This window comes from Elephas maximus, chromosome 3, assembly GCF_024166365.1.
Source record: "Elephas maximus indicus isolate mEleMax1 chromosome 3, mEleMax1 primary haplotype, whole genome shotgun sequence".
NCBI classification, from domain to species: domain Eukaryota; kingdom Metazoa; phylum Chordata; class Mammalia; order Proboscidea; family Elephantidae; genus Elephas; species Elephas maximus.
The window spans coordinates 98201169-98305258 of NC_064821.1; the positions used below are offsets into that span (position 1 = coordinate 98201169).

A 104090-nucleotide genomic window follows, 5' to 3' on the forward strand; every position below is an offset into this window, starting at 1 on the left:
AAACCGCATGCAATAAATACTTGCCGGATTAATGTATTTCTAAATAATGCCCTCAAATGATAAGAATGCTGTGCTAGAAATTCAAAGAACAAAAATTCAGCAATAGTTAACGTGCAACCAAGAACTCCTTTCCAAACATCTGCTTTGGGTAAGCTCTGCAGAGCGCTGGCAGAGCCAGAAGTGGGGCGCACAGCCGGTGCCCCAAGATAAAGGCAAATAATCAAAATGTCTGTGTGAGCTCTGGGTGATTCCAGCAGTTTATCTGGTCTCTCTCATAATTTTTTTTTTTTCTCTCATCTGGAAGGGTGTTGGGAATTCAATTCCTTTCAACAAGCCTTCACCTTCTCTCTTTGGTGCAAGGTTTGGGTTAGGTGTCAGTGGGGATGGTGGATAACATATTGAACAATGTGGAATCCATGCCCACTAAGGCTGTGGCTTAGGAAGAACAGGATGTAAACCCAGAAAAACCTGGTTTTTTTTTTTTTTTTTTCCGGCTCCACCACTTACTGGCTATGTGACCTGGGGCAAGTGATTTGACCTTTCTGATCTTTGCTACTCTACAGTGGGGGTCAGTAACCTTTGAAATGTGGTCAAGAGCAAATAAACAACTTTATGAAATGCCTTTGTAAATTGAAAGTGCTGTATAAATATTAGGGATAGTAATATATTCAGGTCTTCTTCTGTAAAAGGACAGATAAAAATATTTTAGGCTTTGAGGGCCATATGGTCTCTATAACAACTATTCAACTCTAATGTAGTAGCATGAGAGAAGCCATAGACAATAGATAAACAAATGGGCATGACTATGTTCCAGTAAAATTTTGTTTACATAAACAGACCGTAGGCCAAATTTGTCCCTTAAACTACAGTGTGCCAACCTCTAGCTCAATAAATATTTATTGAATGAATTATTAGTGAATAAAGGAATGACTGGCAGAAGGCATCTGTACTCTGCCCGGTTCACAACTGGTACTCAGAAAACATATATTCCTTCCTATTTTGTACTTGATAGATATGACAAGATAAATTATGCGTATTTGCATTAGAGGTACAAAGAAAGTGCAATAGGAGTATTGAGGTGGCAGAGACCTCCTGTTGGAATGAGAGAGGACTTCAAAGCTATCTAAAGCTGAGACAGGGATTCAAGGGCAAGTAGTTTATTTGGGAAATGTACCAGGAAGCACTGGTAGGGGGTAGGGAAGTGAGACACGGAAGAGAAGGGAAAGAAGTGAATACAGGGTGTGATAATGAGCAGGTTACTGCTGTGGGAGAGGGGCTCAGGCCCAGTGGGACCTCTGGGAGACAGTGTGGAATATGCCTTAGAAGTATCCTATCCACAGGGCTTAGGGGGATGGAGTATTTATTCTCCAATTTCCAGTCATCATTGGTTGAAGGCTGCTTCCAGGGGCATCAACAAGCAGTGCTTCCAGTGTGCACTGTGCTTGGGCTGAGGGAAAGCCCTCAGGTGGAAAGTGGCAGGTGCTGGCAGTAGGACACCTTTAGCATGCACCGGATAGGTGAATGCAGTGGGTGAAGAATTATTTTACCTGAAGAATTTGGTCTTTGTGCTTGTTTCCTGGGAATTAACCTCTACCAAAACAAAACAAAACCCACTGCTGTCAAGTCAAGTCAATTCTGACCCTATAGGACTGAGTAGAACTGCCTTGTAGGGTTCCCATGGTTGTGATCTTTACGGAAGCAGACTGCCACAACTTTCTCCTGCGGAGCTCCTGGTGGGTTCAAACCACCTACTTTTCGGTTCGCAGTAGAGCGCTTTAACCACTGAGCCACCAGGGATCCTAGGTAACTTCTAAAACTTCTAGACCCTTGGAATTTCCCAAGTGACTGGAGGGTCTTTGTTGTTCATGGAGGGCACAGGACCACACCTGACAGTTTATCTAACCACTCATGGTGATATCAGCCTGAAGGGGGCTGGAGACTGAGTTCGGTCACATTATACCTACGTAATGGAACCCCAATAAAAACTCTGGACACTGAAGCTTAGGTGGCCTTCCTGGCTGGTGATGGACTTTGATGCACCAGGAGAGTAAAGTGTCCCAGAGGACACAGCAGCTCTGTGTTGAAGACCCTCCCATACCTCACCTTACTTGTCTTTCTTCTTTATGCTGTTCCTGATTTGTATCCTTTATAATAAAGATATAATCATAAATATAGTGCTTTCCTGAGTTTTGTGTGTCGTTCTAGCCAATAATTAAAACTGAGGTTGGGAGAACCCCCAGATTTGTAGCCATTTTCCCTTTAACATATGAAGTTTGGACCTAACTCTGGGTACTGAAAAAAAAAAAAAAAAAAAACCCATTGCCGTTGATCCCAACTCGTAGCAACCCTGTAGGACAGAGTAGAAACTACCCCATAGGGTTCCCAAGGTTGTAATCTTTGTGGAAGCAGACTGCCACATTTTTCTCCTGGAGTGGCTGGTGGGTTCCAACTGCCAACCTTTCTGTTAGCAGCCAAACACTTAACCACTGTACCACCAGGGCGGCTCTAGTTGGGGTCAAAAGAACTGTTACAGGCACTGAGGTGATACCTGAGGGTCAGAGTAGAACTATGCTCCATAGGATTTTCAATGACTGTGATCTTTCAGAAGTAGATCGCCAGGCCTTTCTCCCAAGGTGCCTCTGGGTGGATTTGAACCATCAACATTTCCGTTAGTAGCTGAGCAAATGCTTAACCATTTGCACCACCCAGGGAGTCCCGCTGTTACCAGAATAAGGTTCTTGCCTCTTGCTGGTCAAGAATGAGCAGGTAAGGCACTTAGAGTTTTCCACAGAAGCAAAGCTTTATTGAAGAGGCTTGTAAGCGGAGACGAGGAGGGCCTACAGCAACACATATCCCAGTCTCACAGAACAAAAGACAGGCCTGGGTTTTTTTTTAAGTTCTTGGGTGGGAAAATATTCATATTTATTCATAGACACAGGCAGGGATACGTTAACTAAGGTGCGTGCAGCAGCTTTCCAATATGGCTCCTGTCCTGGAGGCCTCTGGAATTCGTAGCAAGACTTATTATGGGGTGTCGCGCCTGTGCAGTCTCCCAGCTGCTGCTGCAGCTCCTTACTGCCCCTGGTGGGAGGTCACACAGCGGGCACAGGTGGATGTTCTGTGCATGTCCTTGGGGCTGGTTTTCTCCAGCTGCTTCTGAAAGAACTTTAAAGAAGTTTGCTGGCTATTTTCTGATACCTTGGCCCATTGTTCTGGGGAATGGCTTTGTTTCTGCGCCCTGGCCCATGTCTTGTTACTTTGTTTGCAGATTTGGGTCGGGGGAGGGGGACTCTTACCTCACAAAGAAGGGGTGTGCTATTCCCAGCAGGTAAGGGCAGCGGGCAGATAAAACAATAGATCTCCACCACAGTGGGAGTTCTTTTATTTCTTTCACTTTGTGGATGACAAATACAACTCACAGAGGAACTGCAGTTTAATGAAACAATTTACATGCTAAAATAGAACAGGCGCCACCACAGAGTTATTGAGTGGTTTGAAAACACAAACATGAAAAATCCATTTGGATTTTATAAGTGTTCAGCTTATACAGCAACATATGTGAAAGAAGAGAAAGTAATCTAAACTCCAAATAGTTTTAAAAAACAAAACCAAACCCATTGCTGTCGAGTAGATTCCGACTCATAGCGACCCGTAGGACAGAGTAGAACTGCCCCATAGGGCTCCCAAGGATCAGTTGGTGAATTCAAACTGCGGACCTTTTGGTTAGCAGCTGAGCTCTTAACCACCGTGCCACTAGGACTCCAAATAGTTGAAAAGCCATTCGTTTTTACTCCTTAGCCTACTTGCTATTCAAGGCAGTGTGGTGGGATGTCAGGGAAGTTCCCTAACCTCTCTGAGCTCAGTTTCCTCATCTGTAAAGTGGGGACGATGCTGAAGCATGCTCATGGGTTTGTGAAGGTTAAACGGGGTGAGGTGTGTGAGACACAGGCCACAGTGACTGGCCTATGGCAAGTGCTCAGTAAATAGTTTTGATGGTGATGACAATGACAGTGATTTTCTGTGACCTCACTGTGGGAAACTTTCCTGCTCAAATTGTTCACTTGGAGGCTAGCTGGAGCTTTCCCACAGCTCCAGTCTTTGCTCACCACTGTCTCACCATGAACAGCCCCCTCCTCCTCTTCCCCTTCATCGAAATCCTTAATCAGTTGCCATTGTGTTGATCTGACTCATGGAGACCCCATGTATATCAGAGTAGACTCATGCTCCATAGGGTTTTCAGTGGCCGATTTTTCTGAAGCAGATCATTAGGTCTTTCTTCGAAGGTGCCTCTGGGTAGACTTGAATCTCCAACCTTTTGGCTAGTTAGGTTATATTCCAACAGGACCTGAAAGTAGGAAGAATGTTCTAGGCAGGTGGAGCAGGGTGAGCAGAGGCAAAGGAACAGGAAGTGTGGGGCCGGTGGGGAGTCACGTGTGCGGCCTGCAGTCGGGGAGAAGCTGGGGGAAAAGGAGGGAAGCTAGCTGGTTGCTAACCCTATTAGCAAGCCCTGCCAGTGACTTTGGCCCCATGGAGCTGGGGAGGATTTCTCGCTGCGAAGCACACCCACAATGCCGGGGATCTGTTTCCATCTGCTCATTTTACTGCCGAGTTGTAAAGTGCTAAATGACATTATCCTCCCATTCCTTAAACAAGAAAAAAAGTTAACAGCCTGAGAAAAGGAGATATTTCACTTCATTTGGCATCCAGCCACCACCATCCACACAGGGTGCTCCCTTGGGGCCTGATTAGGGATGGGGAGAAGCCTTGTTCTATTCTGCTTTCAGCTGCTAGCACCCACTCTGTGCAGGCTCCAGGCTGGGCATGGCAGCTGGAGGCCCTATCACAGCCCAACCTGGTCACTGATGCCATAACAGGGAGAATAGGGGCCAGAGGAAAGTGACTTGTTCTAGGCCACCCTGCATATTAAGGTTTGTTCTGTGTGGTTCCAGAAGGTGAACGTGAATCAAGGGATGGGAATTACAGAAAATACAACTCAATAGAAGGACAAACTCAGAAGACTCAAAAAATAAAACAAAGCAAAAACCAAACGTGTTGCTGTCTTATCAATTCTGACTCATGGTGATCCCATATGGTACAGAGCAGAACTGCTCCATAGGGTTTTCTTGGCTATAATCTTTACGGAAGCAGATCACCAGGCCCTTCTTCCATGGCACTGTTGTGGGGGTTCAAACTGCCAACCTTTATTTTTTTAATTTTCATTGTGCTTTAGGTGAAAGCTTACAGAGCAAACTAGTTTACCATTCTATAGTTTGTACATAGTGTTCCGTGACATTGGTTGCATTCCCCACAATATGTCAGCACTCTCCTCATTTTCACTCTGGCTACCCCATTCCCTTTTGTCAAGATTTTCTACCCCTTTCTGCTTTCTCTTCCTTGCTTTTGGGCAAATGTTACCCTTTTGATCTCAGTAAGTGATTGTTCTTAGAAGCACGTTCCTCTTGGGTAATATTGTTTATTTTATGGGCTTGTCTATTGTTTGGCTGAAAGGTAGTCTCCGGGAATGGCTTTAGTTCCAGGTAAGAAGGGTGTCTGTCTTAAGGACATAGTCTCAGGGGTTCCAACCTTTAACAGCCAATCGCAAGCCACTTGAGCCACCCAGGGACCTTAAAACTAAAACAAAACAAAACCCAAACACGTTGCCATCGAGTCAATTCTGACTCATAGCAACCCTACAGGACAGGGTAGAACTGCTCCGTAGGGCTTCCAAGGAGCGCCTGGTGGGTTCCAACTGCTGACCTTTCCTTTAGCAGCCGAACTCTTAACCACTATGCCACCAGGATTTCCCGGGGACCTTAGGGATTGTCTTAGTCATCTAGTGCTGCTATAACAGAAATACCACAAGTGGATGGCTTTAACAAAGAGAAATTTATTTCCTCACAGTAAAGTAGGCTTAAAGTCCAAATTCAGGGCATCAGCTCCAGGAGGCTTTCTCTCTCTGTTGGCTCTGAAAGAAGGTCCTCGTCCTCAATCTTCCAATGGTTGAGGAGCTTCTCAGGCACTGGGACCCTGGGTCCAAAGGAAGAACTCTGCTCCTGGTACTGCTTTCTAGGTTGTATGAGTTCCTCAACTCTCTGCTTGTTTCTCTTTCCTTTTATCTCTTAAGAGCTAAAAGGTGGTGCAGACCACACCCCAGGGAAACTCCCTTTACATGGATCAGGGGAGGTGACCTGAGTAAAGGTGGTATTACAATCCCACCCTAATCCTCTTAACATAAAATTACAATCACAAAATGGCGGACAACCACACAATACTGGGAATCATGGCCTAACCGAGTTGATACACACAATTTTTGGGGGACATAATTCAATCCATGACAGGCATGTTCAAAAATTGATTGATTGTTTCATCAGATAGTGAGCTGCCTGTCTGCTAGAAGCATGTAAGTGGTTTAAAAGCACCTTTCGGCACACTCGCTGCTTTAGATGGGGAGGCTAGAAGAGATGATGATTAAGGTTCTTTCCAACTCTGAGATTCCAGAAACCTTTAACCAAGAAATTTCACCATTTTCATGATCTTTAACACTCCTTGCTCACTCCAGCTAAAGGGGAGTTTCTGACTGCCTGATGTTGCCTGCTAGGCATAGAGGAAGGAGTGGGCAGGCAGCACAAGGTGTGATTCATCTTCATTACTCTGATTATGGGGTTATTAAGGCTTTCACTCTAGAGTGCTCCCCTGAGGAACTCCTACTGCTTCAGCTGTGTGTCAGTTGTCCTCTCAGCAGCCCAGCAGGCAATGGTGTCACGCAGGGCTCAAAGCTGTAATTAAATAAAGATCACCCACCCACTGGCCTCTCCCTTCCAACTGGAGTCCCAATCCCGGGAGACTGCCCGGACTGGCCTGAGCAGTTGGCTTGCTGCAGAGGGGTGGCCAAGGGCCAGAGCCTATGCCCCAGGGCTAGCTAGGCTCTCCTCCCCTGGGGGGTGTAGAAAGGCCATTAACACAGGATGAGTCTGGCTGGTGTGGAGAGGCAGAGGCAGCCAGCTCTGCCAGCTGAAACCTTTTAATGGCTTCCCTTTGGTCTTCCACAGTCCCCACTCTGGCCCACCAGTCTCTGCCTAACCTACTCTGCATGGTTTAGACTGTGAGCTCTCTGATGGCAAGGACAGAGTTAGCCCCAGAGCTTGGCACTATGCTTGGCACTTGGTCAAATGAACAAATGAACAACAAACCCACTGGCTGCTGAGCTGACTCCCACTACCCCACGTATGACAGGGTAGAATTGCTCCACACAGCTTGCTTGGCTATAGCCTCTACAGAAGCAGATCACCAGGCCTTTCTTCTGCAGCACTGCTGAGCGGGTTAGAATGGCCAACCTCCAGGTAAGTAGCCAACTGCAAACCGCTTGTGCCACCCAGGGACCACCAGTTTAAGTAAAGGGGTGTTTACTGCAAGGATGGAGTGTGGTTCATAGGAATCCAAAGACAGACACTCAGGCCTCAGGGATTGAGCACCAAACCAAAAAACCAAACCCGCTTCCCTCTAGTCTATTCTGACTCATAGCAACCCCATAGGACAGAGCAGAACTGCCCCATACGGTTTCCAAGGAGCACCTGGTGGATTGAAGTGCCGACCTTTTGGTTAGCAGCGGTAGTAGCTCTTAACCACTATGCTACCAGGGTTTCCTGGATTGAGCACACGGACTAGAAAATCTCCACAACTGAGGCGGAATCTTCTGTCTTTAGAGGCTCGCAGCCATCTTATTTCCTGTGCATATCTGCATATTTCTGTCCCTCAAGTGGCAGTTTCCTGGGGGACTCTCACATCTGCCTCTGCCTCCTTCACTCTCCTAAATCAGGCCCTTCCTCTTCCGTGGGCAATTCCAACAGTCCCGGGGTCTCAACGTCCCCATTCAAAATTCCCAACAGACAATCTGATTGGCTCTGCTCTTCCTCCAGCCTACGGCTCAGGGCGGCCCTGTCTGAGCGTCCACTCCCGGTCCAATGAGCTGTGGCTGGGGACAGGCTCCTCAGAAGGAGAGCGCCCGGTGGCCCCGCGCCGCGCCCTCGCCTGCGCCCTCGCCCTCTAACTCCATAGTCTCGAAGAGCAGCCGCACCAGCGCCAGCCGGCCCTGGGCCACCAAGGCTCGGGCCAGCCCCAGCACCTCGTCCGTGTGGCCGCGCCACACGCGCTGCAGCTCTTGGCGCAGGCGCACCGCCGGATACTTGCCCTGGGCGCGGCGCAGCCACGCGTCCACCTCGCGGCCCAGCTCGCCGTCGCTCAGCTGCGCCTGGTTCCACTGCGCCAGCAGCGCCTCGAGCAGGCAGCCGAAGCCCTCGGTGTGGCTGGAGCCCTCATCGTCCAGCTCCACCGCGCGCTTGAAGCAGGCCGCCGCGTTGGCCTCCTCGCCCTTGATGCGCAGACACTTGCCGCGAAGCAGCTGCAGCTCTGGCAACGTCGGGCCCAACTCTGACTCGCCGGCTTTGGCCAGGAAGACCAGCGCCTGGTTGAGTGCTGCCTCATCCACCGCCATCAGCTCCTGCATCGCGTCCACGCCCATGTAGTAGTACACCTGCGGTGGGTGGGGGCAAGGGTGAACCTTCCTCCCATCAGTCACTGCTTCCAGCTCAGTCCGTTCCCATACTTCCACGCATTCATTCATCATTCATTCTGTCCTCTTCACCCTTCAGCCCTGAACAATAATTAATCACAAATTTTGTCCCCTCCCCGCTCCTAGGTTCCTTGAATGGAAAAGGAGAAAGTACTCAGATTCCAGTTCCAACCGCTCCGTGCTTAGCCATATAACCTTGAGAGAGTCAATCTCTGGGCCTCAGTTGCTCCTAGGAAAAACTGATATTGTCACCTCCTTGATAGCATTCCCCGAGCACGGAAGGTGCTTCTTACTGAGTGCGCACTTAATGAGTACGTAGAAAGTGCCAGGCCCTGTTCTAAATGGTTTACACCCATCATCTCATTTAACCCTCACCATGTTTGTTTTTTTTTTTATGGTTGTAAGAGATGGGTACTGTTATGAGGCAGGGGGAAGTGCCTTATTTCTCTCTGTCCTCAGTGGCCAGGCCTGGCCTAGCAATAATTCTTGGTTAGCAGTTGACTAGCCAAGCCAAGAAGCTGCCTTACCTGGCCGATGTCCAGGTAGGTCTTGAGGCCTGGGCACACCTTGACCACTTCCTCAAGGTCGGCCTTGGCACAGGCCAGGTGGTTCCTGTCAGGCATGCCCCCGACCCCCATCTTGGCCCGCTCCAGGTCATGCAGGTAGGCTCTGATATGGATCTGCCAACAGAGAGAGTCAACTCAGGGAAGATTCTCCAAGCAAGGACTGCTACCTTCCTCTCTGCCCTAATTGAAACCAGTCTTTTCTCAACAGCATCTCAGGGAGGCTCTGTGGTGCAGCAAAAAGCCCCCCAAGACTGGGAGCCAGGAGTCTGTGCCTAGTAGACTAGCCACTCCTCTCTAAGCCTTAGTTTCCCCATCTGTACAATGAGGACATTAACAAAGTAAAAACCCTTCATTCATTCACACATTTATTCACAATTACAAACTGGGTACCCACTGTATGGCAGCCACTGTTAGGGAGGTGCAGTGGCAACAAGGCAGATGAAGTCTCCGCCCTGGTGGGGCTTACTTAACATTCTAGTAGGAGAGACAATTATAAACAACAATAATGCCACTTCAAGTGGTGGTAAGTGCTATACAAAAATAAATAGGGAGATGGAATAGAGGTAACTGGGAGAGGGGTTACATTAGATAGGATGGCACCACCAGATTTGCAATGGATTGACATTAATAATAGCCACAACAATGGACTCAAACATACCAGCAATCAGGAAGATGGCTCAGGTCTGGGGAACGTTTCATTCTGTTATACACAAGGTCGCCCCAAATCGAGGTCAACTTGGCAGCAACTAACAACACCACCATATAAGCAACAATTTGGCAAGAACAGGTGGCCCCAATTTACAAGTGTCAAATTACAAATGACTCCAGACCCCTACTTTCATCCCTACTTCCTTCCTTTAACCACACTTGGAGCATTTAGAAAATCTGGAGGTTCAGGAGGGGTGGGTACGAACAGGCAGGAGGAAGTAAGAAAAGGAGGGTCATTGTTGTGGAAGGTATTAAGGCTTATAGCCATCAGGGTGGGCTCTAGTTACAAAACAGTATCTGTCATGGGATGCGGAAAGCCCTGGCTTTGGAGTCAGTTGGACTTGGGTTAGTACTCCAGCTCCCTGCTCCCCTTATTAGCCAAGTGACCAGGAAGAAGTTGTACAGCCTCTGTGGGCTTCATTTTCCACGCCTGAAAAATTACTGCACTAATGTGTTCTTGGGGAGTTACCGTGACGACTGAGAGGACATATCCTAGCGTATGGTAGGTGGTCAGTTCATTCATCAAGAGCGTACTGTATGCCAGGTACTGTTCTAGGCACTGACTAAAGAGTAAACAGACAATATAAGTAAATAGTATGTTAAGGAGTGACAAGTGCTAAAAAGAAAAAGTAAGCCTGGGGATGGAGCCATAAAGTGCTGGTGAGGAGTTGATGTTTTTGTTTTGTTGTGCTTTAAGTGAAAGTTTACAGCTCAAGTTAGTTTCTCATACAAAAATTTATACACACATTGTTATATGACACAAGTTGCTATCCCTGTAATGTGACAGCACACTCCTCTTTCTACTCTGGATTTCCCATGTCCATTCAACCAGTTCCTGTCCCTTTCTGCCTTCTCATCTTACCTCTGGACAGGAGCTGCCCATTTAGTCTCATATATCTACTTGAACTAAGAAGCACACTCTTCACGAGTATCATTTTATGTCTTACAGTCCAGTCTAATCTTTGTCTCAAGAGTTGGCTTTGGGAATGGTTTTAGTTCTGGGTTAACAGAGTCCGGGGGCCGTCTTCTGGGGTTCCTCCAGTGTCAGACCATTAGGTCTTGTCTTTTTACTAGAATTTGAGTTCTGCAGCCCACTTTTCTGTTCTCTCAGGGACTCTCTGTTGTGTTCCCTGTCAGGGTGGTCATTGGTGGTAGCTGGGCACCATCTAGTTCTTAAGGGGTTGACATTTTAAATGAGATGGCCACTAGAAGCTGCCTTTTGTGTCAAGATCTGTAGGAAGTGAGGGAGGTAGCTGATCAGAGACCTTCTAGAACAGTCCTTGAGGCAAGATCCTACCTCACAGGTTAAGGGACAGAAAGGGGTCCAGTGGTGGCTAGAAGAGATGAGCAAGGGGGAGGACAGAGGGAGATGAAGTTGGAGAGGAAATAAGACCAGATAATTGCCCAAACTCTGAGCCTTAGTATCTACATCTGTAGAATGGAGACAACAATACCTGCCTCATAGGGTTGCTCTAAGAATTAAATCAGATTTTGTGTGTTAACATCAATACATAGTAAGATGCGATTACACAAGTGATTGTTATTATCAGGCATATTTTTTAACTATTTATTTTTTTCATAGCACTTTTCACCAGTGAAGTGGTGTTGTTTACTACCGTCTCTCCTGGAATGTTAAGCTTTACCAGGGCAGAGACTTTATCTGCCTTGTTGCCACAGGTCTCTTTGGAGCCTGTGGGGTGCAGTATGGACTGAGGCTTTTATGAAGGCAACCTGAGTTCCTTTCCCTTCTGTTCTTTCCTCCTCACCACCCCCTCCCCACAGCCTGTTGGAAGTCTAGTCATCTGAGTAACAAGTGTGACTCTGGGAGTTACAGGGATGCAGCAAGCATGCTGGGAAGACAGAAGACCAAGATGGAGTCAGAAGAGTAAGGTTTGCGTCAAATTGAATTGCAGTTGAATTTGAATTGAACTGAATTGAATGCAGGACCTTGGTTGGGTAAGTCTGCTACCTCTCTGAGCTTCTGTTGTTTCCTTTAAAGAAGGACACATGTTTAGCCCCTATCATAGGATTCTTGAGAGGATTAAATAAAACCGTGAACATGAAAGTGATTGGGGAATGCAGAGTGTTATAGAAATGCTTTATTATTTACTGTTATGATTATTGATAATAGTAACCATATCAACTACAATGAAGGGATCCCCTGCCTTCTGCCTGCTGGCAAGATGATTATGTCATAGAACCAAGATGGGGAGCAGATTGGCCACCAGGTCCTATGAAAGGTACTGGAGAAGACAGGGAGCTGTTTAGCCTGGAGCAAAGTCACCTCAGAGTCCAGGGTCTTTAAGCAGATGGGCTCTGTGAGTGCTCCAGAGGGCAGATCTGGGACTAGTGTTGGAAGCTACAGGGAGGTAGCTCTCAGCTAAATTTGTGACTTGTGTAGCTGAATGACTATGTATGTGGTAGACTGCTTCAAGAGACAGTGAGTCAGTTAAAAAATATGCCTCATAATAGCAATCACTTGTGTAATTGCACCTTACTATGTGTTGAGGTTTACACATGAAATCTAATTCTCTTAATAACCCTATGAGGTAGGTACTATTATTCCCACTCTACAGATGGAGATAGTGAGGCTCAGAGTTCGGGCAAGAGGGTTTTCCCTAAGCTTCCAGAGAATGTAAGTGGCGAAGTGGGATTGGAACCAAGGCTGGCTGTGTTCAGAGCCAGAGCTCTGATTCAAGACATTAAGCTGCCTCTAGGAATCGACTCGATGGCACTGGGTTTTTGGGTTGGGTTAGTATACCCTGTTGTTAGATGCTGTCAAGTCAACTTCTACTCATAGCAACCCCATGTGACAGTAAAACTGCCCCATAGGGTTTTTTAGGCTGTAATTTTTATGGAAGCAGATCGCCCGGTCTTTCTCCCATGGGTGGGTTTGAACCGTTGACCTTTCAGTTAGCAGCTAAGAGCTTAACCGTTGAACCACCAGGGTTTCTTACTGCCTTTCAAAAGCAGCTCTTACACTCCAGGAACTATGCTTTAGATGTTACTTCTGAAAACCTTTTAAAATAGGTTTTATTACCATGCCTTACAGATTTGGGACCTGAGGCTTGGAGGGATAAGTGACTTGCCATGTCCCTCAGTAGTAAATGGAAGGGCCAGATTTCAACACAGGTCAGCCTGACTCCATGTGGATGCTAATCAAGCAGAGGCTGGAGGGTCATTAACCTGGGTGTTGTAGAGGGGCTTCCTGCAGTGAGTGGAAGGCCCCTCCGTTCTTTCATTCGACAGCCTTCTAGAACATAAACTGTGTGCCTTGATGACTCCAAAGCTCCCTTCCACCATGAAGGTTCCATAACCTTTGGACTCTGGAAACTGGGGCTTGGCCCCTGGCCCTTGTTCTCTGACTCCCAATGCGAGGATGAGGTGGGAACTGCAGGTTGACCCACCACCTGCCCCCTTGGTACCTTGGCCCTTGTGCAGTATGCCTGCCAGTTGAGCTCTGGATCTTGAAGGACGTCCAGTGCCATGTTGCAGGTTCCAATGGCCATGTCCTGCTTTCCTAGGAAGTGGAAGATTTTGGCCAGGCGATTCAGGATGGAGGGGTGGTCCTTGGCAATCTCGATGGCCTGGGTAAGGGAAGAGGGTAAGAGCAAACCTCAACTCTGAATGGAGACATATCACCGCAGTGCTCTTCTCTCCCATGTCCACCTGCCCTTAAGTTCAGACCCATCATGGAACCCAACACTTGGTGTACAACCCAGTGGCACTCAACCCCTGAGAGTCTGACTTACTGCCATGCTCTCTGCCAGGATCACTGGTCATTGTCCAGTAAATCCTCCTAGACCCCAGGTAAATTCCTCACAATGCGCACATCCATCTTCCCCAGGGCAGGTGAGAGGACAAGGCCAGAACCCACCTCCCCTCTCCACCATACTTAGGCAGCACAGGGTTTCTCCCTGGGCTACAGAACTGATGGCCTAGGTTGTTATGACTACTCCCTGTCTGCGTGTGCTGCTGCCTCTGAGATGGTGAACTGCAGGGCAGGGGCCCTGTCCATTCCTCCCTGTGCCCTGGAACAAAGTAAGTTCTCAAGGAAGGGCAGAGGAACATTCATGAACTAGAACATGATTTGCTCTGCTCTGATCTAAGATCTTTCAAGAAACTGCTCCTTAATCTCCCCACCAGCAAACACTAAGGGATGTGCCCTGGGTCGGGCACTGTGGTGAATGTACAGGTGAATGAATATCGTAAGCTCCTTGGCTTCCAGGAGAGGCTTCAAAACTGAGCTAAGTATGGAAACCGCCACATATATGAGGTGCCAGTAGTAGGATCTGAACAACACTTTACAGTTGACAGTGTACAGTTTTGTCCACTACCTACTTGGAGTCTCTCAATAACCTACAAGGTAGACAGAACACTAATTAACTAAGAAAACCAGGGCTCAGAGATCTAAGTGACTTGCTTAAAGTCACTCATCCCATAATTATGCAGAGCTGGCAACGGGACCCCAGCTAATCTCGCCTTCTTTCCACTATGCCATTGGGGGTGGGGGAGGGAAGGAACTCAGTGCAGAGGAAACAATGTGAACAAAGGCCTGGTGGGAGAAAGTCTGGGGTTATCTTTTGAAAATGGTGGATGGCTTAGATGAGGAAGCCAGAGAAATGGGCTTGGGCCAGACGGAGTGTGGGGAGGGTCTTAGGCAAAGAGGAACTGTGACATTGTTTTGAATGAAGAAAGGATGGAGAGAAGGCCTGGAGTAAGGGTCCTTCCTGGATGGGGCACACAGTGAGGGATGGCAGCGATTCTGGTAGGGAAGTAGAGGTTCTGGTAGGGAAGGTCGGGGTGTCAGGCTCTTTCCCACTTGGGAGAGTGGGTGTGGTTGGGGGCATGTACCTTGCCAAAGCAATCCAGGGGTTCGGTCCCTGAGTACCCGCAGTCGTGGACACCCATGGGAGTGGTAGAGAAGGTGTCTTTTCTCTCCAGCAGCATCCCGAGGTAGCACCAGGCTAGAGCTAGGATGAGGGGTGGGAAGTGGGTCTTGAGGAAGCAGCAGGATGAGAGGGAAGGGTGCCGCAAGAGGGAGTGGGCCAGGTCCATTCAAGCTGTTAGTCTCCATGAAGAGAAAGGAAGGGATAGTGACGTGAAATCACTGAGGGTGGCCCAGGGACAGAAAGAGACAACGTTGGGAGGAGGGGACATGTGAATGAATGAATGAACACATTTTTAGTGCTTTCCTATCTGTGTTTAACATGTCACTCCAAAAACCAAAACCAAACCCTTTGCCATTGAGTCGATTCTAACGCATAGAGACCCTATAGGACAGAGTAGAACTGCCTCATAGGGTTTTCAAGGAGCAGCTGGTGGATCTGAACTGCCAACCTTTTGGTTAGCAGCCGAACTCAAGGCACCTCATTCATTGAAGGTACAGAGTTCTCTCCTGACTTCAGCTCTTCACCAGCTCTGGTAGTTCTAGTCCCTGTTCTAGCTGTGGGGCTGTGTGAAAAAATTACTCGACTCTTCTCCAACAGAGTCTCCATTTCCCCAGCCATAGAATGGGGGTCATGAGACATACCCAGAAACCTGTGACCATAATGATTTACACCCGGTGCATTCACTTGTTCATTGTGCATGAGCACCTTGGGGGTAGCAAATGAATATGAGACAGAGGGTGAGGGAGAAAGAAAAACCACGCCCAAAAAAGGGAGACAGTACTGGAGGTGGGGATAGCAGGGTAGCGACAGGTACAGGGAGAGCGAGGTAGAGGGTGCTTTCCCACCGCTCCTCACGGGCCCCTACCTCGGTGGTGGGGCTCTGAGGACTTGAGGACTTGACGAAGCAGAGCCAGTGTGCGGTTGAAGGCGGGCAGCCGCTTCTGCTCCTCGCTGCCCAGCTCCAGGGAGATGCCATCTAGCCTGGGGCCGAGAAGGGCACATGGCTGGTCTGTACCCCCTCCCAGCTGCCCCCAGCCTGCTGCGAGCCCCTCCCCAGGCTGATGGCAGGGAGGGGGCCTTGGGAAGTACTTGCCATGGAGATAGGGTCAGCCACCTCTCCCCTCACCCTCAGCCTGGGTTCCAGGCCAAGGTGCAGGCAACATTGCCCCGTTCTTCCCCCAACCACTGCCACCGGGCCTGACCTGATGAAGAGCGTTGCCATGGTGAAGTACCAGCCCCTTTTCTCCTCTATCGGGACCTAAAGAAGCAGAGAACCACCAGGTTACTGTTATTAAGATACTCAGGCCATTGTGCGGATTCCCACATTTTCCCAAATTCCAAGAGGCGGCAAGGACAGTGGGAAGGGCACGGGCTTTGGCTTTAAGCACCCTTGATTACAGTCCTGGCTCTGCCATTGGCTGGCTTGGTGACCATGGGCAAGTCACTTCACTTCTCTGGCCACAGAGGATGTGGGGAGATAAGCAGTGTGGAAGCTCCAAGCAGAGTGCCTGTCACAGAGCAGGTATGAAGCGCCTTTCCTCACCTCCTGTCCTGCTGTCCAGGCTAAGCTCCCCTCCACCTGGCTTCCCACCTATGCTCTCGACCCCCCCCCCCCCGCCCCACTGCACTGGTCACTCTCTCTCTTCCCCGCGGTCCCTCCACCTCTGCGCTGCGAAGCCCTCCCTCAGGCTCTGCCTTTCTGAAAAAGCCCCTTTGGGCATGTTAAGTGAGTCCAGTTCAGCTAAAGCCCAGGACCCCCCTGAACTGTTTTCCCGTTATTATTCTTGCCAACCTTGCCGTGCATTTAGACCAACTTGGGCACCAGATAAAATATTTATGCTCTTATTTATGGGAGTAGCTGCTTCTGCCTCGGGAAGGAATTTTAATGAAAACCAATAAAACCCCCAGTGCATATCAGCAGCTCTGCCTCGGGCTACCGGCCCCTCCCTCCGCCTTCAACTCTGGTCATTAATCTCAAGGCTCAATTCTGTACTCACCCTACCCCCAGCGTGGCCTTCTCAGCTCAGGACCCCTGTCCCTCCACTCCCCACCCCAGCAGCTGGGCTGAACACATTCAGTTCTGCCAGCATTTCTGAGCACCTTTTTTATTGTGTGAGGACTGGAAACCCTGGTGGCTTCGTGGTTAAGGGTTACGGCGAGTTACAGCTGCTAAGCAAAAGGACAGCAGTTCAAATCCAGCAGTGGCTCCCTGGAAACCCTGTGGGGTGGTTCTACTCTGTCCTATATGGTTGCTATGAGTCGGAATTGACTGGATGGCAATGGGTAGTGGTGGTGTGTGGTTGTTATGAGAACTGGAAACCCTGGTAGTGTAATGGTTAAGAACTACGGCTGCTAACCAAAAGGTTAGCAGTTCAAATCCACCGGATGGGCCAGCTCTACTCTGTCCTATAGGGTTGCTATGAGCCGGAATTGACTGGATGGCAACAAGCTTTGGTTTTTATTATGTGAGACCCTATGCCTGTGCTGGGTGCTATGGGGATATGGCAATGAATGGGACCTGCACCCTGACCCAAACTGGCTTATAACCTGGCTGGGCAAACAGACCCAGGCTTAAGTAATAAGACCTGACCAAGTGCCTGCCATGTGCCAGAATCTTGACATCCATCATCTCATTTAATCTCACAACAAACCTACAGGGTAGGTATTATCCCCGTTTTACAGATGAGGTTATTGAGGCTCAGAGAGATAAAGTGACTTGCCCAAGGTCACACAGCTTGCATGTGTCAGAGGTGGGATTCAAACCCTGCTCCCTTCACCAAGCTGGGTTGCCATCAAGTTGATTCCAATTCATGGAGACCCCATGTGTGCAGAGCAGAACTGCTCCGTAGGATTTTTAAGGCTGTGACCTTTTGGAAGCATATCACTAGGCCTATCCTTTGAGACACCTCTGGGAGGGTTCAAACCAACCTTTTGGCTACTAGTTGAGTGCTTAACTGTTTGTGCCACCCAGGGACTCCTGCCAATAACTATAAACCAAATCAAAAAATCCTTTGCTGTTGAGCTGATTCGGACTTACAGCAACTCAATAGGACAGAGTAGAACTGCCCCATAGGGTTTCCAAGGAACAGTTGGTGGACTTGAACTGCTGATCTTTTGGATAGCAGCTGAGCTCTTAACCACTGTGCCACCAGGGCTCCCCAGTAACTACAGAATGAGGCAAAGGGAGATGAAGGCCATGAGAGTGGAGCAGACAAAGTGCAGCCAGAAGCCTGAAGGCCTCGCAGAGGACATGGCATTTAAGGTGGGCCTTGAGGAGTCAGTGGTATATTGGGGGTGGGGGACAACGGGGTTCCAGATGGAGGGTTCAGCTTGAGCAGAGACATGCAGACAGGAACATGCATCTGGGGCATATGCAGGAACTACTGAGGTGGAACATGGCATGTGTGAAGAGGTGTGGTGGGAACTCACACCACTGACAAGGGAAGCTGCTTGCATGCGTGTTGAGGAGTTTGGAGAGATGGAGCTTGTGGGTCAGCCTTCAAAGGAATCGGAGTCTGAGTTCACTGAGTGACTTGACTGTCCGGGTAGGGACTGGAACCCAGGCCTGAGCCAGATGGCCCAGAGGAGCCCCCACCAATCGCATTTCTCAGCCAGTATTCACAGAGTATCTCCTCTGTGTGGCCCTGGCTGGGCAAAAGGGACAGGACAGATATAAGGCAGGTCCCACTCTTAGTGGCTCCTGGAGATACAATTACAGCAGAAGGAACCCAGGGCCTATGGGAGCCCAGAGGAGGTGTCTTACCCAACCCAGGAGTGTTCCCATGGCTCCCCAAAAGAGGCAGTGCTGGGTGGGAGGGTCCTGGACGGGTAGGAAGCAGGTGGACAGTGTGGGAAAAGGCATTCCAGACAGAGCACATATCATATGCAAAAGCTCAGAGATGAGTGAGCACAGTGTGTTGGGATCCGTGCCTGGAGTATGGGTTGTAAGGGACGGGGGGGATGAGCCAGCAGGGGCAGATCAGCAGGAGCCCCTGAGTGCCAGCTCAGTACCTGTACCACATGTGCAGGCAATAGGGAGCCATGGAAGGAGTTAGAGCTGGGGAGTGCCAAGAGCTGATGTTTGTTTTTACATTCATATCATCTTGAAGGGGTAATTCTGTGGGAATTTGTGTATTGAGGCTTTAGCTGGGAAGAGGGTTGTCTGGAGGGAAGAAGGGAGGTCCCAAAGATTAAAGGGCATCCTTGAGAAGTGGGGAACATTATTTGCCAAAGCAAAAGGCTAGGATGGGATACCTGCTTTACCTACACAAGACCTGGGTTGTAGGAAGGGGACTTGGATTTATGGAGCACCGACTGTGGGCCCAGCTGGCTAAAGACCTCAACATAATGTTAAAGCTTGACCCTGTGAGGGACCAAAGGCATGCGGTGCCTCACGCTCTCTGGCTGTGTTATGAATGATCTCATGACCCATGGCCCTGTGCCTGCTTTGTGGTTGACTGAACTGAGTCACGGGGGGGTGGGGGGGGTGGGGAGGGGAGAACCAGAACCTCCTTTCCCATTTATGCTCTTGACCAGGAGGTGTAGTCCCAACTGGGAGCCGGTTTAGGAGATGCTGGAGGTTGTAATGGAAACCCTGGTGGTGTAGAGGCTAAGTGCTACAGCTGCTGATGGAAGGGTTGGTGGTTCGAATCCACCAGGCACTTCTTGGAAACTCTATGGGGCAGTTCTACTCTGTCCTATAGGGTCGCTATGAGTTGGAATTGACTCGATGGCAACAGGTTGTTTTTTTTTTTTTTTTTTTGGTTTGGGGGTTGTTATGCAAAGACCAGAGGCTCTAGTGTCCAATAGGCCTAGCCAGATGAGGAGGGTGACCCTGGGGGAGTGAGTGACCCCTCAGAGGCTGTGTTCTTATCTGCAAAGGGGCATGGCCGTACTGGCCTCGCAGGAGTTGTGAGGGCAGCGCGCGCTCTGGGTATGTGCTCCACACGTTGGTCCTTTTCTCCTAGTTTGGGTTAGAGCTAAGTGAGGTTAGGGGTGTCTCAGGGCCGGCTTTGTCCACCCACGACCTGAGATATTTCAGTTCCCTGTGGAGCAATGAGGTCTCAGGCCCTGGAGTCCCCACTCTTCACTCCCGTAGGGTTCTGGGCACCTTTCTCACCTCCATGGGTCTCCTGTATTGGAGAGTAATGTGTTGTCCTCAAGGCTCTCCCTGGTTCTGCAGAGTTCACAGCCACTCTCATTTTGTACTCAGGCTGTGAGAAATGAAATCACGTGCCCCAAATCACACAACTGGTACAAGACAGAGCTGAAGTGTAAACTCAGGCCTTTGTGGTCCTAACCTAGCCCCAAGCCTTGGCACAACATTCAGCTATCTTGATCAATCTCATTATATATCTGAGGACACGAAGACTGTAAAGGTGAAGTGACTTACCCAAGGTCATACACTAGTTAGCATCAGGGCTTAATACCAGGTCGTTTCACAAACGCTGTGCTCACTGTTCACTATCCTTTGATTCCTCAAACGCCTGGTTACAGTTTGCACTAAGCAAACAATACTACCACCTGGTGGCAGTATGCCTGAATTGCAGGAACAACTCCTAAGCGTTAACTCTCCTTCTCACCTTGAAGACTAAAATTGCATTTTTTAAAAAGTAGCTGAGTGGCACCTGTTTAACCAATCCCAGATATAATTCCTCATCAAATCCTGCGTAAGAGTAAAATTTGCAGGAGGGCTTATGGGGTTGCCAGTGAAGTCGGTAGAGATGAAATGGAGTTAATAGTATAAACAGATCTAGTCCAAGGCCTCATAGTGCCTGGGCATTACTCCTCTATCCCTGTGATGAAGCTGCTGGAGGCTGTGTAATCTGGCCCTAACATGGGCTGTGTCTTTAAAATCCTTCTGGTTGTAACTGAAGCAGCAGCTGAAGCTGTTACCAGGGGCAACCTGGCAAGCCACAGTGCGTTAAATTAAATTAAACAGGCCTCTAACTGCCCCCTCCCCTCCTGTAGAAGGGAGGGGGCTGTTCCACCTCTCTCCTGGAGAATAAAGTTGCTGTGAAACCTCTTACGACTGCAAGGAATTCAGTTACAGAGTTTATGGCTCCCATGGGCAAGATGCTTGAAGGCAGCCTGGGAGGAGGAGGCTCAAAAGGCTTCTGCCAGGAGAAGAGGCAGGACTCTGGCTCTGGGCAGGGCTGCCCACCATTTCTGTTGTTTAATCTTCATCACAACCCCGTTAGCTGGGGGATTCCAGGTCTAGGAGAGAGGCTGAATGCCTTGTGAGTTAGGCTACTGTTCTGTGGCAGATAGTGGGAGGAAACTGGGGCAGGCCCAGTAACCAGTGCGGACCCTCAGTGAAATCCACAGTCCCTGATATGAGATGACGGTGAGAGTGAGGGGAGACCTTAGGCCAGTGGCTCTCAGAATATGTCCCAACCCCCTGAGGCCCTTGCCGTTAGTTCCCTCATTATAGAGATGGGGAAACTGAGGCTCAAAGAAGTAAAGAGGCTTGCCTACTTAACCGGATTATTTGAAGCCAGGTCACTCTGACGTTGAGTTCATGTTCTTCCCACAGCTAATGGCAAGGAGCTAGTGCTTGTTCAGCATTTACCATTTACAAAGTGCTTTCGCATAGATGCTGTTTGATCCTCAGAACATCCTGTGAGGAATGTGAAATGGGTATCATCACCCTCTTTGTACAGATGGGAAAACAGGTGAGATGATGTCCTGAAAGTCACGTGGCCAGTGTGACAGCCTGGACTGAAATCTGGAAGTGGTGCTCTTTCAGCCATACTAATAACAGTAATTATCACTGAGCACTTATTATGTACCATGCCCACAGTTTACACTTGTTAACCCGTCTGACCTTCTAAATAACACTGTGAGATAGAGACTATTATTATCCCAGCTTTACAGATAAGAAAACTGTGACAGAGAGGGGTTAGTAAACATGCCTCGAGTAACACAGCTAGAAAGCAGTAAGGGCTGGGGATCCAATAGCTTAGCTTCAGAGTCCCTGCTCCTAACCATGCTAGATCAGTGGTTCTCAAAGTTGGTCCCAAGACCAGCGGTGTCAGCATCACCTGGGAACCTGAGAGAAATGCTCATTCTTGACCCACTGAATCAGAAACTTTGGGGGTGGGGTCCAACAATCTGTGTTGACCAGGCCCTCTAGAGCACACTCTAGTAGTTTACAGACCACTGCACTAGACTCCCCTGCACCACACTGCTGAGAGAGGGGTAAAAAGGGGCGAGTAGATGAATCTCTTTTTAAATAAGTGAAAGTATCAGAAATCGTGATCCTTAGGTAAGCCTGAAGATTTGAGTTCTTACAGCCGGATGGGTAAGTGACAGAAGTTGGTGATCTAGCAGACCCCACAGATGATGCTAGGCTCAGGACAAGCCATTACAGGAGTAGGTATGTGTTAACTTGGGCAGGTACAAGAGCAGATCTTGACTATTCCATTTATTTTAGAAGGTGGCCCTCAAAGATGGAAATATGGTAGGTGAGGGGACTTGGCTATTTTAAGGGATTTCAACAGAAGATCTTTTAATATACCAGTGGTTTACAAATCTGTGTAGGTCCCTGGGTGGCACACATGGTTTGTGCTCAACTACTTACCTAAAGATTGGCGGTTTGAATCTACCCAGTGGCACCGCAGAAGAAAGGCCTGGCAATCTGCTTCCCTAAAGATTACAGCCAAGAAAACCCTAAGGAGCAGTTCTACTCTGTAACACATGGGGTCGCAATGAGTCCGAATTGATCTGACGACAACAGGATTTTTTTTTTTTTTTGTCTTACAAATCTACACACATCTGAATAGGCTATCACAGAGACCTTGGTTCTTAAGAAACATATTTGCCTTATGGTTTGAACTTTGTCCCTGCTGACAGGTGTACCCTAAATTCTGAGTCAGTTCTTGAGAGCTGACTAACTCCCTTACGGAAAGGGATGACAAAGAGGAAAGAGAAGGAACATTTCTGAAGCATCGATTATCCACATTACGGCACTGAATTCTCACAGCAGCCTCAGAAGGAGCACTGTGCCTTTTTCCTTTTACAGGCCAGGAAACAGATTAAAAAAAAAAAAAAAAAAGCCACTGGCCCAGCCCCACAGCCTAGGGAAGAAGTGCCAGGATTCAAGTCCAGATCTGTCTCCTTCCAACGCCCCTGTTCTTTCCACCTCATCACGCTTGCCCCCGTGAAGGCTGATGCTGCAGAAATAAAAGTCGCACGGTGACAGGCCTCAGGGAATATGCTCTTCCTGAACAACTGGAATGTCCTCTGTGATGACACAGCATACAGCCCCCACCCCACCCCCTGGCACCTGCCGTGTCACCTATGGGGGCATCACAGAAAGGACCAGGGAAGGGGGGTCTCCTCCCCACATCCAGTGGTCGAGTGTTGATGTTCTCAACACTCCTGTTTTGCCAGGTGTGGAGAGTGCACAGTGGGATAGGATTGGAGTCCCACCCTGCCTCTAACTCCCCGAAGGGTTCTGAAAAGGCCACTTCCCTGTCTGGGTCTCAAGCTTCTGCATCCATAAGCGGGACAACCCCACTAGGCCTGTCTGTGTCACAGGTGTGTTAGCAGGGCTGTTAAAAAAAAAAAACAAAACCATTGCCATCAAGTCAAGTCCAACTCATGGCAACCTTATGTGTTACAGAGTAGAACTGCCCCATTGCCAGGCCCTTCTTCTGTGGCACCCCTGGGTGGGTTCCAACGGCCAACCTTTGGGTTAGTAGTCGAGTGCAAGCCTCATCATTCCAGGAACCCTAAATGCAACCGGGGAGGGGGGCGGTGTTAAGCTGCAGAATTAACTATTTGATCCTATCTCGGGTACCCTGGATGATTCCGTGGGGATTTTAAGCTTCGAGCAGGTGAACTGCAGCTCCCAGTTGTCACCCCTTTTCTGGTTCTACTCTAGGCGCGGGCCCTGTGGGTGATCCTAGCTTTGGGTTGGTTTCCTGGACTTGCTGCCTCCAGGCCAACCTGAGCCACTTTTCTAGTCCACTGTCCCTAGAGAAAAGGGCCGTCTTTGTCTAGTCCTGGGTTCAAATCCAACTTGACTGCCAGTAGAGGCCGGGTGGGTCTGAGGAAGTCTCTTGCCCTCTGAACTTGCTCAGCTCCTCCGGCGGGTCCCTGCTGTGCTGTACCCTCAACTTGTTGTTGTTGGGTGTTGTCCAGTTGATTTTTAACTGATAGCAGTGACAGAGTAGGACTGCCCCACTGGGTTTTCTAGGCTGTAATCTTTACAAGAGCAGATCGCCAGGTCTTTTCTCCCACAGAGCCGCTAGTCTCCCACGGAGCCAGCCTTTCGGTCCGCAGTTGAGCACTTAACCGTTGCATCACTAGGGCTCCTGTCCTCAACCTACACAATCTTTTCTCCTGTAAAAGTGGTAGCGGCAGATGATGCTAAAGGCAGATTTGGCTCTGGGGTTCTGTATCTATGAGAAGAGGAGGCCCAATTCTCAAACTCGCAAGGTAAGTATGAGAGAGAAGCCAGCAGCAAACTCCTAAAACAGAAGGCACTGATTTGCAAAGTGTGGGTGACCCCAAGGCCACCAGTAAGCAATGGAGCCACAGCCTCTGGAAAGCTGTCCCTCAGCCTGGGCTTTGATGTCCCACAGTCCTGAGTTCAGTTCCTATTAGGCACTCAATGATTGTGTGCCCTTGGGCTCTCTGAACCTCAATTTTGCTCATCTGTAAAATAGGGCTAACATCACTTCTGACTTTCCAGCATTTCTGTGAGGGTCAAATAAAATAATCTATGAAAAGTGCATGTGTGCATTGTACCTGACTTATCACTCAGCTTCATTCATTTCCTTTTCTAGTTGAAACAAGTCAAACCACTTGGATTTGGGCTGTGTGTATGTGTGTGTGAGGCACAAACAACCTGCACTCAGCTACTAACCAAAAGGTTGGTGGTTTGAACCCACCCTTCGGTGCCACAGGGATCTGCTTCCAAAAAGATTATAGCCAAGAAAACCCTATAGGACATTTCTACTCTGAAACACATGGGGTCACCATGAGTCGGAACTGATTCAAAAGCAGCAGGTTTTTTGGGGGGTGGGGGGCATTTGTATTTGCAAGTACCACGGGAGGAAAAATCCACTCATGCTCTCAAAAAGTTTGCAGTTAAGTTTCTAGATCACTTCTGTCCTCAACAGTCACCCTGAGATTTCCCGCCTCCATGTGCTTGTTTACGTGTTTCCTTCTGCCGGGAGGATTGTTCCTTCCTTCACTTCTCTGCTGTTCAAATGCCTTCTTGTCCCTGAAATCACCTTGGGCACCACCTTCATCTAGCCCCTCATTCGACAGGAAGAATCAAGACCTAGAGAGGGGAGGTGACCCACTCATGTCCCAGTGAGGCAGGAGCATGGCTAGGACCGGAACCCAAATCCTGGCTCCTGACTCTGAGTGGGGTCTCCCCAATGTCATCACTCTTTTCCCCAGGCTGGTTGTGGGCTAGGGTGAAGGGAGACAGCCGAAAGGAGCAGGAGGGGATGAGAGAGATGGGGTGGTGGTGGGGAAACACTCAGAAGGAGTACCCTGGGGTCCCCTGCATGCTTGGCCTCCTGACCAGGGGGTGAGGATGAGAATGGCCGGGTCTATGGATATTCACTGGGGCTGGGCCTTCCCTGTGACCATAGCTACTCCCCCAGAAACCCTGCCAGGTTGGTACCACCATCCCCATTTCATGGAGGAAGATATGGACACTTTGAGAGGTTAAACAGCTTGCCTGGGTCATGCAGCTCATGAGGGCTGCAGCCTCCCACCCTCAGGCTCTGACCACGGCCACACCGAGTGCATCTGCACTGCACAGTGTAACCCAGTCATCAGAACCTCAGTGCAGTTCTGCTTCTGGGAGAGAGGAGGAGAGAGCAAGAAAGGAAGATGGAGGAAGAAAGAGGGGGCATGTGGGAGGCCAAAGAGCTGTAGGAAGGGCAGCTCCTTGAGAGCAGGGTGTCCCCAGTCCCCTGAAGCCGGCCTCCCCGGTGGTGGCAGTGCTCTGTGTGTGTGTCAGGGACCCTGGGCTGGCTGGCTGGCCATGCCCTGCAGCCCTTCCTGCCTGGCTCCCCCACCCTTCTGGGCGCGGCCATCTGTCGGAATGCCCACGCCTTTGTTTGTGAGGCTCCTGCCTGGCCTGCCAGCACTGCCTCCTCCCTGCCTGCCCCAGCTGGCCAGGTGAGATCCCAACAGATCCGCAGGGTGCACCGGGTCACCTTGGACAAGCTGCTGTACCCTCCCTGAGCCTCAGTTACTTCCTCTGTGAGATGAGGATCACAATCCCCAGTATGTCTGTGAGATTTCAAGAAAGGTCAAGTGTACTGACAAAGTTCTGAGCTCAGTGCCTGGCGCTCAGGTGTGGGATAAATGGCACCCGTTGTGGTGCTGGTTCTTGTCTCCCAGGGCCTGCTCTGGCCATGAGCAGTGGTGAAGGACCTAAGTGTGTGCATGTACCTGTGTGTGTGGGTGTATGTGTGTGTGGTAAGCTATCAATTTTGGGGGAAAAGAGGAGGAAAATCAAACAACCAAGTTGTCTTAGGACAGAGATTATTTGTGTAGAGAAATGTGAGTTCAAGATGTTGTCGTTGGGGATTGTTAAGTTTATTTGGACTCATAGCGACACCGTGTGTTACAGAGTAGAACTGCCCCATAGGGTTTTTTTGGCTGTAATCTTTACGGAAGCAGACTGCCAGGTCTTTACAAAAAAAAAAAATAGAGGCTTCAAGACTTAAAATTCAATTATTCAACCAAATTAAACAGTGGCCCCAACCCAGTGCTAGTAAACACTGGGTGTGTATGGGGGGGGTGTGGGGGGGCAGGGGAGATAGAGGCCCAAGACAGAGGGTTCACTCTCTAGGGGGTGAGAGAGAAGTTGCTTTGAGCTAAGCCAGAGACTGGGAATGGCTCTGTTACAGAGCAACTAAGCACCGTGTAGGGGTGCGGGGAGGAGGACTAACTATACTGAGCCCCGACCACGAGCAGTGCCCTGCCTGGTGCCTTTCTTGTCCTCTCACTGAATCCTCACAGCAAAGCTGTGAGATAGATGTCAGAACCCCATTTTATAGATGAGAATATTGAGGCTCAGAGAAGTGAAGTGACTTGCCTGCAGCCATCTGATGAGGAAGGTGGAATTTGAACCTATCTGTCTTCTAAAGTTTATGCTCTTAACGCCCATTAAACCGTGAGATTTGCCACCAAGAGTCTGTGTGTGTGTGTCTGTGTCTGTGTCTGTGTCTGTGTGTGTGTAGGAGGTAATGAGGGGAATGGCAGATTAAAACACTCCTCAACTTCACATTTTTGTAATTTAAGAAAGAGAAAGGGGAGGGAATGAAAAGCAGAGGAAGGGAGTCACAAAGACTCACACAACCATGCACAAACACTACTTATTTTTGGATTGTGGGCTGAATTATTAACTTTTATAATATTTTCTTTTGTCATTTTAGTTAGCAGATGAGCAGGTCTTCCTGGCTCTCCAGCAGCTCTTTATCCTTTGAGCTCCAGAGGCTCTTCCCTGCCCAGGGCAGTTGCAGCCCCCATGAGGATGGAAGATCTCGTGGAGCTGCAACACAGGTGGCGTCAGAACATGGCTGGTTTCCAGCCGTGCTCCTGTTGGTGGAGATCCTCTCAATCAGGGGTCCCATAACTCCTGCTCTCTTGTCCCAGCCCCTCCTCCCTGGCCCTGCCTCCAACTCCACCTCTGTTCTATTCCTCCCAACTACTGACCTAAAGTTTGATGGTCTGAACCCATCCAGAGGCGCCTTAGAAGACGTGCCTGCATCTCACAAGCCTTGCATACTCTATGGAGCAGTTCTACTCTGCACACATGGGGTCACCACGGATTGGAACAGACTTGATGGCAATGAGTTTACTGTCCACAGTACGCACTTTCATTGTCAGCCTCTGGGGCCCTGTTTTTGGTTCAGAAAAATTATGATTTCTGGGCCCATGGCACTTAGAGACGATCATCACACTACATGGGTCATGTAGTGAATACCTGCGACCTAGGCCAGTTGTAGACACATCTCTGGTCTGTCCCTTTGTCTCCTGTTCCCAGAGGAGGGGCTCAGGCAAGACCAGTTAATGAAGGAACACATTTTTGCTTCTCCCTTTGTCCCCGGCCTTTGTAAAGGCAGAAATTTCTTAACGACAGGGCCTGGCACACAGTAAGTGTTCGATTAATGTTAAGATGCTAAGTTAATGGCTCTCAGACATGCCCAGAATTTATCAGCTTATGGGCACTTTTACCCCATCATTCGATTGGATAGCCCTAGTAAACTTGAGGCAGCTATTATTATTATTATTTAATGTTTATGAAGCAGACACTCAGACCCAGAGACGAAAAGTGACTTGTCCAAAGTCACACAGCAAAATAATAACAGAACTCCAGCCCAAGCCCCTTGACTTTAGCTATAATGAAGTCGTCGTCATTGTCTTGATTGTGACTACTGTTTCTTCAGCACCAGCTTTGTGCCGGGTATTTTAGAAAGGCAAAATCTCATCTCTAATCATCATGATAATTATGTGAAGTAGAAATTCTCACCCCCTGTTTTTCAGATGATCAATCCCCAACTTTCTCCTGGGGTTTATGTGTGGGACTGACCACAGCTGCTCTGTCCAGACCAGGGAGCTGAGTCAGGCCCAAGGACACAGCACAGAGAGCTGTCAAGTCCCAACACCTGAACCCATCAGCTCCTTCCCTGGGGCATCGGGCTGTGTCCTGCTCAGCACTTTTTCAGCTGGGCGTTCACTCACTGGGCACCACCCACTGTGGCTGTGCTGAATGGTGGCAGGGAAGGAGCTGGCCACTTTCGGGTCCTCACCCCTAAAGCTCTGCTTCCCTCCTCACCTCCTCCAAAAAGCCTTCTCCAGGGAATATCCTCCTGAACGCAGGAAGGGACCTTGGAGACCATACAGTCTACCCTCCCATCCCCATTTCACTAACAGGGAACCACATCCCAGAAGAGAAGGCCCACAGCGAGTCAGTTGCAGCTGGGATAAGAGCTCCATCTTCCTGGCTCCTAGCCCAGGGCTCTTTAGGCCCCCTCTGCAGCTGTGACCACATTCAGCACATATAATGCCAACGGTGCCTTCAGCTGAGGGCAGTCTAGCATTCAGGGCTATAAGCCCTGGATTTAGAACAAGAGACCTAGGTCCCTGTTGGTCCACATGACGGCAACATCGACACACAGCTTGGGGGTGGAGGAGACACTCCCAGGCTGTACTGAGGAGGATCTCACTTCCAGGGATAGGCAGGGCTGGATTCTGATCCTGCTCATCTCTGTGCAGGCGCTATTCTAGGTGCTTTACAAATATTAAATTTTAATGATAACAACAAGGAGCCCTGGTGGCACAATGGTTACGGGCTCGGCTGCTAACCTAAAGGTCTGCAGTTCAAACCCACTCAGCTGCTCCATGAGAGGAAGACATGGTGATGTGCTCCCATAAAGATTACAGCCTAGAAAACTCTATGGAGCAGTTCTATTCTGTCACATGGGGTCGCCATGAGTCAAAAATCAACTCAACGGCACCTGACAACAATTAAAATCCAAAACCAAGTCCGTTACCATTGAGCTGTTTCTGACTTGCAGCAACCCTAAAGGAGTCCTGGTGGCGCAGTGGTTAAAGTGTTGCACTGCTAACTGAAAGGTTGGCAGTTCAAAACCACCAGTGGCTCCATGGGAAAAAGGTGGGGCAGCCTGCTTCTGTAAAGATTTGCAGCCTTGGAAACCCCGTGGGGTTGCTATGAGTCGGAATCAACTTGACAACAGTGGGTTTGGTTTTTTATTGTTGTTGTTGTTATAGGACGGTATAGAACTGTCCCATAGGGTTTCCAAAGCAGAAATCTTTAGAGAAGCAGACTGCCACATCTTTCTCCCATGGAGCAGCTGGTAGATTCGAACTGCCAACCTTTTGGTTAACAGCCAAGTGCATAACCACTGTGCAACCAGGGCTCCTTATAACAATTATAACAGCAACCAGATGAGGAATGTCCCCACTTTACAGATAAGGAGGCTGAGGCTCAGAAGTTAAGCCGTTTGTCCAGAGTCACATAATCAGGACTCTGGCTCCAGAGCCCATGCTGTCAACTACAACATAAGCCACCTCCCCTATAAAGTGGAGCCAATAATAACACTGCCCTTCCAGGGGTGTCAGGAGCATGTAATGAGACAATAGCTGTAAACACCAATCTCAACTCTAACCAAGATGATGAGTGCAAGCAATGCTCTGTGTAGCTGGCAGTGTGGCTGGAGCCTCACTAATGAGTACGAATAACAGCTACCCTCTGTGCATTGCTACTAGTCCCAGGCCCAATTCTAGGTGCTGTGCTTAAGTTAACTCATTGACTCTTCACAATTATCCTATAACATAACTATCGTTATTATCCCCGTTTTACAGAGAGGAAAACTGAGATGCCAAGTACCAACGTGAAGTAAGAGAGTGTGTAAGAGTTGGGATTTGGACCCAGCCCGTCTGACCCAGAGTCCACCCTCTTAACGTCTACCCTGCAATGCTCCTTTAAGGCAAGTCCATGCTCTCCAACCTGTACTCCCTGGGGTCTGGACTCCTGTATTCCTCTTACTGAAGCCAGAAGCTTTGGTGGAAAAGCAGTGAGGAGGTGTGCAAAGTCTTGGTGAATGGAGACAAGCTACGTATACGTGAGGACTTCTTGTTATTGAAATATTACAAATCTAAAGCATTATAAAGCATCATCATTATCAGCTCAACCGTGCCCATGCTGTGCCATCATGGAAAAGCCATGGTACCCTTCTGAACTGTGCTTTCCTCTTCTGTAACAAGAGGTGGGCCCTCTGTATCATTCATTCTGCCATCCAGTGCCTAGAGTGGAAGGCAGCCTCTGAGATGCCCCCAGTGACCTCAGTCTCCTGACCTTCATGGCCTTGTATAGTCCCCTCCCTTTGAATGTCAGTTGCACCTAGTGACTTGCTCCTAATGAGCAGAATATGGCAAAAGTGATAGGATGTCACTTCTGAGATTAGGTTACAAAAACACTGTGGCTTCTGTCTTGGGTGCCCTCTCTTGCTAGCTCTCTTGCTCACTTGCTCTGCGGGAAGACAGATGCCATGTTGTAAACTGCTGTCCATGTGGCAAAGAACTGAGGGAGACTTTTGGCCAACAGCCAGTGAGGAACTGAACCCTGCCAACTGAGTCAGCTTGGAAACAAATCCTTCCCCAGTCAAGCGAGCCTCCAGATGAGTCTGCAGCCCAGAGGCACCTGGGTAGGCCATGTCTAGGTTCCTGACCCATAGGAACTGTGTGCGAGATAATAAATGCTTATTGTTTTAAGCCACTGAATTTTGGGGGGATTTATTTTGCAGCAATAACCAATACACCTATTACTTGTCTATTTGGTGCCAGGTCCTATGCTGCACATACATTTATTCAAGATACGCTTATTGAGTGCCACTGTGTGCCATGGTGCCAGGTATTGGGTTTACAGTGGCAAACCAGACAGATGTCTCCACTCTCAAAGACCTCAAAGTTGAGTTGGGGGACAGGCTTTAAATGGATAATGTAAACACTGTTACGGAAACTCTGAGGAGGCCCTTGAGCCAGGCTGGAAAAGTCAGTAGAGGCTGCCTAGCACAGGGGATGTCTGAGATAAAACCGAAATTAAGGAGAACCCTCCAGGAAAAGGCGGAACAGGAAGGCATGTCAGGAAGCAGCCAAGTAAAGGGCAAAGCAGGCTAAGGAGACTTGTCCCACATGGGAAACAAGGGGAAGTAGAATGTGGCACAAGCCTGGATTGCAAGAGTGACCTGGGAGAGGGGAAGTGGAGAGGTAGGTCATGGAGGGCCTCAAACACCCGCCCGAGAGCTCAGGATTTATCTGCCCGGCAGTAGGGAGCCACTGAGGGTCGTAAGCAGCTGAGGGACATGGCCAGCAAGATTAAGCAACATGACACTGGCCATAGAGGCTGGGGTGGAAGGGTCAAGCTGGAGGGCAGGAACCCAGGAAGGATGAGGGCTACACTAGTCCAGCCAGGAAATGATGGAGGCTGGGCTAGCACAGGGAGGCTGCAGAGTAGATAGACCTTACAGATATGAGGGGGTGAGATGGCCAAGATTTGGGGTCTGACCAGACGGGAGGGGGGTGAGGGAGAGAGAGAAGGCAGGAATGCCACCCGTTTCCGACGGTGAGGTCTGCTCGTGCCTTTAGTTAGAAGGGGGTGCACGGACACATGGACAGGTATTGGCTGGGAGGAGCAAAGTAAAGGGATGAGTTTGCCAGCATGATTTTGCAATATTGCCAGAAGAGGACTTACAAGACAGCCCCGCTAGGAAGCAGGTCCACCCCTTAGCATAGGAAAGAGAAGCTACAGCCCTGGTCTGCCACAGGCGCAGAAAAGGAGAGGTACATTGGTAAGGTATTTGAGAGGCCTAAGGGCCAGAGCTTGAGGAAAGTCTGGGGAGCAGGGGGCACGCCCAGGTGGGGTCCCTGCAGATAGAGGGGCCGTGACCCCAGTCCGGGAGTCACCCACCTGCTGTGCGAAGCCCAGCGCCTTGTCGTAGAGTGCGATGCCCGCCTTCAGCACCCGTGCGCGCTCCTCCGGGCTGGTGCAGCCCACGTCGAAGCCGTGCGCGTAGCCCTGTTCCGCCAGGCAGCGCGCAGCGCGGAGCTGGGTGTCGCTGGCAGCCTCGGTGCCGGCCTCGAGGCCCATGAGAGCGGCCAGCCGTCCGGCACACTCTTCCTCCTCTTCCTCCTGCTCCAGCCGCCCGTATACATGCACCAAATTGGCCCAGGCGTTGAGGTTGCCCGGGTCGTCGCGGGCCACCTCGAGGAAAAGCTCCCGGGCTTCATCCAGCTCCTCCAGATAGAAGGCGAAGGCGCCCAGGAGGTGGCGCATCGCGGGGCGCTGCGGAGCGGCCGCCAGCTCGAGCTCTTGCCTCAGTCCCTCCCGCTGCAGCTTCAAGTCCCTGGCGCGGAGCGAGGCCGGCGAGCGCGGCTCGAAGTTCAGCTGCATCTCAAGGTGGAAGTGGCCCGGGAGGTAGTCCAAGTCGTCGATGAGGGCGTCCAGGTCCTCAGCCGCGGCCTCCGTCTCTGCCATGGCTGCCCAGCGGCTGCCCGGGACTCGCTTTTGCCCTGGAGGTTGCTTAGTGCAGTGGATGGGGCGCCCCAGAGTGAGTCCGGTGGAAGGCGAGGGTCAGTGTGCGCGGAGGCCCAGGGCGCGACTGCCTCCGGGTCCTGGGGCCCCTCCTGCGGGTGGGTGGATCCCAGCGTCGGCTCCTGGAGCGCCCTGTGGGCGTTTCTGCTTTCGCTGCTCTTAGACGCCTGCATTGCACAGCTAGGTGCTCCAGAAAAACAGGTGCATTGCCAAATTGAGGTGAGCAAACCCTAGTGCATGACAAAAGGCGTTTTTACTCTTCCTGCTGAGCAGATGAGGAAACCGAGGCTCCCAGCAGGGAAATGACTTGACGGGGTCGCAAAGCTGGGGCGTGCTGAGCCAGGCCCCAAACCGCAGTTTGCTGAATCCAGCCGGGTTCTTCTTCCGTGAGCGCTGCCCCACCCTCTCTGCGTGAGCGCGCTGACTAGGAGAGTTAGGACTAGCCCTTCCAGTCCTAAATCATTACTTTCATTACTACTACTTTCCCCGTCCCCTCCCTCCTCTGGTGTCTAGGCCTCCCTCGCAGTTCCTCAGAGTTCTCCTTCCTCTGAATGGAGCCTGCCACCTCCCTCCTCTCCACCTTTGACCATTATTTTCCAGGCTTCCCCTGCTGAGATTTCTCTTGCCTCCTCTCTGTTCATCAGATCACTGTGGAAAGACCATGGAAGGTCCCTCCTGCTGGCTCTAACCCCAGTGTTTCACCTTTAATAATAAAGTGTGACCTTGGACAGGTCCCTTCATCCCTCTGCGCCTTACTTTCTGCATGGGTGAAATGAGCACTGACAATCTCGCCCCCAGGGGCAGGGGAGATATTAGAGGGGGACTGGTAAGTGTGGGCTCTCACCTCCTCCCCCTTGGTTCCCACCCCATTCCAATACTCTGCCCTTGGTCCCTGATTTCTTACTTTTGCCAGTCTTTTCTCCTAGGACTGGACCTAACCTCTAGCCTGGAAGCTGGGCCAAGCTCCCTGCTGCAGGGACTGTCTGATCCTCTGCAATTTGGGATTTGTCGCAGGTCTGAATTTTCGAATCCCATCTGCTCCTTATTCCACCCAGGGCTGGGCTCCTGAGGTGCCTGCTGCCTCATCTTCTTGGAAAACAGACCATAATTTTCAAGAGAGGAAATATAGCCAATTAGTCAACTTGGAAAAATATTTGACTTTAGTAGTAAAAATGTCAATTAATACAATATTCTGCTACCATTTTTTCACCTGTCAATTAAAAAAATAAAATTTAATATTTTTTTAAATTAAAAATTGTCAGCGTAAGTTGCAGGTGATGATGAGATGAAAGCTGAGCTCTCGCCTGCTTGGGAGGATCAGGGATGGGCTCCCAGAGGGTCTGGGCTTTGATCTGACTCTAAGATGAGGAGGAGCTGTGTGGGGAGGGTAATTGGGGAGCATTCCAGCAGAGGGAAAGGCATATGAAAAGGCCTGGAGGTTCACCTGTGCAGGGTGTGTCCTGGGGACAGAGCAGACCCAGGGTCTGGAGGTCACACAGCTTGGGGGAGAGATGGCAGGAAATGAGGGCTGGAGGCCAGGCCATAGCCCCATCAAAAAAACCAAAAACCAAACCCTTTGCCGTGGAGTCCACTCTGACTCATAGTGACCCTATAGGACAGAGTAGAACTGCCCCACTGAGTCTCCAAGGAGCGTCTGGCAGATTTGAACTGCAGATTCTTTGGTTAGCGGCAGTAGCACTTGACCACTATGCCACCAGGGCTTCCTCAGCCCCATCAGAGAGGCCATAATCCTGGCTGAGGAACTTCACTTGACTCCTTGGCCTTCACAGATGGTTTTGGAGTCTGCGTAGGTTAGAAACTCTTGCAACCACAGAGCTCCCAAACCTAATTATGAGTCCCATCTTCACTGTGTGCCCTATATCTCCGAGTGTGACCAGGACAAGTTACTCTCCCTGTCTGAGCTTTTGTTTCCTCTTCTGTAGAATGGAGGCAGGGAGGGGTCACAATAGTAAGACAGGAGAGAGTGACAGAGTTGTGATAAGGAAAGCGCACTGACATGGAGGTTTTGGGCAGACCAGGACAGGCTGCCGCAGAGCTGATTCACCCTGGCCTGCTCTGGCCTGCTTGGCAGCCAGGGCTCCCAGGCCAAAGGGTCTTGGCCTACACTCTGTGGTCACTCCTCTATCAGCCCCAGAGCCAGGGTTCAGGCCAGGAGAGAGGAAGCAAAGCAGCAGAGCCAGGACTCAAATGTGAGTCTCTGAGGATTTATGCATTACTGGGAAGCTGGACTAGATTATTTATTCACCTGTCATTCAACTCATTGAACAAATATTTATTGAACATTTACTATGTGCCAGGCACTGCACCCTGGACACACGTACACGCACAGACACACAGAGTGAATTAGACACAGTCCCTGCGCCTGGGTATTTTGTAAGATCCGTTTCTGAGGGCTGGGAATGACTTCTTATTGAGCACTTATTGTGCCAGAAACCTTACCTAAATTATCTTATTTAATTCTCACAGTAATCTGGAGAGACTGGAATCATTAGCTCCATTTTACTGATAAGAAAGCTGAGACTCAGGGAAGGAAGTGACTTACCCAAGGTCACATAGCTGAGAGGGGGCAGAGCCTGTGCTTGGGTGACTGGGTATTCTATTCTGTGTGAGTCCCTGAGGCCTGACGCCTCTGACCACCAGCTCAGCAGTGCAGTGTGGACGCCTTGCTAACCATGTGCCCACTGGGCCTGGAGCCAGAGTCCGGCTCCTGACTGTGTGTGAGGGTCTGTCCTTCCTATTTAAATGCTGGCTTGGGATGTCAGAAGCTCATTGTGTGGGGCCTGGAAAGAGCTCCACTCTCCCCTGGTCCAGCTTTGCCACTGGCTGGATGCAGGACCCCAGACAAGTCTTGCTTCTCTCTGACATCAGTCCTGTCATCGTCGGATGGGGTAAATTTTTCTGCCTCACTTTGCAGGCCACTATAAGGCCCTTAAAGAGCCCTGGTGGGGCAGTGGTTAAGCAGTTAGCTGCTAACTGAAAAGTCGGTGGTTTGAACTCATCAGTCGCTCTGCAGGAGAAAGATGTAGCAGTCTGCTTCTGTAAAGATTGTCATTGTTAGGTACCGTTGAGTCTGTTCCGGCTCATAGCAACCCTAGTACAACAGAATGAAACACTGCATATGAGGCGACTGAAAATATTATGGCTTTGGTCAGGCATACCTTAGTCCTTAAAGTGGTATTTTTGCTTTTTAACACTTTAAAGAGGTCCTCTGCAGACATTACCCAATGCAATGTGTCATTTGATTTCTTGACTGCTGCTTTCACGGATGTTTATTGTGGATCCAAGTAAAATGAAATCCTTGACAACTTCAATATTTTCTGTTTATCATGATGTTGCTTATAAGCCATAAAGATCACAGCCTTGGAAACTCTGTGGGGCAACTCTATTCTGTCCTATAGGGTGGCTATGAATCAGAATTGACTTCATAGGGCACACAACAACAACATAAGGCCCTTGGGAGGAATAAAGGAAATCGCTGGAGATATTAGACAATCTCACAGCATGGCGGGTGCTGGTGGGGGGCAAAAGGGGAGGAGAGAAGAGAGAGCTGACTATGCCTTGGTGGGGATATATACCCTCAGCTCTCTTCTTCACCTGGCAAAGTACACATGCTTCAATGTCGAGTTTTGAACTCTTCTCCTCCAGGAAGCCTTCCTGGATGTATGCACGTACAGACTGGGTCAGAGGCCTCCCTCTCTCATAGGCCCAATTACACTCTGTGGTCATTGTTGCCCCTATTTAGACTCTCAGGACAGAGGCCACATCTAGGTCCTAGGTACCCTGCACAACGCTTGTCCAGAGTGGATGTCAGGGGGAGTCAGAAGGTATCTACGGGATGGATGAGTCCTGACTCCATTCCTGCAACCCTCACCACCTTTGCTCCTGCCCCTCCATGCTGTCTCTCTTTGCCCGCCCCCCGCCCCCGCCCCCCCCCCCCCGTCCCCTTCCTCCCTTCCCTGAAGCAGAGAAGTCCAGATACACTCCTCACCCAAGTTGAAGACCTCCCCTTTCTGTGGGCCTCAGTTTTCCCATCAGCACAAGGTGGACATTAAAAAGCATCTGCTGAGCCTCCGCTCTATCAGGCCCCACGCTGGGCGCTGGGATAAAGGGAGAAATTAGACACTGTTTAACAAATGTCTCTCAAATCCGACCACGTGGGATCCATATTAAACACTAAGAGGGGCCATCACATCTGCAGGGTTCAGGGAAGGCTCTCTGGTAAGGCAGCACCGGAAATGTGCGTGTAGGAATGAAAAAGACAGCAGCTGAGTGGAGAAAGGACGCCCGCGGGCCCCACGGGGACAAAGGCGCGGCGCACAGTTCTCTGGAGGATCACAAAGCCCGGGTTGCCTTGGCAGCGGCGGCGGAGTGCCTGGGCGCCTAGGAGCCCAGGGGTGGGAGGTGGAGCTCCCTCAAGCCGGCCAGGACTCCGGGCGGGCCGGCGCTATGGCCACCAAGTTGTATAACGGGGCGCCCTTCGGGGTGCAGAGCGCCAGGTGGGGCTGGGCTGGGGGCTGGGAGCTTCAGCTAGCGCCGGCCCGTTTAAGGCAGGCCTTGGCCGCCCGCTGCTACCCCTTGGTTCTCCCTTAATTCTCGGGAAAGCCTGGCCCACCCCAGCCACCCTTCACACGAGGCTGGAGCCTGAAGGGGGGGGGGGGAGGGGAGCGGCAAGAGGGGAGAAGGGAGAGAAGAGGGTAGGACTTCCTTGTCGCGCTCACACCTGTGGCACTTGTGCCCAGTTGTTATTTAAAGCCGTTGCAAGAGCGCAGACTCTGTGCTGGGCGCATAGAGGCCAAAAGGCCTGAGCCACGGTAGGTCTCTCAGATCACAAGTCAAGGGTGGGATTTCAACCCAAGTGTTTTTCTTCACTCACTCATTGATAAGAAAGAAAAAAAAGCACCTGCTATGTGCCAGGCACAGTTATAGGATCCTGGGATAAAGCAGTGAATTAACAACACATCTGTGTACTCATAGAGTCTGTACTCTTGTGGGGAAGCGTGGCTGGGGTGGATAATAAACACAAAAAGGAAAACATATGAAATGCTGTACAGTGAAAGATGGCTAGGGAGGAAAATAAAGTTGGAAGAAGGAGCTGATGAAGGCTGGAGAGGGGGTGAGGTGGGAGGGGGTTGCACTGAGAAGGTGACTTTTGAGCAGACTTTGGGGGGCCACAGGTAGGGAAAACCTAGGTAGATGAAGTCAGCAGGGACAAAGGCCCTGAGGTGGGAGCAGCCCAGGAATGTTCTAAGCCGCTGAAGTCTTGCTCATCTTTTATGGGCCAGCTCCAAAGTCACCTCCTCTGGGAAGCCAACTCTCCTGCTCCCCAAAACTGTCCAAGCCAGAGGCCAGGTGGCAGCACTAGACTCTCACTGAGCCTCTGTCTCTCTCTAGGTTTGATGTCTCTGCTGTTTATCCCAACCAGAAGAAGCTTAGCACCTTCACGGAGGCCCCATACTCCAGGCATTATTCTGTGGAAGTGGTGAGTTTGCGCATGTGGCCTAGCTACTGGCCGTTTGAGTCTCCCTACCGTGGTGGGTGACCTGTGTGCCTACCCCCAGAGCCCTGAGCTCTGTAAGGGGTGTGCCCACTGCAGCCCACAGCACAGAGTGAGGCTCAGAGTTGGGGCTTCAGATGTGCGTCATAAATGCAGGACTATAGCAGTGCCTTGGAAGAAAGACCTGGCCTGCTTCCACAAAGATTATAGCCAGGAAACCCTCTGGAGCAGTTATTACACTCTGTAATACATGGGTTATAGTGAAAAGAGCATGAGTTTGGGATCACAGAGACTTGGGTTCAGTTCCTAGATCTTCCACTCACTACCTGGGGGTTCTAGAACAAGTTACTACACCTCTCTGAGGTATAATGACTGGGGCCAATAAAGGAGACTTCCTAGGGTTGCTGCAAGAATGAAACGAGGGAATATAAACAATAAAAGGCCTGGCAAAGTGTAGCAGTTTCTGGGATAAGAGGAAGATGTTATGGTTGGGTTTACTAAGCTCCCTGGTGCCTGGTTTGGTGCAGGGGGTGGGGGCCACAGGGGGGCACTATTTGTTCCCCCAATTCCAGGTTGGGGAGGCAGCTGGGGACAACTTGCTCCACGCGTGGACTGGGTAGGTGTGGCTGACGTGTCTCTGACATTGCTCTGACTCAGTCCCACATAGGACCTGGAACCTATAGCTCCAAGGAGACCTGCTTTAGCAAGAAGAAGCTGAACAAGGAGGTGAGCACAGGCTGGGCCAAGGCCCAGGAAGCCACCCGGCTGACCCAGCTGCCCCACTTCCAGTACCAGGCCATCATGAGAGAGAAACGGCTGCAGGTGAGGCCCCTGAGGCCCCACCCCTTCCCCTTCCCCTTCCAGGTGCCAGGCCGCCATGCAGTTGTAGCTGCTTCAGGTGTGGCCTTCAGTGTCCTCAAGGTCCAGGTGGAGCTCATCCTTTAAGGAATACCATCAGCCCTGGGCTCCTTCCTGGATGGACCTTCCCAAGTTTAGAGTTTCATCTTCCACTCTCTCTTCTCTTGGGACAGGAGGAAAAGCTGGGGCCCGGCTCCTACAACTTCAAAGACTTCTTGGAACAGCTGCAGCAGAAGCCAAGCAGCAACCGGGGGCTGCTCAGCTCTGGGGAGGTTCGCTTTCGAGGACTCATCGGGGTAGGTGTTCATCGCAGTATTCCTCACAAGCCTCCTCTCTCTGCAGGGCATTCGGCCTGGGCGGTGCCTTTTCTTGGGCCCCTCTCCTCTCCAAGCTTGCCCAGGCTGTCCTCTGAGTCCCCACACCCGCTCTGCTTTCTAGTGTCTTTGCCTCGAGCCCCCTGGTTGTCATATAATCCTACATCTGTCTGCCCCACCAGATTGGGAGCTCCCTGCAGGCAGGGACAGGTCTGATTTATCTCTAGTACAGGGCTCAACACACATTAGATGCTCAACAAATTAATCCATCTATATATCCATCCATCTTTCCACCCGCCCAGCTATTCGTCCAGCAGATAATGATCGAGCACCTACTAAGTGCCATGCACTGTTGTAGGCCCTAGGGATCCAGCAGTGATGAAGACAAGGTCTCTGTCCTTGAGCTGATGTCCTTGTGGTGGAGACAAGAGTATTAGGAAACAAATACATATATAACCAGTGCTATGAGGAGAAATTAGATGAGGAGGGAATAGAGAGTGATGGAGGTGTAACCCGTACAGAGTGGTCGGGGAAGGCTTCCAGGAGGAAGTGACATTTGAGCAAAGACCTACAGGATGTGAGCAGTGGAGACTTGTGGTATCTGGGGGAGAGCATTCTGGATGGTGGGAACAGGCAGGAGGCCAGTGTGGCTGGAGAGGAGTGGGCGGGGTCAAGAGGAGGAGTGGGGGCAGGGGAGTGAGCGGCTGGGTCATGAGGACTTTGCTACCACTGGCAGGGGACAGTGGAGGGTTTTCACAGGCAACGAACTCGATTTACATTTTTAGAAGAACACCCTGGTTGTGGGGGTGAGGGGTGGGAGGCTGCCACAGGTGTCCCAGCCGGAGGTCATGGTGGTGAGTGGTGGGGTGGCAGGAAGGCTACATGGGCAGTGGTGTGGGTGGAATGATCACCCCATGTAGGGAGGAGGACACTGAGGCTCCAGCTCAGTGAGGTCAGGAGGAGACGGCAGGAGCCATGCCCACATGCATAGCACTCTGCAGTTTGTGGAGTGGCCTCTTCTCCAGCCTCCACTTACCTCCTCTTATCCTGAGCTCCCTGTACCTGCCCCTGTCATCCTTCTCCCACTGCTCTCTTGGCTGAGGCTTTGCTCCTGCTGTTCCCCCCTGCAGCCTCCTCTTCTAGGGAACTCATTTCTCAGTTCCCAGTTCCAAGGTCCCTTTCTCCAGGAAGCCTTCCTGACCCCCCACGAAGTGACATCTCCCCTTCCCTGGAGTCCCTCTTGTGGGGGTGTGCTACGTGTCTCTTCCCCACTGGGTGTTAGCTCCTGAGGGTCGACTGTCTGCCTGACCCATTCACTGCAGAGTCCTCAGGGCCTAGCAGTGCCTGGCACACAGGAAGTATTTGTGGACTAAATACGTGCGTGCATGCCTACCAAGTGCTAGGTGCTCCAAAACATTTTAATTCTTTACAACTATTCCAGATGAGGCCCGGGAGGCTCAGAGAGGGTAAGCAACTTGATTCAGGGTTGCACAGCTGGCAAGCAGGGGACTGGGATCCACCCGTGGGAATGCTTAGCCCCAAAACCAGAGCCTTTCTCCCACATCTCATGGCGGTGTTCAGAGGCTGGCGTAGCCACTGTGAAACTGTCATGAGGGCTGGAAATTACCCCTTGCTCCCTTCAGGGGATGTGCAGGTACACTTTACAGGTGCAATTGAGGGCGAGGGCATTCCTGGAGGCATTTAAAGATGAGTCATTACCTTCTTGCCTAAAGTAATAATAGCTGACACACAGCGCTCACCACTTCTAGACTGTTCCAAGCATTTAGCATGCACTAATGTATTCAGCCCTCACAACAACCCTATGAAGTGGGCACTAGCATAACCTCCATTTTACAGATGAGAAAGCTGGAGTACAGAGAGGTCACACCACCGCCCACAGTCACAGAGCTAGTGAGTGGCAGAAGTAGGATTTGAACCCAAGGTGTCCACACGCTTGGCTTGCTTAGTTCTGGGATTTGGTTCTTTGACTGTATGTGTGGAGGACAATATCGAATGTCAGAGTTCAGCCCCTCTAATGACAGAGGCAGTGGGGACGGGTCCGAAGCTGTTCTGTTTCTTTCCTTCCCTGTCTCCAGTCCCTAGCCCCAGGGTGTCTGGGAGTGTTTGTTTAATACACAGAAGAGTGAGCAGTGAAGGGCAGGCCAGACACTGAGCGGGGTGAAGGTGCCCCGGCTTGTTCCTTCCTTCGGCTGCCTCCTCTTCTCCCTGGCCCCCACACCCGCTCCTGCAGTGACCTCAGTTGGGCCTCTCTCCTGGGCTCCGGGCTGGACAGCAAGAGCAAGGAGGTACAGAGGGTGCAGAAGCCAGCCCTGGGGGAGCCTATGGCCCAAGACCTGCTTTGCTCAGTTGTCATCTTGTCCTGAGAGCTGGGCTGGGAACTTGGTGGCCTCCTTGTGTCTCTGGTGACCAGCTTCCTCCCCCACCCATTGCAAGTCTGCAAAAGCCACCAGTGCAGAGGGCACTGATCCCCCACAGGAACTTCCCCAGTGCCAGCACCAAAGCTTCAGGTGCCACCGCACTGCAGCCTCTTCCCCAGCAGCCCACAGCAAGGCAAGGTTGTCTCCTGGTTTCTGAACCCCACCCCTGGTGGTACTGGGTGCTGCTGCTCACCACTCTTCCTGCTACACTCTCGCCCCCTGGGCCCACAGCCCTGGATTTTCTCTGCTCGTCTCCGTTCGTGGCACCTCTTTCCCAGCCCTCTCAACCAGCCAGGTCTCCGTGCACTACTCTAGACCCCACCCTAAAGATCCTCCCCCGCAAACAAAAATCACACCCATTGCCATCAAGTCAATTCCTACTCATAGTGACCCTATAGGACAGAGAAGAACTGCCCCATAAGATTTCCAAGAAGCAGATGGTGAATTTGAACTGCCCACCTTTTGGTCAGCAGTTGAGCCCTTAGCCACTGTGCCACCTCTCTCTCTCTCAGTCACTTTCTGTCTCTCTCTCCAGTGCCTCCCCCAGCCTGCCCTTTCTGTGGAAAGGCACCGCCCAGAGGCCAAAGCTGGAAACCCAGGGCCACCTTGTTTCCTTTTTCCCTGCCATTGTCTCCACATCCAGTTAGTCACCCAGGCGGTCTGTGCTTTCGTCTTTTACAACTTACTTTCTTCTAGCCCTGACCCAGGCCACTGTGCCCAGTGCCCTGCCTGGATGTGGGGTGGCCCCTTCACCCGTTTCCTGGTCTCTCCTCTATGTTGCCAGAGTCATGAAGCACCCTCACACCTCAGAATCAGGTCTGAACACCTCAGCCTGGCCTTTGTCCCCTCCCAGCATGACTCTCCCGCCTCGCCCCTACAGGCACGGCTCCACCCTTCTTGCCTTTGCTCCCTCTGTCTGGAGTACTTTCCCACGTTCCCCACACCCATCTTTTAGGATCCTTCTCATTCTTCAAGGTCCAAAAAAAAAAAAAAATCTTATAAATGAAGATTCCTCCATTCTCACCCTCCCCCAAGAATTAATCACTCCTTCCTGGATCCCCAAAACTCTCAGCATGACATTCTTGTTAAAATAGTGGGCTTTCCCACCAGCCCAAGTGTGCTCCTAAACTGCTCTGAGCCTGAAGATTTGAAGGAAGAAATGAGCTTGGCACTGGGCTTGGCACAGGGTGTGAGTTCAGTGAGTAGCAGCTGCCCTTAGCCCTTTGCTATCACTGTCATTCCTGAGGTCTCCCAGGATGCCACAAGCCAAGGGCAGAGCCGGGGGGTCTTCGTTGCGCCCTCACCCAGTGCCTGCCATAGTGTCTGGCAAACACTGGAGGCTCAGAAAGATGATGGATTTTAGAGCAGAAGCCCAGTGCTATGGCTTTCCAGAGATGGATTTGGGAGCCCCTGGGTGGCGGAAATGGTTGCTGCACTCAGCTGGGCTGCTAACCAAAAGGTTGGAAGCGCAAGTCCGCCCAGAGGTGCCTCAGAAGAAAGGCCTGACCATCTACTTCCGAAAAAGCAGCCATTGAAAACCCTAGGGAGCACAGTTCTACTCTGATGCACATGGGGTCACCAGGAGTTGAAGTGAACTCTAGCGACTGGCTGGCTGTTAATTGCGGATGGCGCTGACTTCCTGAGTTTTCGTGGGGTGGCTGCCAGGACCAAGATGTTCAGGCTTGCGAAGTACCTGACAGGCAATGCAGGGGCCCAGCTTCCACCTTAGGGATTGTCTCTAAATGCACCTGGGGACCCTGGAGCCCTGGAAGGAGATAAAGCATAGTTCCTTTCCGCCCAGGGTGCCCTCCCCGCTGCAGAGCTCCCTGCCCTGTTCCAGGCTGGGCTCTTCAGGCTACTTCCCCAGGGCCAAGTTCCAGGGCCGGAGGTAGGCAGGGCCAAGCCATCTGTGGAGCGGCAGCGCCCTCGTGTGGCTAAGAAGTGCAGGGCAGCAGCAGGCTGGGTCCCTTCCCAAGGGTCCTACTCACACACCCATATCGCAGAGCGGTCTCCTCTCTCTCTATACAAGACCACACTTCTGACCCTGGCGGTCGGGGCACCAGGTGATGATCCTAACCACAATTCTTGGCCACTTCTACCTCCTCCTGCCCCCACCCCCCACTCTGACTTAACATGAGACTATGGCCACTGCGTGCCAGGCACTGTGCAGGGGGCTTTGCAGACATTGTCTAACTTCATGACCCTGGGGGAAAGTATTACAATTCCCATGATACACATGTGGAGCATAAAGCTCAGAAAGATTAAGTGGTCTGCCAAAGGTCACTGAAGTCAGAAACAGCAGAGTCAAAATGGGAACCCAGAACTCCGGAGCTTTCCAGACCACAGCACCGTCCACAGCAGAGTGAGAAAGCCATTGGTACAAATGCAGGACTATGATGCATGGGTGTAAAGGATGGGCCTGCCCAGGTAGAAGCAAGTAACCATCTGAGGTTATAGGGAAAGGAAATTTCTGAGCTGACTTTGCAGGATTGGTAAAATTTTCCATGGCAATAAAAGGTGGGGAGGGCATTCTGGGTGGCAGTAATAGCATAAGCAAGGCAAGGCAAGGAGGTTGGACAGATGGCATGTGTTTGGGAACGGCAGGGATGGAGGAAGGGAGCAGTAAGCGATAAGATGGACAGGCCGTGGGGCCCTGGTGAAGAGTCTGAACTTGGAAATGAAGGTCTGGGCAGTGGTGGAGGCTCATAGCCAACAATGCTGTGTGTTGGGAGACAGTTAGCAGGCAGGGACCCTGAAAGTCCTGCTCCCCAGCATTGCAGTTATCTCTTCCTCAGTTGCACTTGGCTCAAGAAGTGGGACTAATGGTCTTTAATCCCCACCCCCACCCCGCCCCAACCCCAGAACTACTATCCAGGTCCTGGAAATTATGGAGAGAAGGGCAACCCATACACGAAGCTGGAGGAGAATGCATGGAACCGGTCCCACTCTGAGGGCCTCATGCGCAGGATGACCAACAAGCCACCCCCCTTGGCTCATCAGGTATCCCCCTCACCTGGCTAGGCCTTGCCCACCTTCTTGCACAGGCCCAGAGGAAGGCTTCCAAAGGAGATGGGGAAACAGGGACCCCGAGAGGGCAATGGACTTGCCTCAGCAGCTCTCCTGTAGGGATCGTCTGCTGTGCTCTGCTCTAGGGAAGTGGTCTGGGACCAGGGACCTACTTCTTGAAAAGTGGCATTGAGACATACCTGGCACGAACAGTCGGTACCCGCGGTCCTTATGATATTTTCTCTGGTGACCGAACCAAGCCCCAGCCTTACGGACATTACTCTGTGCAGGTGTGTACCTGGGTGGGGTGCAGGGGGGGACGTTCCCTAAGGGGATGACAAGCCTCACTATTTGATGCCAGGAACAGTTGCTCTTTACTGACTCCCCCCTCTGTGGGGAGACGGAGGCAGGCCACACAGTTGGTTAGGGGCAGAGCCCGAGTAAGGAATTTGAACCCTAGTAAGTCTGTCTGACTTCCCAGCCAGCCCTCTGTCCTCTGCACTGGCACACACTGCATAGGATGCAGATGGGCTGGGCAGGGACTAGCCACAAGGCCTGTGGGGGCCTCAACAGAGCAGCCCTGGGTGTCCTGCCATTTCGGAAACACTGCCCAGGCGTCATGAACCCAGCTAAGCTGGTCAGCTTAGTGGCAGTGCTCTGTTAATGAGGCAGAGAACTGGAGGTCCATGAGGGGAAACTGAGGTGGGATTTTAGCCGAATACCCCCCTCTCCTATCAGGTTCCTATTACATCATCTCATAGCACACGGTGCTTTGCTTTCTTTATGATCGTAGCAACCAGAATTATTTGTCTAATGACTTGGGGTTTTCTTTTGTCTCCATGGTACATTCACTTGGAGTCCTTAGGTGGCGCAAACGGTTAAGCGCTTGAATACTGATCTAAAGGCTGGAAGTTTGAACCCACCTAGAGGTGCCTTGGAAGAAAGCCTGGTGATCTGCTGTTAAAAGGTCACACCTTTGAAAACCCTACGGAGTGTAGCTCTGCTCTGCACGCATGGGGTTGCCATGAGTCAAAATCCACTTGAGGGCAGCTGGTTATGCGTTCATGCTCAGTGGGTACAAATAGACCAGGTCATAGTCTAGGTGCTGGGGAACCAGCCCTGGTGGAATGTGCATTCTGATGAGAAAAGACACACAATCACCAATGAACATATTAAAAGAAAAAACGATAGAGTGTTAGCAGGTGATGAGTGCCGTGGTAAAGGATACCAGGGCAGCTGGCAAGGAGGTGATAGTGGATAGATGTTGAAATACTTTTGAACCAGGTAGTCAATAGCCACTGTACTGAGCCTGCTGACCTGGCCTCTCCCCTGGAACCCTCTAGACATCCCCATGACCAGCTACTAAACGGTTCCTGCCCAGCACAGCAAGGCCTCTGGGACCCCTCTCAGTTGCTATAGCCAATGCCTGTTCTAATTGGCCAGTGCCCAGGCTACACAGGTTTTTAAATATTTGGAATATCACCCCTGCCTAGAACAACGCCTGACTCAATAAGTGTCAGTTAAATGAATGAAAAAGAACGAGTGGATGAACGCAAGCTGGGTTGTAGGGTGCGGGTGTGTTGGCGGGTGTTGCAATAGACTCTATGTCAGACTAACCCCAGCTGGTGGGTGGGAGACACAGTCTGTGTCCACCTGCCCAGATCAGTGGGCCTCGAGACTGGCCAGCCATCCCCCTCCCCAAACACAGCCTGGCCTTGGGATGCCAGCACTGGCAGGGTAGTCAGTGGTACCTCGCTGCTGCTTGTACTTGCTTTTCTTTCGTTGCTGCTGTGATCAAGAAAGTGGGATCGTGATTTTCCTGGTGTAATAAAACTCTTTCTCTGTGTCTCAGAAAATAAAGCCCAGAGAGCTGATGAGTTTCAAGAGCTTCGTGGAAGAACTGAACTCACGTCACAATAAGAAACGTGGGGTGTTTTCGAAGCTTTCCCGCAACCCGAAAACTCCTTCAGAGAGGATTTACTGGACCACCCTTAGCCAGTGCCCCCGAAAGTTGGTCAGTGTGCACTCATGGCCTGCCTTCCTCTCTTGGAAGGTGGCTTTCTTGCATGTGTATTTGTGTATGTTTGTGTGTCTCTGTGTGTGTGTGGGGAGGGGGGTACTTTAGGGGGAAAAGCTCAGTCTTGGGAATGAGACCCACCTGGTTTACAGTCCTGGTCTTGCACTTACCAGTGACTTTGGATAAGTCTCTCTCACTCTACAAGCCTCAGTTTACCTGCCTGTCTATGAGGACACCCTGGGAAGATGGGCCCCTGGGGAGCTGGCAGCTGGCTGGGTACCTCCCACCATCCTTGGCACAAGGCCCAGCCAGGGCTTCCAGGTGGGTGAGGTCTGCTGCCAGGAGCCCCCTTCACCTGCGCGGCCCCAGGTGGGGCTGATCATTGCCAGAGCCTCTCCAGATTCCAACAGTCATGCCTTACTCCTAGGCCACGTCTGGTCCTGGTACATGGATTGAGCACAAGGTGGAGCGTAAGCACGTCAACCGGCCACCGTTCCTGATGTCCTCGAAAAGGATTGGCATAAAAGCCTACCAGATGCTTTTGGGAAGCTGGGTGAGTTGGTCTGCAGCACAGGGTTGGGGGAGGGGGGCAGGGGGCACATGGTGATGGGAAGGGACCCCTCTCCTATGCTACAGATAGCCCCAAACCCTTCTTGCTCCCTGGAAACTGATGCTCTGAGTAGGCCTGGATCCCCTCTTTTTTCCCCAAGGGACCTGACACCCACTCCCACTCTCATTTCTTGAAGGCAGTGGTTCTCAAACTTGAGCATGCTTTAGTATCACCTAGAGAGCTGGGCCCAGGAGCTTCTGATTCAGTAGGACTGGGGTGGAGCCTGCAAGTTTGCATTTCTAACAAGTTCCCAGGTGATGCCGATGATGCTGCTCCAGGGACCACACTCTGAGAACCACTGTGCTAAGGGCCATCACCTCGGGCCATCCCACTCTACTTGCCCAAGAGAAATTCTCCCTCCATCCTCTCTTTGCTTCTGTCTTGGGGCCCCAGGGGCAGCTGGTGGAGTGGGCACATTGCTTGTCCCTGGGTGAACAGGGCTGTCTCCTGTTTCACTTATGTCTCCCCCCAACCCCTTCCCACTCTTGCTCTCTTGCCCCTCACCCAAGACAGCCATCCATGTGTGTGATATAACCTTTAGTCTGCTAGTGTTGGTGTGAAATAGGTAATTTCTTGTGTTTTGTATGCTTGCCTTCTTAATTTGCACCTCGTTCTCTTTCTTACTGCCCACCTTCAGTGTTTAAGTGCACCTTTTTTTAAAAATTGTGCTTTAAGTGGAAGTTCAAGTTAGTTTCTCATACAAAATTTTATATGCACATTGTTATGTGACCCTAGTTGCTATCTCTATTCCTCCTTTCCACCCCAAATTTCTTGTGTCCATTCAGCCAGCTCCTATCCCCTTCTGCCTTCTCATCTCGCCTCTGGACAGGAGCTGCCTGTTTAGTCCCGTGTATCTGCTTGAACTAAGAAAGCACACTCTTCAAAAGTATCATTTGTGTCCTATAGTCCAGTCTATTCTTTGTCTGAAGAGTTGGCTTCTAGAACGGTTTCAGTTCTGGGTTAACAGAGAGTCTGCAGGCAATGTCTTCTGGGGTTCCTCCAGTCTGTCAAACCATTAAGTCTGGTCTTTTTAGTAGAATTTGAGTTCTGCACCCTACTTCTCTCTTGCTCCATCAGGGACTCTCTGTCGTGTTCCGTGTCAGGGCGGTCATTGGTGGTAGCTGGGCACCATCTAGTTCTTCTGGTCTCAGGCTGATGGAGTCTCTGGTTTATGTGGCCCCTTTTGTCTCTTGGGCTAATATTTTCGTTGTGTCTTTGGTGTTTTTCACTCTCCTTTGCTCCGGATGCCATTAAGTACACCTTTTATTGGCGTCTGATAATCACACAGAAAGGTACATGCATCCAAAGTAAACCGCTCCATAAATTGTCACAAAGAGGACTTCCCTGTATAATCACCACCCACAGCATTCAATGGCACATTCCAACACCCCAGGAACCCCTTGAGCCCCCTCCCCCAGGCAGGTAGTCCCTATCTTTAATTGTATTAGCACAGGTTAGTTTTACCTGGTTTTGAACAGTTTTATATTTTTAAGGTCTCTCCAGGCCTCCCTGGTACATCTTGCAGCTTTATCTACCTTCCTGATCTGTTTCCGTTGCCCCTTCCTACGCCCCCACACCTGAGCACTCCCTCCTCTGAAGGGAGCAGCAAGACAGCCACACCAGCTCCTAATCTCCCTGTGGGATGGCACAGTCCCCAGTGTGACCGATCCCCACCGCCCAATTCTCTTGAGAGCCGGTGGCCGGTTCCCTACCTCCTCATCCTTCCTTTTCTCACCTCCAGCCTGTACCTCTGCAAAGGGGAGGCTCTTCACTTGCGGACCTCAGGTAAAATGTTTAGACAAGAGTTAATTGGCCACGCTGCTGTCTCAGGGCCAGTCCTCCAAGAAGGTGGGAAGGGCTAGTGAGGTCAAGATTCCAACAGCTTGCCTTGCCCTTTCCCCTGGGCAGGAAACCCCTCTGCTTGCCCACCGCCAACCTTGGCGACCACTCCCTCATGCAGCAGGCCTGTCCCTTGTGGGAGCAAGTTCTTCTTAACCCTGAACTAGAAGCTGGTCTCTTGTTCTTAACCCCTGCCCAGCCTGCTGCTTGGCACTGGTCCTCCATGGAAGCTGAGTTCCTGTCCTGCCTTTATCCTGTCCTTACTACATGACCTTGGGCAAGTTATATCTCCTCTCTGTTGAGCCTCTTGTATCTGCGACCCAGGAATGGGTTCTGGGTGGGATGGAGCAGGGAGCAGTGGAGAGGAGAGGGAGGCCTGAGAGCCCGTTTCCAGGCCAGGTATTCAGCTTGCTAACATCCTGGTGCAGAACCCCGTAGGTGTGGGCCGCTACCTCAACACCTGGCTGATGGAGACAAAGGACACACGGCAGCGATACAGGTCTCTATACCTGGGCAAATCTAAGCGCTACCCCTCGGACCCAGCCTGGGACATGCTTCTGCAGTGAGTACACCTGGAGCTCAGGGGAGGAGGGGTGGAGGGTTCCCCATGCTTGGTTCCCTGGTTTTGAACAGTTTTATATTTTTAAGGTCTTTTTCCAGGCCTACCCGGTATGTCTTGCTTACAAATTTATCTGCCTTCCCGATCTATTTCTGTTGTCTCATCCTACACCCCCACACCTGAGCACTCATTCCACCTCATGCCAGCCAAACAGCAGAGGCAGTGGAGAGAGGTTTGAGCTCAGATCCTGGCTCTACTCTGGCTGGCTGTGTGAGGTGGGTGGGGCGCTTCACTGCTCAGCCTCGCTTCCCTCAGCTCTCTGTCACGTGAGCAGACCACTGAGGAGACCTCAATGAGATGATCTGTCTAAAACTCCCGATAAGGAAAAGGTACTCTGTCAGCCCTAAATCCTCGGCCCACTACCTACAGGGTCTGGGCTCTGCCCTGGGTAAATCTTAGTTTCTTGGTGTACCTAATGGGGTTGATAAAACTCATTTTGGGAAGTTGTTGTGAAGTCTTAGGAAGAAAATGTACATGAAATTATACCATGGCTAACATAACTGTAAACAGCTTGCAAGTGTTAGCTGCTGTCCTGTTTTATTAACCTGAACCAAAAACCAAACTTGTTGCCCTTGAGTTGATTCTGACTCGTATCAACCCTATAGGACAGAAGGAGACCAGTCCCATAGGGTTTCCAAGGCTGTAATCTTCACAGAAGCAGACTGCCACATCTTTCTTTCGCAGAGCAGGTGGTGGGTTCAAACCACCAACCTTTCCGTTAACAGCCGATCACTTAACCACTGCTCCACCAGGGCTCCTTCTTATTGACCTAAGAGGCCATCAATTGCAATATCAGCCCCATTTCAGAAATCTCAAAATGCGAATAAATGTGCATTTTAGAATTGATGAAATATAGTATCATTTTGTTTTTAGAAACTAAGGTAAGGGTATAAGGACCAGATTCTGGGGATTGCTCAGGGAAAACCAGCTTTTAAATGCAGTTCTTTGCTTAATGTTTTATTGTTATTATTTTTTAATCGAAGTAGTCCTGTGTCTTCTTCCTTTATTTACTTACTTGGTTTGGTGACTTCTTGAGAAAGGGTGATGGGGGTAAGATTTTTGCTTGGCTGCATGCCTGAAAGGTTTTTTTTTTTTTCTTCCCTACATCTGATTAATAGTTTGGTTGGAAATGAAATTCTAGGGAAGAAATAATATTCTCTCAAAGATTTGAAGGCTTTGCTCCATTGCCTTCTAGCTTCCAGTATGGTTGTTGAGAAGTCCTTTGCCATTCTGGTTTTCCATCCTTTGTCTGTGATCTTTATGTTTTTCTCTGGAAGTTTCTAGGATCTTCTTTTTGCCCCTCATGTTCTGCAATTTCATGACGATAGGTATTAGTGTGGGTCTGTTTTCATCCATTGGGCTGGGTGCTTGGCGGGTTCCTTTAATCTGGAAACTCAAGACCTTCTGTCTGGGAAAATTTGAGTTTTTTTCTTTTTGATTTCCTCCTGTCTGTTTCCTCTCTTCTCTCTTTTAAGAATTCCCTTTATCCTGAAGCCAACTCTTCAGACAAAGATTAGACTGGACTATAAGACATTAAATGATACTGGTGAGGAGTGTGCTTTTTACTCAAGTAGACTTACGAGACTATGTGGGCAACTCTTGTCTTGAGGTGAGATGAGAAGGCAGAGGGGGACAGGAGCTGGTTGAATGGACATGGGGAATACAGGGTGGAGAGGAGGAGTGTGCTGTCACATTGTAGGGAGAGCAACTAGGGTCACATAACAATGCGTGTTTAAGTTTTTGTATGAGAAACTGACTTGAATTGTAAACTTTCACTTAAAGCACAATTAAAAAAAAAAAAAAGAATTCCATTTATAGCTTAGTTAGAAAGGAACGTCTGCCTTGAGTACTTGTGGGTCCTTTAAGAGCTATCTATATGGGATCAAACTGACAACAGCAACTTGAAAGATTAGATAGGAAACTTAGCGGCAATGAGTTTATGTTAATAAAAATGTTAATAGGGGAGGAAAAACTCAGAAAAGGAGGATGAGAATGGTTGCACAACTTGAAGAATGTAATCAGTGTTGCTGAGTTGTACATGTAGAAATTGTTTAATTGGTGTATGTTCTGTTGTATATATTCTCAACAACAATAAAGAATTCTTTTTAGATAAATGTTAGATTCCTGGTTTGATAACTCTAATTTTCTTACCTTCTTTTCTCTCATTTTCCTTCTTTGCCTTTTTTGTTCTACTTTGTGGTAAATTTTGTTGACCTTATCCTCCCACCCTATTTTTGCATTTACAAATTTGGGGAATTATGTTTTTTAATTTCTAAGAGTTGGTTCATGTTGTGGATTGCTCTATTTTCTTTCTTATTAATAGCACATGGTTCTTGTGTAATCTGCGCAGTATGTTCTTTTATCTAATGATATTATAATTTTTCTTCAGTTTTCTTTTACTTCCTGCATTGTATCTGACTGTTTCAAGTACCTTTTTTTTTTTTTGGCTCCTCTTGCTCATATTTAAGAGGAAAGCGCTAAAAACTACTGTTAGTCTGGGTGGTGGGGGTGTCAGTTGGTGGTCTCACTGGGAGTAATTGGATGAGGATCTGGTCATACCATTGGGAGACCCTCAAATGTCAATATTTCTAGGTGCTCCCTTTGGGGTTATTCAGCTTTTCTAGAAAAGAATCCTCCACCCTGGATGGATAAGTTGGTTGCTGGTGTTTTGTGAAGGAGCCTGGAAGGTCTCATCATTCAGCATATGGACTTAATCCCTCCATCTTCACTATGATGCCTGTCTGTGGCTGGCCTTCCCCCTTGGGAGCCTCTAGTCTTCTGCTGAGTGAGTGGGGAGTCAGGGAGTCAGTCTAAGTTTGCCCCATTTTCATCCCTTCGTCTTGTACCTGCTTTTTGGGATAGCCGGTGCCCCAAATTTCTGGTTCTTTCTGGGGTTTTGTGGCAGGAATTTGCATGCTAATCATCAATTCCCCCTGCTGCAGGCAGCTTGCTCTTCAGCCTTCTCAGCTTTGCTAATGCCTTCCTCCAGTTTCTGTTTTCCAAAAACATGTCAATATCCCTTGTCCCTGATGTCTCTTCTCCCATTGTTGTTTGATAACTTTTCAAAAATTCCTTTATACATTTTTAATGGATTGTAGGAAGGAATAGAAATTTGCCTTGTTTAATCGTAACTCATGTGGAACATTTTTAGTGCACAAAAGCATTTTCTTCTTTCAAACAAAGTGGTTAGCCTTATTTTAAAGGCCTCGAACCAGGCCCAGAGAGGGGAGAGACAACAACTTGTTCAAGGTCACACAGCTGGAGAATGATAGAGCTGGGACCAGAATCTGATCCTTCCCACTTTCAGGGCATGGTCCTTTCTACACACTAATGCCCATGTGATGCTTTGGGATGCTAAGAAGAGGGCCACATCATGATTCCTGCAGGCCACCACTCGCCCGTCACCCTTTTAGCAAAGTTCCAGCCTACATGCCGTTTTCTTAGCAAAGAGCTCTAGGGAAGGAAGGGCTGCCCCATTTTTGTTGGGTCCTTAACTCCCTACCCCTCAACCCCCCTGAAAATCTGCCTACCTCTTGGGTCTGAAATTCTTCTTTCACTGCTGTTATCACATCCAACGTTCAGGACTGTGGGAGTTATAGGATTTCCCTTCTAACCTGGTTTATGATCCTATGTCTACCACTTACCTGTGTCACCTGGAATCAACTCGATGGCAATGGGTTTGGTTTTGGTTTTGGGGGAGAGGAAATATGTGGGCATTTGATTCCTGATGGGGGGTTAGGAAACTTTGAAAGAAGAGGCCAAATACATTGAATATAACAATGAAATGCTAGGAACTTTTTGTTAATGTCAGGAACAAGACAGAGATGTTCTTATCACCAGCGTTATTCGACATTGTTGTAGAGGTTCCAACCAATACAGTAAGACAAGAAAAATAAGAAATATAAAATATTGGTAAGGAAGGGTAAAATTATCGCAATTTATAATGATATGTGTGTTTGCCTAAAAGATACAACAAAAAAAACCTGTTGCCATTGAGTCAATTCCAACTCATAGCAACCCTATAGGACAGAGTAGAACTGCCCTATGGGGTTTCCAAGGCTGGTAGATTCAAACTGCCGACCTTTTGGTTAGCAGCTGTAGCTCTTAACCACTGCGTTACCAGGGCTCCAAAAAATACAACAGAGTTCATTTTAAAACTCTACAGTGAAGAAGCAAGTGCAGTAAAGTATATGAATGAATGATTGTCTTATACACATCTGTAGTAAATGGAAAACTCAACTGAGAAAAACAAAAGGATCCCATTCTTATTAGAAGCACAAACTATAGAATGTATTGGGATGAAGTTAATAAGACATAGTTAAAGCATAAATGAAGAAAGATAAAAACCTTCCTAAAAGATCTTAAAGAAGGACTGAGTAACTGGAAAGAATACCATGTTCATGGATCAAAGAACTCAATATTGGAAATGTACATATTTAATGCCATTTTAGTCAAATCCTAAAGAGGTTGGTGAGAGCACTGGATAAATTGATTATAATGTTCCTCTGGAAGAGTAAATAATATGAATATTTAAAACAGAATATGATCCCATTAAAAAATACATTGACATATACTTAGAAAACAATATGGAAGATGAGGTACCAGACTGTTGACCATGGTTACCACTGGAGGGTGGGTTTACAGCCTTTCACAGTCTACCTTATTTTATTTTCTGAAATGTTTGAATTTTTCAAAATTAACATATTATTTTTGTAATTAGGAAAAAAAAGCAAATAGAAAGAGGACAAAATCTTTGGAGACAGTTCATAAAACTTATTATAGGCTCTCCTTTAAGATCCACCTCCAGCCAAGAGTCACCCTTTGATCCTCCAGATCTCAGTTTTCCCATCTGTAAAAGCGGAACAGTTTATACCCTACAGGGACATTGTGAGACTTAATTAAAGCTTATGGGTTCTCCTGAAAGGAAGACAATCACCCTGTAGGTCTCAGATTGCTAGGTTGGTGCATGATTCTCCCTGGTGCTCAGTTTGGCATCATCTCTGAAACCCTGACCTCACTTGGGCTCTTGAATGAGGAGGCCTGTTCTACAGAGCACAGGTGAGTCATGAGACAGAAAGATTCCCTTATACTTTCTTTCGTTCATTTGAAAAACCTGCTCTGTGCTTGGTTCTGTGCTGGGCACTTCTGAGCTGCTGGTTGTTTTCAGGTGTCCAGAATTGTTCTCTCATTCGTTCACTGAATTTTACTTCTGTTTTCATATTTTAATTTCTAAGAGTTATTTTTATGTTTTCTGTTACTTTTAATAACAACATGCTTGTGTTTTCTGGATGCAAATTTTCTTTTATCTCTTTGAGGAATTAATAATTAAGACATTTGTCTGACATAGTCTTTTTTTTTTTTTCTTTCCCAAATCCCTTTTCTCTGTGTGTTTGTTTTGGCCTCGATTGTCCATATCAGGGATGTTTTTTTCAAATGCTTGGTGATCCTTGGCTATGCACCGATATTGGAGATGGGGCAGTAAAAATCCTACTGAAAGCTCTGGGGCACTTGTGTTACCTGATTAGGGTCCATGCCCTGGAGGAGTCAAGCTAATGAAACATACTCTAAGTCAGAAAGAGTGAGAAAGTTTATTCAGGAGATGTATACATCACCAAGGACCGGCAGCAACACAGGCTGTCTCTATGGAGTTCCAAAGAGCAATTTGACATTAAAGCTTATATAGAATCTTGCAAGGATTATAAGTACCTTTGTAGTTCCCAGATGGCCTGGCTGGAGGAGTTATTCATTACAAGATAGTGACAAAAGATTCTTTATCATGCTAAAGAGGTACATGCCAGGACATCTCTTTATCAGGCTAAAGATATACATATCAGACACCTGGACTCTGATTTTCCTTGGGCAGGTTGTAAGTCACAGGTGGTCAAGGATAGAACAAAACAAAGTTATTTGCATCAGATTAAACAAAGCACAAAGTCACTAACATTAGTTTAGAACAAAGTCATTAACAAAGGTATGTGAAGGAGGAGGCAGGCAGAGGATGGAGAAAAATTTATGGGTTCATCACGGGAGTTAGTTATGTCAAGCTCAGTTACCCATTTTGAAAAAGGAGAAAACATGCTGGGGAGTCATACTTGTTTACTGTGGACTTCACCATAGGGTGATCAAGCTGGAGAAACTGCCAATGTCAGTATTGTTAGATATTTTCTGTTTTTTTTTTTTTTTTTTTGGCCAGAGAAGGATCTTCTAGGGGATGTAAGTCTGGCTGCCAGAGCTCTAGAATCTAAGGGAAGAGTGAAAGGGTAGAGGCCTCCATATTTAGTGATTATACTTTCGTTCATTTCCCTATTTTCAATATGATACTCATGATTTCGACCATGCCTATTGTCATCCTATACAGAGACCCTCTGTTTTAGTGACTCCAGAGAACATATCCCCAATCTTCGGCCAGGCTGAATGAGGGGCACTCATCTGGCTGTAGAGATTGGGGAGAGAAACTGATACTAAACAGACTTTAGATCAGTAATGTTTTCAGTTCCACTTTCACTCCAACTTCAGAGGTACCTGGTGCTGCCAATTTTCGGTCTTTCAGATTGGTGGTGGAGGGAGGAAGGGTAGGTTCTTAGCTTTACTCTCTACTGACTTACAGTTTAATTTCCTTGTGTCTGCTAAGTCATTTATGATTCATCTATCTGTTTCCAACTGCCAAAATATATTTTCTTATTGCTTCTTCTATTCTTTTTGTCCTTGTGCGTATATACTTTTAATTTTTATTCCTTTGCTGTTGTTTTAGTGGTGTTTCAGGAGGAAAAGAGGTTAATATATGCCTTCAGTTCACTGAAGTGTGAAATTTCTAAGTTTCAATGGTAAATAAAAATCTTGCAAATGTTCCATCTAAAAAGACAAGTTATCTGCAATCTAAAGAAAAGACAATCCGATGTTTTGGGCTTCTCTTCTGAAACATGAATGATAGAAATCACTATTTATAGAATTCTCAAGAAAAAGAATTGAGACTGTAGAATTTTCTATGTAGTCAAGCTATTATTCATGTACAAGGCAAAAGAGACACAGAAGGATTCAGAATGTATACCAATTATATACTTTCTGAAAATATTACTAGAGGATATACACCAGCCAAATGAAAAATGAATTAGCATTGAGAGCTCAAGCAATGGGAAGATGTAATACATAAGAATGTATTTGAATATGATATACCAAACAAATGTAGCTAACAACAACAACAAAAATTGGTAATATAAATAACCAAAGTAGAATTCAGGCAAAAATATTAAAGGGACAAAAATGAATATTTAATCATGATAAAAAATAACGGCCATGAAGATGTTAGAAGTGTAAACCTTTACACACCCAAAATAACAATGTCAAGTTCCCAAAACTATAATAGAAATTCTTAACACATCTGTCTGAGAATTTGACAGATAAGGATAGATAATGATTTGGAGGATTTGAATAGGTGTATCTTAAAACTTTGTATCTTACAAAATTCTACGTTATTTTCAGATACTTATGGAACACTTACAAAAATTAATCCTCTATGAAAATCTCATTAAAAATGTCTAACATGGAGAGACTGGAACCTTTATGCATTGCTGGTGAGAATGTAAAATGGTATAGCCACTGTGGAAAACAGTTTGATGGTTCCTAAAAAAGTTAAACATATAATTACCGTATGATCCAACAATTCGACTAAAAAAAATTGACTCAAAGAGATACTTGTATACCAATGTTCATTGCAGTATTATTCACAATAGCTAAAAAGTGGAAACAACTCTAGTGTCTGTTAACAGAGGAATAGATAAACAAATTGCAGTATATCCATACAATGAAATCTTTTTCAGCCATGTGGGGAAATAGAGTTCTGATACATGCTATGACATGAATGAACCTTGAAAATATTTTGCCGAATGAACTAGACACAAAAGGACAAATATTGTATGATTCCACTTATATAAAATACCTAAAATAGGCAAATGCATAGAGACAAAAGTTTATTAGTGGTTACCAGGGACTGAGGAGAAGGGAGACTAGGGAGTACTGAGTTTCTGTTTAGGATCATGAAAAATATTTGAAAAGGGATAGTGGTGATGGTTACACAACATGGTGAATATAATGCTGCTAAACTGTACACTTAAAAATGGTTAAAATGGCAAATATTTTGTTATGCTATATATTTTACCACAGTGAAATTTTTAAAAACATCTAAATTAAAAAAAAAAAAAACCCAGGTAGAAGAATTTAGGTCACTTTTTCTTAAAAGTAACGTAATAAAGTAGTAATTAACAACAAAAGGATAACACCGAAAACCAAGTACTTGGAAATTTGAAAACTCTCTTCTAAATACATGTTGAGTGTAAGAGAAAATCAAGTTTGAAATTACAGACTATTTATAAATTTATTACAATGAAAACCTATGTAATATAGTCAAAGCGCCTGTCAGACGAAAATTCATAGCTTTAATTGCTTTTTTTATTAAACAAGAAATATTGAAAACAAAACAAAAAAATCATTCAACTCTACAAGTTTAAAAAAAGGTTAAAATTAATAAAAGGAAAGCAGGAGGTAAGAATTAATAAAAATGAATGGTGATGGAAAAATTTGAAAATGGGTAGTGGCAATTGTTGAATGACATGATGAACATAATTAACGTCACAGAACTGTACCTGTGAAGAATGTTGAAACGGAAAATGTTTTGTTACAGATATATTTACAATAATAATAATAAAAAGAATGGAGACTGAATGGATGGAGGCGTTCTCACTGGATCCTCTCAACTCTTAATGGTGATATGGTGTTGTTAATGCTGCCTATCACTCCAGGTGTTGGTGAAGAATATTGACTACACCATGGACTGCCAGAAGAGCCAACAAGTCTGTCCTGGAAGAAGTACAGCCAGAGTGCTCCTTAGAAGCAAGGATGATGAGACTTCATCTCACGTACTTTGGACATGTTATCAGGAGGAACCAGTCCCTGGAGCAGGTCAGCGAAAAAGAGGAAGACCCTTGACGAGATGGACTGACACAGTTGCTGCAACAATGAGCTGAAATGTAATGACAATTGTGAGGATGGCATGGGATCAGGCAGTGTTTGGTTCTGCAGTATATACAGTTGCTATGAGTCAGAACTGACTCAACGGCACGAAACATCATCACTCCAGGAGGTGTCTCTGGGTCGTGCAAATGGTTAAGCACTAGACTACTAACCTGATGCTTGGTAGTTCAAACTCAGAGAATTTTCAGGAGACAGGCCTGTGATCTGTTTCGGAAAGGTCACAGCCTTGAAAACCCTATGGAGCAGTTCTACTCTGCACACATGGGGTCACCATGAGTTGGAACTGACTTGATAGCAACTAACAACAACAACAGTGTCACTCCAGGGTGGTAGTCAAGAACCAGTGTGCTACTGAAAAAGAAGAACAAAGTGGGAGGCCTCAGTCTACCTGATTTTAGAACCTATATACTCCCACAGTAGTCAAAACAGCCTGGTACTGGTACAACAACAGACACATAGAGTAATGGAACAAAATTGAGAATCCAGATATAAATCCATCCACGTATGAACAGCTGATATTTGACAAAGGCCCAGTGTCAGTTAATTGGGGGAAAAGGTAGTCTTTTTAACAAGTGGTGCTGCCATAACTGGGTATCCATCTGCAAAAAATGAAACAGGACCCATACTTCACACCGTGCACAAAAACTAACTCCAAATGGATCAAAGACCTAAACATAAAGTCTAAAAAGATAAAGATCATGGAAGAAAAAATAGGGACAATGTTAGGAGCCCTAATACAAGGCATAAACAGAATACGAAACATTACTAAAAATGCCGAAGAGAAACCAGATAACTGGGAGCTCCTAAAAATCAAACACCTATGCTCATCTAAAGACGTCACCAAAAGAGTAAAAAGACCACCTACAGACTGGGAAAAATTTTCAGCTATGACATCTCCGACCAGCGCCTGATCTCTAAAATCTACATGATTCTGCTACAACTCAACCACAAAAAGACAAACAACCCAATTAAAAAATGGGTAAAGGCTATGAACAGTCACTTCGCTAAAGAAGACATTCAGGTGGCTAACAGATACATGAGGAAATGCTCATGATCGTTAGCCACTACCCGCTCCCACTGCCGTCGGGTCGATTTGCATTAGCCATTAGAGAAATGCAAATCAAAACTACAATGAGATTCCATCTCACTCCAACAAGGCTGGCATTAATCTAAAAAACACAAAATAATAAATGTTGGAGAGGCTGTGGAGAGATTGGAACTCTTATACACTGCTGGTGGGAATGTCAAATGGTACAACCACTTTGGAAATCGATTTGGCGCTTCCTTAAAAAGCTAGAAATAGAACTACCATACGACCCAGCAATCCCACTCCTCAGAATATACCCTAGAGAAATAAGAGCCTTTACACGAACAGATAAATGCACACCTGTGTTCCTTGCAGCACTGTTTGCAATAGCAAAAAATGGAAGCAACTAAGGTGCCCATCAACGGATGAATGGATAAATAAATTATGGTATATTCACACAATGGAATACTATGCATCTATAAAGAACAGTGAGGAATCTGTGAAACATTTCATAACATGGAGGAACCTGGAAGGCATTATGCTGAGTGAAATTAGTCAGTTGCAAAAGGACAAATATTGTGTAAGACGACTATTATAAGAACTTGAGAAATACTTTAAACTTGAGAGTAAATGAGAGTGTGTAGCAAGGTGTATATGTTTTTATGTGAGAGACTGACTTGATTTGTAAACTTTCAATTAAAGCACAATAAAAATTATATAAAAAAAACAAACCAGTGTGATTATGGATGTAAAAGTACTCTACAGAGTGCAGAGGTGCTACAGAAGTGCAAAGGGCAAATGGCAGTGCTGTCTCCCCCCATCTTATGTTTGAGTAGCTGAGGCTTGGATCAGCACGGGTGATGGGACTTGCCCAGAGGCAGGGCAAGGATCAGAAACCTGGGGCCCTGACTCCAGCCCTGTACTTCAGCTTCTCCTCCTTCACCAGGTTGGGAGGTTGGCCACGGTTACCAAAATGCAACATGTCCTTGAACAATGTGCCAGTTTGCTGTCTTCATTCAGGTGAGGGAAGGTGTGTGTGGGAGACAGGCAAAGTCTCCTTCTAGTCTGGAATGTGTAATTACAGCTAATCTTTCTTACCGGTCACTCCCAAGCTTCACTGCTGGTGCTTGTCAAACCACAGGATTCTAGGCTTCTAGCCAGGGGGCCTGGCATTTAACACCTGCATGGGAAAGTTAGCCTTTTGCTTTTCATTCTCTAGTGCGATGTATAAGGAGCCCCGGTGGTGCAACAGTTAAGAGCTTCGCTGCTAACTGAAAGGTCAAAGGTTTGAACCCACTCAGTGCCTCCATAGGAAAAAGACCTGGCAATCTGCTCATGTAAAGATTACAGCCTAGAAAACCCTGTGGGGTAGTTCTACCCTGTCATATGGAGCCGCTGAGTCCGAGTCCACTCCATGGCAGCCAACAACAGTGCTGTCCAGAGAGTAGGTGCTTCATAAACATGCCTGACTGCCCAGTGGACCAGGTTTTATATCTCGCTGCCTTTCTGGCTTTTACAGCCATCTCTTTTTGCTCCGTCTGGCCCAGCAGCCTCTGGCTGTGTAACAGCAGCGCACTGTGCACCAGCCAGGCCGTGCTTTGCACCACTTGGTAATCTTCAGCCCATTGGGCCTTGGTTGCACTGTGCTCTGTCGTTGAACTTCCTTCCCTGAGTCTCTGTTGGGAAAACTATCCATCCTCCACAACTCCTCTGTCTGATTTTTCCAGATAACGTCTCTTGATGGAGACTTTTCCCATTGTATAGAAATTGTTTATTCATATGCCTATGGCTCTTACTAAACAGAACTTCTCCGTTATCTAGCTGTTGAATGAGGAGTGAATTAATTAGTGAATTAATTGATGAAACGGTCCAGGGGGCTCTGAAAAGGAACGCTTGGGAGAACTTCCAGTTTGACCTAGCAGAGTTTTTTTTTTTTTTCCTTTTAAGTTTTTCCTACCAACATTTTATCATGAAAAATTTCAAGCATACAGCAAAGTGGAAAGGATTTTATAGTGTACACCTGTATGCCACCACTTAGAGTGTACCATTAATGTTTTACTCTTCTTACTTTATGGCATGTCTTTCTACCTATCCATCCATTAATCATTTTATATTTTTGGTAAATTTCAAAGTAAGTGGCAGACATCAAGCACAACTTCCCCTAAGTACTTCAGCATGCATATTACCTTTTTCTAATTTTTAAAACTAAAAAACACGTTCCTTGTCAAAACCAAAAAACCAAACCTGTTGCCGTTAAGTCAATTCCGACTCATAGCAACTCTATAGGACAGAGTAGAACTGCCCCTTAGGGTTTCCAAGGAGGAGCTGGTGGATACCTTTTGGATAGCAGCCAAGCTCTTATACAGATATCTAAAATTGAAATAGTAAATGTCCATTTTCTATAATAATGATAATAAAAATAAAACACATAACCTTGGAATGTGTTTATAATGTACAAAGTGATTTCATATGTATTTATTATATACGGTCACTTTTTTAAAAGGTAGGTGTCACTCTCGATGTTTTTCAGCTTAGACAACCTAAGTTCAGAAAGAGACAGTGACCCACTAGTAAAAGGCATTCGTGCATGCATTCCTCAGAAATTGATTGAGCACTTACTATGTGCCAGGCACCATGCAGCCTACTGGGACATTGTAGAAGAGAAGCAGACAGCAGCTCTGCCCCAGAGTGGCTCACAGTCTTGGAGAAGGCACCCATCCTCCACTCCCCGTGGTTACAGGCTAGGGTGAGAAGGGGGATGAGGGCAGGTGGAACCCAGGTCTTCTCTCTTTATGTCCAGAAAACTTTTCCTACTCTTTGCCCCACAGCTTTCTAGAAGATGATGCCAGGGAGCTGGAGTGGCTCTTTGAACCCAGGAATGCTAAGGCAGAGATGGGCCTTCCCCATCCTCTTGTTCTCACCTCACCTGTACTCACCCAGTAACTTTCCCCTTAACCTCCTGGCTGTTTTGGTGAGAGGTTTGGAATTTCGGGTATGAAGGAGGGACTCTTTGGAAGCTCAGCCCAGAGTCCTTCTCCCCTCTTCACCCTCCTCCCCACACACACACTTACTTTGCAACATAGAAGTCAGGTGGTTCCCCTAGAGACAACATGGCCCCAGGGAAAGGTAGGAACTTAGCCCCAAGGTGGGGGGAAAAAAAAAGTAGAACCTTAGCTCCAAGGGAAGGCCATATTTTTATTTTTCCTTCCTCCCTCTCCTTTTCTTGGGGGTAGGCATGGGTGGGCATACAGACTTGTGTATATTTCTGGGTTGATGGGCAAGGAAGGGCTGGGGCATTCAATTGTGAGGTGGTAGAATAAACTGCTTGTGTGGCCTGGTGGGAAGGTCACCTAGAACACAAAGACAAATGTTGGCTTTTGTGTCCTTTCTCAGGAGAAAGAAAAAAGATTGAAGAGTCTATTAAATTTAGTGAATGTCTGCTAGGGTCTAGGGGGCCCTGCCCTCAGAAGGTTGCAGTAAATGGGGCAGGGGGATTGATTTAGAACCAGAGACATGGCAGACGGCTCAGCAAGATGCTGGAGAGTGTGGAATGCAGACGGAAAAATACCCAAGTCTACCTGGGAAGGTCCTCGAAGAGATGGAGGCTCTCCCAGGCCGCCAGTATGGGCATGGAGGGATAAACGGCCTGGCCTATTTGGGGGTGACTGAGCGACTGGAGGGTGGGACATGGAAAGGGAAAATGAGGTATGACGGATCAGGCAGGGTGGGATTGGCAGCATCTGGTTGTGTTTGGCCTTTTTACCAACCAACAGCTGCATATCAAGTAGCCAGCAAGCTTTCCTTAAAGTGCAGTTGACACAGGAAAGGTCACTTGGAAGATGTAATATCAGGGTGGAATTTGACTTTGCGTTATCATATCTGAGTTACTAGTTGCTGAGGCAGGGAACCCTTAGGGGGTTATAAGCCATTACACCAATAAACCAGTTGCCATCAAGTCGATTCCAACTCATGGTGACCCTATGTGTGTCAGAGGAGAACTGTGCTCCATAGGGTTTTCAATAGCTGATTTTTCAGAAGTAGATCACCAGGCTTTTCTTCTGAGGTACCTCTGGGTGGATTTGAACTGCTAACCTTTTGGATAACAGCTGAGCGCATTAATGTTTGCACCATCCAGGGGCCCCATGAGGCATCATAATAGACCCTAAAAAAATGAGCCCTGGATTGGGGCCAAGAGACTGGGGTTCTGTTGCTTAACACTGTGTGGTCTTTGATAAGTCACCTGCTTTCTTCTCCAAATGATGTCAGCATTTATAGCTCGTGTCCCAGTGGGTAATCTGGACTCTGCACTGGACCGTGTGATCCACGATCAGCCTGGACTTCTCAGCCTGACGTGAAGTCTTTGGAGGCTCTGACAAGTCTGTGGACTTTGGGATAAGATGTGGCTTAAAGTCTGCTCTATCATCTCCTAGCTGTGTGTCCCTGGGTTACTAAGCAAGCCTCTCTGTTCTCTCAGTTGTAGAATAGGGATGCTGAAGCCTGTCTCACAGGTCAGGGTCTGCATATAAGAAAGACTTGCCATCCCCCTCCTTCCCCATAACCCAGTATTTCTCAGCAGGGCACTGTCAGCGTTTTGGGAGGGACACTTCTTCATAGTGCTGAACTCTCCTGCCCACGGTGTGATGTTTAGCATCCCCAGTATCTGCTTACTGGTTGCCAGTTGTGGCTCCCAGTCTTTGTGACAGCCTCAAAACTCTCCTGCACATTTCCAATGCCCCACAGGGGGCAAGTACCACGTCTAAATGTAGTTGAATCAAGCTGATTCAAGATATATTTATGGAGTGCAATTTTACAAAGAAGAATTGATGCATTTGAATTGTGGTGTTGGAGAACAATATTGAATATACCACAGACTGCCAAAAGAGCTAGCAAATCTGTCTTGGAAAAAGTACAACCAGAATGCTCCTTAGAAGCAAGGATGGCAAGACTACGTCTTGCATCCTTTGGACGTGTTGTCAGGAGGGCTCAGTCCCTGGAGAAGGACATCATGCTTGGTAAAGTAGAGGCCCAGCGAAAAAGAGGAAGACCCTCAATGAGATGGACTGACACAGAGGCGGCAATGATGGGCTTAAGCATAACGATTGTGAGGATGGCACAGGACCAGGCAGTGTTTATTTCTGTTGTACATAGGGACACTATGAGTCAGAACCAACTTGATGGCACTTAACAATAACAACAACTATAAGCAAGGGAGTATGCTGGCAATGTCTTTGAAGGGGGACTGTATGTAATGGTGGAGAAACAGTGGCCTTAGAGGTAGAAAAAAGATTTTCTGTCCCAGGTCTGTACAAATCACTTAATCTTTATCTCTGAGCCTACCTCTGTATTGGACCCTTATGTTTAAGGCCATGGCTGTATTTCCAAAGCACTTATGATTGAAAGTACAATGGAAGGAGATAGAGAAAGTGTTATGGGAATTCAGAGGAGGAAAAAATTACATCTAACTTGAAGACTCGAGGGTTGTTTGGAAGAAGTGGCATTTGAGCTAGCTCTGCAAGGTCAGCTCTGAGTTGGGCTTGATAAGTCAATACCTACCTAAAAATAAGTACCATTAATCAAGTGCTAACTGTGTCCTAGGCGCTGTACTCAGCTCTATAGAAACATTGTCCCTTATGGAACTCACAAAGCCCTGTGAGGTATGTATTATTAGCTTTATTGTATGGATGAGGAAACTGAGTAACTTCCCCAGAGTCATATGGTGAGTTACTGACTTTATCAGTTAGCTATTGCTGCATAACAAATCACTCCAAGACTGAATGGCTCAAAACAATAGCCATTTGTTGTTGTTAATGAGTCTATAGGTTGGCTGGAGTCTGGCTGGCCTAAGATGGTCTTGGATGGGACACTAGGTTCTCTTCTACGTGGATTCTCATCCTCAAGCAGTCTAGCCCAGGCTTGTTCTCATGGAAGAGACAGCAATTTGAGAGAGGACTTGTGCATGGCCTCTTGAGGCTTAGGCTTGGCATGGGCACACCATCATTCTGCCACATTCTGTTGTCCAAAGCAAGTCACAAGGCCAGCCCAGATTCAAGGGGAGAGGAAGCAGGCTATCTCTTGATGGGAGAAGCTGCAAAATAACATTGCAAAGGGCGAAGATACAAGAAGAAGGGAGTTTTGGACCATTTTTGCTGTCTGCCACATAGAGGTGTTAGTTGCCATCAAGTTGGCTCTTACTCATGGTGACTATCTTAGCTATCTAGTGCTGCTATAATAGAAATACCTCAATGTATGGCTTTAACAAACAGAAATTTATTCTCTCACATTCTAGGAGGCTAGAAGTCCAAATTCAGGGGAAGACTTTCTCTCTCTGTTGGTTCTGGGGGAAGGTCCTTGTCATCAATCTTCCCCTGGTATAGGAGCTTCTTAGTGGAGGAACCCTGGGTTCAAAGGACACACTTCACTCCTGCTCTTCTTGCTTGGTGGTAATGATGTCCTTCTGCTCTCTGCTCCATTCTCTCTCTTATGTTTCAGAAGAGATTGACCAAAGATACAACCTAATCCTGCAGATTGAGTTCTGCCTCATTAACATAACTGCCTCTAATGCTGCCTCATTACATCATAGAGGTTAGGATTTACAACGCATCAGATAATCACATCAGATCACAAAATGGTGGACAACCACACAATACTGGGAATCGTGGCCTAGCCAAGTTGATACACGTTTTGGGGAGACACAATTCAATCTATAACAGTAATCTTATGAATAACAGAATGAAACGTTACCTGGTCCTACACCATCTTCACGATCTTTGATAAGTTTGAGTCCATTGCTGTGGCTGTTGTGGCAATCTATCTCATTGAGGGTTTCCCTCATTTTCACTGACCCTCTGCTTTACCAAACATGATGTCCTTTTCTACCAACTGGTCTTTCCTGATGATGTATCCAAAGTAAGCAAGTAGAAGTCTTGCCGTCTTTGCTTCTGAGGAACGTTTTGGTTGCACATCTTCGAAGCCTGATATGTTCATTCTTTTGGCAGTCTGTGGTATATTCAATATTCTTTGCCAATGCCACAGTTTGAATCTATCAATTCTTCTGTTTTCCTTTTTTCATTATCCAACTTTCACATGTGTATGAGGCAACTAACTGAAAAGACCATGACTTGGGTCAGACACATCTTAGTCATTAAAGTGAAATCTTTGCTTTTTGAAACTTTAAAGAGGTCTTTTATAGCAGATTTGCCCAATGCAATACATCATATGATTTCTTGCAATAGTCAAGAATTTCTGGCCTAGCTGGCTCCAAAGCTGTGTTCTTTCCACAAGGATTCACTTCTTTCAGGGAAAAGAAAAAAAATTTTTTGGACAGAGAGAAGAACATGAGGAAAGAAAGAAAAAAAAGCTCAGAATGTGTCTGGGAAACAGTAAATCGTTCATTTGGGATGAAGTGTGGGCTGTGTAAAGGAGAATGAAGCAGGAGGGGTTGAGTAGAACAGCCCTTGGAGACCTGAGTGCCAAGCTAAGCTTCTTGGACATTATCCTGCTTGTGAGAAGCCACAGAAGGATTTTTTTAAACGTCAGACTTATAATAGTATTGCTTGCATACAGTAAAACTCACCCTTTGAAGGTATACAGTTCTGTCAGCTTTGACATGTAGATAGTTGTATAATCACTACCACAACAAACAAGATATAGATTGTTGCCATCACCCCCCAAAATTTTCTTGTGTCATTGTAGTTAGTCTCCTTCCCCTACTTAAGTCTCTGTTGACTACTGGTATGATTATCATGCTTATAGTTTTTTTTTAATAGTATTTTTATTCTTATTAAATTTATGAAGGGGTAGGTACATTTTGGGGTTGATACCAATTAGTTTACAACAATAATTTCACTTTCCTACTGAAAATATATATATATTTTTAAATTTTATTAAGGTAAAATGTTTATTAAAAATTTGCCAATTTAACCATTTTAAGTGTACAATTCAGTGATACTAATTACATTACCATATTGTACACCCATCACCACTATTTCCAAAAGCCTTTCATACCCCCAACAGAAACTCATACCCACTGAATATTAACCTCCCACTCCCCTCTCCCCAGTCCTTGGTAACCACTAATAAACTTTTGTCTCTATGTGTTTGCTTCTTCTAGCTATTTCATGTAAGTGGGATCATACAACATTAGTCCTTTTGTATCTGATTTATTTCACTTAGCATAATGTTTTCAAGGTTTATCCATGTTGTAGCATGTATCAGGACTTCATTCCTTTTTATGGCTGAATAATATTCCATTGTTTGTACATACCACATTTTGTTTATCCATTCTCTGTTGACGGTCTCTTCAGTTGTTTCCACCTTTTGGCTATTGTGAATAATACTGCAGTGAACATTGGTGTACAGGTATCTGTTTGAGTCCCTGCTTTCGTTTCATTTGGGTGTATACCCAGGAGTGGAAATACTGGGTCATGTGGTAATTCTATGTTTGACTTTTTGAGGAACTGCCAAACTGTCTTCCACAGTGGCTGCACCATTTTACATCCCCACCAGTAATACACAAGGGTTTCAATTTCTCTACATCCTCTCCAACACTTGCTGTTTTCTGTTTTTCTGATAATAGCCATCCTAGTGGGTATGAAGTAGAATCATATTGTGGTTTTGATTTGTGTTTACCTAATGACTAATGGTGTTGAGCATCTTTTCATGTGCTTATTGGCCATTTGTGTATCTTCTTTGGAGAAATGTCTCTTCAAGTTCTCTGATCATTTTTTAATTGTGTTACTCATCTTTTTGTTATTGAGTTATCAGATATGTGGTTTGCAAATATTTTCTCCTATTCCATAGGTTGTCTTTTCACTTTCTTGATGCACATTTTTAGTTTTGATTAATCTAATTAGTTTATTTTTTCTTTTGTTTCATGTTTTTTGTGTACTATCCAAGAACCCATTGCCACAGGGTCTTGAAGGTTTACCCATATGTTTTATTCTAAGAGTTTTATGGTTTTAGTTCTTATATTTAGATCATTGATTCATTTTGAGTTCGTTTTTGCATATAATGTGAGGCCTGTGTTGACCTTCCTTCTTTTGCGTGTGGAGATCCATTTGTCCCAGCACTATTTGTTGAAAAGACTCTTCTTTCTCCATTGAATGGACTTGGCATTCTTGTTCAAAATTTGGCCACAGATGTATGGGTTTCTATTTGGACTCTCAATTCTATTCCATTGGTCTATATGTCTATCATTATACCAGTACCACACTGTTTTGATTACTGTAGTTTTATGGTATGTTTTGAAATCGGGAAGTGTGGGTCCACCTACTTTGTTCTTCTTTTTCAAGACCATTTTTTAGCTATTTGGGGCCCTTTGCAATTCCACATGAACTTGAGGATTAACATCTCCATTTCTGAAAAAAAGGAATTTTGTTAGAGAACACCTTGTATCTGTGAATCACTTTTGGGTAGTATTGACATCTTAACAATATTAAATCTTTTAATCCATGAACTTGGGATGTCTTTCCGTTTATCTAGGTCTTTTTTAATTTCTTTCAGCAATGTTTTATAGTTTTCGGTATGTAAGTCTTTTAATTTACTGGTTAAATTTATTCCTAGGTGTTTTATCCTTTTAGATGCTATTGTAAATGGAATTGTTTTCTTAATTTCCTTTTCAGATTGTTCATTGCTGGTGTATAGAAACACAACTAATTTTTATGTGTGGATTTTGTATCCTGCAGCTTTGCTGAATTCGTTTAATAACTACAGTAGCTTTCTTGTGGATTCTGTAGAATTTTCTATATATGGCATCATGTCGTGTGAATGGAGATAATTTTACTTTTTCCTTTCTAATTTGGATGCCTTTTATTTCTTTTTCTAGCCTAATTCCTCTGGCTAAAATTTCCAGTACAAGGTTGAATACTAGCTGTCACCTTTGTCTTGTTCCTAATCTTAAGGGCAAAGCTTTCAGTCTTTCACCATAAGTATTATGTTGCTGTTGTTGTTAGGTGCTGTCGGGTCGGTTCTGACTCAGTGACCCTATGTACAACAGAATGAAACACTCCCTGGTGCTGCACCGTCCTCATGATCGTTGTTATGCTTGAGCCCGTTGTTGCAGCCACTGTGTCGATCTGTCCCGCTGAGGGTCTTATTTTAGCTGTAGGTTTTTCATATCATGTTCTGAAATTTCTCTTCTATTCCGAGTTTGCCGAGTGTTCATATCATGAAAGGGCATTAGATTTTGCTTTTTCTGCATCAATGGAGATGATCATGTAGTTCTTTTCCTTCATTCTATTAATGTGGTGTATTACATTGATTGATTTTCTTATGCTGAAGCACCTTTGCATTCCTGGAATAAATTTGTCTTGGTCATGGTGTGTAATCCTTTTTGTATGCTGATGGACTTGATTTGTTAGTATTTTGTTGAAGATTTTTGCATCTACATTCATAAGGGATACTGGTCTATAGATTTTTTTTGTGTGTTGTCTTTTTCTAGCCTTGGTATCAGGGTAATGGTGGCTAGAATGAGTTAGCTTTATGTTTGTTGAGTCGTTACATTTTTCTTGGCTTTTTTCTTGAGTTATGGAATTGATATTCCTTTTTGTGGTTACCTTATTATTTACCCCTATTTTTCTAAGTAAAAACCTAACTTGTATCGTTCTATATCGCCTTGTATCACTCTCCATCTGGCAGTTCAATGCCTCCTATATTTAGTCCCTCTTTTTGATTATTGTGATCGTTTATCTATCGATTTCCATGATTTCCTGTTATGTGTATTATTTTGTTTATTTATTTATTTTTTAGAATTAATCTTAATTTGTTTGTTTTTGTGCTTTCCCTATTTGAGTTGCGTTGATATCAGGACGTTCTGTTTTGTGACCTTGTATTGTGCTGGTACCTGATATTATTGGTCATCAGGCCAAACAATCTCCTTTAGCATTTCTTGCAGTCTTGGTTTAGTTTTTGCAAATTCTCTAAACTTGTGTTTATCTGTAAATATCTTAATTTCTCCTTCATATTTCAGAGAGAGTTTTGCTGGATATATGATCCTTGGTTGGCAGTTTTTCTCCTTCAGTGCTCTGTATACGTCTGCCCCCCTGGGCTCTGCCCCGGATCGGGCTCTGAAGGTCACCTGCCTGGTACGCTGGCTCCTAGTTCTGAAAACGGTCGCTGTCTGCCCGTATTTGTTCGTTTTCCGTCTCTAAGTCTGTGTTTGTTGTTCAGAGTTCGTAGATTGTTATGTATGTGATTGATTCATTTGTTTTTCTGAGTCTTTGTTGCAAGAGGGATCCGCGGTAGCGTCCACCTAGTCTGCCATCTTGGCCCCGCCCCTAGAATGAGTTAGGAAGTGTTCCCTCCTCTTTATTTTTGGAAGTGATTGAGAAGGATTGGCATTGATCTTTAAATGTTTGGTAGAATTTCCCACTGAAGTCCTGGACTTTTCTTTGTTTGGATGTTTTTGATTACTGATTCAACCTTTTTTCTTGTTACAGGAATGTTGAGATTTTCTATTTCTTCTTGAGTAAATATGTGTGTTTCTAGGAACCCTCCATATAGTTTTGCCTTTTCCAAAACTTGTCATATAAATGGAATCATGCCACATGTAGAATTTTGCATCAAGCTTCCTTTATTGTGTATAATGCTCTTGAGATTCATGCATATTGTTGCATGCATTAGTAGTTTGTTCCCTTTGAATGCTGAGTTGTATTTCATTGTGTGGATGGGCCATAGTTTATTTATCCATTACCCATCTGAGGAATGTTTGGATTGTGTGTCAGCTTGGCTGGGCCATGATTCTCAGTGTTTTGGCAGTCATATAATGTTGTGATCACTTCCCTGTTGAGATCTGATATGCAATCACCCCCATGATGGCTCTGCTGAGTAGCCAATCAGTTGAAAGGGAGTTTCCTTGGGTGTGTGGCCTACATAGAATATAAGTAGCCATTCTGGCAAGGTTTGGGGCTTTTTGCTTATGGTGGATCCTGCAGCTGGCTCCTATTCATCTGATCCCTGGTTCTTGGGACTTGAGCTAGCAGCTTATCTGCAGCCTTGCCTGCTGATCTTGGGATTCATCAATCTTTGCAGCCTGTGAGCAAGAGCCCTGCTCTCTGACCTGCCTAGCTTGGGTTCACCAGCCCCTGTGGCTATGTGAATCAGGAGAAACCTCGGTCCTGACCCATGGACTTGGGACATCCCAGCACTTACAACTCTGTGAGCCATTTCCTTGATATAAATCTCTTTCTCTATATTTATACGCTTTACTGGTTTTGCTTCTCTAGAGAAGCCAGCCTAAGACAGGATTGTTTCCAGTGTTGGTGATTTTGAGTTAGGCTGCTATGAACTATCATATAGGTCTTTTTGCAGACATGTTTTCATTTCTTCTGGGTAAATATTTAAGACTGGAATTTCCAGACTGTTTAGTCAGTGTATATTTAACTTTGTAAGAAACTACTGAATTATTTCCTGAAATGGCTGTACTGTTTCTCATTCCCAGATGCAATATTTGAGAGTAACTGCTTCACATACTTGTCAGCACTTGGTATTGTCAGTTTTTTCTTTCTAATTTTAACAATTCTAATAGGTATATTTCATTGTGACTTTAATTTGCATTTCTCTAGTGACAAATGAAACTAAGCATTCTTTCCTGTGTTTTGTCCACGCCTCTTGGTGTAGTATCTTCAAATCTTTTGTGCATTTTAAAAAATGGGTTGCTTGTTTTCCTATTAAGTTTTGATGGTTCTTTATATATCCTAGATATAAGTCCCTTATCATATATCTGTTTTGCAAAAGTTTTCTCCCAGACACTTAGACATATTTTAATGAGAAGTAACTCTTGGGTTTTAGAAACTTAGTCTGTGACATTGTGGGACAGGGGATTGGGTTGAGGAGGGATAGAACAAGGAGGCTATCTTGATGGTCCAAGTGAGAGATGAGGCTCTGAACCAGGGCAGGGGCAGTGAGGATGGGGAGAAGTGAAGAATATAAGACATAGAGACCCACTGGAAGGTATAATGGCCTCTTTTACCTTGATGATCCCTTCCTCCCTCCCTCCCTCTTTCCCGTCTTCCTTTGACAAATATTTGTGGAACACCTACTAAGAACCAGGTAATGTTCTAGACATGGGGAGAAATATCAATAAAGAAATCCCTGCATTCATGGAGTTTGCTTCTTAGTAGAGAAGGCAATAAAAAACAAACACACAAACGTGTGTGATATAATGGCTGATGGGCACTGTTTGACACAATACCTAAGAGTTCTTACTGAGATGCCATCATCCAAATGACTCTTCAGTTGGAACCAGAGTCTTCAGGAATTCCACCCAGAGGAAGGGATCAGAGCAGTGGGAGGAACACTGGGCTGAGGCCATGAACTTTGGCCTTGAATTCTTTCCTGCCTCTGGCCATCAGCGTGACCTCAGGTAATTTTCTTCCTCTCTTGGGCCCTCAGTCTCAGGGTTGAACTAGATGATCTTTCGGGTACTAGAATTTCGTATTGAAGTTTTTACAAACCAACTTAGGGGCTCTGACAAGCCAAATTATGTGCAAAGTGAAGGGACCTCCTTCTTAGAACTAGGCTGTTTTGTTTGAAAAGGTTTGGAGATCATCAATTTTGGCCTCTCACCCAATGTAGGATCCCCTGTGAAGCACGTCTGACAAGTAGGTACTTGTTCGTCTCCTGTGGGTGCCCCTTCAAGGATGAGGAGATTACCCTCTTTCAATGAACCAGTTCCATTTTCTCTTTCTTTCTGTTTTTTTAAAGGCAAAGGATCACACCTTTAACTAAGGGGAAGTGCCTTCCAACTGTGGATTACAATTCAGACCCTACTCCTTAAAGCTGCATGTGAAGGACAGGCCTGCAGTGACCTGAGGGCCCAAAGTCCTGAAGACAAAAATGAGGGTGGGAGGGTGGAATGGGAATGGGAGTCTTGGAGAAAAGACACTTGAGAATGCCTGGGAGAAATGTGGCTGGATCACCTTTGCTGGAACCGTCTACCTGGCAGTCACGATGTCTGCTGGAGCAGCTGGGGCCAGATACCTTTTGATACAAGAGATCAATTATCCTGAGAATTCAAACTGGATAGTGACAGCAGATGGACTGAAGGAGTGGGATATGGTGGACCCTCTTGGAACTCCCTCTATTCTAAAGCCAGACTGCTTGACTCCGTATTCATTAAAGTCCAAAAAGAGGTGGGACGGTGTAGTATATGTCATGTAGAAGCTCTGTGCCCTTTTTAGGAATACCTCATCACCATCCAAGGATACTTCTGGAAGCAGGGTGGGGTCTCAGTACTGACCTCTAGGCAGTGTCCAGATATTGGAAACAATTGGGTCCACACATAAGGTCAGCTTTTGTGGGCACCCCAATCTAGTCCAAAGGTGGGTCTGTTGGGACGGGTCACAATGTCCAGAGCTTTTCCCCTCACTATTTGTCAATGACAGATTGTGTAGGATAGGGAGAGTGCATTGGTCATCCCTAAAGAGGAGAAGACAAGGGCACACCACAGCCTCAGTCACTAAAATGACATAGTAATAAAAAATATTTCAAACACTCTCTTCAGAGCATGAGTGTCTTAAAGAAACAGTTACTTTCTCACTCATGTTGAAACAACTGTTTTGGAAGAAGTAAAACTATGTTTATTCAGACAACATGATCATCTATATAAAAAATTTTACTGAATCTACAAAAAAACTACTGGCTCTAATAAGTTTAGCAAGAGTTGAAGATCAACATACAAAAATAAACTTTCTATAATCTAGCAACAATTAAATATTGAAAATTAAAATTACCATTTATAAAAGCATCACACTATGAAATATTTAGGTATAAATTTGACAAAAATATGTACAAGATCTGTACATTGAAAACTATGAAACACTGCAGAGAGAAATTTTAAAAGGCCTAAATAAAGGGAGCGATATACTATGTTCATGGATCAAAAGACTCAATATTGTTGAGATAACAGTGCTCCACAAATTGATCTATAGATTCAATGCAATATCATCAAAATCCCAGTAGGTTTGTTTTGGTAGAAACTGATAAGCTGATACTAGAACATATAGAAATACAAAAGACATAGATCAACTAAAAGTTTTGAAAAGAACAAAGTTGGAAAACTAACACTACCTGATAGATTTCAGACTTACTATAATGCTACACTGTTAACCAAGAGGTTGGCAGTTCAAATCCTCCAGGTACTCCTTGGAAACTCTATGGGGCAGTTCTACTCTGTCCTATAAGGTTGCTATGAGCCGGAATCGACTCGAAGGCAGTGTGTTTATAATGCTACAAGAACCAAGGCACTGTGCAATTAATGTTGATTTAGGCAGGAGAATCCAGAAATAGACCCACACATGTGTGGACAACTGATTTTCAACAAAGGTGCAGAGGCAATTCAGTGGGAAAAGGGTGGTCTTTTCAACAAATGGTGCTGGAACTATTGAATATCCATATACAAAAAAGTGAACTGTGATCAATGCCTGTATCATATACAAAAATTAACTCAAAATTGATCATGGACTATATAAACTATAAAATATAAACTATAAAACATCTAGAAGAAAACATAGGAGGAAATTGTTGGACCTTGGGTTAGGCAAAGATTTCTTAGATATAATGCTAAAGTATAATCCATAAAAGAACAAATTGTTAAATTGGACTTAAACCAAATCAAAAACTTTTGTTCTTATAAACTAGTAAGAGGAAGAAAAGATAAGCCACAAATCATATATTTGATAAAGGACTTTTAGCCAGAATATATTAAAAAAAAAAAATCTCAAAACGCAATAATAAGAAATCAAACAATAACAGTTTTGCAAAAGGTATAAAAAGACACTTTACCAAGAGGTTATATGAATGGCAAATAAATACAAGAATAGATGCTTAACATGATTAGTCATTAGAGAAATGCAAATTAAAACCACAGTGAAATACCACTGCATACCTATTAGAATGGCTGAAATTTAAAAGACTGGCCATACCAACTGTTGGAGAGGATGTAATGTGGAGCAACTGGAATATTCATACATTGCTGGTGGAAATGTAAAGTGATACAGCCCATTTGGAAAAGTTTGGCAACTTAAAAATTTAAACATACACCTATCACATGATCCAGCCCCTTCACTCCTAAGAATTTACTCAAGAAACGAAAGCATGCATCCATACAAAACTTGTACATGAATATTTATAGCAGATTTATTTGTAAGACAAAAACTGTAAACGACCTTGATATCTGTCAGTGGGTAATGAATAAACAAACTGTGGTATATCCATAAAATGAGATACTACTTAGCAATAAAAATGGAATGACACAACATGAATGAATCTCAAAATAAGAATGAAAGAAGCCAAACCAAAAACAACAAAACATGTACATACTGCATGATTCCACTTACATAAAACTCTAGAAAATTCAGACTAATCTATAGGGACAAATAGATGGTTGCCTGGCAACAGTGGTGTGAGGGGTTGTGAGTAAGAGAAGAAAAGGGATTGCAAAAGGGCATGAGGAAACTTTCGAGAATGATGGATATGTTTACTATTTTAATTATAGTGATGGTTTTACAGGTGTATACATATGCCAAGACAACAAATTGCAAGCTTTAAATATATGTAGTTTCTTGAATTTTAGTTGTACTTCTTAATAAACTGTTACAGTATGGAAAAGACTAAGGAGAAATAACTAAATGCAATGTTGTTGCTGTTAGATGCTGTCAAGTTCCTTCCAACTTATAGTGACCCTATGTACAACTGAAAGAAACACTGCCAGGTCCTGTGCCATCCTCACAATTGTTGCTATGTTTGAGCCCATTGTTGCAGCCACTGTGTCAACCCATCTCATTGAAGGTCTTCTTCTTTTTTGCTGACCCTCTACTCTACCAAGCATAATGTCCTTCTCCAGGGACTGGTCCCTTCCGATAACATGTCCAAAGTATGTGAGATGTAGTCTCACCATCCTTGCTTCTAAGTGGCATTCTGGCAGTGCTTCCTCCAAGATAGATTTGTTCATTCTTCCGGCATGGTATATTCAATATTCTTCACCAACACCATGATTCGAAGGCATCAATTCTTCGGTCTTCCTTATTCGTTGTCCAGCTTTCGCATGTGTATGAAGCGATTGAAAATACCATGGCTTGGGTCAGGGGAACCTTAGTCCTCAAAATGGCATCTTTGCTTTTTAACACTTTAAAGAGATCTTTTACAGCAGATTTGCCAAATGCAATACGTCATTTGATTTCTTGACTGTTGCTTCCGTGGGCATTGATTGTGGAGCCAAGTAAAATGAAATCCTTGACGACGTCAGTATTTCCTCTGCTTATCATGATGTTGCTTACTGGTCCAGTTGTGAGAATTTTTGTCTTCTTTATGTTTAAATGAAATCCATATGGATAGTAAATAGAATAGTCTGACTCACAGAGACCTATAGCATTGGCTAGTTGATCATGGTGTCTCTAGAAAAGAAATATATGGACAGTGTACTAAATTCTTCCTTGATATGTATAAGCAGAAGAGTTCTAAGTCGAGTGAACAGAAGTCTAACTTTAATTACAAAACAGAGAATCATAAACTCTCAATCAATTCCCAGATTCGAGAAAATTTACAGACCCAAAACTCCTTGAATAAAGGGTAGGTCAGGTCTCCTTGAGGAAAGACCTCACTACACTGCCAAAATTTTATACTGTTAGTCTTTCTCAAAGCCTTCCCCAAAGGACTTACGGCCTTTTACCAGGGCGAGTGTACACTGGGGAAAAAGAAATAATCAGACTTTGGAGGGATTACTGGATACTGGTTCTGAACTGACACTAATTCCAGAAGATCCAAAACATCATTGTGGGCCACCAGTCAGAGCAGAGACTTATGGAGATCAGGTGATTGATGGAGTTTTAGCTCAGGTCAGTCTCACAGTGGGTCCAGTGGGGGCCCAAATCCATCCTGTGGTTATTTCCCCAGTTCTGGAATGCATAATTGAAATAGACATATTCAGCTACTGGCCAAAACCCCCACATTGGTTTCCTGGCTTGTGGCCTGACGGCTATTATGATAGAAACGGCCAAGTGGAAGCCACTAGAACTGCCTCTACCTAGGAAATAGTAAACCAAGAACAATAACACATTCCTGAATGAATTTCAGAGATTAGTGCTACCATCAAGGTCCAGAAAGATTCAGGTGTGGTGATTCCCACCACATTCCCGCTCAACTTGCCTATTTAGCCTGTGCAGAAGACAGATGGATCTTGGAGAATGACAGAGATTATCATAAACTTAACCATGCGGTGACTCCATTTGCAGCTGTTGTTCCAGTTGTGGTTTCTTAGCTTGAGCAGATTAATACATCTCCTATTACCTGGTATTCAACTATTGATCTGGTCAAAACCTCTTTCTCAATACCTGTTCTAAAGACCATCAGAAGCAATTTGCTTTCAGCCAGCAAGGCCAGCAATATACCTTCAGTGTCCTATCACAGAGATATACCAACTCTCCAGCCCCATGTCATAATTCAGTCCACAGGAAACTTCATCACTTTTCCCTTCCACAAAACATCACACTGGTCCATTACATTGATAACATTATGGTAATTGGAACTAATGAACAAGAAGTAGCAATTACTCTAGACATGTTGATAAGAGATTTGTGTGTCAGAGTGTTGGAAATAAATCAGAAAAAAATTTACAGGCCTTCTACTTCAGTGAAATTTCTAAGGGTCTAGTGGTATGGGACATGTTGAGATATACTAAGTGAAGAATAAGTTGTTGTATCTGTTTCCTCCTACAACCAAAAGAGAAGTACACTGCTTTGTGGACCTCTTTGGCTTTTGGGAGTAACTTATTCCTCATTTGGGTGTGTTACTCTGGCCTGTTTACTTAGTGACCTGAAAAGCTGCTAGTTTTGAGTGGGGTTCAGAACAAAAAAGGCTCTGCAACAGGCCCAAGCTACCGTGCAAGCTGCTCTGCTACTTGGGCCGTATGCTTCAGCAGATCTGATAGTGCTTGAAATATCAGTGGCAGATAATGATTATTTTTGGTGCCTTTGGTGGACACCTTTAAGAGAATCATAGTGTAGACCATAGGAATTTTGGAGCAAAGCCCTACCATTCTCTGTGGACAGCTACCCTCCTTTTGAGAAACAGTTTTTGGTTGCTATTGGACCTTAGTAAATACTGAATGCTTAACCATGGGCCACAAAGTTACCATATGACCTGAGCTGTCCATCATGATGTGGGTGTTGTTTGACCCACCAAGCCATAAATTTGGGCGTGCACAGCAGCACTCCATTATCCAATGGAAGTGTTGTATTTGAGACTGTGTCCCAACGACACAAGTAAGTTACATGAGGAAGTGGCCCAAATGGCCATGGCTCCCACTCCTGCTACACTACCTTCTGTCTTCCATCCCATAATTGTGACCTCATGAGGAATGCCCTGTAATCAGTTGACTGAGGAATAAAATACTTGGGTCTGGTTTACAGATAGTTCTGCACAATACACAGGCCCCACTTGTAAGTGCACAGCTTCAGCAATATAGCTTCTTTCTGGAGACATCCCTATAGGGGAATGGTGGAGGAAAATCCTCTCAGTGGGGAGAACTTTGAGAAGTGCACCTGGTTGTTTATTTTGCTTGGAAGGAGAAATGGCCAAAGATCTGTATCAATTCATAGGCTGTGGGTAGTGGTTTGGCTGGATGGTCAGGGACATGGAAGGAAAATGATTGGAAAATTGGTGATAAGGAAGTCTGGGGAAGAGGTATGTGGATAGACCTCTTTGAATGAGCAAAAATGAGAAGGTATTTGTGTCCTCTGTGAATACTCATGAAAGGGAGGGTTTTAATAATCAAGTGGATAGGATGACACATTCAGCCTGTTTCCCCAACCACTCCTGTCATTGTTCAATGGGCTCATGAACAAAGTGGCTACGATGGCAGGGATGGAGGTTATGCATGGGCTCAGTAACATGGACTTCCACTCACCAAGGCCAATCTGGCTACAGCCACCACTGAGTGGCCAATCTGACAACAGCAGAGATAAACACTGAGTCCCCAGTATGGCACCAGTCCTCAGGGTGATAAGCCAGCAACCTGATGGCAGGTTGGTAACATTGAACCGCTTCCATCATAGAAAGGATAGCATTTTGTTCTTACTGGAATAGGCACTGTGCATATGGATTTTCCTTCCCTGCATGCAGTGCTTCTGCCAAAGGTCTCATCTGTGAACTTATAGAATGCCTCGTCCACCATCATGGTATTCCACACAGCTTTGCTTCTGACTGAGGAACTCACTTCCCAGCAAATGAAGTATGGCAGTGGGCCCATGCTTGGGGGATTCACTGAATGTTCCCCATCATCCTGAAGCAGTTGGCTTGGTAGAATGGTGGAATGACCTTTTCATGACTCAATTACAGTGACAACTAGTTAGCAATTCCTTGCAGAGGTGGGGCAACGTCCTCCAGGAACCTGTATGCTCTAAATCAGCATCCAATATACGGTGCTGTTTCTCCCACAGCCGGGATTCATAGGTTTAGGAATCAAGAGGTGGAAATGGGCGTGGCACCACTCACTGTTAGTGATTCATCGAGGGCAGTAGTGGTTCAGTGACAGAATCTCGCCTTACATGTAGGGTTATCTGGTCAGAATCCTGGCTAGTGCACCTCATGTGCAGCTGCTACTCGTCTGTCAGTGGAGGCTTGTGTGTTGCTGTGATGCTGAACAAGTTTCAGCAGAGCTTCCAGACTAAGACAGACTAGGACGAAAGGCCTGGTGATCTGCTTCCAAAAATCAGCCAATAAAACTCTATGGATCACAATGGTCCAATCCTGTTGTGCGTGGGGTCATCATGAGTAGGGCTGACTGAACAGCAAACAACAACAATAGAGATCTGCTGGCAAAATATTTTCTTCCTGTCCCTGTGAATTTATGCTTTGCTGGACTAGAGGTCCTGGTTCCAAAGAGAGACATGCTTCCACCGAGAGACATGATTCCATTGAGCTGGAAGTTAAGACTGCCACCTGGGCACTTTGGGCTCCTCATGCCTCTGAATTAACAGGCAAAGAAGGGAGTTAGTGAACTGGCAGGAGTGATTGATCCTCATTACCAAGGAAAAATTGGGATCCCACTACACAATGGAGGGAAGAAAAGCATGTGTGGAATACATGCAATCCTTTAGAGTGTTCCTAGTACTACCATACTCTGTGGTTGAAGTCAGTGGGAAACTACAAGAATCAAATTCAGGCAGGACTGATAATGGCCCAGATCCTTGAGGAAAGAAGGTTTGGGTCAGCCCACCAGGCAAAGAACCACAATCAGCTGAGATGCTTGCTGAGACAAAGGTAATCTGGAGTGGGAAAAGGTAGTTACAAATACCAACCACTTGAGTAGTTGTAGAAATGACTATAATTGTTATGAGTATTTCTTCCTTATTTTGTTATGAATATGTGTGTGTATAAAATATTTTTGTTTTCTTCTTGCTCTTATCCCCTTGTTTTCTAACATAAGATGTGTTAATAATTGTTAACTTTACATCACAGTATATTTAAGTACAGAATCGCAAGGAGAAGAGTGAACATCACCCAAGGACTCTGCGTCCTCTTCTGAAGAAAGCGTTAGCACATTTTTGTTTATATGCAAAATATCTGTATCATGGTAGGTGGAAATATGACTTTGTTACTTTCTCTAATTGGAGATTAAATATAGTTCAAGGAGATGTATATGGGTGCCACGTTTATAAGGAATGTACTGTGATCGTTAGTTTTATACGTCAACTTGGCCAGGCAATGTTATCCAGTTATTCAATTAAACACTAACCTAGGTATTGCTGTGAAGGTATTTGGTAGATTTGGTTAACATCTGTAATTAGTTGACTTTAAGTAAAGGAGATTAGCCTCAATAATATGGGTGAGCCTCATCCAATCAATTGGAAGACTTTAAGAACAATAGTGAGGCTTCCCTGAGGAAGAAGAAATCCCGTTTGTGGACTGCAGCTTCACCTCCTACCTGAGACTTTCCACCCTACTGACCTGCCCTACAGATTTTAGACCTACCAGCCTCCACAGTCAAGTAAACCAATTTCTTGAAATAAACCTCTTAATAGATATCCCACTGATTCTCTTTCTCTGATACAGTATGAAACCTCAGAAGAGGCTTCTAAACATCCATACTTTGGTAATATTTTGCAAACTACTGGGCTGACTGCATACCTTTAAGCATTTCTGTTGAGGTTGTATGGGTGTGTCTTCTTGTTCTGCATGTTTAGGATTAAAATCTTTGTTGATCATCATGGCTTTATCCTCTGATTAACTAATATCTCAAGACACAATATACACTTAAGGTGAAGTCAGTATTAATGACAGTGGACAGAGCTACATATTTCAAATATTGCTAGGTACTGTCGAGTCAATTGCAACTCATAGCAACCCTGTGTACAACAGAACGAGACACTGCCTGGTCCTGTTCCATCTTCACAATCATTGCTATGTTTGAGTCCATTGTTGCAGCCGCTGTGTTAATCTGTCTTCTTGAGGATCTTCCTCTTTTTCACTGACCCTCTGCTTTACCAAGCATGATGTCCTTCTCCAGGGGCTGGTCCCTCCTGACAACATGTCCAAACTATGTGAGATGAAGTCTCACCATCCTCGCTTCTAAGGAGCATCCCCTACTGGTGTTTTCTTCACCTCTCAAGTAAACCGTTGTTGTTAGGTACTGTCCGGTAATTCTGACTCATGACAACCCCATGTTTGACAGAGTAGAACTGCCTCACAGAGATTTCTAGGCTTTAATCATCATTATGGAAGCATATCCCTAGGTCTTTCTCTCTAGAAGCCATTGGGTGGCTTTGAACCACCAACCTTTTGTTAGCAGCCAAGTGCTTAACCGTTTTTTGCCAGCCGGGCTCCTCCCAAATAAACTGTTGTTGTTATTGTGTGCCATTCAGTTGATTCTGACTCAGAGTGACCATATAGGACAGAGTAGAACTGCCCCATAGGGTTTCCTAGGCTGTAATCTTTACAGGAGCAGGTTACTAGGTCTTTTCTCTCATGGAACCACTTGTGGGTTTGAACTGCCAACCTTTTGGTTAGCAGCTGAACTCTTAACCATTGCACCACCCAGTGCTCCTCCCAAATAAACTATTTGTGCTCAAATCCTTATCTCAGCATCTGCTTCTGGGGAAACCCAAACCAAGAGAAGCTCTAATATTTTTTTTTTTAGGCATCCCAATGTACCGCCTTGCCACAGCCCTGGGCTGGGACCCTCACTTTGGAGGTCACTGCTCTACTCTACAATGATCATTCTGTCTGTCCAGACTCTGCTTGCACACTCCAAGGCAGCTTCTCCCAACGCAGAGTTGCACGTATGATGGTAAAACGTCCTTTGGATGTTGAGCCGAAATATGGCTCTTTGGGCCCTTGGTTCTTGCGCATTACTCTATCTCCTGCATTATCTCCTCCTGTTGTTTATAGTCAACCACAAGAGAACATGGAGATCTGAGGTTTGTAACTGGGCTCTGCTGATGTCTCTAGCAACCCTGGTGAAGGAAGGCAGGAGGACTGGTCATGAGACTGGGCTGCTGGCCCCACCCAACTTGAACCAAATCAGCTCCATATTTATGTACTGGACTTTTCATTAAAGTTTGTGCTTAAAAAATGTAGAGTTCACAGATTTAAAAAAAAAAAAGTTTAAAAACTACCAATTCGGAGAAATGAAGCCCTGATACGTGCTACAATACAGATGAACCCTGAAAACATTATGCTGAGGGAAATAAGTTCGTCTCAAAAGGATAAATATTGTATGTTATTGTTAGGTGTCATCAAGTTGATTTTGACTCATAGTGACCCCATGTAGCGGAGTAGAACTACCCCATTGGGTTTTCTAGGCTGTTATCTTTACAGGAGCAGATCACCAGATCTTTCTCCCACGGAGGCACTGGGTGGATTCGAACTGCCAACTTTTCAGCTAGCAGCTAAGTGCTTAACCGTTGCACCACCAAAAAAAAAAAAAAAAAAAAAACAACTAAGTGCTTAACCGTTGCACCACCAGGGGTCCTTAAATGTTGTATAGTCCTACTTACATGAAATATCTAGAATAGGCAAGTGTATAGAGACCAAAGTTTATTAGTAGTTATCAGAGGCAGGGAGGAGAGAGGGGGAAAGGAGGACATGATGCCTAGGGGACACCGAGCCTCTATTAAGGGTTATGAGAAAAGACAAAAAAAAGAGACCTCATAAAAATGAAAAAGTTTTGTTCATCAAAAGGCTTTACCAAAAAGTGAAAAGTCAAGCTACCGACTGGGAGAATATGTTTAGAAACCATATATTCAATAACAATCTAATAACCAAAATATATATAAAACTTTGACAACTTAACAACAATAAGGCAAACAACCCAGTCTTAAAATGGGCAAAAGACTTGAACAGACATTTCAGCAAAGAGGACATTCAAATGGCCACCAAACACATGAAGAGATGCTTAATGTTAGTAGCCATCGGAGAGATGCAAATTAAAACCACGATGAGATACCATTTCACTCCCACTACTTTGTCCTATAAGGCCACTGTGAGTCAGAATCGACTCGATGGCAATGGATGTGTGTGGGTGTGGGAAGGCTAAGATAAAAAAACAAGGTTGGTAAGGATGTGGGGAAATTGGAACGCTTATCAATTGCTGGTGCAAATGCAAAACGGTACAGGCTTTGTGGAAAACAATGTGGTGTTTCCTCAAAAAACTAAAACTAGAACTACTGTATGACCTAGCAATTCCATATACCCAAAAGACTTGAAGGCAGAGACTCAATCAGAGACTTATACATCAATGTTCATTGCAACACTATTCACAATAGCCAGAAGGTGGAAATAACCTAAATGCCCATCGACAGTTGAATGGATAAACAAAATGTGGTACATTCATAAAACTGAGATGCCTCGCATGGCTAAGTGATTGACACAAGTTTGAATCAAACTCCCTTTTGCCCTAAATCCCTGCTTCTGTTTTCAAAATATGTGCACCCTTCCCACCTCCCCCCTTAAATAAGCAAGTATGTGGTTATGCTTACTTTAGACTGATAAAAACGTTCTCTTCTCAGAAAGGATGCTTGTAGACAAGGTTATTGTCATGGATCGAATTATGTCCTCCCCCCCCCCAAATGTGTATATCGACTTGGTTAGGCCATGATTCCCAGTATTGTGTGGTTGTCCTCCACTTTGTGATTGTAATTTTATGTTGAGAGGATTAGGGTGGGATTGTAACACCACCCTTACTCAGGTCACCTCCCTGATCCAAGGTAAAGGGAGTTTCCCTGGGGTGTAGTGTGCACCGCCTTTTCTCTCTCAAGAGAGAAAAGGGAAGCAAGTAGAGAGTTGGGGACCTCATACCACCAAGAAAGCAGCACCAGGAGCAGGGTGCGTCCTTTGGACACAGGGTCTCTGTGCCTGAGAAGCTCCTCGACCAGGGGAAGATTGAGGATAACGACCTTGCTCCAGAGCTGACAGAGAGAGAAAGCCTTCCCCTGGAGCTGGTGCCCTGAATTTGGACTTGTAACCTACTAGAATGTGAGAAAATAAATTTCTCTTTGTTAAAGCCATCCACTTGTGGTATTTCTGTTATAGCAGCACTAGATGACTAAGACAGAGTTTATGGTTAAGCAAATGATAAGAATGTTCCAGGAAGGGAATGACAAGAATGTCCCACAAAAATGTTTGTATAAAATTGTTCTCAGGAAATTGCTTTGCAGTTTGCCCCCAGAAAGTCTGTGATTAACTGACATTGTAAAAGGTTTACTTGTGGCTCATTGAGATAGGGAAGAAACAGGGACTGAGCCCCTAGGCAAGGAGTCCTGCGATACCTGCAACTTGCAAATTCAATACTACATGCTTGGCTAATGACATAAAATCCCCATCCTGGGATGTGCGATAAAGAAAGAACAAACAATGTACTTCCTTGTAAGATGTTTTTCAGAAGGACTGGCTTGATCTGGTCCCTGGAGCATGTGCAGATATCTGCAAGGTGACCGACGGCAGTAGCTCTCTGCAAGGTGACCAACGGATGACTTCCGCCTGATGCAAGTACCCGCGACAGGAATTGAACTGGTGCTGCAGGGGGACTGCACAGCTGCAACACTCCATAATAAGTCCTGCCACCCAGTCCCGGGAGCCTTTGCTACTGGTTCCATCTTGGATTCCAGTCGCACACAGCCTAATTTAGTATGCACAACCATTCTAAAGTACCCACCCCTTGGAAGAAACCTACTAAATATTCATTACTTTATTACCCTCACCAACTCCATATAAGCCCCAGAAAAACCTTTGTTCGGTGGAACAGAAGCTAGTGTTGCTTGGTCCCTCTCTGTTCCCCGCTCTTGAGCCTTTACTCTCTTTCTGTCGCCAATAAACCTTTGTTCATGTGGAACCTCTAAGCCTCTCCTGGTCATTCTTGGTCAGTAGAAAGCAAGAACCTAGGAAGGGCTTAGTCCCAAGCTGGGAAGCCTTGCCCTGCAACATCGTGTGTAACCCCAGCCCTCCCGTATAAAAATCCCTCTCTCCTTTCAGACTTCAGAGCATTTGGTATTTTACCAAGGTGCTGTAACAAATCTTCAATAAAACTGTATCATTTCTCTCCTTACAGAGTTCTTGTTATTTTTACATTTTGACAAACGGAATACTACCCAACTGGTAAAGCAAACAAACAAAAAAAACCAAACCAATTGCAGTCGAGTTGATTCAAACTCATAGTGAACCTATAGGACAGAGTAGAACTGTGCCATAAGGTTTCCAAGGAGCGGCTGGTGGTTTTGAACTGCTGACCTTTGGTTAGCAAATGTAGCTCGCTGTAGCTCTTAGCCACTACACCACCAGAGTTCCACTTAGCCAGTAGGAGAAATGAATCTTGATACATGCAGCATTATGGATTGAGCTTGAAGACGTTATGTTGAGTGAAATAAGTCAATTACAAAAGGGCAATTATTGTGTGACATCACATATAAAAGAGAAGGACAGGCAAATGTGTAGAGATAAAAGTTTATTAGTGGTTACCGGGGTGAGAAAGAGGAGGAAAGGGGGAAGTTACTGCATATTAAGTACTGAGTTTCAGTTTACAGTGATGGAAAAATCACATTGATTAAGGGTAGATTGCACAGCCAATTACTGTAAGTACTGTCAATAAGTTGTATACCTGTAAAAAGTCGAAATTGCAAAAGTTGTGTGATAGACATATTTACAAAAAAAAAAAAAAAAAGAGTAGCTGCTGAGGCTGCTTATGTATAACCAAACACCTCATGGGATTTGGTTCCTTGGTTTGGAGGTTTAGGGTCATGGTTTCAAGGGACATCTCAATTACTTGGCCTAATAACGGGTTTAGTGCTTCTGTTCTACCTACAAGTTTGCTGTGTAATTCCTAGAGTTTAAAAGTTTGCAAGCAGCAATCCCAGGCACAACAATTGGTGTCTGTTCACCTGCAGCAACAGAGGATGAAGAAAGTCAGGAATAGAAGGAGGAAATGGAATGTGTGGCTAATTGCCTCCGTGAATAACTGCCTTCTTGGCCATGAGACCAGAAGAATTGGTGCCTGGCTACCATTACCGAACAGTTTGATCAAAGATTCTATAGAAGAATACTGCTCAAAAGAGGGAAAACACAGAAGAGAATTTCAAATTCTCATGGAGTCCGGACTTTCTGGAGCCATGGAGGCTGTATGAACCCCTGGAACTATTGCCCTGAGGTATCTTTAAACCTTAAGCCAAAAATATTCTCTGAAGTCTCCTTAAAGTCAAACAATAATTTAGCTTAACTAGTAAAAAATGTCTGCCTTGAGCATTATGCTCTTTTAAGAACTAGCTATATGGGATCAAATTGACAACAGCAACTCAAAAGATTAGATAGGAGCCTTAGGGGAAAGCAAATTTATTTTAACGGAAAATTTATTTTAACGGGGGAGGAAAAACTCAGAAAAGGAGGGTGAGAATGGTTGCGCAATTCAAGGAATATAATCACTGAATTGTAGAAACTGTTGAATTGGTGTATGTTTTGCTGTGTATATTCTCAACAACAACAAAATTAAATTAAAAAAAATTTTTTTAAGGGATCAAGTAAAAACTACTAAAGGGGGAAAGATTACAATCTAGGAAACCTTAGGGGGCATTTCTATTCTGTCATATAGGGTCACTGTGAGTCCAAATTGACTCAATGGCACAAAACAACCAGAAGCTGGTAGAGACAAGAAAGCCTCTTCCCTTAGAGACTTCAGAGGGTGTACGGCCCCGCCAACATGTTGATTTGGTTTTCTAGCCTCCAGAACTATTAGGCTGTTCTTTTAAGCCTGCTTTGTGGTTCTTTGTTACGGCAGCCTTAGAACACTAAGATAGCACACCATATTTTCCTGCTAAGCCTGAATTTGGGGGGTCATTAGGAGAAGAGGCAGCCTTGGTGGCACAGTGGTTAAGCACTCGGCTGCTAACTGAAAGGTTGGTGGTTCCAATCTATCAACATCTCTGTGGGAGAAAAGATCTGGCAACCAGCCCCTGTAAAGATCGCAGCCTACAAAACCCCACGGGGCAGTTCTACTCTGTCACACAGGGTGGCTCTAAATCCAAATCGACTCAACGCACCGAACAACAACAATATTAATAGCGGTGTCTGATAATCCCCCTCTTTTAAGGATGTTCTGGGAAATGTTTGACAACTGGCTCTCCAAGACAAAACAAGCAAGCACTGACTTGTAGTGTTTGCCAATTTCTGTTGTGTAAATACTCCCACCAGGGCTGATTTCAGGCTACCAAAGTCATTGCATATGGAGTTGAAAAGAGGAGTATGAATGGCTCTTGCGAACTCGTGCTGGCCAGCTCCATCACACCACTGACCCACAGTGACCCACACACCTTTCCTACTCCCCACCCCCAGCCCAGGAAAGCATAGTCCTTTGAGTGGGTCAGGCTCCAGGTTTGTGGGTGGGGACATGACCTGTAGACACTCTTCTATTTCCAGCTTCCATGAAGATCAGGGAATGAACAGACTGCTGGCCTGTTCACCTTGCTCTTATACCTTCTCTGACACCCTTCTGCCACATGGATGAGTTGATAATCCAAGCCATGGCCCCTCAGGTGGCCTTCTTGCACTTTCTCTTGCTTCCTGTCACAGGTCTTGATGCCAGGCCCATGACTTCAGGCTCAGGGTTCGAAGACTCAGATTTGGAATTGGGGGAGTGAGCAGCAAGGTACAGATTGTCCAGTCTAGAGCCCAAGCCCACTGGGCTCCAGGTACCAGGCAGATAGTAAGGATCTCATTTCCTATCACCCCTTGGATCTGCTCCCTTGGGAACTTACGGATTCAGCTATTTCTGGGTTTCTTGGCTGCTCCGTGGGAGAAAGATATGACAGTCTGCTTCTGTAAAGATTAAAACCAAAACCAAACCCATTGCCCTCCAGTCAATTCCAACTCATAGTGACCCTACAGGACAGAGTAGAACTAACTCATAGGGGTTCCAATGAGTGGCTGTTGGATTTGAACTGCACACCTTTTGGTTAGCAGCCAAGCTCTTAACCACTGAGCCAACAGGGCTCCCTGGGAAGGTACAAAGGAAGAGGGAAGTCCTGGGTGGAATAGGAGAAAGTAAAGATTAAAGCCTCAGAAACTCTATTGGGCAGTTCTACTCTGTCCAATAGGGTCACTATGAGTTGGAATCAACTCGGAAACAGTTTTGGCTCAACGACCCTAATACTTTCAAAATGTCACCTCTTCCTCTGAAACAAGGCCTCACAATCTTTCTCAATACAGCATACCAGGGCAGTCACCTGCAATAATTAGCAGCTGTGGGCCATCTCAACACCAGGAAAGAATTGAGAAGCATATTTTTGAAACACATCTACATTTAAATTGTGTGTGTATATGTGCATGATTTTTCTTATAAAAAGTCAGGTTTGGAAAACCACTTGTTGAAACGCCAGCATGAATGTGAGTGTCTGGACACTGGCCAGGTTGGCTGAGGGTCTGGTTGAGCAGGAGAGGTCCTCATGGAAGAATTGCCCTGGGTCAATGTGGGACAGTCCCTGCTGACCACGGGTGGCTTCTCTCCTGAGCTAAGCTCAGTTCAATAAAACCTGGCCACTTGCAGTGATCTACCAGTAAATCAGGGACTCAGGCTTCTTCAGCTGCGGCTCTGCCACTGCCTATGGCCTAGCTATCATCTGTATCCAGCTAATAGAAGAAGAAAGAGTCAAAAGAACCTCATGTGGAAGGTCTTTATCGCTTCTGTTTACATTACTGGAGAGAACGCCAACACTAGGACACACCTGACTGCAAGAGAGGCTGGGGAATACAGTCTAGATAGGTGCTCAAAGAAGGGGAGATGGAGATGGATTTTAGTGGGTAGCTATGGTCTCCACCAGTTTATAAGTGAGGGAACAGTCTTAACAGGATTAACTAACTTACCAAAATTAGTTAGGTCACAACCAAATGACAGAGCCATGGCTGCAGCCCAGAGCTCCTGACTATCAAGTCTGGTGCTTTTAAAAGCGCTGCTTTCACCCTGACCTGAGCCACTGTCATCTCTTGTCTGGGCTCTTGTGGTGGATTTCTCACTGGCCTCCCCTCCCTTCCCCCCCTACACCCTGCAGTCTGTTCTTTGCCTTGCTGTTATTGTTGGCTGTCATCAAGTCACCCTCAAGTCATGGTGACACCATGCACAATTGGATTGGATTGTTGTGATCTATAGGGTTTTTATGGGCTGATTTTTGGGAAGTAGATTGCCAGGCCTTTATTCCTAGTCTGTCTTAGTCTGGAAGCTCTGATGGAACCTGGACAGCATCATAGCAAAGGCAAGCCTCCATTGACAGACAGGTGGTGGCTATGCATGAGGTGCATTGGCTGATTGCTGATAGGAGTTTCTGGGTGGTGCAAATGGTTAACACACCCAGCTGCTAACTGAAAGCTTTGAGGTTTGAGCCCAATGAGAAGAACCTTAAAAGAAAGGCCTGCCAATCTACTTTCAAAAAAGCAGCCACAGAAAACCCTATGGAGCAGTTCTACTCTGACACACAGGATCACCCTGAGTCGTATTACCATTAAACAACTTCCCAAAAGCCTAGACAATGATTCAGAACTTCTGGGTGTCTCATCATTAAATATAAGCCTGCAAACCAACCTCATTAATCCCTCGAGATTGCCACTTCTTGTTTTCTCAAGGACCTTGCTCACTTTGAAGTAACAGATGGTAGATGTTTAGCCTAAAAGTTTCTTTTTTTCCAAGACCTGTAGCTCCAAGATTTTGTGTATTCCATGTGACTTGTTCTTCTGAAGTACTGTATAAAACCCAAAAACCAAACCCACGGCTGTCGAGTCGATTCTGACTCATAACAACCCCATAGGACAGAGTGGAAATGCCCCATAGAGTTTCCAAGGTGTGCCTGGTGGATTTGAACTGCCGACCTTTTGGCTAGCAGCCATAGCCCTTAAGCACTAGATCACCAGAAAACTTTCAAAAAAAAAAAAAAAAAAAAAAACCCTGAACCATACGTTCTTTCTTTTATCACGAGATTGTAAATGACATTTTAGCAAAAAACTGCTTTATGATAATCAGTTGCAGCACCTTCCCTAGAACTGACTGCCTGTTTGCAAATGCCTCTCTCTCTTTCTTTCTCTCACTCTTAATAAATAGTTGTTCTCGTTAACTGTCAAAGTCTTACTGTTTTTAACAGTTCTGGTGTCAGAAGTGGGATCCAGAGTTTCTGGCCTTGACAACCCCAGCCCATTGGTAGCAGGCAGAGATCCTGTGACTTTTCTCAACTTTCTGCTTCTCCTGATGTCTGGGGTACTTGGAGTAAGTGAAGTCCTGGGCTGAGCTCCGCTCTCTTTGCTTTGTAGCTCACTGGGATGAACTGTTTATTCTCTATTTCTCCTGGACTAAGTCCATCATTACTCTTTCTCCTAGATTAGGCCTGGTGTTGAACTTTCTCCCAGACTAGATCTGATGTTGGGATCTTCCCTCCCAAACTGGGTCCAGTATTGGAGTCTTCCCCTGGACTGGGTCTTGTATTGGAGTCTTCTCCCCAGACTAGGTCCAGTACTGAACTCTTTCTCTTGGAGTGGATCTGGAATTGAGTTCTTTCTCCTAGACTAGGCCTGGCATTGAACTCTTTATCCTAAATGTGAATCCAGAATTGGGGCCTTTCTCACAGACTGGGTTGGATGTTGAGGTATCTCTCTCCCACATTAAGTCTGTAGTGGAGGTCTTTCTCCTGGACTAGGTCCAGCACTGGGGTCATTGTGATTGGTCAAAAATGAAACTAGGTTTCACTGAGCAGTCTCAGTTTAAAAATTTGGGCTACTGAAGATAATGGGATCCATGGATTCTAAAAATGGGTTGCTAGGCATCCCTCCCACATGTTAACCAAATGGGTTGTTCATTGTCTTAGAAACAATGAGCTCCCCCACCCTCTTCAGCAGGGACACCTGCCATTATATTTGGTCCTCAGATCTGCAGTTTCTTTAAGTCTCTGCAGTGACTTAACTAAGGATGGTATGGGACTGCAGTGGCCTCAATAAAGCTTATTCTTTTAAAATAAGATTATTTATTTACAGGGTAAATTAGAAAAAGGAAAACCACAGTACTAAAACTAAACAGCCCCAATGGGAGGCTTTTTTAAACCTAGTATTCTGAGGCCACACACAAATTTAATAAATCTAAAATAGCCTCTTTAAAAAAGACTTTGTACAGAAAGCATATGAAAACCTGACACATTAACAGCTAAGGAACCAATCTTGTAAACAAACAACACCAACAACAAAAAGAAAAAAATTTGTTTTGGATTATGCAAAAGATCATTGCGGGTTTTCTTGATGAATTAAGATCTGATATAGCCTGTTTATAAAAACAAACATAAACATAAATGCGAAACTGCCCCTTAAAAGAGAAGACTTCATCAGATAATTAACATTTTAAATGGGCTTTAAAAGAGAAGAAAAAGAAACTCCAAGAGATGAGAAAAGATGGTTAGATAAGTTATAATAAAAGGAAAAGATATATTTGTTGATAAACTAGCTAAAAATGTTTGATTTTAAAATATTGTATCTATTTTAAGATTGTTTAATTACCTAATGAACAAAATGTAAAAACATAGACAAGAAAAGTAAAAATAAATCAAAAGAAGAGTCTGTAAACTCCAGAACTGACAAGCTAAAACAGCTTCCAAGGTTTTATGACTATTTCCTAACTCCTATTAAACTGTAGTTTTTCCTAAATTTATATTCAAGGTAAAAAAAAAAAGTAATTTAAGGGAGGAAAAAAAAGATTTTACCGTTGATAGGGAACTACAGATAGAGCGACAAAAAGAAAAAAAAAAAAATGAGATTTGAAATAAAGGAAGATCTATATGAGCAGCTGAAGGACCAGTTAACTAAAAAGAAGGTCTGTGTAAGTGAAGAAAAGATGAAATATAGCTAAAAAAAAAAGGTAAGAGTTAAATAAAAGAATTAAATGAAAAATTAAGAGCCATGAATGTGGCAGAGTCAGAGTCTGAGTCCGAAGGCAGTGGAGCAGACTGCAAATCTTGAGGATATTTAGAATTAAAAGACTTAGTAATATATGAAAATCAGGACTCAGATTTTGCCTCAGAAAATGAAAGGAATGTCTAAGATATAAAATGAAAGGCTTGTTTATGACATTAAACTCAGGGTGACTATGAGCAGTGTGATTGCTAGAGACAAAACAATAGTCATAAAAATAGGAGATAAACTGTCATGGATTGAATTATGTTCCCCCAAAAATGTTTGTATCAGTTTGACTGGGCCATGATTCCCAGTGTTGTGTGGTTGTCCTCCATTTTGTGATTGTAATTTTATGTTAAAGAGGATTAGAGTGGGATTGTAACACTCTTGCTAAGGTCACAGCCCTGATCCAATGTAAAAGGAGTTTCCCCGGGGTGTGGCCTGCACCACCTTTTATCTCTCAAGAGCTAAAAAGGAAAGGGAAGCAAGCAGAGTTGGGGACCTCATACCACCAAGAAAGCAGCACCAGGACCAGAGCATATCCTTTGGACCTAGGGATGCTCCCAGACCAAGGGAAGACTGATGACAAGGACCTTCCTCCAGAGCTGACAGGGAGAGAAAGCCTTCTCCTGGAGCCAGTGCCCTGAATTCGGACTTCTAGCCTATTAGACTGTGAGAGAATAAACTTGTTTGTTAAAGCCATCCACTTGTGGTATTTCTGTTATAGCAGCACTAGATGACCAAGACATAAACTATTTAAAATACTTTTTTTTTTTTTAATACGTTGTCTTATTTTGCTATCCCAGAATATAGGCATATTTTAAGCTTTCTTGTTGATGCTTGCACATCTTTAAGGAAATATGTGCATACATTGCAGACACTGGGTGCCAAATTATTCTGTTAGCTGCCCCTTTTATATAAATTTCTCCACCTCAGCACCTTAGTTTGACAGCAGAAACAAGAAATATTTTTAATTCAAAGCAAGTTTTATGCTATTTGGGGCTCCCATATTATTAATCTTAAAAAAATAAAAAACAGTGGTCAGTTGCAGGCAAAATTACCCTAAATTATTAAAGGTAGTGACTACAAAACTGACAGAGGACATTTTAACTACTAAAATAAAATATTTTTTAAAATTTTATTAAAAAGCTGTTGTTAGGTGTCGGTGAGATGGTTCTAACTCATAGTGACCCTATGTACAATACAGTGAAATGCTGCCCAGTCCTGCACCATTGTTGCTATGTTTGAGCCCAAGAAAGCCAAAAGAAAAGGTACGTTGACAAATTTTTAAGAAAAAAATAGTTTTGTCTTAAAACAAAATGTTTGGCTATAACAAAATTAAAGTTCAATGAAGAGAGGCAGGGCTAAGATGGCAGACTAAACAGATGCTTCCTGAGGTCCCTCTGATAAGAAAGACCCCAAAAACCAAGTGAATCTATTATATATGACAAGCTAGGAGGCTGGAACGTCACAGGCAAAGTTAAGGACTCAGACTGAGCAGTAGGGGGAGGGAGAAATGGTTTAGAAGCACCGAGGAGTTCCCAGGCCTGACCTGGCAGGAACTGGCACCCTGCAGGCCAATTCTGCCACATTGTGATCGTGGCGAGGTAAGCAGAGGCGTTTGGGATGTGTTTTCTACATGGAGGGAGGCCGAATGGCAGAGAGTCTGCTTAAGCCTCCGGAACAAGCGAAAAGCGGCCCACAATTGGCAAATAGATAAGTACCTGCTTTTAACTTACTGTGACCTAAAAATACCCCTTCAGGAAAAACCTCTCACCCATTTACCTGCTCACTTCCCGCTCCGCACTGGGTTCCAGCTGGCTGCGTCTCCTGGTCTGGAAGATGTACCCTGCGCTTACCCTGAGCCATCCTCTTGGCCTTGGAGAGGGAACAAATTAACTAACAGGGAAAAAATAATCTGCCAGCTCCCCTAAGCTGGGAACTCAGGGCAGAAACAGCTCCTTTGCCTAGGCACAGGCATAATGAGTCCACAGGCTTTGAATGCCTTTCACCCCTGCATAGACCTGTATGGGCCCATTTCAACAGTGTAGGCCCTCATTAGCACAGTACAACAGGGTATATACCTGAAGTCTAACTTCAACTGTTTCAGCTACATGGTGGAGAGGCAAGTTCATGTCATTTGACACCTCCCTGCCTCTTAAGCAGGGTCCTCACCTACCCACGTCAGGGGCCTGAGGACTGGTGGCTTCACCTGCAACACCTAGCCACCTGCAACAGGGGTCCAAGAATAAGTGGTGCCTTGCAGTCCTTACAGCCCACAGTATTGAGTGCCCATAGTCTGGATGTGAAACCCCCCCCACCTATGTGCACTAGGAAACCGGGACACACTTTCCTCACAGACACTCAGGGGCGGTAGTCAGCCCCCTACCTTGCTCAGTGCGTGATCACCTATTGCAGCCAGATACCTGTGCCTACACTAATTACCCCTGCTCCTCTAGGACTGTAGGTGAGAGCCTGTACCACACACTTCATGACTAACTACCTGGACACCTGAGCTGAATCCATACAAGAAAAGCGAACAGACTCCTGGGCTCACATACTCAGTAAGAGCTGTAACCACCTGGTGACAGAATGTTAGAGCTTCAAAGGTGCCAGTAATCAAACTAGCTCACTTGAGTAACCTACTTGGTCATATCAAAACAAAACAAAACAAGAAGCTAGGACACAGTAAGCAAACATAAATAAATACAATAACTTATTGATGGCTCGGAGACAATGTCAATATAAAATCACATAAAAAGGCAGGCTCCCAAAACAAAGATTCAAGAAATCTTCCAGATGAAGAAACTTCCTGGAATTAGCAGAGGTAGAATACAAAAGATTAACATACAGAACTCTTCAAGAGATCAGGAAGGAGATCAGGCAACACGCAGAACAAGCCAAGAACGTGCAGACAAAGCATTAGAAGAACTTAAGCAGATTAGACAAGAGCATAATGACAAATTTAATAGGCTGCAAGAAACCATAGAGAGATAGCAAACAGAAATTCAGAAGATTAACAATGAAATTTCAGAATTAGACAATTCATTAGAGAGTCATAAGAGCAGAATTGAGGCAACAGCAGTCAGAATTAGACTGAAGATAAAGCACTTGGTACCAACATATTTGAAGAAAAATCAGATAGAAGAATTTTTAAAAAATGAAGAAATCCTAAGAATTATGTGGGACTCTATCAAGAGGAATAACCTGTGAGTGATTCAAGTACCAGAACAGGGGGGATAACAGAAAATACAGAGACTTGTTGAAGATTTGTTGGCAGAAAATGCTGATATCATGAATGATGAGAAGATATCTATCCAAGATGCTCATCAAACCCCACACAAGGTAGACCCCAAAAGAAAGTCACCAACACATATTATAATCAAACTTGCCAAAATCAAAGGTAAAGAGAGAATTTAAGAGTGGCTAGAGATAAATGAAAAGTCACCTACAGAAGACAGTCAATAAGACTAAGCTCAAGCTACTCAGCAGAAACCATTCAGGCAAGAAGGCAATGAAATGTCATATATAAGGCTTGAAGGAAAAAAATTGCCCGCCAAGAATCACGTATCCAGCAAAACTGTCTCTCAAATATGATGGTGAAATTAGGACACTTCTAGGCAAACAGAAGTTTAGGGAATTTGCAAAAAACGAACCAAAATTACAAGAAATACTAAAGGGAGTCCTCCAGTTAGAAAGTCAATAACATCAGATAACAACACAAAACTAGAACAGAGGACAGAGCGGCCAGATATCAATGCACATAGAGAAATTACAAAAATAAATCAAAGCTAAAATGCTCAAAACAGGGAAACAGAGATGTCATTATGTAAAAGATGACAACATTAAAACAAAAAAGGGGGACTAAAAAATGTGGTTATAGATCTTTCATATGGAGAGGAAGTCAAGGCAATATAAAGAAATAAAAGTTTGATTTAAACTTAGAAAAAATAGGGGTAAATATTAAGGTAACCACAAAGGAAACTAACAATTCTATACATTAAAAAAAAAAAAAAAAAAGACTCAGCAAATACAAAATCAACAACAATGAAAAAGAGATAAAGAAAAATGACTCAGCACAGAAAGTTAAGTGAAACAAAGGAACTGTCAACAACACACAAAAAGACATCAAAATGACAGCACTAAAGTCATACCTATCAATAATTATGCTGAATGTAAATGGACTAAATGCACCAATAAAGAGACAGAGAGTAGTATAGTGGATAAAAAAACATGATCTGTCTATATGCTGCCTACAAGAAACACACTTAGACTTAAAGGCACAGACAAACTAAAACTCAAGGGATGAAAAAAAATATATATATATATCAAGCAAAAAACAATCAAAAAAGAGCAGGAGTGGCAATATTAATTTCTGACAAAATAGAATTTAAAGTAAAATTCACCACAAAGGATAAGGAAGGACACTATATAATGATTAAAGGGCCAATACACTAGGTGGACATAACCATAATAAATATTTATGCACTCAACGATAGGGCTCCAAAATACATAAAACAAACTCTAACAGCACTGAAAAGAGAGATAGACAGCTCCACAATAATAGTAGGAGACTTCAACATACCACTTTCAGTGAAGGACAGGACATCCAGAAAGAAAATAAAGATTCAGAAGATCTAAATTCCACAACCAACCAACTTGACTTTATAGACATATAAGAACACTCCACCAAACAGCAGCCAAGTATACTTTCTTTCCAACGCACATGGAACATTCTCCAGAATAGACCACATATTAGGCCATAAAGCAAATCTTAACAGAATCCAAAACATCGAAACATTACAAAGCACTGTTTCTGACCATAAAGCCATAAAAGTAGAAATCAATGACAGAAAAAGCAAGGAAACAAAATCAAAATATGGAAACTGAACACCTTGCTCAAAAACTATTGGGTTATAGAAGAAATTAGGGATGGAATAAAGAAATTCATAGAATCAGATGAGAATGAAAACACATCCTACCAGAATCTTTGGGACACGGCAAAAGCAGTACTCAGAGGTCAATCTGTAGCAATAAACGCACAAACCCAAAAGGAAGAAAGGGCCGAAGTCAAAACATTAACCCTATAGCTGGAACAAATAGAAAGAGAACAGCAAAAGAAGACCTTGGGCATCAGAAGAAAGGAAATAATAGAGATTAGAGCAGAAATAAATGAAATAGAGAATAGAAAACCAATTGAAAGAGTCAACAAGACCAAAAGCTGATTCTCTGAGAAGATCAACAAAATCGATAAACCACTGGCCAAACTGACAAAAGAAGAACAGGAGAAGAAGCAGATAACCCAAATAAGAAATGAGATTGGCGATATCACAACAGACTCAACTGAAATTAAAAGAATCATAACAAAATACTATGAAAAACTATACTCCAACAAATCAGAAAACCTCGAGGAAATGGACAAATTTCTAGAAACACACTACCTACCTAAACTAACACAAACCGAGATAGAAAAACTAAATAAACTTTAACAAAAGAAGAGATTGAAGAGGTAATAAAAAATCTCTCAACAACAGCAACAACAAAAAGCCCTGGCCCTGACAGCTTCACTGGAGAATTCTACCAAACTCTCAGAGACGAGTTAACACCAGAACTCTAAAGGTATTTCAGAGAATAGAAAAGGATGGGATATTACCGAACTCATTCTATGAATCCAGCATAAACCTGATACCAAAGCCAGGTAAAGGTACCACACAAAAAAGAAAATTACAGATCAATATCCTTCATGAGCAAACCGTGGTGGTGTAGTGGTTAAGAGCTACAGTTGCTAACCAAAAGGTCAGGAGTTTGAATCCACCAGGTACTCCTTGGAAGTTGTATGGGGCTGTTCTGCTCTGTCTTATAGGGTCACTATGAGTCAGAATTGACTCAATGGCAGCGGGTTTTTTTATCTCTCATGAACATAGATGCAAAAATCCTTGACAAAATTCTAGCCAATAGAAGAATTCCACAACATATAAAAAGAAAAATTCATCATGACCAAGTGAAATTCATACCAGGTATGCAGGGATGGTTCAGCATCAGAAAAAAAATCAATGTAATCCACCACATATATAAAACAGAAGATAAGAACCACATGATTTTATCAACTGATGTAGAAAAGACTTTTGACAAAGTCCAACACTACATTCCTGATAACAACTCTCAGCAAAATAGGAATAGAAGGGAAATTCCTCAACATGTTAAAGGGCATTTATACATCGCCAACAGGCAACATCATCCTAAATGGAAAGAGTCTGAAAATATTCCCCTTGAGAACAGGAACCAGACAAAGATGCCCTTTATCACCACTCTTATTCAACATTGTGCTGGAGGTCCTAGCCAGAGCAATAGGGCAAGAAAAATAAATAAAGGGCATCCAAATTGGTAAGGAAGAAGTAAAAAAGTATCCCTATTTGCAGATGATATGATCTTATATACAGAAAACCCCAAAGAAGCCACAAGAAAACTACTGGAACTAATAGAAGAGTTCAGCAAAGTATCGGATACATGATAAGCATACAGAAATCAGCTGGATTCCTCTACACCAAAATCGAAAAAGAAACCACCAAATCAATACCATTTACAATAGCCCCCAAGAAGATAAAATTCTTAGGAATAAATCTAACCAGAGACGTAAAATACCTATACAAAGAAAACTTCAAGACACTACTGCAAGGAACAAAAAGAGATCTACATTAAGTGGAAAAACATACCTTGCTCATGGATAGGAAGACTCAACATTATAAAAATGTCTATTCTACCCAAAGCAATCTATAGATACAATGCAATCCCAATCCAAATTCCAATGGCATTTTTTAATGAGATGGAGAAACAAATCATATGGAAAGGCAAGAGGTCCTGGATAAGTTAAGTGTTACTGGGGGAAAAAAAAAAAAGAGAGAACAAAGTGGGAGGCCTCACACTACCTGATTTTAGAACCTATTATATCGCCACAGTAGTCAAAACAGCCTGGTACTGGTACAACAACAGATGCGTAGACCAATGGAACAGAACTGAGAATCCAGACATAAATTCACCCACCTATGAGCAACTGATATTTGACAAAGGCTCAAAGTCCATTAAATGGGGAAAAGGCAGTCCCTTTAACAAATGGTGCTGGCATAACTAGATAACCATGTGCAAAAAAAAATGAAACAAGACCCATACCTCACATTATGAACAAAAACGAACTCAAAATGGACCAAAGACCTAAATATAAAATCTAAAACGATAAAGATCATGGAAGAAAAAATAGGGATAACGCTAGAAGCCCTAATACATGGCATAAGCAGTATACGAAACATTACTAACAATGCACAAATGCCAGAAGAGAAACTAGACAACTAGGAGCTCCTAAAAATCAAACACTCATGCTCATCCAAAGACTTCACCAAAAGAATAAAAAGACAACCTACAGACTGGGAAAAAAATTTTGGCTATGACAAATGCAATCAGCTCTAATCTCTAAAATCTACAAGATACTGCAAAACGTCAACAACAAAAAGACAAATAACCCAATTAAAAAAACGGGCAAAGGATATGAGCAGGCAGTTGACCAAAGAAAACATTTATGTGGCTAACAGCATATGAGGAAATGCTCACGATCATTAGCCATTAGAGAAATGCAAATCAAGACTACAATGAGATACCATCTCACCCCAACAAGTCTGGCATTAATCCAAAAAAAAAAAAAAAAAAACCCCAAAATAACAAATGTTGGAGAGGTTGTGGTGAGACTAGAACACTTATACACCGCTGGTGGGACTGTAAAATGGCACAACCACTTTGGAAATCCATTTGGCACTTCCTTAGAAAGCTAGAAATATAGAACTACCATAGGATCCAGCAATGCCACTCCTTGGAATATATCCTAGAGAAATAAGAGCCCTCGCATGAATAGATATGTACACACCTATGTTCATTGCAGCACTGTTACAATAGCAAAAAGATGGAAACAACCAAGGTGCCCATCAACGGATGAACAGATAAACAAATTATGATATATTCACACAATGAAATATTATGCAATGATAAAGAACAATGGTGAATCCATGAAACATCTTATAACATGGAGGCATCTGGAAGGCATTATGCTAAGTGAAATTAGTCAGATGCAAAAGGACAAATATTGTATGAGACTCAAGAAAAGGTTTAAACACAGAAGAAAACATTCTTTGATGGTTATGAGGGTGGGGAGGGAGGAAGGGAGGGAGAAGGGTATTCACTAATTAGATAAAAAAAAAATTAGATAGTAGACAATAATTATTTTAGGTGAAGGGAAGGACAACACACAATACAGGGAAAGTCAGCACAACTGGACTAATCTAAAAGCTAAGAAGTTTCCTGAATACAATCAAACACTTTGAGGGACAGAGTAGCAGGGGCAGGGGTCTGAGGACCATGGTTTCAGGGGACACCTAGGTCAATTGGCATAATAATGCGTGTATTAAAAAAACTTTCTGCATCCCACTTTGGTGTGGCATCTGGGGTCTTAAATACTAGCAAGTGGCCATCTAAGATGCATCAACTGGTCTCAACTCACCTGGAGAAAGGAGAATGAAGAACACCAAAGACACAAGGAAAATACGAGCCCAAGAGAAAGAAAGGGCCGTATAAACCAGAGACTCCAACAGCCTGAGACTGGAAGAACTAGATGGTGCCTGGCTACCACCAATGATTGCCCTGACAAGGAACACAACAGAGAATCCCTGATAGTACAGGAGAAAAGTGGGATGCACACCTCAAATGCTTGTAAAAAGAGCAGACTTAATGGTCTGCCTGAGACTGTAGGGACCCTAGAGGTCATAGCCTCTGCACTCTCTGTTAGCCCAAAACTAAAACCATTCTCGAAGCAAACTCTTCAGACAAAGATTAGACTGGACTATAAGACAAAAAATGATACTGGTGAGAAGTGTGCTTCTTAGCTCAAGTAGGCTCATGAGACTATGTGGGCAGCTCCTGTCTGGAGGGGAGATGAGAAGGCAGAGGGAGACAGGAGCTGGTTGAATGGACATGGGGAATACAGGGTGGAGAGAAGGAGTGTGCTGTCACATTATAGGGAGAGCAACCAGGGTCACATAACAATGTGTGTATAAGTTTTTGTGTGAGAAACTGACTTGAACTGTAAACTTTCACTTAAAGCACAATAAAGAAAAAAAGTTCAAAGAAGAAATAGAATTTTATTTCTTGGGCTTTTCGATAATGGAACACAGGTGACTGTGGTCTCTGTAATACGTGACACCAAGGTGAGAAAAAAAGAGATGCTTTCTGCTTTCTTTTGGCTCTGAGTTCACTACCACCAGGACTCTTGCTCAAGCCTGACTGTGGATAAGCCCCTTTTGGGCCCCTACAGACCTCTATTATATGTATTAATGATGTTGGTATATTAATGTACACCTCTGTAAGCTTTTGCCTCCAAATCCTGATGAGAATTGCTGCAGTTAGGGGCATTCGTAATGGGGTACATGTGTAACTGTGACATAGGCTATATTGTATAGTAATGGTTATTTTTTCTAATGTCAAAGGAACAACTAACAAAGAAGTTTTAATCTGGGGATTAATCAAGTCTTAGCAGATACCCAGCAATTAGTCTGATCTGTTTGCTTAGTCTATGAGAAATTAAATAAAAGTATCTAGCTGTGGAGGTATGCCTGCACCATGCCATTTTTACAGTGGGTGTCAGGAGTGGGGTTCGTGGCAATGGCTTCAGACTTGTGGAAACATTCGACTTTGTAAGAGAAAAAAATGAAGGGGCACGAGAAGTGAAATTTTGTTTTTTAGACGGTTACTTTGGATGTGGTTACCTGTAGTAGCTCCAAGGGAAATAAACGATGTTATGCTGCAGCTGAGGGGAGAAAGGCCAAATCTGGAGTGGTTTTGGGCAAAAGCCAGGCCAGATAAGCAAGATGATTGATAGAGGGCCAGGGTTTCCAGGTTCCACCCAACCAGAGGCCAAAGTCCATATGCACATGAATGGAAAGATAGTTAAGGTGTGGAAAAGAAGATGAAATTGAAATGTTTAAAAAGGGTTTATGTGTTTATCTAAAGGTACTGTGGGTAGGAAATGCTTTTCCTACCTAGAGAAGGGGCTGACTAGTCTGAAGTACAGGGAGGTGTGTGTGTGAACTCCTGAGCCTATGACTGGTACTCCCATGACCTAGTTTAGATGACTAGAGATGAGCTGACCAGAAGCCGACCGAATGAAGAGAAAGATGTCTGACACCGTGAACTACTGTAAATTGCTACAATTTAATGACTTGCTCTGGACTGAACTTTGCTTATGGATACAGATGTTCAAAGTTCCAACCAGAATAGAAGATTCTTCAGATTAAGAAACAGGCTTGTCTCTTCAAAATATTAGTTTAATAGGGACAGACAATTTAAACTTTAACTATCTAAAATGGGGAGAGGTAAAGGCATAAAGTGGCTGGCTTACATGATTTTGTAAGTATACTTAACGCTCAAAATGAGGGGAACAAGGGAGGGTCCCCACTAAATAATTTCCTCTTTTCCTGATGAGTCTGGGAAAGAAAGGGTGGGGGGAGATGCTGATAAGATTATATTATTCAATTGTGAGTGGTGATTGTTAACAGGGTTGACCG

The 104090-nt window shown here is 45.4% G+C and overlaps 2 protein-coding genes across 4 annotated transcripts; one reads left to right on the forward strand and one right to left on the reverse strand.

The window, feature by feature from the left end:
• Positions 1-3339: 3339 nt before the first annotated feature.
• On the reverse strand, positions 3340-33169 carry TTC22 (tetratricopeptide repeat domain 22). 3 transcript variants are annotated; one of them, XM_049879356.1, is made up of 8 exons: positions 32206-33169; positions 15938-15993; positions 15601-15716; positions 14698-14816; positions 13269-13430; positions 9097-9249; positions 8188-8530; positions 3340-4345 (listed from the first exon to the last, which is right to left on the reverse strand). In XM_049879356.1, exons 1-8 carry the CDS (start codon positions 32770-32772, stop codon positions 4329-4331), a joined length of 1533 nt encoding a protein of 510 aa, XP_049735313.1. In that variant the 5' UTR covers positions 32773-33169; the 3' UTR covers positions 3340-4328. The 3 variants fall into 3 exon arrangements, with proteins under 3 accessions (XP_049735313.1, XP_049735312.1, XP_049735314.1); XM_049879355.1 differs by lacking the exon at positions 3340-4345 and having other exon boundaries at positions 4352-8530; XM_049879357.1 differs by lacking the exons at positions 3340-4345; positions 14698-14816; positions 15601-15716; positions 15938-15993 and having other exon boundaries at positions 4352-8530.
• Positions 33170-37085: 3916 nt separating this feature from the next.
• LEXM (lymphocyte expansion molecule) lies at positions 37086-73873 on the forward strand. Its single transcript, XM_049875546.1, has 11 exons — positions 37086-37093; positions 37209-37346; positions 38242-38329; positions 39002-39166; positions 39376-39498; positions 44817-44954; positions 45107-45250; positions 46813-46974; positions 47405-47530; positions 49855-49988; positions 73801-73873. The coding sequence occupies exons 1-11, from the start codon at positions 37086-37088 to the stop codon at positions 73871-73873; spliced, it is 1299 nt and encodes a 432-aa protein (XP_049731503.1).
• The last annotated feature ends 30217 nt before the right edge of the window (positions 73874-104090 follow it).

Coding starts and splice junctions, on each gene's coding strand:
- LEXM (XM_049875546.1), top strand. Junction 39,499..44,816: donor GCTTTCGAGGACTCATCGGG/GTAGGTGTTCAT, acceptor CCCCAACCCCAG/AACTACTATCCAGGTCCTGG. Junction 45,251..46,812: donor ACGGACATTACTCTGTGCAG/GTGTGTACCTGG, acceptor TCTGTGTCTCAG/AAAATAAAGCCCAGAGAGCT.
- TTC22 (XM_049879355.1), bottom strand. CDS start 32,772: ATGGCAGAGACGGAGGCCGCGGCTGAGGACCTGGACGCCCTCATCGAC. Junction 14,817..15,600: donor CTCAGAGCCCCACCACCGAG/GTAGGGGCCCGT, acceptor CCCTCATCCTAG/CTCTAGCCTGGTGCTACCTC. Junction 9,250..13,268: donor CATACTGCACAAGGGCCAAG/GTACCAAGGGGG, acceptor CTCTGTTGGCAG/ATCCATATCAGAGCCTACCT.